Here is a 112,896-nt window from a genome sequence, read left to right on the forward strand (position 1 = left end):
TCGTTTCGCTGGCGGTGAATAAGAATACTTTTGTCCAGGTGTTGAAAACCTATCAGTGGCCGGAAACCATTAAACGTATTAGGTTGCCTTCGTCAGAGAAAGACACACATTCTTTCCAACATTTCAGTACTTCGGGTTTTTTTGTTTTGTTTTTTTTTAATGTTAAATAAAACAAAACGTGTTACCTTCCAAGATCTGAAGAGATTTCTTTCGCTGCTGAAGCGAAAGAAATATGAAAACTGAACAAATTTAAACTCTAACCAAGTTTGAACAAAAATAATACACCTTACGTTGCGGGACCAGCTCAGTCCCTTGGCCACGGGTGGCTATGGGTTGGGCGAATCTTCTTCTTCGTCTTCATCTATATCATCTTAATAATCTTAAACTTCATCTTCATCGAGTATATTGACTAATGGAACCCGTTTCGCAAGGTTGCGCCCGTGTTTTTCCTTGAATCGACAAAGCCCAGAGACGTATACGCCCGGGAGAGTGCCCGATGATCTGTTGACGTGTTATTTTGTTGTTTGTATAAACGGGTCTACCTCATTATGGGCAATACACGTGCTACCCACACGGTTATGTTTTAATTTCCATAGTGCATAGATGCTTTGCATTACATGTTCTTGCACCAGGAGAGAGAGGTGAAGTATCCTCACTTTTGGTGTTGAAAAGAATTCTACGAGGCGGGGCGATACTCAAAATTCTCGCCGCGAATAGGTCGTGTTCAACTAAAAATCTCGGCGAGCATAAATATGTTTTCAGAGTGTCTTTAAAAAATAACCCCTGTAATTTTTTTAATTTTTTTTTTTTTTTTTGCGATTAGCTGCATGGCCGTTGTGCGACGCCAAGTTAGCACCGCGCTACCGCAAAACATACGACTGGTTTAATCACAAGAGCATTTTCGATCAGTCAGGTAAGATGCTACAGCTGTTTTACTTTGCTTGGTCAAACACGGGTAGCAAATACTAGTGCACATTTATAAAGTTGCCGGCCGAAAAGCGAGTTCGCCACGATGAACGCAGGCTCAGCGTAGGTGCAGAACGAGCCCGCACTGATCTTCATAATAGAGCTACAGTCTTGGAGGTGTGTAATGCACGTTGCAAAAGCGTTGTGGAAGCTAATCGTAAGCTCGCGCTGGGCAAGAACAGAGCAAACTTGGCCCGCTAGTGAATTCCACCTTCGGCACCAGGACGCGCTTGAGCAAGCAGGGAGTCAAGAAGCTTCGTGCGCGATCACTGAGTAGCACTTACAAACTACGGCGGCTAAAACATAAAATAACGGGGAGAAGTCGTCCGTTGGACGGCTGAAAACGCGGCGAATTAAGTGGCAGTACGAGCAAGTAACGTCCTTGGGTACAAACATGACACTGGGGAACAAGGCTGCTTTGACGAACAGCCAACCCGCTGAATTCCCGCTGAGAAGCTGGTGTAAGCAGTTTTAATACCGATTTTATTGTGGATCTCGGTTTCCCATTAGTGTATTATCAGTCATTTATTTTGGTTCGACTTTTGACCGGAGTTACCCTTTAAGTAATTTGGCAAATGATCTATCCCTTCTTAACGTGTTCGCGTCAATAAAATATAACTGATCTTTGCACACGATGAGTTATAGCTTGTTCTGAGCGTGCGTTGTTGTGTCGTGAGCAAAGGGCTCAACAAGAAAATGGCCTAGAGTTGAGCCCTTGCTACCCGTCGCATGCTCAGAGCGAACTTGCAGTTAGCGTTGATCAAAAATTAAATTTTTCATGGTTTTAACTGCGTTTTGCAAACAAACGTTTTGAAATCTCGCAGTCTGCACACGCAATAAAACGAATCAACGTAGATATTGTGTGTTGTCTTTTATTGTCTTATATTTTACCTGTTCACAGTTTTTAATTTTTTTTTTCTTACTATTTATGATTGCAGCATCACAAACGCCGGGGTTTCTTTTTTGCTACGTAAAGATACTTAATTTGTTTGAATTGATTAGTAAGTTTTAATTGGTCCAGCTTGTCCAGCCCGCTTTCACTGTTGCATTTAATTGCATTATAATCTTAGCGACTTCGCAGATTATCACTGAATTGTCTTTTTTTCTCTTTCGACATATCAGTTCCATCATAAGAGATTCACCATTTACTTTCCTCCAATATTATAGAAAATAAACGCCTCTAGGGACTTCCAGAGCACCGAAATTGCGCTTCAGCAAATAGCAAATATTGTTATACTTTATGACCACCTGCCGAAGGCGCAAGCGAGCGGCCATGAGAAGTTAAAGTGGCGGTGCAACGATATTCAAATGGCATGTTTTTCACTTTTACGAGCTTATTGGCACTAGTATTACTCAAGGACACTCGTACGCAACGCCACTGGCCAAGAAACTTCTTTGTTGAGGTTTAATTTCAAAGAAAAAAACAACCGTTTTCATTCAATTTCTTCCGGAAATTTGATGACGTAACTGGGGGATCGCAGTATCCTCTAGTGACGATGTTTGAATTCGGCTCGTAGATTAGACCGGAGCATTGCGTGGGCACTCAATTTGAGCTAGGGATCACCAATAGCTCGACAAGCATTCGGGTAGTGGCCTGTGTTCATTCGCTGCAATAACGACAATAGCCGAACCATAACAATGTTTGCAACTCAGCGCGTGTCCTGTGCCGATTTCCAACCCCCCAGCGCGTGGCTATGATCAACATTTGCACCATATAATCGGCTCCAGACCACGTGGCTGCCTGTTCTAGTTGCGAGTTGAGGGGTTGAACGCTGCTCGTATTTGTCCAATTTGTAGTGAAAAACGAATGGGTGTTTCACAGGTTTTTAACGTCAGGGATCCGTTTTAAGCGATATTTGCGCAGGGTACAAAAATCGTTGTATCACCCCTTTAATAGGGACTTTTAGGAAACCGTTACCATGTTCTGCGTTCCGTACTACCAGAGCCTTTGAAGCACGTTCTAAAGCTCGCAATCCCGCAATCATGGTATCACTCGGGCGTGCGCTTAAAAGCATTATTTAAAGGCTCCGGTAGTGTGATACGCGCACCACGATAACGGTTTGCTAAAAGCCCCTAATGCATTTTTGCGGACGTTGACGAATGACTGAACTCTCCCGTAAAGGCTCTCAATATGTATTTTATTTCAATTGAAGGATGAGAGTATGACGTCCCGACTTGCAATACCAAAATGAAGCGAACATGTGGAATACCTACTGAGACTATCGCCTTTGTAGTCTACTTGTATCCCGTCTCACTTGTGCTATAACTTGCATCGAAGCAAAAGGTATAATTCAGTCAGTTTGTTTGGGCAGGTAGCGCAATCCAGTGTGGAACTCTCCCAACCAACTCATGGATGTTTCAAGGTCAATTTAATAGAGCCTGCGACCTTAGCTCAAGCACCCGAGTGATCTGTCGAACCGTAAGGCAGCACTCGCGTCCAATCGTTCGGCGTCATTCACTGCTTAAAGCTGCCCTATTTGACCACCAGCCGCGCTGACCAGCAGCCGACCTTAGTGCCGCCTACTCACTACCTCGGGGCAATAAAATATACAAACCGGCAATAATAAAATAAATTAAATCTATCACTAGCACGTTCCGAAGACTAGAAGGTGAGGATGGCACAGTGCAGACACACAAGGTCGCGGAGAAACACTGACAGTTCTCGTGTGTCCTACACACAACTTGGGTCACCAAATACGCTAAGCGTCAAAGTAACGGCACTTCGGCCTTTTTGAGGTTTAAAATCAGACGACCTGCCAGGTACTCGAAGCTTTATCAGAAATATCGGCACAAAACGGTCCGTGCTCCAAAAATGTTAAAACAGTTCACGACTGAGCAAAACGATATCGTGTGAACTTACTGCCACCGTAACCTGCGCTCAGGAAGTCGCGTCTTCGAATTACCAATCACTTTCACCAATTGTAGCAACAAAATGGCGGCAACCCTGGCAACTAGGCACCAAAGTGGTGGCACCCACAAGACAAGCAATAAATGGAGTGTCGTTACTCTGAACGTAGCGTATGCAGTGGCTCTAGGTACGACTGAGAAGGTTCACGCGGCACGCCCTCTCCACGTCGCCCTTCATGGGAGCCGTCCTGAACACGGCCACGGGGTACTCCCCCTTCCTTCTCGTCCGCAGCCAGGACACGATCAGCAGGCACACGACCCCGCCCAGCGCCAGCGCCAGCAGCACCGTGCACCCGTACATGGCTGTCGAGGAGTTGGAGAACCAGTCCCAGAAGGGCACGTCTTTCTGCATGACCTTTTGGGCGTCCGGGAAGTTTGCCGTCGCCAAGTTGGAGCGGTTCGACCGCAGGCCCTCAGGGTTCCAGGTGAACAGGATGAAGTAGACGTCGTGGGCACTCTCGTTGACCGGAAGCCACGTCGTCGGGAGCAGGAACGTGACGACCTGCCGGGATCCTGGGGAGGTGGGGACCAGGGTTCCTTCGGTCACGTCTGACTCGGAGACATTGTGGACGTTTTGTCCTTGGATGATGAGCAGGGAGCTTGGTGAAGTGCTCGCGTGCACCTGAAGTCGGCTGCCTGCAGCATAAAGTGATTGGCACTGATGCTGGGGACCAGCGCTAAGACTTTTAGGTAAATAATTAGGCTAGAAGACGTTATTTAGAACCAAACAACGATAAACTTTATAGAGTGATAACTAAAAACCTACTTGTGATTCGTGAAGATAACGTAATAAGGCAGGCCAGCTGGTTAAGGTTAAACATTTCTAAAACCTAAGACCGGGGGCTCCAAAAAGGGGACTTTGAGACATCTTGTGTTTGCACCCTTTTTGTAGCCTCAGTCTTGGGTATTAGAAATGTTTGTGGTTCGTTCATAATTTTTCTATTTCTTTAAGCTCCCGTGAAAATAATTATGAACTAAATTTTGGTGTTGAACATTCGTAGTGGGTACACGTCTTTTTTATATTATTTTTCTGAGCTTGACCATAGAGTTCCAGTTCAATTACACAAGAAGGGCTAAAATTGCGTCAATTATAGGCTGACGCTAAATAAAAACTCGCAATGAATTGTTTACCTACTAAAGTCAAAAGAAGTGAAAATGAACACTTTGTCAATGTAAAACACTTATTAGAAAACAAAAATCTAACAAGTGTTCTTTCTATATGCGTGGGTTAATCACGCACACACAGACAAAACCTGTGTCACGGTGGGACAATATTTCACAATCGTTCCACGGAGGTTTAAGTTTCGCGAAATGTTTAAAAGGAAACTGAAGTGGGTCTGTATTTGAGAAAAAAACACTTCAACGGCCTTCATTCGGCCTCTAGGATCACAAATATTGAAATTAGTTTTCAATTTGGTGTACGGAGGCTGCAGAAATTCGTTTTTAAGTACCGCCGAAGCCCCTCCTTCCCGCAGCGTAACGTCACACTAAGAGTTTTCGGAATCTCTGCTCTCAAGCATCTTCAGCGCCTGTCAAACCTATGCACACGCACTCTTGCTAATTTCAAAAAGGTCAGAAAGAGACGTCACGGCTAGTGTCGTGTCAGTGCGGAAAAATATATCTGGCAAGCTTGCAATTGGACGCGCTGCCCACACGAGCGTCATGCACTTGGCAACCCAAAGATCCCAGTATGACGTCACGACTGGTCGGAGGTTTTTCGCGTTTTCCTGCTTTTAGTAACGTCTTCTGGGAAAAGAATCTTGGAAAAACAAACGTAATATTCAGATTCACGGGATAAAAATACGCCAGAATTCACCTCTTAAATCGTTTTTTTTTTTTTCAAGAAGTGTTCAGCTTCCCTTTAAGTGCGACAATGTATAGAATGATGCTGATGAAAATACATGTCAGGATTGAAGAAAAATAAATATCTACGGACAAGACAACATAACCATATATTTTTGGTTGTATTGTCGTTGCCTCACATGTTTATTCTTTCTTCAATCTAGACCCGCACCAATCCGTCCTTCGTTCATCAAGAAAATATATGTGCTTGAAGGAATCTAGACAGTTAATAGATGCCTTGCACCTGACGTCATCCCGTCAGATCTCCCGCAACCAAAAAAGGGGAATAAGGAACCTTCTTCTCACCGGGACTCAATCCTTTATGCATCCCAGACTTGGCCAGAATTCGCTATTCTCCCTCTAGAATATTAACCCGTCACTCAAAATGTGTCAAAAAGCAGCTTTCCCCTCTCTCTCTCTCTTCAATTGTGGTGCGAAATGGACGATATGACGTCAGTGCAAGCCATGTAATAAACATATGCATTTCTATTTAACACGTGAAATGCCCAATAAATGCTACGAACGTATTGCAACATCTGTAATGTAAAAAAACTATTAATGACCCGAGTTTTATGTTTAATATTAATATAAGTTATTTAATTGTTGTGTGTTGTAATTGAGTTCCTTTAAAAGCATCATAACACAGTATTTTCTTAACATTTTATGTACCGCAGAACCGATAGTGTGATACGAGGGCATTTTAGCATAAGGGCAATTACCTAAAGCTTAGTTTTAGTCGATGAATTACAAAAAAATAAAAGCAAACCACAAAGTGCTTCGTAGGATACTGAAAATAACGAAAATAAAACTGCAAGTTTTGGAGAGTTAGTAACGAGTCAGTGATGTCATCACTTACCATAATTTGACTCTCATTCCGCGAAACGTACAAAAGGATGCCGTGTATAAACCATGTGTTGGAACATTAAGATGTAACCCTCAATCCATTTTTGATCACTGTAGATAAAATGTTATGAAACTTCGAACCTCCTATGTTCCGTTTTGCCTTACGATATGCCGCAGCGGACGTGGTTAGAAAACGAAGCCAATCCACAGGTTGTATCATGTCACGTGACCTTCCGGTTGGGCACATATACGCGCAGATCACAAAGTCATATGTCACGCGTTGAACGCTGGATAGGCTAAGATGACTCGTAGCGTCCGTTGCGGTACATCGTACAATAAAACGTAGTAATTTTTTTTTTGCTCACAGTGCCTTCGAGTGTTTCAATGAAGAGAAGGGGCGTCTAAGTGTTATAAAAGCAACCTTGTGCAAAGTTTTTGAATCAAGTGTATTAAATGACAAAAGCAGCTGGCCTTAACAAAACCGATGTTTGTGCCTGTCATTAGTCGTCTTTGTGTTGTTTCTCTTTCAAGGTAAGCGTATACAAAACATGCACCTCAGACTGGATCTGACAGGCGTTTTGGTAACGGAAAATGTGCTCAAGACGCATCTTTGACAGCATCTTTTAAACATCTTGGTCATGGCAATTGTCTAAAAAGGTCAAGATTAAAGAAAGAATGAACATGAAGGACAAAACACAACACGTCCCCTTCTGTGTTCCTGAGACTCGGGTTTTATTACCATGACAACACAAACACATTTTTTAACAAGCAACGGATATATAGGAATTTAAAAAGTGAGCAGCCGATTAAAAGCGGGAAAATCGAGGATAGGGAAAGTAACTAAAAAGAGACGAAGGAGAGGAGAAACAATAAGATGAAATGTAAAGTCAGGAGGACATTGTCATTTCTGATCTGAGAAATTCCACTTTATTCTACGTCAAAAAGAGTGAGGGATTAGGAACATTGTTCTTTGCGCTATCCCCCCCCCCCCCCCCCCCCCCCATGGCGGACAGCTCTATAATTTCCCCTCCATATCTGCTCTCATAGTCTCCACCCCCCCCCCCCCCCGGCCCTTCAGGATTCTTGCCTCTTCAAAGCGGAGTCTGCAGTTTGTGCAGGGAGGGGTGTGCATGACTATGTGATGATAGGAATCAAGTGAGGCCTTGCAAACTTCGGTGTAATGTTCCCGGAGTCGGTCATTTGTCCACCAGCCAGTCTGACCTATGTATCGGCTTCCGCAGCTCAAGAGAATGGAGCACCAACTTCTCTTATCAAGCCATAAACTTATTTTAATTTTTGACTGTGCAGATATGGCCGAGAGATTATAGAGTCATTCGCCATGAACAACGCAAACAATAACGTTTCTAATCCATCACTATTTGTGACGAAGACTGAAGTTGAATTTCTCAAATCAAAGATGACACTGTCGACCCGACTTTGTATTTTATTTCGGCGCCAATTCCCTCGTTTCTTTCTTCTTAGTGACTTTCTTCTTCCTTGATTTTCCCGCCTCTAATCGGTTGCTCTCTTTTCGAGTTCCTATATGTCCGTTGCTAGTTGAAAACTGTGGTTTTGTTCTCTTTGTTCTACATGTTTATTTTTTTATCTTAACCCGCACCAACACGCTCTTTGTCCATCAATGCACAAGGCACGCACCTTAAACTGCATTTTGCCGACGTCTTGGTTAAATGGAGACATGTACAAAACATGCATTTTAGACTTAATCGTACATACATCTTTGTCACGGCCAAAGTGTAGAAGACATGCATCTAAGTTGCATCTTGCAGACGTCTTGATTACGACATACGTGGACAAGACATGCACCTTAGAGTGAATCTTACTGACGTCTTGGTCACGAAAAATATGTAAACAAGGCAGGCATATTAGACTTCATCTTACAGACGGCTTGGTCACAGCAAACGTTTACAACGCTTGCATTTTCGACTACATCCTTCAGATTTCTTGGTAACTGAAAACATGTACAAGACATGCATCTTAAATTGCACCTTACAAACGTCTTGGTAACAGAAAACGTGCAGAAGACATTCATCATAAATCACATCTTGCAGACGTCTTAATTACGGCAAAACATGTAGAAGACTGAATCATAGACTGAATCTTACTGAAGTCTCGGTCACGGTGTATATATATATGTGTGCAAGATATGGGGGGGGGGGGGGGGGGCATTCTAGACTGCATCTTACATGCGTCTTGACCACAGCAATCGTGTGCAGAAGATGCACCTTCGACTGAATCTTATAGGTGCCTTGGTAACGACAGACATCTGCAAGGCTTGCACTTTTTTTTGCATCTTTCAGACGTTTTGGTTACGTAAAACCTGTAAAAGGCATGCATTTTAAACCGAATTTTACAGACTTTATCACTCCAAACGAGTACAAGAAATGTATTTAAATGTGCAAGACGTGTCTCTTAGACTGCAGTTTACAGACGTCTTGGTCACAGAAAGCATGTACAAGACACGCATCCTAGATTCCGTAGTAAAGACGTCTTGGTTATGGTAAACGTGTATAAGACATACAATTTACCTGCATTTAACGGACGTCATGGAAACAACAAACCTGTACAAGACATGCACATTAGACTGCATCTAACAGGCATATTGTTTACAGAAAACGTATACAAGACGTGCCCCTTAGACTACATTTTAAAGGGATGCTGAACCGAACATTTTAGTGTCTCTGATAAGTGGTGCACTATCTTTCCATGAGTAAGCAGCCGCCGGTGTGCGCAAGCACACGCAACGAAATCGACGTCATCATATCCACCATTCACGGTGTGAATTGTTGAATGGTTCAGCATCCCTTTAAGTAGTCTTGTCCACAGCGAACGTGTACAAGACATGCGTCTTAGGCAGTATCTAAGAGGCGTCTTGGTCACGAAAAACGTAAATAAGGCATGCATTTTAAACTGAATCTTACAGAGGTGTTGGTCAAGGTGAGCTCCAGGCGATGTCCACGATATCGTCACAATACGACTTCCGTTTTCTGCCCTGGATGCGCTCTCAACTCGGAGGTCTCTGACCGACGCCGGCGGATAGACGATGGCTCGCTGAAGCTTGTGGACCACGAACGAACCGGCATTCTCGTATCTGGAAAACTCGGTGACGGGGTAATCGCCGATGCCTACGCTTCTCTTCTCTCTGCTCCATCCTGGGAGACAAGGTTGCCGGATTCTGATGCTGGTCATCCATTCAGATACACTGGCACAATCAAAGAAAACTAGGCTGACGCTAATATGAACCGCGGCCTCATTTTACAGACAGCAGTTCGATGAAAGTGCAACTTGAATGGACGAGGAATGTTTACAGCAGCGCCCCACGTCGAAGAAGTCTACTTTTAGTCGGGTACTTCCTGGTCGCTTTTAACTTTCGAATCAGATGACGACAAGCTCTGAAACTTTGGCAACTGGTCTGGACCAGTTGTTTCACAAGGGGGGTGGCGGGGGGGGCGGATTGCCCTGGGTGCAGCGCTCAGGGGGGTGTCGCGGCGGGCCACGAGAGTGGGGGGGGGGGGGGGGGGGGGAAGGGGGGGGGGGGGGGTGTCGTGGCCGGCTACCGCCCCGGGTGCAGCTGACCCTCGTGACGCCACTGGTCTGGACCGTTAAGTTTCGACGGATACTGAACTTTCGGCAACGCATAATTTACTTTTGCAATGATAAAAGCATACCAAATTGTTTACAATTTATCAAAGAATATTTTTAGTGTAATTACTCACAATCGAGTTGCAAGTAATAATAATATTATTATTAATATTATTATTATAATATTATTATATTATTATTAAAATAAATATTATAATAATAATATAATAAAATAATTATAATGATAATAATAAGAACAACTTCACCCCGATCAACTATCATGGTCAGCTGCATGCAAGCGTGCAGGAAATACGCATCACTGAACGTACAAAACAGTTACGGTAATGAACAAGTCAATGTCACTTCTCCAAAAATTAAAGCAAACTGAAAAATGATCGAAATCCCTAAACCAAACCTGTGCAAAAAAAGAAAAAAAGAAACATCAATGCTTAGAAAGGAAAGAAATTTGAACGCCAATCTTAGGTTAGATTCTTAAATTCAATATTATTTGCAAACAGATTTCTTAATATACGTAGAAGGGTAAAATGAAGCATTTGGAGGCCATCATTTGTTCGCTGAGTGACCATCCTCCAATTTTCTGCCTGACACAGTTCATATAAAAATTACAGACCGTTGTCGACGCTCATTGAGGGAGTATCATGCAGTAGTGGTATTTGCACTCAACACACCCGTTTGTGTCAGAACTAGCTAAATTAAAGTAAAACTCGAGATGATTTAGTGCCACAGCAAGCCTTAGTATGTAGCGCGGGCACTCGCTTCAAGTAGTCTATACAACCCAGAGTTTCCTACATAAAATACATAAACTACATACAAACTACCCCCCCCCCCTTGATTTACAATCTTGAATGAACCATTGACGACCGCCATGCCGGCTGACACACTCCGCCATCGAAGCTCCAGGTTCAAAGGAACTTAGAAGATCTGCTTTGGAGGCACTTTCTCCACCTACAGTATTTCCCTATTATAGAAGTATCGTTCTTCCCACCTTGACGACTGGCTGCCGAATTCATTTTTAGAGCTCCGAGTCGTGTTTTGCTGTCCCCTGCGGCTTCGACGTCGACAGAGTACCGACCGGGACGGTTGAAACCCGAGAAAAACGCAGAGTAGATGCCGTCCTCCGCTCTCACGTCGGCGCCTGCAAAAGTTCGAAAGCAAACCGTTATCTGGAAAACAATTCTGAGGCCAAGCCGAAATCAACATTGTCCACGTTTATTTCCCTGGCGCAGCAGATAGACGTCAGAGGTGAAGGAAAGCCACGAACAATAAAAAATCTCGACGTTTTATGAGTTGTGTTTATCTCCCTTTCTCGTCAGGTCGAGTGCCGGGACTCGTTCTCGATCAGGGAAAACACAAGTTATAGCAGAACGCTGGTGCAGCAGACGTGTCCATTCTTTAATGGCCGGTTCAAGGAAACGCCTTTTCCCTTGCGTTCAGCTGCGTTCCGCCATGTTGATGAACAACGTCCAAGGACGTCACTTTCGCAATTTGTTTATACGCATACGCTTGCTTTTGTCGTCTCTGGAGTTGGTAGATCGTTGAAGCACGGCGAGTGTCTCCGTCGACGATAAAACACCAGAAGTACAGTCAGGGACGGATTTGGGTTGCATAAATCTGATATTTTTCAAATTTGTTTTCCTTCATGGTCGCCTAGACGGCATTTATTGGAGTCTTTATGACCGCCACCTGGTCGACTCCTCAATCGCCGGCTCGCCTTAAGCACTAATAACAACCAGCATGTATATAGCTTCGGGTACAGATGATGCTCCTTTGTATTGCGAATTAATCCGGCATGTGTAGTCGGTCATGACAAAAAAAAGAAAAAAAAAAGCTCGGTCCAGCTGGAAAACATCGCCTCCGTGCATAAAAACACATAGTTCGAAAATTCATCAACATGGCGTCCGGGGAGATTCTGAGCCCGAATCACGGGAAGTGATGTCAAAAATGACTATTTAAATAACTAAGCCCCAAAGATTTGTTGTCTGTTGCTGCAAGGCTGTAAGCACTGCAGAAGTAAGGTACCGTTGCCAGCGATGCACGGAAAAGTTGATGGTAAGCGCTAGGGGTAATCAGCTCACCGTCACCCCTGTCCTTGAGCGGGACGTACACCTGGTTCCCGAGAGGAGTGGTGACCGTGGCCAGGACCTTGGCTCCGACCACGGGCACGTTCTCCTTGCGCAGCTCGGCGTAGATCTTGAACAGGGTGGACGAGCCGACGGACTCGAGGCTGCGGCTGCTAAAGAAGGATCGCATGCGCACGGGTTGCACGTCGGGGTCGCGGGCTTCGGAGGTGACCGTCACGGTGACCGTGTCGTCCACCCGGTTGACCGGATGGCTGATGAGCACCACCCGCCACCTGCCTGTCTGGGAGGCCCACGGGAACGCACATTGACACAACAAGGAAAAGGGAAAAAATAAGATGGTCGGCTGTCTATAGCCGGTGACAGGTTAAGAGTAAGGTGGAAGCTACACCCACCTCTTTCCACTTCGGCAGAGCAAACGCTGAAGAGGGAACGCCTCATCTCCAGCGCTTGCTCTGCTGAAGTGGAAAGAGGTGGGAGGGGCTTCCACTTTACTCTTAATCTGTCACCGACTATAGAAGGATAGGTTAGCCGCTAGGCTAGGCTCGGCAATGTTATGTTCGGCTAAAGTTAGGATACTTTATATTTCTACTTAAAAAATACCGCTCCTAACCAGACATGTACACGTTCAAATAGAAGTAATACAAATAGCGTTACACGTTAATAAGTCAAAGGGTCACTGAGTGCGTTACTAGTTGCTGAGAGTCAAAAGAAACTTGCCACTTTAGCTCAAAAGTAACTAGCTACTTCATCATTATTCTGAATTACGTTGCCTTTTTTCTTTGTGTGAAGCCGCAGCCGCCTTTTATTGTTTTGTATCGTTAATAATGCTTCGCTTTTTAACGCATTCAATGACATTTCTTGTATATTCTTGTCGGCACTTTTTTCTTTGCCATGAAGGTCACAGGTGCTAGCAGGAGTGAAAAACAAATACGGTATCTTGTGTCCTGCATGTTCATCTCCAGAACTAACTAAATACCTTTACTCGTTACTCCATCAAAAAGTAACAAAAAATGCATCACTCGTTTCTCCCCTTTATTCCTATAAAATTAATTATAGTGGATGACAGGTTAAGAGTGCAGAACTTGCCCCTCCCGCAAAGCCCTCCACTCTTTACACTTTAGCTGAGCGAACGCTGGAGAGGAGGCAAGAAGGAACTCACATCCTCTCCAGCATTCGCTATGTTAAAGTGGAAAGTAACGCGTGACCTATAGCTCGTTACTTACCAGTCCTAAGCGCATTTTAAGCGCCGTGCCCTGGACATACCTCGTGGTTGGGGACGACGACCTTGTGCCTCTGCAGATCGTAGTCGTACTGCGCGAGGATCTCCCTTCCTGTGGGGCTCACCGCCATCATGGCCGTCGTGTCTTCGGGTGCCCCGGTGGCGATGAACATGGTGTTGAGGCCCAGCTCCTTGTCCACCATCACGTCCATGGAGGTCCTCGCACTGGTCAGGGGCACCGCTCGCTTGAAGACCTGTGCAGAGGCAAGCACGAAGCAAGTGGTGTAGTTGGGCGAGTTAGCGGATGATCAGAATACAGTTAAGCAATTACAGCTTGAGAGATCATGATAGGTGTGTTGGTTTCTCTAGGGCTTTCCACATTGAGTGGACTGTACTCTAATCCTTGAGAGACGAAGATTAGATTAAGGTAATATAATCCCCTGCAGCAGGGCCAGAGTCGCACGCGAACTGCCTCTGTTGTAAGCTTTCCTGCCTTAGTCCGATTCGATTGCACTAGGCCGCCATATTGTAGCCGTATTTCAGCACCGCGGCGCAGTTCCGACACCAAAAGTTCCTGGCTCCTGCCATGTCCTACAAAAGAACTGCGTCGACAGCCGAGGCGCTGCAGACTCTGCTGTTCGCACTTTCGCGCACAGACTGATCCCATTGAACCCTCACCGTGACGTAACGTCACGTCATGGTGCCACGTGATGTAATGGTATCACGTGCCGTGACAACATAATATTACGTCCCCGTGTCAAGTGACACTGTGAAGTCGCAGTGTCAAATTTATCGGAAACTTTCCCGCTAAATTTATCAATGACATTACCCACCAACGACCTACGCGAAACAACCCCCGCGGTCCCTCGAAAAACCACGGAAACGACTCTTGCCGTAAAATCGTAAGCTTCAGTACTCTGACGGCATTCAATTATTCTATTCAGAGATGGCAGTTTTGACATTACTGTAATCAAATTACGGTCATTAAATTACGTCACGTTGTAATGAGAATTACATTTCTGGCCTGGTAACTTAGTACTGTAATGAATTACAGGCAGTAATTTCGAGACTATTACTCGTTACTTTTGAAATTACTTTGCCCCAAATCTCAGCTTTAGGAAAAACGAGCAAAATTATTTTGCATGGTGACATTTTCTGAAAGCGGTATCAGAGTAAATAAAATACGGCCATCTGAATGCAAAGCCTCGTACGAAGAACATGACAGACGCAGAAAGGCTGACTGGAAAGGTGAAGAAGTCGGAGAAAAGCTTCGCTGTAAGGCCACAGCTAACGAACTTCAAGCAAGACAGATCCACAGCGTCACGTCAACACGACGAAACTACGCTTCGTTCGTCACTAAGCTGCAGCGCGAGCTACGAGCTCACCGGAACCAGTCAGCCATCGTCCTTTCATCACCCGACCCATCCCGTCCCCTTCACTGCGCGTGGGTATGAACGAGAGCGTGATTACCTGGCGAAATATAGACGTGTGGCTGTTCCAAGGAGCACGTAGCTTGCACTGTCCGTTTAGGGGTGAACTGCTTATATATTACAATGCGAAGGGCACATCACCAGTAAAGTCAATACAATTTTAAACCTGAGAGGACAGGACGGGCAGATCCCCAGCCTTCTTGCTCTTTCTTCATACAAGCTCAAACCGTGAGCTTCGAATATCGTGAACAACAAACGACCGAAATATATAGTGAATCCCAAATGCCTTGACAAGGCCCCAGAACGTTTCGTGCGTATCCCTGGCCCTTTTATGTAAAGGTGCTTTTTCAAGTCGGAAAATACGAGAATTGAGTAAAGCAGATGCCGCCCGCGGTATGCCCCTATGCCTCTCCCTGAGGAGTTAATTCGGGAATAAGCAATCGAGCAGATATCGCCACCCGTTTTATGGGAAAGTACATATTTTAGGAAGCTCACGCCATCCCTTCCCTCAACTGGCGATGCTCCTGCCTAGTAAACATCAAGCACCCATGTGTGACACCGCGCAATAAATTCGGGTCTTAGTTTTTTTGGGGAAAAATACTTCTCAAGAAAGTGACCGGGAATGCGTCAGCTAGTGATCTTGGGAATAATAAGATTAGATTACGTTCGAGTCTGAAGGAATATGTTCCACGTGCCAAATTCTTGAAAGAACGAGCTGCCATGGCCCGACTTAACTTACTGACACGGACTTCAACTTTTTCATAATCAGGAAGACGGTCCTTTAACTAAGGACCTTCACCATTTAATAACCTATAAAAGCGGTGAGTCGGCTGTCTTTCTGTCAGATCAAGATAAGAAGCTATTCATTCTGTTTAACACCTGAGTCGTGTGCGCCAGCGAAACGATTGTTCAGTATGGTTAACTGTGAGGCGCATAAAGCCGGGGTTCGTATTGCTTATACATCATGCAAAATAAATTCTGCATAGAGACTGGAACACGAGTCGCCACGAGATCCGTGCTTCGAATGCCGCATGGCAATGTATTCAAGGAAAAAACTTGGCACGCAGCATTCGAACCCCCGATATTGCGGTGACTCGTGTTGGCAGACGGTACTTTGTATGGTGAATGAGCAGTGTGACGTTGGATTAAGGCTCTTGCAGTGTAAACACGAATATATATGTTCCGGTACATGCACTCTAAATAAAATGAGGAAGTATTGCTGCCTCAAGGTATTGAAAAGTTAATGTCGAGGTAATTTCGTCACTTTCAGAAAGCAATTGTAATGTAATGGCATTGCTTTTCGCCTGCGGTAATTTGTAATCAAATTAAATTAAATTCTCGTAGTTTTCAAAAAAGTAATTAGTACTCTATTTTAATTAATTTTTTTAAATTTTTAGCCATCTCTGTATTTATATGCCGTAAAATCCCGAGAGTACACCAACTGCCAAAAGATCGCTCACCCCTCATTTTTTTTTCTCTTATCGTTCCACCTATGGGCGGGCTTTTTAATATCGTGTTCATGTTGTGATTATCCCTAAAAAATATGATGATGATGATGCTGTTGTTGATTCGAGATTCTACGGTATCCGCCCGAGTCTGAGCCTCACCGTCTCCCGACGCTCGCTCTTCTCCTGCTGAGTGGTGATGACGGCGGCGAACATCTCGGCCAGCCTGTCGGCCAGCTTGGTGGTGTTGGTGATCGGGTAGACGTTCTCCCCGGTGCGCTCCGAGAGGACCCTGAGCCCGTCGTCGGCCTCCTTACCCACGGGCACGGAGAAGACGCGCACGCGCTTCTGGAGCAGCGTGGGCAGCACGTCGTTGATGTAAGGCGGCTCGTTCTCCTCGCCATCCGTCATGAGCAGCAGGGCCGCATTCTCGGCCGTTTGTCCCTTGCGCTCCAGTTCCTGGGGTCCGTGTTTCTCGTGTGAACAGCGAGGTAAGGAATAGCACGGTTCCGGCTGGGAATCTCCCCGGACGCCATGTTGATGCGCTTTCGCCTTATGCCTTTGTATGCGAGGAGACGGAGTTCTCTAGCTCGCTCGAGTTATATTATGTCGTGATCAACTTAGCCAGCCAAAGTAGCCGGGAACATAAAAGGACAATGGCTGGTCACGATTTTCATTCACACGCTCCAGCCTTAATTCGAACTAAACACGAGGCGGCGATCAAAAAGTAGACCCGTTGGTGGCCATAATGGCCGCAATGAATGCTGCTGGAGCGAATCCGAAAAAAAAGAATAACGGAGTAAGCGTAAGTTTTTGTCACCTTATATAGGGAGTATTCACTGTACGCCATATTTGTGGGTGCTGTTTAGAGCGCATGCTCAGAAGGAGCTCACATCAATAGGCTGCGAAGTCCGGCACTCTCGATGGTGCGGAATGCACGTTGCAAAATAACTGTGGAAGCTCGCCATCAGCACGCGCTCAACATTCGCGCACACAGCTATGGCCGCCAGTGAATACTCCCTATACATCCCCGGTCGTACTTACTATGTTCCAATAAATGTCTGCGTGCAAACTAAGAAGGAAAGTGACAGACGCTGTTCATCAACATGGTGGAACACGGCTTGGCAGAAATGAAACCGCGTTCCTTGATATCTCCTCATAGGGAGTATTCGCTGGAGGCCATAGTTGTGTGGGCGACTGCTGAGGGCGTGCTGACGGCGAACTTCCACAGTTTTTTTCCAACATGCACTCCGCTCCATCAAGATTGCCGGTCTTAGCAGCCTACTTGATGTGAGCTCGTTTTGAGCATGCGGTCTAAACACCGTCCTCAAAAATGGCGTCCATTAAGTATACACTCTATAGGAAGTATTCACTGGCGGCCATATCCGTGTGCGCGACTGCTGAGCGCGTGCTGATGACGAGCTTCCACAGTTCTTTTGTAACGTGCATTTCGCACCCTCAAGATTGCCGACCTTTACAGCCTAGTAATGTGGGCTCGTTCAGAGCATGCGCTCTAGACATTACCCACAAATATGGCGCCCAGTGAATACTCCTTATAGGGAGTATTCACTGGACGCCATATTTGTGGGTGCTGTTTAGAGCGCATGCTTAGAACGAGCTCACATCAATAGGCTGCTAAGACCGGCACTCTTGGTGGTGCGGAATGCACGCTGCAAAAGAACTGTCGAAGCTCGCAGTCAGCACGCGCTCAGCATTCGCGCACACAGCTATGGCCGCCAGTGAATACTCCCTATTGGCGACGTGCGCGATCGAAAGTGTCGCTGTGGTCGGCCTTTCACGATTGGCCGAATGCTGGCTATGACGTCAGAAAAGGATTGCTCATCGACGGAAATAAGAGTAATGAAAGAACTTTAATTTTGGCGGTGTTAGCAGTGTTGGTTTCAGAGTACAATGATTTCAGGCTTCCATCATGTTAATTACAATCACCATCCAACTTGTTGTTCGCAAGATAATGACGTCACAAGAGGGAACTACAGGAGGGCGCCACCAAAATATCTCACCGCTAATAGTCTCACTTAACGGCCGACTGGTTTTTACAATGCCAGGAACATGTCTCCGAAGGGAGTGTTTAGCGCGTGTTTCTACGTAGTCCCTCAATAGACCCTTTTTAAAGCTGCACGCCGTACGCTACCGGCAGTTTGATACTTTAGACCCATGTTCCGGATAAAAAAAACAGCACGCGGGATGGCCAAAAAAACATGCTTTTCGTGAAAGGTTCGTCAAATTATGAGGCGCTGGAGAAATGCAGCCTTCTGCGTTAAGTCCTTATTTCGAACTCTTTTTGTTCGCCTTCCGCCCATTGAAAAGCATGCGGCAAGGGCCTTAGAACGCGCCTGGTATCGCTGCGCCGCAGCGTTCTTCCGCACCAAAAAGTTCGTCTGCTTTCCTCGCCGTCACCATGGCAACGAACGCCGAATGAATAGAAGCACGCACGGTACCGCCGCGTGAAGCCAGCAACAGCTGACGCCATTTTACGAACGCCGTCTACTAGCCAAAGCCGAACGCGGTGTGTCAGATCAACCGCCTCCGCCGGTGCGCCGCTAGCAAAGACGACGAAGCTGAGACACGCCGACGGCGATCGAGCAAGCAACAACACCACGGGACGACTGCAACGGCGGCATTTATTCGGATCAAAGGCCGCCTTCGCCGGTGCGCCGCTAGCAAAGACAACGAAGCTGAGACACGCCGATGGCGAATGGGCGAGCAACAGCACCGCGGGACGACTGCAACGGCGGCATTTATTGGGATCAAAGGCGCGAAATAAGCAAGAACAATTTTTATTTGAATCATAACACCCGATATCCAAGTTGGGGACCACATACCTTTGCTGGGTCTTTACTGTGAACTTTTTACAGAGACACGGGGTGCCGCATTCAAAACACAGCTCCGTTTGCAAAATATGGGGGCCCTGAAAAGGACCGTTGAGACCGCTACCAGAACCTATAACTGACGTAACGAGCACTTGACGAGCGGTTGGCGCATAAGTCGTCTTTATGCACGCAGGCGGGTGACGGGCTCAGCGCAGCGGATCCCTCGAAGTCACCGGGGCCGTCAGAATCCTCGCCCTGTCTGCGTCGGGGCTCTAGATTTTGGCGGCCGCGCCGACGAACGACTGGAATCTATCAGTGTTTCCGCGCGCCTTCTCTCTCCTCCAAAACATGAACTTTGCAAGGTGACCAGTGAGATGGTGGCTCTCGCGCCGTCCAGGTGGAAGAGAGTTTTTGACGTGGGCCCAGGTGCCCCGCACCAGTGTTCGGGTCGACAAAGTGCAGCTTGTGGTTAACGGTGAGGTGCGTGAAGCGAGCGTCATCTGCAAGCTTGCGATAGCCAGCCCAACAATCAGTGATTATTCTTGTTCCAGGGCGGACCCACTTGGCGCTTAGCCCTTGCAGGGTTTTAGCGTCACGGATCTCCACGGGAACAAAAAAGCAGCACCCGCTGCAACGCGCCACACCGCCGAAAACCCACTGGCCAGGCCTTAAATACCCGCGATGGTACTTGTGCCGACCGATCATACTCTCGTCTAGTTCTACAGTCACGCCTTCGCCACCAATCATGTCTGAATGCTTAAAGACGGCATTTACCACAACCTCCCGACAAAGGCTCGCCCAATCAGTTATTGTCTTACTTGCGATATCAGCCTCCCGCTGAATGACGGCGCACGGTAGGTTCGGGCATCCGGAGGATGATTTTCATGAGTTGGACAAGCGTCAGGTGCGTGCGATCCTTCGAAAAAGGAACCGCTCCGTTCCGAGACATCGCCCCGGCACTGAACTTTGACCGGCTTCCTCTTGGGCACCTCACGAGTCATCCACACACCGCACCCCCCCCCCCCCCCCCCCCCCCCCGTGTAGCCATCCGCAGATCTAGCGCGGACTTGCAGCTTGTCATCGCAGCTTCGCACTCTGGACACGCACGAAAACCCAGGAGCCAGGAGCAGGCCAACGCGCTAAAGCAAATTAATTGCTTCAAGAGGGTCTTTCATGGCGCCAAGAAGACGGCACAAGTTGAACGCCATGGCACTGCGATGCTCGCCTCTGCAAGAATAAAGAGCCGAAGGGGAACTGCGCGCTTCTTTGCATTTATTATATTTATTTCATCCGCCATTTTATACCTCGTGACACAATTCTAACAAACTCATTGGTTGACCTGTCGGACCACACCATCGCGTGACAAAAAAAAAAAAAAAAAAACGCCAAACGTTTGTCCACGGACGGCATCGTCACAAAGAAGGGAGCAGTCGAACCCAACAACAAAATGAAGTAACAAAGTGAACAAAAATAAAAATAAAAAAATAAGAAGGGAGCCGTTGGAGTTTCGGACGGCGTCTTCTTTGATGAGAGGAGCTGCTCTGGCCAGAGCGGCAGAGCAGCCGTGCTGCTCTGGCTGCTCGGAATATTCCTTTTTTATTCTTTTTCTTACTCTACTGGGTGCCACGACCCTTATTTGGAGCTGATTTGTTCAAATAATAACAAACAACGCGTTGGAACGGAGGAGGTAGAGAGTCTTGGCGTCAGAATTTGACGTGGTAGAAAAGAAAAGAAAATAACGAATGCACAATACATACCGTATGCCAAGACCGTTATACTCCGCACTTGGCGAGGCCTTATGACGCAGCCGACGACCGTTAGGCTATTTATTTTGTTTCTTTAGATTTTTTATCGTGACGACTACTCTTCTGTGCCTCGGAGTCTCCAGCGGAGATCCGGCAGTTTTTAATTATTATTATTATTGTCGTTTGAAGGGTACTCTTTCTATGCTGCTTCGTTCCTGACGCCATAAAAATAAGGGGCAAGATTACTTTGCACCACGTATAAAAAAAAAATGCATAAAGACGACTTATGCGCCAACCGCTCGTCAAGTGCTCGTTACGTCAGTTATTGAGGAGTTTCAGCGACGGTGTCACCGCCCTGGCGGCCGGTCGCCGAAAGAGAACGAGGGGGATAGGTTCGCTGGGCGGTGGCTTTGTGTATATGCGTTGGCCGCGAACGTAGGCTTATAAACTTCGGCAGCAAGAATATTACGCGGCTCTAGTGTTTCGGTACGAGCAACAGAGGTGACACGATCTGCTACGACCAGCTACGATTACCCGCCGCAGCGATGCAGGCGTCGAAGGAGCGCAACCTGTGTACTACGCAGTCAGCCGCCGTCGCCCGACGCTGATCGTTCGGCATTCAGGGCTTTCCGCCCCGGGTTCTTCGCTTGTACTTGGAACCGAGTATTATTTCCTGTGCTTGTGTATGTGCTCAGTGGCTGGATATGGACCTCATAGAGCAGTTCTTCAGACTCAACAGCGATTCAAAGTTGACGGCGGAAGGGCTTGCGGCAACGCTTTCGGTTGGTGCACGGCTCCGACGACTACACGGATAAATATTAAGATTGGTGCTAGCAAGGTGGGCCATAGTCGCTTTATGTTGACACGATTTTGAGTGTATGTACTCCGTGCAAAGGCGAATCTATCGCGTTTCTAATCCACCTTTGTTTTTGTTGTTTTTAGCACGCACGACCGACTGCTAAGCAAATGCTTCTGTACCGATCACGGAGTGAATGTCTTCGGCCTTACATTGCGGAACGCCCAATAAAAAGTCATATTCGTTCAGCGAGAAAACTTTCCTTTCGAGTGACCTTCTGATTGATAATTTCTCCCGTACTTAAGAGCTTTAATCAACACGATCGATTAAGTTTGCTGCCCTAGTTAGGACATGTTTGTGCTACATGCGGCACTAATGCTTGGCACGATGTTTGCCACTGGTGGTATTGTGAATTGGTTTACTTCCAAAGCTAACTGTGTGACAGGTGGGACCATTCAATTTGCTAAAAATGTGATGATATGGGAATTTCGTTGCATAACTAGCGTTTTACGTTTAAGATTGATAAGAAACATGCTCATGTGATGATGCATGTCTACAGCATAAGCTTTGCAGATCCAGAATAGATGTGCTATAGGCTACAGCCTCAAGGTTTTTAATGGACCAAATTGGTGATTACACGGCAATAAATGTTGTGGTGAAAAACTGCCCATTGACTCGGTGAGTTTTGATCGTGACCATTGGTGTGCTGTTGGCAAATTAGATAATGGCACACCTTTTCCCTGACCATCTGGCTTCAAGGGGCATTGCATCTAGATGTGCTCAAATATCTTTATTTCAAGGTTCAGTGGACCCCTCTGCATCATTACAGGAAGGCAGTCTCAAGCCACAACAAACAGCAGTGAATATACAATGCATAATAACAGGCACCAGTGTCCAGGCGTATAGTCCGCAGTAATAAGTTTGAGCCTAAAAATGTTTCTGTTTTGTTTAGATAGTTTGCATTTGTTGTATAATCCGCAGGGCCCGATTTCCGCGCCCAGTGCATAGTCCGCCAAGCTGGTGCGTTGTGTCTTCGTGCTTTTTTTCCTGGGTGGCATTTTCCTCAGAAGTTCTTTGGTGAACGCTATTGAGCCTGAAGAACTGCTTTTGAGGCCCATATCTAGCCACGGAGCGCACGCAAGCACAGAAAATAACACTCGGTGCCAAGTACAAACGAAGCACCTGGGCGGAAAGCTGTGAATGCCAAACGAGCAGCGTCCAGTGACGGCGACTGACTGCGTTGCGCCCCTTCGACGCCTGCATCGCTGCGGTGGGTGGTCGTAGCTAGTCGTAGCGAGATGATCTTCACTTCAAGCAAGAAATCTTGTTATATCATAGTCAAGATATGTGTGCCAGTGCTCGACGACGTGGGCTCTCTCACGTTGGTGCAGTTGTCATCAAGAAAGGTGCATATCAACAATATTGCGTGTTTGAGGCTGAAACTATGACGCATACTTATCTAAACTTAAATTTATCGGTCTGCGGCTACAAACATTTTCGTTGACGTTGCTTAGATGATGTAACCATTCAGGCCTCGCATTAAATGGTGTTGCGACTCTTCGGTTGTGTATGAAAACCTATTTTTGCCCTACTAAAAGACATTTCCAAAAGGACATGTGTCTTCTGCTGATACATATCTTCCAATTTACAATGCAGAGGCAAACAGAAAATCAACTGCATACATCTACCACTTAGCATAAGCACCTTTGGCATTCATTCTTGAGCACACTCAAATATCAGCTTAGTTTGGTCTTGTTTTAGAAGCTTTGCCCTGTTCTGTAAAGATAAAATAGTTAAAAAAGCTTTACCTTCGTTCTTCTTCTTGGATTTAATACAGACTTGTTTGTCAGCAGATATCACCGTGGCACATACAACTCGAATGACCGATGAGACTATTGCTATTACAATAAAGCTTTTCACAAGAGCCAAAACGAGGCTTGTAGGGGTGCAAAAGCACATAGAAATGAGATTGGCACTTCCGGGGATTGTTTACATTACGCGTAAAAACAGGACGACCGGCGACCAGCTGATCGCAAGATAACACCAAGGATACCGATGTTTCGATACGCAGGATAAAGACCTCAATCGTCCCTTGTATGCTGCAGTTGTCATACTTTCTATCCAACCGCTTTTTTGCTCAATTAACTAGAACAACCGAAGAGTTCGCGACACCTTTTAATGCGAGGCCTGTATGGTTACATCATCTAAGCAACGTCAACGAAAATGTTTGTAGCCGCAGACCGATAAGTTTAGTCTTAGATAAAGTACGCGTCATAGTTTCAACGCGCGAACATTGTTGATATGTACCTTTCTTTGGACCCGCGTACATTCGGTTCAACTTGATGACAGCTGCACCAGAAGTGAGAGCTCACGTCGAACACTTGCACACATATCTTGACTCTGGCAAGATTTCTTGACTTCAACTGGCTTGAAGACTTCATCTGTAGCATCACGGTAGGTCTTGGTTGAAACGATGATCGTCTCGCACACGGCAACAAACAGAGAACTACACGCTTTGTTTTATTTATACGCAACCGGTCTACGGGCGTCGCAAATCTATCCCCCTCTTGTCCGCCATGTTGGATCGATCGGAGCGCCCCCTATATTCGCTGAAACTCCTCAATAGGTTCTGGTAGCGGTCTAAACGGTCCTTTTCAGGGCCCCCATATTTTGTAAACGGAGCTGTGTTTTGAATGCGGCACCCCGTGTCTCTGTAAAAAGTTCACAGGAAAGACCCAGCAAAGGTATGTGGTCCCCAACTTGGATATCTGGTGTTATGATTCAAATAAAAATTGTTCTTGGCTTATTTCGCGCCTTTGATCCCAATAAATGCCGCCGTTGCAGTCGTCCCGCGGTGCTGTTGCTCGCCCATTCGCCGTCGGCGTGCCTCAGCTTCGTTGTCTTTGCTAGCGGCGCACCGGCGAAGGCGGCCTTTGATCCGAATAAATGCCGCCGTTGCAGTCGTCCCGCGGTGTTGTTGCTTGCTCGATCGCCGTCGGCGTGTCTCAGCTTCGTCGTCTTTGCTAGCGGCGCACCGGCGGAGGAGGTTGGTCTGACACACCGCGTTCGGCTTTGGCTAGCAGACGGCGTTCGTAAAATGGCGTCAGCTGTTGCTGGCTTCACGCGGCGGTACCGTGCGTGCTTCTATTCATTCGGCGTTCGTTGCCATGGTGACGGCGAGGAAAGCAGACGAACTTTTTGATGCGGAAGAACGCTGCGGCGCAGCGATACCAGGCGCGTTCTAAGGCCCTTGCCGCATGCTTTTCAATGGGCGGAAGGCGAACAAAAAGAGTTCGAAATAAGGACTTAACGCAGAAGGCTGCATTTCTCCAGCGCCTCATAATTTGACGAGCCTTGCACGAAAAGCATGTTTTTAGACCGGAGTTTGGAGATAGTTTTTTTTACAACAACATGGGTCTAAAGTATCAATGTGCCATTTTTGTTTGGTGATGTTATACAAGTGTCACGCAGTTGCTGGCCGTAGCGGCGGAGGTGAATGCGGCAGTCGCCTGTTATACTGCAGGTCGCTCTACAGCTTGCCAGTCCACGCAATATTCAACAGTCGGGAGTTTAGACTCCTCAAAAGAATTATGAGCCATTCCACACTGTGAAGGTGAATGACCAGCGAAGTTGTTTAGCACACAACACAGACGTGGCACAGAATTTTGAACAAAGGTAAGAACACATTTCATGTTTTGATCCATGACTATCGTGACGAACGCTACGTACGCAGATGTCGTGGACTATCGCCGCCCAGAGGAGCCGGAGGCAACTAGACACGCAGAAGGAAAGTTTCCTTTCCTTCCGCCACCCGGCGGAAAGAAAGGAAGCTAGGCACACGCGCGCTTCCCTCCTTCTCCTCTTTTCCTTCTGCTCTCCTCTTGCCCCTGAATTTGTGCATGGGTGGCGTGACACGAAGTCGTGACGTCATTTTCCCCGCTAAAGTTAGCGGGAAAACTGAATTGGTGCTGAGGCCACATGACGTCAACTTGCCCGCTAATTTTAGCGGAAACATTTCTCCGACAAATTTAGCGAAGCAATTTCCCCCCTAAACTTAGCGGGTAAATTTACGTCACGTGACACGAAGTCGTGACGTCAGTTTTGTTGCCGCACACGAAAAATCCATGGGACCCTAGCCATAAACAGCTTCGTTGTAAAACGGCGACACTTAAGTTTTCTCATACTTTTGGTTCTTTTTCGCTGTCATTTTAACGATCAAACGCCAGGATCGCGACACCCAGCGTAACTCCTGTGAAGTCATTTGTTGCCACTTCGGGACCAGGGTTGATGCGTGGGCGGTACATACAAGACTCAAAACACATCAGTTCGAGACGTGTTCCAGACACCGTAGTCTGGTGTCTATGCTGTGTCCTGGGTGTCCTGCGTAGCATGATCGCTAATTTGGGGGTCTTTAACGTGCGTCAGACAGTGAAAATTTACGCGAACGCGGAATGGCACGATGGTTATTTAAAACAAAACCCGTTGAGGTCAGGATTGAACACAAACACCGCAGTTTCAGCTTCCCCTCCAGGTTGCTCCGTGCCCATCCAAATGACAGTAAGAACAGTGAACGACAAGTTGGCAAATGACGCAACAAATGAAGAGCAAATGGCTGACGGCGTTGCATGTTAGGCTCATGCTTCTTGCTTCAGAGTTTGTCCTCTAGCACCCTTATCGGTTTGTTACGTGACCTCATTGGCAATGAACTGGTAATAAGATGATTCCGACTCGACACCTCCAGCGTTTCTTATCATCATTTGCGAATAACAAGTTTCCCGGTGTTCTGAAAGGGAAGCTAAAGAGGTTCTTAAAAAAAAAAACGAGTTATAGGTGAATTCTAGCGTATTCTTATTCTGTGAATCTGAATATCACGTTCATTTTTCCCGAAGATGTAACTCGATCGACGTAAGAAAACACGAAAATCTTCCTACCAGTCGTTACGTCACACACAGATCTTTGGGCCGCCAAGAGTGCTCGTGTGGACGGCACGTACAATGGCACTGAGACCAGTCGTGACGTATTTTTACGGCCTTTATTGAAAACAGCAAAACTGCGCGCACATAGCTTTGATAGGCGCTGAAGATGCGCGAGAGCGGAGATTCTGGAACCTCTGTTTATGACGTAACGCTCCAGGAAGGAGGGGCTTCAACGGTATACTTTAAACCTTATTTTCTGCAGCCTCCGTGCACCATGTGGTCTGTGTGATCAGCACAGGAGTGGGTACAGATCCCAATTTACAAATGTGATCTGTACCCACTCCTCTGCTGTGATGCTTCGGCGCTGCAAAGTAGAAACAAATAACTAGATCATAAATAAATATAAAAATAATATCAATATTCGTGACTCTATAGGCCTAATGAAGACGATTTAAGTGTGTTTTTCTCTAATACAGAACCGCTTCGGTTTCCCTTTAACAAACACGGTGGAAGTTTGGTGTCATCGCATTTGGTAAAATACACGTCACTACCACGTTATTTTGTTTTTCGTTTCGCCTTTAAGTTGAGGAGGAAAGCTAAGGGGAAGAAGTTGGCAAATACTTCCGTGGCCTCTTTCAGCAGTTAGTGACTGTACGTTACAAGAGACACCACCTCACACACGCACCTGCACGGACGTCATGAGGGCCTTTCCGATGGCGGTGCTTCCCCTCGCTATGCTGGGCACGGCGTTTTTGAGGGCTTGGCGAGTGGCGGCGCTCAGCGTCATCATGTCTGCGACCACGGTGGCGTTGTCGCTGAAGGTAATGATGCCGACGTCGCTGCCGTCGGGCACGTTGTCTTCCAGGGAACGGGAGGCCGCTTGCCTCAGCATGTTGATCTTGTTCTCCAACTGAAACCGATGAACGTTCAAAAGGAAAACTGAACACAAAATTAAGAACACACTTTTAAATGTCTTGGCGAAACACGCATGCCTTGGCCATGCCCCATTGGTCCAAAAATATCTCCCTCGCAAAGTAACAAGCGCGATAGTTAGGTCGCGAGAAACATTTTGAGACGAGAAATTTCGAATCCTATGCTTCTATTTAACTGGTCTTAACTCAAAATAAAATAAAAAATTACATAAAATGTAATAAAAATAAAATGAGTCTCGCAACGTCAATGAGGCACTAACTTTTTCTCTTTCTTTTTGTTTTGGGGGGGGGGGGGGGGGCAGGTGGAGGGGGGTGGAGAGAGAAGTTAATTCTGTGACCATCTTTTAAAATACTGTTTATAAAATGTCGGTGCTCAATGCATTTCATATAGTGCTCGTAAAACATTTGAAACTCCCGAGCACGTGCGGCCCAATTTCTTCGCTTATTCTCGACTTACAGAGTGGTCCCTTTGTTGCATAAAGGAATTTGGAGACGGAGTATAGTTCACAAAACATTTTTTTTAAGGTATACTAATATGCATAAAATATATTTGATCGTCGGCAAGGGATCAAATATATTCTTGGAGGCGATAAGATAAATTTAGTTAGTACTTTCAAAACGCATGCCAAATATATTCTCGGGAAATAACTGCAGCACGGTATTGCCTCATTTTTACGACACAATAATAATACCCACTTCCTGCGTGTTTGTCTCATAATTGAATTACAGTAAAAAAACAAAGCGTGCAGTTTTTCGGGTTTTTTTTTTTTTTATTTAAAGCAAGCTCACGCTACATTGCTTTCCTTTTCCTTTTTTTAAATGGAATATCGTGATCATATGTCACTTCATGTTCTATGTACCAGTTCAGTTTCTCCAAACAGGCAGGTTTGCTCATATCAGCTGTGGACGCTGCGAATCCGCGGAAATCTTTTTTTCGGCGAAAGACGCCTGTTCCGATGCCCTTCTTAGCAATCAGATCCGCCGTCGTGCGTCGAGTCACACAAACCCCGGTAAGCCACGAAAAGTAAAAACAAGAAAACACAATAAAAACAGGAGAAAGGATTAAAAATTATAAATACAAACTCGAGTGTAGCTCGAGACCGCACGCTTCTGTGACTTAATTTCTTTGCTGTTTCCACCACTATGCGTAAATCCTAGGTCAAATTGTGCTACAGCTTTATATACGGTAACAGTCGGTTGCCAACATATGAACAACAAAAGTGGTGCCACCCCAGATTTAAAAAAAAAAATCATGTAAACACGTTAATTAGTGCAAGCGCATTACTTTATGACGTCACGAAAGTGAATGAGCATCCGTCAGCACCAATTCTTTTATGATTGAACCCCAGGATATCAATCGTCAGCCTAGTTCTTCAGCAAGAAGTCAAAGTAGCCCCAGACCCACACCCACGAAGTCAGTTTACTAGAACTGGGGCTCTAAGCTGGACACTCAGCGAGAAAGTCGGCGAGATTTCTGACTGCCGCGATTGGCCAGCGCCGCGCTTGGCCTTCGCCCCGACCAGTCATGGCGGTCAGAAATCTTACCGACTCGCCCGCGCCCAGGAGCTCCATGCTTGCGAGACCAGTGGTCACTTCATCGTCCTTTATGTTATCTTCGACACTAACGTTCAACGCGCTTCAGTCATTGAGCGGGAACGTTGTTTTTTTATGGGCGGCGCCTGTAGAGACCTTATATTCCAACAGCCTGTAATGCAAATATTACAGGCAGTTGGTACAAAAGCATGAAGACATATTGGTCTTGGTAAGGATGCACGCGGAACTCACCCCCATGCTTCCGGACACGTCAAGCACAAAGACGATTCGGATGTGTCCTTGACCCTTCACAATCCGAAACTCCGTCGGCATCCTCGGGACGGGATCCGTGATGCTGGAAATACACACAGTTGTTGTTGCTGTGCTCAAGTTGCTCGCGCCTACTCAAGGAGAAGATTAGACAAGTATCGATGCGTTAGCATTTGTACCTACATGACAGTGAGAAGCTGACGCCGTCTACCTGAGGAAACAATAGTGGAAAGGGAAAAGGCGTCACGTAGACAGGAGGAGAGTAGCGAAAAAAAAAAAAAAGGCGAGAGGGAGGTCACGTCACGGGGCGGAAGCCAATGCGCGAGCGTGAAACCGGTGAACAGCGAAAGCGGCGTCAGGCAGCGGATGCCGCTGCTAAGAGTACAAGGCGGGCGAACGAGACAGAGGAACGGAAGCAGCGCCTAGCTCGGCTGGCCGAAGTGCGGCACAGGAAGCGGCAAGTCGACGCTGGTCTGCGTGTGACAGAGGCTGGGCGAAGCGGGTTCGGCGAGCCCGATTTGCAGGAAACAATTAAGGAAGATCCATTGGTGGATCCTTAGAGAATGCGTTACCATCACTCTTGGGAAACGCCGCACACGTTCACCTTTGGAAAACGCTAACAATGACCCCATAATGAAAGCAAAAAGAGGCAGCAAAAGGTAGAAGGAAAAGAGAAAACCAGAACAGAAAAACGAAAGGGTCAAAGGGGACGTGTGGACGTGTGTGTCGTTTCCCAAAGGGTCTTGCTAACACGCCCCAAGGATCGACCAATCCATCTTCCTTTCATTTTTATATAGAATGAATAATGATAAAGCATAGTAGTCTAAATATAAAGAAGGACATCGTGGTACGACACTCTGTTCCTGCTTCTTCCTTTTGCTGTGCCAGTCTGTGACTTAGTATTGCAAAGGCACTTGCCCTTGTAAGCTTCGGGCTCCACACATTTAAATATTACGCTACTTTATTGAGTGTTACGTTGCTGTGTATTTGCTGTATATAGAATGCTCGCAAGTTTGTGAGATTATATTCGATCGACCTGATGTAAACCTCAAATGGACTAGGGACCTGCAGAAAAATGATGCAGCGCTCCTGTCTAACCGTTTGGCGGTAAGTACTTCAGCCTATCTGCGAAAAATATTGAGAGTGTTTTTTTTTCACAGCAAGAATAAACTACACGTCGCCGAACGCCCTTTCGTGATCCAAAATGTAGCGCTAGCGGTTCGGGTCATGAGACAAAGTTTCAAACTAACCGTTATTTTTTTTCAAAACTTATTGGCAATTTTCGAAAGTTTCAACGAAAAAATGGGATGCGGCCAAGTAGCTGACGCCACTCAACTGGATCTAATCGTGGGCTTGTCGGCCGCCATTGTTCTAACAAAAATTGCCAAAGATCGGTTAAAATTTTTGAATATGATAACTGGAAGCACCAAAACTTTAGCATCTTGCATGGACCGCTAGCTCTACATTTGAGAAAAAACTGAGAATTAGACGATTCGTAGTTTATTTCTGTGGTTAAAAAGCTTTATATTTTTTCCAGAGATACCCTCTACGCCGGTTGTTTTGATATTTTGTTTTGTCCACCATACAGGCTGATTAGTAAGAGCAGCAGACAGGGGACTTTTCTTAACCTCTTTGTGGCTACAAGATCTACTCAATGACCTCTGAGAAAAAACTAATGAGCGATTAATGCTCCTAAGGTCTCACCTTCGAAAATCATCGGTGTTCGAGATGACGTCCCACGTGCTCCTCATGTCACAGAGGACGTTCTGTGGGGTGGGGGCGTCGGCGTTGTGCTTGTGGTCTTCCGTGTCCCCGCAAAACGCGTTTATCTGGAAGAAAGCACAAACGACGCGTACGCACGAAAAAATGAATTGCTTAATTGTAGGGATGCTTAAGTAGCCATTTAGTTCACGCGTATATGTATAGTATGCTAATGAATGAACCATACTTGATCGAAGGAATCAAAGTTTTACGAAACCGCCGAAAGTCAAAAATAAACGTCGGAGACAGGATTCGAACCCTGGGCCTTCCACTGTCCGGCAGGGTGTGCTAACCACTACACCCCTGTGGGTTAGTGGTTAGTGGTGTAGTGGTTAGCATACGCGCCCGGGCAGTGGGAGGTGCAGAAATAAATCAAGGCTCCGCCGTATATTTTGAATTTTGCCGATTTCGTAAAACTTTGATTTATTCGATCATGTACGGTTCATTCAATTGCATATTTTTGATTATTTCCTCTTTAAAAACTATGTACGTTGAAGAAAAGCGCTCGTGATATATTCACACGTGATTCTTGATTCTTGCAAATGATGATTATACCGTGTCTCTAAAACTCATAAACAAAACTAATATATGTACAGGTGACGATCGAGATAAACAGTAAGAGGATATCTGCACCTTCCGCGAGCCAGCAAGTGTCGCACCCCGTTCTACGCGGCAGCTTGTGCTCTCAGAACACCTACATTTTGCTTCTTGTGCATTCATAAAGAGATAGTAAACACCATAAAGTCAAGGTGAAGTGGCGGAGTGGTTAGCACACCCACCCGCGCAGTCTCACCTTCGGCCGGTTTCGTAAAACTTTCATTCATTCGATCAAATAAAGTTCATTCATCTGCATATTTTTCAATTGCATACATACACACACACAAGCGCGCGCGCTCGCACGTACGTGCGTGCGTGCGAGCGTGCGTGCGTGCGTGCGTGCGTTTGCGTGTGCGTGTGTGTGTGTATTCTACAAAACCGTATCTGTGCTATTTAAGTTTTACAAGGTCAGCATCCAAGAATGCAATCCAATCCACGATGAGAAACTGAGGCAAACGAGGAAACGAAAGCTCTCGTGGAAGTCACAGCACTGAGCTCTGATTGGAATTAATAGTGGGTAGAGCAAAGGCTACATGCCTTTCGTCTCCACTCGCTGTTCAAACGCCATCGAATACCGTATAGAGACAAAGGCAGCTATTCTTTTCAGCTCTGAAGATGACACCCGCCAGAAGCTCTTTATTACAACGGTCTAGAAACATTTCAGAGAAGGCTTCGAACCCGCATAAAATTACAGTCGAAACGCGATACATATCAGTCCAGCCATCGCGCTATCCCAACTGCGGCGAACCAAAAAAAAAAAAAAACGCGAATGCAAAGCGCACAAACACCGCAATGAACGGGCCATCAGGCTCTTTTATGGAAATCTGTCACCACCTCTCTGTCGCATGGTATCTGCGGCGGCACCATGCGATCACACGAAATGGAGGCAGACGAGTATTCTCGTTTTCCCCTTGCCACTCAAACTGCCCTGTCACGAGATACCTCCATGCTAATTTATCTCCTTTACTAAATTACATTAACAAAAGAAACTTTATACATGGCTTTGTGAAACGCTTTATTCGCGTGAAATATTTCTTGTGAAACCTTTTAGCTCATTGATGGCTTTGGCAATTGTGGAGCGCGTTATTTTTAATTAATCTCCTATCGTTTACAGTTTTTTCCGTGGTGTATCCAATGTGTGTAAGTACGGTGCATGGAACGCGCCTCCGATTGGAGTGGTTACCCTGACCCAAACAGTGGTTCCTTGCTTTCCTTCTGATGATGTCATAAAATGTCATGCTTTCGCCGGCCGCGATCGGTGCACGTTCTCACAGCAGCAGTGGTGAGTGTGGCAGACGCCTGTATTCCTGCTGTAGGTCGCCCACTAACTTCAGAATCCACGGAAGCTTCAGCATGCCAGGAGTTGGAACTCCGCGACGACAGCGGCACTCGCGTTTGCTGGTAATTTTTGCCGGGTCTTTTAGCACCAACATCCAAGAATCGCAACATCCCACAACATGCCACGCCAGTTTCTGTGACGTCATTTGTTGCCACGTGAGGACCCCTTTTGTAGCACGGTCGAATGGGGCGCTAAGCACACAAGTCGATGACGCCTCAGATGCATCGTAGTGCAGTGCCCGAGTTCCACTAAAGCGACATACAGAAACATCCAACAGCGACAAGCCTCAAACACGTGTAGGTGGCTCTCGAACGTATACTTACCCTTGACAGGCCTGTAGTCTCAGTGCTTGTGAAGTAATTATGAGCGATTAGAACCCTGCTAAATATAGCTTCGCGTGCATGCTGCACGTGCTTGAGGCTTGTTGGCGTCGGCTGTTTCTGCTTGCCGCTTTAGTGGCACTAGGGCATAAGAGATGAGGGACCTTCTGACTTCCTTGACTGCCTTAATGGACTCCTTCCTGTTGTTTTTCAATGCAACAGCATTTTTTAGCACCCCCCTTCCTAATTTCGTGTCCCATTTTGGCCTTCTCCAAATGCGCAGTTTCCCCGATAATCTAACGAAAAAATTGACGTCACATGGCCTCTTCACCAATTCAGTTTTCTGACTAAATTTAACGGAAAATTGGTGTCACGTCACCTGACGTCACGGGACCCACAATCCAATTAATTTTCCCCACTAAATTTAGATGAAAGATTGGCGTCACATGAACTATACACACTAATTCAGTTTCCCCACTAAATTTAGTGGGAAAATTAACGTAACATGACCTGTACATTAATTCAATTTCCCCGCTAAATTTGGCGAAAAATTCGGTACCGTGACCTGACGTCACGGGACCTACAAACCAATTTAGTTTACCGTTAAATTTAGCGGAAAATTTAATGTCACGTGACCTGATGCCACGGGACCTATGCACTAATTCAGTTTGCCCGCTACGTTTAGTGGGAAGTTTGATGTGACGTCACCTGACGTCACGGGACCTACAAACCAATTCAGTTTCCCAGCTACATTCAGCGGCAAAATTGATGTCACGTGATCCCCCATCAACCTCTTGGGCCCTAGGCCCTAGAGGTTGTCTAGAGGTCGTCCTCGAGGTCGTCCTAGACGGCGTTCCCAACATCCTCCTCTGGGACGTCGTCCTAGACGCCGTCCTTGACGTCGTCCATGGCTTCGTAACAAAAGGGGGAAGTAAACATGACGAATGCTATCGCAATTCATAGACAACCAACAGTAGTGGTTTCTGCAGCTAATTTTTTGTCTGGAGCGCGTGCGCCCAATGGGGAGACTCACCGAGGTCAGAGGTGGCATGAACATGAGGGACGACGAGGCTTCGGTGAACTCATCAATGGGCGTGAAGGCCACGCAGTCGGGGGATGCCGCACCCTCCACAAGCGAACACGGGCTGCCGTTCTCGGTCTCCAGCGACGCCCTGATGTCGGCGCTACACGTGGACGTCAGCAACTGCCGGCACGAGCGCAAGGCGAAGACCACGTCACAAAGAGTTCCCGTGCAACGTGTGGTCGTTCTAAAGCCACACTCCCACTGCTCAGACAAAAAAGAGTCCGCAGACACTGTCTGAGGTCTTACTTGTATGACCGTCACATTGGTGATACTGCAAACAGGTTTGAATCATACATACGTATGGAGCACACAAGCCGCGAACATCCTTAAGGCGTGTCCGCAGAGAATTCTGTTATGATCTTTAGCAAACGCCATGACGGCTGCCAAATGATCCATGGTACACTGCTTTCATAATTTTGTTGACAGCTCTTTAACGCCATGAGTTGTTATGACTTGAAAGCCACAAGGTAGGGGTTGCGGAATTGGGTATGGTTGGCGTTTGTGGTAAAAGCGTGCAACAGGATCCTACAAACACCAAAACATCACTCATACAGCGATATCTCGAACTGATGACCGTATTTTTCAAGAAAATGAGGCGCATTTGACGGAAATGTTCACGTCATGTTTCTCCGAGAAGGAGAGGGAACGGCCTCGCGTCTTTTTCCGCCTCGCCGCCTTGAGGGAGCGAAGCGAAGAGAGGAGGAAACTAGGTATCTTTACGGTCACGCGCCTCGTCGGCCTGGTTCAATCTCGACCTCTTTTTCCAAAAATACTGCCGTCCATTTGTACGTCCATTTGTAAAAATGCTGCCGTCCTTACGAGTAGAGTTGTAGGGATTGTAGCGTCCCGCCTACATCTCCTTCATTGTTTTTTTCTGAAATCCAAATTTCGGTTCACCATCCCTTGGTTTCACGTCGGCCCTAGCGCTTTCTCCGGACTGTCGAGTCGTTTCTAAAGCGATAGGTTTATATGAGAACCCTCCAAGTTCCTCGCTTTTTTTTTGTGTTATGATCTCCGCGTTTTGATCTGAATGAAGATCGTACCGGCGCGCAGTCGTCTGCCACTACTGCTTGGCGCACGTTATAAATATCCCAAGCGTGAGGTTGTACTCCGCTGGCTAAATTTTTCATCTAAAGCTGAGACACCCGACGCCCATTAAGGCAGACTAACTTCCCGCTGTATAAACACACCCGCAACGTTATCAGAGAGTTTTATGGAACCGTTTCTGCACATCCGATACGGTACAATGGGCCCTCCGGCACGAAGTGCCCATGTGAGAGTCTTCTGCGGCAGCACATGCGCAGTCCGTACCTGAGGGCCGGCCCATCGTGCCACATCGGATATGTGCAGAAACGGTTTCCTAAAACTCTACATGCATGAAAGTGATTGTCGGCAATAGAGCGAAGCTGTTGTCTTGATGTCAAATCTCTGCCATGAGAAGCGAAAAGTTACGTGACGTCATGGTCTCACGCGAACTAACGGTGTGTCACGTAATGTCAGTGTCACATGACGTGACGTCGCAATTTCTCCGTTCAATTGATGGAATAATACCTCCGCTAAATTACGATGGAAAGTTCTGCGAATTAAAAAATTCCATCAAGCGCTATGGAAACTTTATTCCTTTTTATTTCTCCGACGCTTCGTGTATTGTATGCCTGAAAGCAACGCATTTCCCTTTCAAGAGTGTGTAAAATCAACTAACCCCTGCTGGCGCTTTTTTTTTTTTCTTTGTCAATTTTATACTAAGGCGTCATCCCCTCAGGTGAGCAAAAAGCAAACAATTACTCCAACTACGCCAGCATTTTTTTTACGCTTGACAAACATCGACTAGAAGCACAATTTTCGCAAAAAGGCTGTATTGTGGAGAATCGCACCTGGATCAGGCCAACGCGGCAACTAGCGGTGCTGGATGTGTTTCGATAGAATGGACTATACTTCTAAGAAAACCAAGGTGCAAAAAATAACCTTTCCATTCCTTTGGTAGACGGCAGGGTAGTCGCTGTCCTTCGGAGATCCGTACTCGTCGAAGACGCCGTACCTGAAATGCGCCCACTCGTGCACCATCACGTAATCTGGAATAGAAAGCAGAAACCTCTTGGGCTTCCATTACCCTAAAGACAATTTCAACTGTTTTTTTAATGCGATAGGATTGCTTATGTTCTACTTTGCTGCTTTCTTTTGCTTGTCATCTTTGGTGTATGGTTTTTCCTATTATGTCTAGCCTGTTTTTCCTCTTTTCTAGCTTAATTTAACTGACGTTTAAACAATCTGTTCATATGATATTCATCAAAGCAAGACACATCTGGGTTATATAAAACCAGAGTACCTTAAAGGCTGGCTCACACGGAATCGTTTTCTTACGTTACGTTATGTTACGTTACGTTACGTTACGAAAGCTTTTGTCCTAGTCACCGGGAAATCTGTGCTTCGTATTAAGCGTGACCAATTCAAGGCGATAGCAGGCACAAAACATTCTAAACACGAATGCTTCGGTGACGACGGGCCAGGGCGGTGAGTTACCGTGGCAACCAAGGACACAAGGTTCGTCGTAACGTAACGTAAGGAGTTGAGCTCGGTTAAGCTTTTCACACAGCACCGTTTTCTTACGTTACCTCGAAGTCACCGAAACTTTCGTGTCTCGAATGTCGCGTGCCAGGTACACCTTCTCGAATCGGTAGCCACGCTTGATATGAAGCACAGATATCCCGGCGGCTTGTACGTAAGCTTACGTAATGCAAAGTAAGAAATCGGGGCTGTGCGGACCAGTCTTTAGTGAAAAATCTAGATGTTTCTTGTACGCTTTGTTGAAATCATCCTATATGGAGTATTCACTGGAGCCATAGCTGTTTGCACGACCGCTGAGCGCGGGCTGATAGCGAGCTTCCACAGATCATTGAAAACGTGCATTCACCACCATCAAGATTGCCAGTCTTAGCAGCCTAATATCGTGAACTCGTTCTGAGCATGTGCTTTAAACGGCGCCCTCAAATTTGGCGCCCAGTGAATACCCCCTATAATTAACCAAATATGGCGTTCGAGCGTAAGTTCAACAAAGTACCAATGCGGACCACACTTACGACGTTTTTATTTATGTTCTCGTATACTATGACGAGGACAAGTACACACCGCGACGTGGTGAATTTTATAATCAATATAAACCATGGTCTGCTTGTCTGTGAAGTCTGACTCGTACGTAAGCGATTTACCGAGCGACGAGACGGACGACGGCGACAAGCGACGACAGTCAGCGACGAGCGACGGAGATTTCTCACTGTCGCTGGTCGCGTCGCTCGGTTCTGGATTGCTAGAAAACGCTGCTCATCGTCGGGAAGTGGCTGAAGCGGTTAGCACCATAGCAAGAAACGTTCCGTTTTACGCCATTATACCGGTTTGATCGCGGCTACTTTGCGCGCGCGACTGCGCGGCTGTTCTCGGTCGCGTGTTGTCGAGGAGCTACGTATGGTCACCGGCGGCGATCGGGTAATAACCCCGACGAAAAGAACCGCTTCAGTGAACGCCTTATAGATAAGGTGGAGCGAGAGAGGATCCTTTGGGACATGTCCCACGCCAAGTACAAAGTATATATTTTAAAAGCGATTGCGTGGAGCCGCATCTCACCCGGGCAACACTGAAAAGTGGCCGTTTGCTCCCGTCGCTTTCACGCGGTTTTCTCGTCGCGCGACCGACCGAGCGACAGCAGGTCCTCGTCGATGTCGCTTGTCTCGTCGCTCGCCAAATCGCTTACATGCTGTTTATACTTAACCGCTATTAGCGAGGCGATCAAGCTGTGCCGAGAAAAAAAAACAGAAATGAGAAGATGAAAGCGTGCAGTGGACGTCAGAGTGCCGAGCTTTGATTGAAAGGATTAGAGGGTAGGCACAAAGGCTATCTGTTTTTGTCTCTGCCCACTGTCTCTATCCAATCAGAGCGAGAGAGAGAGTCGTTCACTCTTCGCGCGGAGACTGGTGTTCGAACGTCGGACGCCGGCGTTCGGCGTTTGCGACGGAACATTGCTGCGAAATTATACGAAAGTGTCAAACGTGAATTTAAAAATATTTTTCAGCGCTTTGGCTTGGGTGCTTTGCAGACGTCTAGAGCTAATCTTATGTTTTGTCTTTTAAACTGATTAATATGAATAATTGTGTTGTGGGTCTGTTTAGACGACGGAAAGCTAATCATCCTAGTGGTGCGACTCGTGTTTCGACTAAAGATAAAAAATTTAGCCAGCGCAGTACCAGTAACGTGCGTACAAAACAGCATGCCGGTACGAATCTTATTTATAATCGGAGATAAGCTAACACTCCATTGGAAGCGACCTCCTCTCCATCATTAGTTCTGCTAAAGTGGAAAGGCTGAAAAGTTTCCCCTGGCATTTTAGCCTGCCACCGACTATAGATCGAAACAGGCAGGGGCAGGGATTTAGCACAGGGTTGATGTGTTCCGCTGCGCGAGCTTTCCCTTGACGTGCTTTGAGCCTCGGTGCATTAGCACACTTGACCGCAGGCCCCCATTAATTGGCATAAAAAATCAAAACCCGAACCGAACTTTCTGGCCAACACGTATTACTACATCTGTGTGTGGCGACTCCCCACCAGGAGCGCTTCAATTCTACAAAAACGAAAGTTAAACAAATTGGGATTTTTGCTAGTGTATAATGTTAAGTGAATGTTTATGTATATCAACATTATGTCCTGTTACAAGGCTTACCTTTATTTCTTTTTTTTAATCGCAGATTAAAAAAAATGTTGAAATTTGAAAGGTTTGGCTAGGTGCCGCAAGCCTCCGCCTAATTCAGAGTGTTCAGAGTGGCGATGTGGGCGAGTTTGTTTTAAGCAATATATGAAACAATGCGCAAAACAACAAGGACGGGAGAGAAGTACGCAGAACGAGCGCAGACTGAAAACATTAATTTAAAAAAAAACGAATTAAACAACGCAATTCTCTCTCCCTCTCCCGTCTCTGTCTATCTTCTGTGTGTGTGTGTGCGTGTGCGCGCGTGTGTGTGTGCGTGTGCGTGTGTCTGAATAGAAGCTTGGCTTACGCAGTTGGTTCTTCTCTTGCTTATTTATTTAACATATGTTTAATAATTCCCTAGTCGTCTTCTCTACTATCCCAATGATCATGATGTCAAAAAGAGGATGACATAAAGAAGTGCCGCAATGCAGGAGTAAAAGACTCCTCGCTCTTGATTAAAGCGACCAACCATGCCCCCGTGCTCTGTCGTTAATGCACTGGCCAGTTTGTCTAATCTTGACCTTCCCACAGCTCAGCAAAATCTTGTACACCACAACTAATGCCCAATCCACATACTTTTTTCTGTGTTTTAGAGCACAAATGTTCCTACCTCCCCCTCGCTCCCCCCCCCCCCCCCCCCTCCACCCTTGTATAAGCGATTCTAAGGTAGAGTTGTGCCAATCACCGAGGCGCCGACAATACGACGGGCACCACAAACCGCGCTGGTGCATTTTTGAAGTTGTGGGAAATTCTGTGCTGGTATGAGATCACTTGTGGTCTATAGATTGGTCTCTCCCTCCTTTGATGGGGTCGGTAGATTCACTATATGTGGCTTCCTGTGAACTCTATAGTTGTAGGTCTATATACTGGCGGGCCATCCCTTCCTGGAGCTTTATTGTGCCCGTATGTACGGGGATGATTTTATTCCTCCCACTCCAAGATCATGAAATGGAGCATAGCTTCATTGTGCCTACGGGATGCCCGAGACAAGTCCTGCCACACTTATATAATGTAGAACTTTGGACGGCAGGTGCTTCACCTGCCGTTCAAAGTTCTTGCTTGCAGCGGCGCGGTTTCCTTCGTCAGTTTTGCTGGTGGAGGCGGAAACTTTGCTGAAAAAGATAAGGGGCAGCCCTCGTGAGACGAGACAGAGACCAAGCAAGACATCACGAGTGATCATATACCAGCACAGAATTTTCTAAAACTTGAAAAATGTAGTAGCGCAGTTTGAGTGTCGCCGTGTTTTCTGCTCCTCATAAGTTGACACAACTCTGCCCTAAAATTGCCGATAAAAGAGGAAGGGGGGTTAGGGTTCGCGGCTCTGTAAAACACAAAAACAAGTATGTGGAATGTGCGAAAGGTGTGTTGCATAAAGTTCCCATAGAGCATGACTACTCCCTTCGATCAACAAAGGGGGGGGGGGGGGGGGTCATTTACTACTGCACTGCGGCATTCGTTTGTGTCATCTTCTTTTAGACAACATCACAATCATTAGAATAGGAGTAGATAAGACAGTCAGGGAATTATCAGAAGCGTATGAAGTACTTAAGCAGAGAGAAAAGAACTGCGTAACCCAAACTTCTGTTTACTTGCACAAGAAAGAAATAGTCCACTTGGCTACGTCTTGATTCGATGATTATTTTGTTGTTCACTTTGTTGGGTTTTTTTGCAATAAATGTTTAGTTGTCCGTCAGCGTTTGTTCTGCGCACTTTTCTCGTCCTTGTTGTTTTTACGCGCTATCACATATATTGCTTAAGATCTTCGGCCGTACCCCCCCCCCCCCCCACACACACACACCCATCCGTCCATCCGGGCCTATTCTTAAAAGTGATATACCTGGCCTTTTGTAGTTGTCCTTGGTGGTCCCGTTGAGGTTGAGGACAAAGCTGGCCGGCAGCTCGATGGACAGGCCCGGCTCCCCGCAGCCTCCGGGCTGCACCGTGGACGGCTGATCGTGCTCGCTCTGCACCACGTTGATGTCGGCCTCCAGGGCCCCCGGGACGGTAGGGTACGCGCCCTTCCAGGTGTGTGGGAGCACGATGGTCACCCTCTTCAGGTACACCATCTCCCGCGTGGCCCGGTGCAGAAGGGTCGAGGCATCCAACAGCAGTGCCTGGGGCATTATTTCGCTAGTTTGTGTCTGGCACATATATAGGAAAGAGAGCGACACAGAAGTGACGTCATAAGTTCGACGCCGCAAGCGTCGCGTGATTTGTGTTGTGACGTTACGTGTTCTGTCGAGTGACGCGTCATATGATGTGATGTAGGATGAATCTACAAGTCGCGGCATTCGCGACTTCAACAAAACGGACGGTACCCAGCGGAAAAACACTGAACTGATCCGAAATAAAGTCACTGGATCCTGGGAAAGAGGCGCCATTGCCTTCCCTGCATTCTAGCTGAACACAGAGATACTAATATACAAACGACTAAACATCGCAAGGTGATTGGTTGATCAGTCTTAGTTGCAATGGATAGCGCCATCTAGGACCATTCATATCATCGAAGCTTCGAAAGGGTCGTTCAGAACAAGTCGCACCAAAAACGCTATTGAGCATCATCCTACTGAAAGCGTTCCTTGCCGATTTAAGCGTTTTTGGCACTGTGCATGCAATCAATTTATCAATTAGGCTTATCTCCAGAGGTCTGTTATTATTATATTGTTGTTCTTGCGCATTTACACATGAAAATTATTTTTAACGCCGCCAAGCACCGGCGCCGCATGTGGTGTCGGTGCGAACATTTATATTAGCGCCGAGATATTTCGGTGGCGCCCTCTAATGGTTTCCATCCGTGACGTCACGACTTGGATTTGCCTTGCCGTGACGTCACTAGTTGTTATTCTGGCTACTTACCACCAGGTGCGACAACGAGTTCGATGGTGTGTTTAAAAAGCACAGTGGAAGCTAGGAACCATCGCAACCGGAACTAACACCGTCAAAGTTGACAATCTGACAATGCTCATATGCCCATGGTCTGGCCAGTCGTGGAAAGCTGACCGCAGCGACGCTTTTGGTCGCGCACATCGCTAATACTTGTTTCGCCGGTGTGTGGATGACAAAATCTCAGTATTCTAGAAACGTCTCTATAAAGCTACCGGTCACCCGAGAATATAAATAGGCTCTTTAAGAATGGAGAGGTCAACAAGAAACTGCTTATTCTATGAACCAAAATGGCGAACATACGGGGAACTTGGCGCTTCTTTATTATAATCCAGTGGCACTAGTCGGAACAGGTCGTATGGTGACTTCTGCTCGTCTCTTGTAGGTCACTTGTGTTTGTGAGTATGTTTATACAGTTTGAAGTTAGTCTGCCTCAACTGGCGGCTTGTCTCTCCGCTGTAGACAAGCAATTGAACCAGTGCACTTCAACTGCTAGCCTGGGTTCTTTAACGTGCACAACACAGTAGTGATACACGACCGCACGCGGGTACGGTGCTTTTATTACAATGCTTGTGGCTTCCGTGATTGCATGTTGTCGGAGGTTAGCACGATGACTACCGAAGTAAATCTAATCTCAGAAACAAAGGGTATATTCTGACACCCCTTGTCCCCTATACGACACCCCAAATTTTCAGTTCGACCTACAGCGCACTGACGTCCAACAGACGGCCACAACTTTTACGAGGGGCCTGAGACAGTGATATATACCTCATTAAACAGCTAAAATAGATATCAAAGACTACAAAAAAGAAAACACTGAGGTTTTGCAGTAGGGCCAAGAAAACCCCTATCATTTTTTGTGTAATTAGTAATTAACACGTACATTACCTATTTTAATATGTTGTACCACTCAGCTATCAAGCCGCTCGTGAACGTTGGTACCGTCAGTCCGACCTGAGTCCTCTGTACATCGAACTGAAGTTGTGGGGTGTAAGAATATACCCTCTTTTCTGAGGGTTTCGCGGAAAGTTACGTTGGCTTGTGTGTGCACGGCAACAGCTCAGCAACCTATTTCTAAATTACCTAAGCATCAAGAAGCACGCAGGGAACGCAGTTACACGCGATGCGCTAGCTCGCCTTACCTGTATAGGGGGCATTCACTGGACGCCATATTTGAAGGCGATGTTTAGGGCGCATGCTCAGAAGGAGCTTACATTAATAACCTGCTAAGACCGGCAACCTTGATGGTGTAGAATGCACCTTGCAGAAGGACAGTGGAAGCTCGCCGTCAGCACGCGCTCAGTAACAACGCACACAGGTTTGCAGACGCACATGCAAACTGCCACTTGTTTTACGCACGCGCAGCGCGTGTAACTACGTTTCGTGCATTATTCTTGATGCTTCGGTAATTTAGCAGTAGGTCTATAAAACACGACAGCGTCGCAGGGGAAACAGTTACGCATAATGACCTAATTAGGTGCCCCTTGCATTGCTTCTCATGCTGTGTACGGAAAACAGTTGCCCCGGTGACTGTCGTTAATAGAGAGTTTTATAATAGGGGCCCCCAAAGCTTGGGGGCCCCAAAGAAATAGGGGCTCACCACTGCGCATGCGCAGAACCCATTTGTTTGGGGCTTTGGGTTGGCGCTTGCGTCGGCAAGCATGGCGGCGCCCTTTCCGCTCGCTTTGGAGCAAATTCGTCATGGTCGCTGCAGTATTCGCCCATTTCAATGCCAATGAATAGTGCAACCGGCTTTCGCTTTGCTTTATCTCGCTCAAATCACAAAGAATGAGCGGTGGGCTCGCGCCATTTTAAAGATCGTCCCCAATTCTGGCCGTTTCTAAGCCTAAACATACGCGGTAACCGTTGACATGGCAACGTATTGTACTCCGTAGCTCCGAGTAGATTTCGTTCGTGGCACAATACCTGCATCTTGAAAACAAGTATTTCAAGGCTTCAAAGTCGCTCCAGCTCAGTCTGTCTATGCTGGAAAAAGCGGTGGAGAAACTGCATCGTGACGTCGCCGGTGGGAGGAGCCTAATCTCCATCGCCAACCAACTACATCGGAAGAGAACTGCACCGTGACGTGTCCGGTGACGTCGCCGAACTGTGGCGATTGAGTTGAAACTACATCGTTTCTTTTTTCCCTAGAGGGAATTTCGGAGAATCGCCGAGTGGGCTAGCGCACACCAGCTCGGAGCACGTGGAGCGAAAGCTCGCGCTGCAGAACCCCGGGATCGTGGGTTCAATCCCCGCTCCTGCCCGTTTCGATCTGCTGGATGAGCCGGCGTGCGGTCGTGTACTGCGTGATGCACGTTCAAGACCAGGCTAGCAGTCGTACTGCACTGGCTAAATTGCTTATCTACAGTGGGTAACAATGTCGCCATGTTCAGGCAGACTAACCTCCTGCCGTATAAACAGCTAACGACCAATTTTACTTTTTGACTATGTTTGACTGCGTTAGTGCAACTTCTCTCGTGCTGCACGAGAAAGAAGAAATGTTCCTTCGGGGCTAAATTTGCGGTGAAGTAGGAAGCAAAAAAAGAAAAAAAGAGAATATTTCCCTCAAGTCGGGTTCGTCGTAGAAGAGGGGGAAGAAGAAAATCAGTTGTTAGTCCCACGGTGTGTATGGTCTTTTCTTTATGTGTATATTTATTCTAGTTCTGCTGGCCTGACCTGAAGTAGTTGCTTTAAAATAAATCATATATATATCTCTCTCTACCTGAAGTATGAACGAACTAGCTCAACTTAAGCCTGCTACCGTTGCTTGCTTGGCTTTTCGCTCAGCCAAATCGCTTATATTGAGTGCACTCAAATGAAAACACAATCGTGTTAAATCGTGTAATAGTATTTAGAATATTTATCGATAACGCCGCTGAACTTGCATCGCTCGAAGAACTCCCTTTTTGTGAGCGCCTTCTGTGCTTGAGTTTGTTGGAAACACAGCCACTTCGATCCGAGGCAATCGATGATAGCGTTGGTGACATCACCACGTACGCGACTCACAGAGCACTGGAGAACATCAATGTTTTCGTCGCTCCCGACGGTTCCCTGGAAGCCACCAGCGGCGTAAAAGCATAGAGCTGCGAGGACTTGTTGTTCGACCGTCAGCACACAGGGCCCTTCAAGACAATGCTGGAGCTTTCCGCGAAGCTGTTCACACAGCAAGCGAGTCACCCCTTTGGTCAGCCTGTTATTCGCCCACAAACCTCACATCGCTCGTCTCGAAAGCATCCCGGTGATCTCTAAAAACTCGATCCGCTGGCGAACCCAACAGTTGAGACGCATATGTTAGGGTCGCCATTTTTTACGATGCAGATTGATCTTCGGCTTCGCATCGACCACTCAGTTAACTGCATCGTCAAAGTGCATCGTGACGACATTTTGACGTCACCGCCAACTGCATCATTTTACGAGCATAGCTCGAACTGCATAGGGAAAAACTACATTTCAGCGTCATGTCACGTCACCCGAGAGAAGAGCCAATCAGCGCCCGATGCAGTTATCTACATCATTCAGTTTGCGTTCCAGCATAGATAGACAGATCTAAATAGTGCAGCTGCTCGCAGAGTATGCGCGCTCGCGCTCGTCTCAGTCTCGGCATAGTTGAAAGCCTTAAATCCTCGGCTGCAGGCGGTCAAAACGCACACGAACGCCCAGAAAATTCGAGAACGAGCCATACCTAAAACAGCGCGCAAGCACAAGAGGAAGAAAATAGAACACAGGAAACAGCGCTGACTCCCGACTTATGTATTGTGAAACGCCAAGGAACTAAAACGCCTCGTTGAAAGTTTTGGCATGACAGACACGTGGTCCCTTCTGCATGGCGCGTCCTTTGTGGCTACCTGGGCTCGAGGAAGTTCGCAAACATGACTTGACCGCTGTTACGTGCCACGATCGCTTTAGGATCGGCGGTGCAGATTGCAGAAGTGCTCGACCTGCCAGTGTCTGTCAGTGACCACTTTCCCTTTAGGGTCACTCTTGACTCCCTGGGCAAACTGGTCGAGGAGCATGGCGTTTCGACGCGAGCCTGCTCGCAGAGAAGGAAACTGTGCAGGTGCTTGCAGCACGTATCGCCCAGTCTCTCACGGAGCTCTCGGTGTCACCAAATAGCTGGGGAAACCTGAAGGTGAGGTGGCGTTTTATGTGCATCGCAGCAGACAAAGAGAAACTAAAGCGTCAGGCGCAAGTCCTTGCGGACATCCGTCATCGCATTCGGATGGTCCGGCGTGGCGGCCTGAGCTCCTTTCTTATGTACTACAGGAGCGGCACACTCGGCAATTCCGAGCGATGTCGAAAACAGCAACAGTGGCGAGGAGACAGTCTTTACCGCAAGCAAGCGTGGCTTTATTTAGATTTTTGCACGAGGATCGAGTGATAACAAATCCCAGTAGGCGTGTCGGCGCTGTGCTCTTGCGTGTTGGCAGCATTAGTGAAGACACCCAGGAAATCGAATGGGAATTTGTGGCACACTTCTTAACAGCCTTTAAATAGGATGAGACCGTTGACCCCGCAACTAGACTATCAGAGGACGTCACGTTACTGCAGCAACTGCTGACACTTCCCGCTGTGTCAAGAAACCGATTCGGCGCCCCGTTCACAGCTTGGGGGCTCTACGAGGTCTTGTCTAAGATGAAAGGTGGCGCTGCGCGAGGGAGCGACGGGCTCCTTTCGGAGTTCTATGAAGCTCTTTGGAATGTTCTTGGCGCAGCTGTGATGAGAATTTTAAACTTGATAATGGAAGAAGGACATGTTCCGGATTTTTTTCGTCAGTCATAGTGGCTTTACTGCCGAAAAGTGAATGTGACCTCCGGTCTCCACATTCTTTGCGCCCCATTTCACTTCGTAATGGAGATTACAAGCTATTAACATCGACTCTCGCCAGCAGACTGGGTAACTTCATGGAGCTGTTAGCACATCCAACCCAGACCTGCGCTGTTCCGGGACGCAATATTACTTCATTCTTGCTTTTGACCTGTGATCTACTGTGGCAGCGGCAAAGTCAATAAATGGCTACCTTGTTTCTTTAGATCAAGCAAAAGCTTTCGACCAAGTGAAACATGAGTATCTCTATGCAGTTCTTGAAGCGGTTGGTCTTCCAGACGCCATCACGGCAATGATACGGCGACTGTACACCGGCAACACAGGTACATTGATGATCAACGGTCAGCAAACAAATAACTTCCCTGTCACAAGAAGAGAGCGACAAGGCTGCCCCTTGTCGCCTCTACTATTTGTCTTCTGTATCGGACCCCTCCTGCACCTGCTTCGCTTGTGTCCCCGCATCAAAGGACTGCCTTTTCCTGGCTCGGAACGGGTGAAGGTTTCAGCATATGCCGACGACGTTAGTCTTTACGTCACCGATACTGAGAGTATCACGGCGGCCTTTGACATTTTCGGCAGGTATGCCGCTGCATCCGGTGCACGGTTGAACACTAAAAAGACAAATGTGCTGAACGTGGGCTCTCGGAGGGTACCTCTTCCTGGAAACCCAAGAAAAGAAGCGGAGTTGACACTTCTTGGGGTGTCTTTTACTGGACGTGGTATATCTAGAGAACAGTGGCCCCAACTGCTGCGAGACGTCCAAGAAAAGCTCACCAGAGCGAGTCCTTTTGGTCTCTCCATGCGTGACAAGGTGTACCTGTTAAAATGCATGATTTTAGCACGGGTGTGGTACGTGGCACGCGTTGCTCTCCCGTCACCCTTTCAGACAGCCTGTCTCAATTTCATGATCTTCAATTTTCTGTGAGATGAGAAGAACGAGCTTTTGTGCAGGCAGGTAGTGCGCCTGTCGCGAAATCTGGGCGGTTGGAGTATCCCAGATGTTGTGAAAATAAGTCGTCTCCTTGCACTGCGCACCGTACAGACTGTGTTAGATCATGTAAACTGCCTGGCCTAGGGAGCCTTCATGTGCGCTTTGCTAGGGTGATGCCACCCTTTGTAATACCACTCGCCGACAAACCAGCAGCCATTTTGTTCCTCGGCGATAATCCGTGGGGCTTATAACCCTCCCGGAAGCAAGCACCTTATCTCAGAAGTTCGGAGCAGCGTTGTGGAACCCACGGAGGGAGGATCAGCATTTTCCCCCTCGGATGGGATTACCGATGGACACAAAGGCCACTTTCCGGCGCACGGGGAAACAATGAGAGAAACAAAATGGCGGTGGAAGAGGGTGTGGGAAAGGGAAACAGGCAGTTGGCATCACTCTATGCGAAGCGCACATGAAGGCACTCTAGCCTGGCCCGTCCACTCGTCATGTATTTTTGGGGGCCTTTGAGGAGAGACTTGCTGCCGAGGGGGCATGAAAATGCCGGGCCGACGGCAAAAACGCCAGCACCGTTCTACTAAGCGCTGGTGAGAATCCAGAAAGAAGTAAGCAACGTATCCCCGGATATGGACGTCAGAGAGGAGACTGTGTCTTGGTTGTCTGAGCAATTGGCGGCCCAGACCATACCTCCAAACCGCGCCCAAAAAGTGGTCTCCACACCCTAGGGGCAAATTGTTAATTTACCGCCACCACCAGAAGTAACGACCATGGACCATGTATTCAATGAATGTGTTGTAGCTCGGACGTTCTGGTACTTATCACGAGAGTGTTTTCTCTATCGTATTTTTCGCACCGTCAGCCTAACAGTTATTCGAATCTAGTGTTTGCCATAGCACGCTTCGTCTTATGGAGGTCACGCTGCCGTGCGATACGGCGGGGACGTATGATACGGACGCAATATCCTCTGATTAAAGAGACGTATGTTAGGGTAGTCCAGCATTTAGAAAATGAGCTTCAGGTGCTTGGAGAGGAGGAGTTTCTGCGACGATGGTCGACAATATGTCTTATGAACACGAAGGCCGTGTAAATATGTACTGTAGTATGCTTTGATGTTGTTGCTTCTTACGGCGTTCCAGTGAAATGATCTCAATAAAACTTTTCTAGAACACCGTTCCCGTCCTTTTCAAAAATGGCATATCTAGACTTATATAAAAAAACACATATGGTTATATAAAAAATCGGACATAACTGGCGATATAAAGCGCATCAGTTTATATAAGGCATATCTGGCCAGATATGCCCAATATTTTATATATCCATATCTGGGTCTGCCACATAGGGGTATACCTGCCTCCCATATAAGGCAGATATGTCGTAATCAAATAAAGCAACCTTTATATATACTGTTGTTTTCTAGAAATATATACCAAAAGTGACTTCTCATCTGTATAAGAAAAATACCAATTCGATATTGAACATGTACCAGCTTTTATTAATTTTTACATGAGCTGCGCTTTACGCCACTCCTGATTTCGCTCAACTTGGTTCCCAGGGAAAGAGGATTCTCGACATTCGGGTAACGAATGTCGATGAAACATTAATGTCGACGAAACGTGTGTCCATGAAACGTGTATCCACGAGAAGGCGGCCGTGGAACATGTTATCATGAAACGCAGGGAGAATAAAAAAATCTGTATTCTACCTGCAGTTGTGACATGATTTCAGACGGCCAATGGCAGATGACTGCTGGTAGAATTTCGGGGAAATTATTCTCCCGGCTTCCAGGAGATAGACACGGCCTAATTCTAGAGGTAATCTGGAAGAGTACCTGTAGAAAAGCGATCAATTGTCGCGATATAGGTTGCAGCGCACTTACGTTGACGATACCGGACTTGAAAGGTGTAATCCGAGATATATCTCGACACGGGCATAACAACCACTCAAACACAAAAACAAGAAGGAAGGTGTTCATGAAGATTCAGCACGATGTAGCACAAGTTGTCATTTGTAGAACCGAACACTGAACGCATCACAAAAAATTCTTGGGCTTCTTTGAAGAAATCGTTTGTTGCCGATATACGGGTAGGACTTTCGAACGAGATACTATTTACTACAGTAGCAGAATCCACGGCAGCCACGCAGGGCGCATCATACGCCAAACTAGGTCTAGGTCCGCAACCAGGCATTCCGAGATGGCCAACGTCTAATGCGTCATCCGTCACACCGCACTTCTGCCATTTCCTGCGCACAGAGAGCGGAGTCAAGCGATAAAAAGTCTGTAGCTGATTGGTTCGGCAAGTGCGCACCTTTTGCAACGCTTTCAGTTTAGAGAGTGAGAAAAAAGGAGAGAAGGAACGGCCAAAACGGAAGTCCACACACAACAGGCTTATCTTCTGGGGCGTCCCAACAACGACCACAACGAGAGGATTTGTCACTTGTACCCAAGGTATAGTGCAGTGAATGCTATGTGTGGCCTTGGGCTTCTGGCAGGTACCGTGTTTTGGCTTATCACCAGCTTCTAGACTGCAGTCACGTCACCCTAACCCTAGACAGGATTGGCCTAAAACACGCATAGCGTCTACCCTGCTGTCAATACCGAGTGAACAGGACAGCTCTATGAAGTACAGCTTTTGAACTTCCAAAAAAGCTGTCCAGCCCAAAAGTGACCCGAAACGATGCAAGTTTGAAGATACCGTGTTTTACGCCGTATAAGCCACATTATCATTTTAAATGAAAAACTAAACTCGACTATTTTTTTGCGCACGATGTCCACAGAAAAATATATATATTTACCAATAAATGTGAAATTATGTGTAGATTGTTAGGTTCGCGTTTTTGAACTTCAAACTTCTTTACGAAAGAGTTACACATAAAAGACACTACGGACAGCACATCATCCGACTTTCAACACACGATGAATCGCCGACGCTCGCAAACGGAAGGTTGCGAGGCTGCGTGAACCGTTTCTGAAAGATGCTGCGTAGGGTACTCCGGGCGCAACGGCTTCGCAGCCGTTCGAAGGGAAAATTATTCGCGACGACGAAGTAGCGTCTTGCATCTTCAGTTAGCTAACGGTTCGTGTTTCCCGATAAATCTATCGAGGAAACATTAAAAAAAATTAGTTTTTTTTTATAGATGGATTTAGCGGGAAAATTGACGTCACGTGACATAAGCACCAATTCAATTTCCCGCTAAATTTAGCGGGGCGGTTACACCGATGCCGACGGCGACGCCGGCACCGCTTAACGTGGAAACGGGTGCCTAAGAGCTGCGATCTAAAATCCATTATTTGATTAACTCGCTTTCCGATCTTAGGCACTTCGTAAGATTGTTACACGTGAAACATGCAACCAAATTTCATTTTTCTTTCAATCTTCAAAATGAGCAATTGATTAATTGTCCAAATATCTGGAATTACTTCACTTTAAGGATGTTAACAATAGTTAACCAATTACATGAGACTCATGCAATATAGATAAATCAACTAGTGTCTTCGCAAGCACATATGACCTTTTTCTTGCACGACCGAAATGGGCCCATATATTATTATCAGGGGATATATTTTACCCATATATATCGTGAACGGGCTGTATATGGCAGTATTTGAGCTTTTCTACAGCGATATATGGCGATATATGGCCGTAATTATGCACTTCTATTGCCATATATGGCAGTATTTGCACACTTATATGGCAATATCTGGCCGTATTTTCTCTTATATATGGCGGTAAATGCCATATTTGACTCCTTATATTATCATATATGGCCATACATAAAATATGTCAGGGCCATATCAGACATTTTCGTACGGGGTGATTCCCCGAGTGCGGGCCGGGGCACTTAGGGGATTTAGCAATTGGTCTATTGTGGAGAATAAAAAGATATTAAGTGCTGATTTCAGGCTTGTTGTCTTGTTTTGATATGCCTGGCCAGATCTGGAATTTCCATACTTAGCCAGATCTCGGATTTCCATACCTGACCAGAGATATCGGACTATATCTAGCATTATGAGGCTATATCTAGCAGATATACCATACCAGGTTATATGTGGCCAATCTTTGATATGTGCTCTGCCTGAAATCTTAAGATCTGGCCAGATACATTTTTTTGTAACGGCTACCGCACCGTAGTCAAGACGCGATCGTGCAAGCGCATGGTATAACTGCTGGATACATTTTCTGTCAGACCCCCAGATTTGCGAGATAAATCTTTCAAAAGGTTTGTGGAATGAATGCATGTTTGGTTCAGCATTTTCAGGTGGGAAACAAAATTAAGGTTTCTATCAAATATTACATAAAAGAAATCTGCGCTCTTTGCTAACAGGAATAGGGGTTCCATTTTATTCCAGGGATGGATCCAAGGACAGCCCGCGAAGTAAAGAAGGCACACAGACCGTTTTTAAAGCAAAGAAATTGAACAGATTGTCGTTGGCCCACTTGGGCACCTTGGTTATTGCTAACTGCAACTGGCGCTCACAACTAGAAAGGTTAAAAGAGGATGATGAAATCTTTATATCATCCGCATCAAGAGGATATGAAGTAGAAGGTGGCAGCAGTCGTGCTAGTGAATTCATTGTTATCAAAAACGAGGTCATACTTAAAACATCCCCTTGAGCGACTCCGTTTTCTTGAACAAAGAAATCAGATAGGACTGAGCCAAGACGAACTGAAGAGTCCTGTCTGTCAGATATTACCTTATGCATCGCAGCATACGGTCACAGATGTTGCAAGCATAGACGTTTCGAAGAATCCCATACCTCCATGTTGTGTCATATGTCTTCTCTAAATAAAAAAAAATTAAAAAAACGCAACACAGTGCTGCCTGTTAATAAATGCCTTGCGTATTACAGCTTCCACGCGAACTAAGCGGTCATGGATAGATCGACCTTGGCGGAAGCCACATTCATTGTTACCAAAGACCCCAGGCACGTAGCCGGGGGGGGGGGGGGGGCGCCTTGGGCCCGCCCCCCCCAAATCTTTCATTTTGCTGAGGCCTCCTCTGTCCCCTCCCCCTCATACAGCATTTTGTCATAGGCGCCCCCCCCCCCCCCCCCCCCCGAAACAAAATCCTGGCTACGTGCTTTAATGGCCCTCTGGTTTTCTAGCACATACACTAGTCGCCGCCTGGTTATAAGCCTTTCAAACGTTTTCCCGAGGCAGCTTGTCAGTGTAATTGGGCGCTAGCTTAATGATTGTGAGGGGCCTTTATTAGGCTTTAGAAGGGAGATGATATGTTCAAGTCTCGAAGCCTGAGGGAAACACGCCTTTTCCCACCAAATATTGAAAAACAGGAGATGGTTTTCAAGGAATTGCTGAGAAAGGCTGCAAAGCATTTCATAGCGGGGGAGGGGGAGGGAAGGGGGGGAGGGGGCAAAGCCCGAACATAACCGGCTTGAAGGATTGCAGACGAACTGAGCGAGGGGTCACCCGAGCTCGTATGGTTTACTCCTTTGACAGGAGCTGCATGGGCACCATGCCTTCGGTAGGGGGGCCCTCTTCAACGAGCAAGAGAGAGAAACTCGCTCCAGGGTGCAGGCGCGGCTGCTGCTGGCCTGTCCTTAGATAAAAAAATCAGCACGCGCGCTACCACCAGGGACTGCAGGAAGCTGCTGCTGCCCCTGTAGGAGAGCTGGGGCCCTGAGGTCGGCCGTCAAGATCTCGGGAGAGACTAGGATGGCGCTCGACTCTGGTTTCGCGTACCTGTAAATTGTTCTGTTGCTCTGTGTTCTTGTTTCACTTACCTGTAAATTCCTAATCAGAGTCGGGTCTTCGGGAACCCGGCGATCCACGACCACGACGACGTCAACGTATCCCTGGTCTTCAAGACGTATCTTAGAACCGAGGACGACGCAGCAGTAAATCACGACCAGGAGCTGCCCTAACGCTGTCCTGCGGGACGGCCCCATGTTCCTAGAATTAGAAACGAAACCTGGTCTTAAAGGATTCTGAAAGCGAAATATTCGCACCTTATATTGCGCACGTTCTTACACTCCACATGGTTAAAATCAGCGAGCAACGTGAGGAAACTAGAAAAATACAGGAGACAGGATAGACTCTGATCTCACAACTCAATATTTCATCCAGAAGACAAAAAGAAAGAAGACATGTAACCAACAGGCACGTGCTCATGGCACGATAACTGTAGGGCACTGAGCGGTGGCTTCAGCCTTCCACCGGGGCTTCAGGGCATCGAAGATGCGCTGAAGCCATCGCATTGAGTAACGAGCGGGATTCACCCGCTTGTCACTCAATAGGCAAATTTCGCTACACAAACCTGTTTCAGAAACGCTCGAGAGTATTCATTCGTTTGGAGGTTAATTTTGAAAACATAATGGAGGTTGTATTGAACCATGGTTAAAAGCGCTAAAAAAGACGTACACAAAATAGAAGACAAACACGGGCGCTACTCACAACCGTATTGAGAAAGGAAGATGGAAATGCATATATATATATATATATATATATACATATATAGACAACACGGGCACTTCACGTCATCGTACGTGGTCTCCGAGGAGGATATAAACGAATATGTGCAGATGAATGAACCGTACTTAATCCAATGAATCAAAGAATCCAAGTTTTCAGGAACCCGCCGAAAGTCAAAAAACGGCGGAGCCAGGATTTGAACTCTGGGCCTCCCAATGTCCGGTCGGGTGTGCTAACCTTTTCATTCATTCATTCATTCATTCATTCATCTGCACATATTCGTATATATATATATATATATATACGAATTATATATATATATATATATATACTGTATATATATATATATATATATATATATATATATATATATATACTGTATATATATATATATATATATATACAGGATACACTTATCGTCACCCAGGCTCCTCGTGTGCGAGATACAGGAGCATAAACCCGTTTACATATATTTATCGAAAAAACGAATCTCAGCATTATACAATGCTATTGACGAGTGGCTGACGCACTGGGTCCCCTCTTCTCGATAAAATATGCCTCTTGCAGTTCGCGTGCCCTTTGAATTCTGCTTCTACCGAGAATCTTGAAATCGCCGAAGCGTGGCTCGCATTTGCAGGCCCCACAGTGCGCGGGCAAATGTGCCCCGTCATGTGTCTTTAAATTTTGCGCGTGCTCTCTTAAACGGTCATTCGTGCATCTTCCCGTTTGTCCAACGTAATATTTTCCACATGTTAGGGGAATTTCATGCACGACCCCTGTGACGCATTTGATGTACGGCCTGGCGTGCTTCATGCCATATCCTCGCTCGTTCCTGCTTTCTTTAGTAATTCGAAGGTAAAGTTGGCCGAGTTTCTTTGGCGCTGAAAACACGAGCGGTACTCCGTACCTGTTCCCAACCTTCTTGAGGTTGTGCGCCATTTTGTGTACATATGGTACAACCTCTGGCCTCATATTGCTCAGTGCCGACTGCGTCACTTTCCTGGTTAGTGGCCTTTTACTTTCTGTAGGGTGGCCTCTGCCACACTCATCAAGACCGTTTGAGGGAAGCCCGCTGACAATAGTCTAGTCAATTGGTTGTGGGAGTTGGCCTGCATGCGGTGAGCACACGACTTCTTGATAACGGACTCTAGGCCCAGAGCGTTGCAATTCCTCTCTTTACCACCTTAGATTGCGCAGAGTCATATGGCAAAAGCGCTTTTTTGGAATCGTGGGGTATACATCCAACACACGTGTCGCTCCGGCAACGTAAAGCTCAGGTATAAAAACTGTAGGTGATCCTTGTTAGAAAGTTCATGTGTAAAATGTAGGCCCTTACCATGTCGTCTAAAAGCAACTAAGACTGAGACCACCCCATGTTGGTACACCAAAGATGTTTGTTTTCTGAAAACAATCAAAAAGTCGTCTACGTATCTAAAAACTTTAAAAACAATAATATCATTGAGTACTGGCTCAAGCGTCTGATCAATTGTTGCTAAAATATATTACAAAATACGGGTGCCACACATGATCCGATACAGGTACCCTTTTTCTGCAAACAAAGTTTATCGTTAAAAGCAATAAACGTGCTGTTCAGATACGCTTCAAGCAAGATTAAAAAATTGTCAATCGTCACTCCTGCTGTGTTCTGGAAGGGGATAACACCATTCTTATCGATGCACGCCCTAACTGCCTCGAACAGTTCACGGTGAGGGACTGAATAGAACAAATCTTCACTATCATTAAAACTTGGGTTTGGGCTAGTTGGTCCATTACTGAATAAAAGGTTAAAAAGCGCGAACAAACGAGGACAATAAAGAAACACGGACGACAGGACAGGCGCTTCACTCTCAACTGGTTTTTATTAACACCATTGTCACCTATATATACACATTGCCCAAACCACATCGGATTCAATGGCGACAATCAGAGCGAACCTTCCAGAAACACCATCTCACTCTGGAGCAATCACAAAGACGGAGCGCTGACGCAATTGTTTTCTTTCTTTTTTATGTAGAATGCCTCTATAATCTCTCTTTCCGTTTTTTCCTTTGCCTTCCTTAAAATCTTTGTGCCAGTCAGGTCAGGTTTACATCCACATCGCGCACAATGGTCAGCGAGATGCCCCCCCGCGTTGTTGCGCACACACAAATTATGTTCACGTGCTCTATCATTGAAGCAGCGCCCAGTCTGCCCAATGTAGACTCTGCCACAACTAAACGGAATCTCGTACACCACATTGGTGACGCACGCAGTATATTGCACCGCGTGTTTCTTGGAGCACGGTGCCTTTTTCTGCCTTGTCAACATCGGACATATCCTGGCAAGTTTACACGGTGCAGAAAAAACCACGTTAATGTCGTATCTACCAGCTACCTTTTTTAGATTATGAGATAGGGTATGCATGTACGGAATGACTTGCACTCGTTTCTTTTCTTTACGTGCCTCGCTGCCTTTTTTACTTCTTTTTAGCTTTTGAAGAAGGCTCTCACAACGACTAGAGATTAGATTAGGGGGGTACATCGCGTCTGTTAACCTTTTTGATTGTCGTTCAAAACTGATTTTCATCTGGTGGTTGCAACTTTTTTCCAGAGCCGCACTTAGGCATGTCAAGGCTATACCCCTCTTTACCAGTTTAGAGTGAGCACTTTTAAACAACACCAGGCTTTTCTTTGTGCGCGGACAATACTGCCAACAGACATGTTCTTCAGAAAAAAGGATCAAAATGTCTAAAAACTGAATGCAGTTATTCACAGGCAATTCCCAGGTAAAATTAAGTCCGCCTGATACCTCCCCTGAAAAACATGTCTGTTGGCAGTATTGTCCGCGCACTAAGAAAAGCCTGGTGTTGTTTAAAAGTGCTCACTCTAAACTGGTAAAGAGGGGAATAGCCTTGACATGTCTAAGTGCGGCTCTGGGAAAAAGTTGCAACCACCAGATGAAAATCAGTTTTGAACGACAATCAAAAAGGTTAACAGACGCGGGGTACCCCCCTAATCTAATCTCTAGTCGTTGTGAGAGCCTTCTTCAAAAGCTAAAAGAAGTAAAAAAGGCAGCGAGGCACGTAAAGAAAAGAAACGAGTGCAAGTCATTCCGTACATGCATACCCTATCTCATAATTTAAAAAAGGTAGCTGGTAGATACGACATTAACGTGGTTTTTTCTGCACCGTGTAAACTTGCCAGGATATGTCCGATGTTGACAAGGCAGAAAAAGGCACCGTGCTCCAAGAAACACGCGGTGCAATATACTGCGTGCGTCACCAATGTGGTGTACGAGATTGCGTTTAGTTGTGGCAGAGTCTACATTGGGCAGACTGGGCGCTGCTTCAATGATAGAGCACGTGAACATAATTTGTGAGTGCGCAACAACGCGGGGGGCCATCTCGCTGACCATTGTGGGCGATGTGGATGTAAACCTGACCTGACTGGCACAAAGTGTTTAAGGAAGGCAAAGGAAAAAACGGAAAGAGAGATTATAGAGGCATTCTACATAAAAAAGAAAGAAAACAATTGCGTCAGCGCTCCGTCTTTGTGTTTGCTCCAGAGTGAGATGGTGTTTCTGGAAGGTTGGCTCTGATTGTCGCGATTGAATCCGATGTGGTTTGGGCAATGTGTATATATAGGTGACAATGGTGTTAATAAAAACCAGTTGAGAGTGAAGCGCCTGTCCTGTCGTCCGTGTTTCTTTATTGTCCTCGTTTGTTCGCGCTTTTTAACCTTTTCTTCACTATCAACAGAGAAGGCGTACCCTACGTTCTGGTTGCCCTCAAAGAAGCTAACAAGTTCATCTGATTTCTTTGGTAAGAAAAGGGTCCGTCACCTGAGGGCCGTTAAAAACTTCTAAGAGATAACGACTTCCATGTAGCTGCCACGTGCCTCTTTCACTAACAATGGCTCGGAACGGAATATCCGTTTTATGTGTCTTGGCTGCAAAGAACACGCTTAATGCGTCGCCTTTGCATTTGGAAATATCTTTCGCCAACTTAGCAAGTTCTAAGCTCTCACACAATTAAAAAAAAAACGCTTTTTGCTTTTGACGCTTTCACTTTTGCTGGGGTAAAATTTTTCTGTATTGACTTGGCGGTCTTTTCATTAAAACACCTTTTTGTAAAGCCACAAACCCGCCCTCCTTGTCCGACTGAAGAAGACACAGCTCATTGTCTCTGAAGTAGGTCACTACACCTTGTAAGGCACTGTTTCCGCTTCGTCCAGTGTTTGAGGGACACGACAATAAGCAGTCCACACCTTCGAGCAGGCATCGTTCTCTGTTCTCATTTCCCGCCTTGGTCGCCACCCTCCGGTTTAGAGCCACTAATGCTTGTGCTGGGACCGCAGGCTCAACCCCGTACTTGGGTCCCTCCCCGAGAAGGTTGCTTAGTAGAGGGTGGACTTAAGGTGCTAGGAGAAGTAGACATCCCCGAAGACATAAGAATAAGGAACATTTCCTACCATTCGAGTACATGTGCAATTTCATCACCCCAAACACAACACCAAGGGCACCTCGTTCGCTCTGTGCGTAGTTGCGCTGTTGCGCTCGCTTTGTGAGAGCGGGAGCAGCCATCTCTCACATTACTTGGAGAAGCGTCGCAGGCCAGAGAAAAGCAGCTTGCTTGGGTCTTAATGCGTAAGCCACTAGCTTCGCAGCAAGCTCTCTTCCGCTTTTTGAAGGCGTTTTCGCACTCTGATGTCAACTTCCAGCGGCTGTCTTTCTCTAAAAGCTAGTCTAGTGGCATTAAAGTCATACACTTTTGTTTCCTTTCATTGTACCGATCTTAAATCTAAGGTTAAGAGACAGCTTCTTTCTTACCAGAACAAATCGCATCAAAACGTATTTTATTTTAGAAATGACATTTCATCTCTAGATTGGACGCCGATACTGTCCTAGATGAACATCAAAGATACGTATGGAAACTTTATTGATAAACTAAAAACTATAAAAAATGTTTTTTTATGTAAAGAACAATGACCTCGTCAAAAAAAAATCGTAAGCTTTGGATTGCGCCGGTTCACATTAAAATGATAAGGCACCAAACTTGGATGTACAGATATTATATCACTACGAAAAACCTAAATAAATTAGTTATCTTCAAGAAATATCGCAATACTTTAACAACAGATCTAAGGAGGGAAACGCGGGAATATTATAATAAACTGTTCTGCGAGGCTTCGAGGAAACGTCCAGATATCGTTTGAAAATTAATAAATAAAATCTTATAGCACGGCAGATCGCACAGTTCAATAGGAGAACTTAGCATAGATGGCACATTGGTGTCCGAGGCCGCGCTGAATGAATAATTCAATTCCCATTTCGTATATCTGGCGTCAAGCTCAATCTCAGAGACAGAGGGGGACGGCATTGTACGAAGAATCAATGAATCTATCTTTATTTATCCTACAACAAATAATGATGTTTAAAACATCTATAGATTAAAAAATAGTAAAACATGTGATATTTATGATCTGCAAATTAAACCCAAAAATACATTCTTGACAGTATTGCGCCATATCTTGTGCACATCTTTAATTCGTGCTTGTCATTCGGATATTTCTCTAGGAAAATTAAACGTGCAAAGGTATCAGGGCTGTGGGAGAATGGAGAAAAGAATTATTTGTCTAATTATAGATCTATATCGGTCCTGCATATTTTTTTCCAAAGGGCTCGAAAAGATTATTTTGTGTACTTTAGAGAGTCTTCTTGTCAAACGCTCAGTACTTTCTGAGTCTCAGTTCGGTGTTAGAAAGGGAAAGTCGATGGTGTCTGCATTCCTCTTACGAAAGGAAACTGTTATACATAACATTGAAACAAACGTTTGACATTAGGCATATCTATGAATTTCGGCAAAGCTTTTGATTGGATTAATCACAAAATGCCTGTTGACAAATTATACCCCTACGGCATTTGTGGTTCCTCACTTCCACTTTTGTTTTCACATCTAGAAGATTGTGTGCAATGTATGTGCATTGATGGACGTATCATCTTTTATGCCACTCAGATATGGTATCCCATAAAGTTGTATATCGGGATCCTTACTTTTTAATATTTATAGATATGATATTAACTGGAGAGGACACTCATTTCATATTGTATGCAGACACCAGTCTGTTCCTCTCTGACGCGGACGCGGATAACGTTATAATCAAAGAAAATGCCATTCTTTCCAAATTTGAAATGTCATCAAAATCAAATGGACTTAATGCTAACAAAAAAAACCAAAGCAATATTATTTACATCAATCAATAAACGTGTAGCTTTAAACAAAACTCTCCAGCTCCATTCTAGTCATTTGAACTAGTGAAAAATCGTAAAGCATTCGGTGTTATATTTTCAGAAAGCTTGTCTTGGGATCAACATTTAAATCATATTACCAGTAAATTATGCAAAATCGTCGGTATTCTTGCTCGATGTCGTTTCATTCTCCCCGAAAATATAAACTTACAAATATATCATGCATTATTTAAATCTCAAATAGTGTATTGGAATCTTATTTGGAGTACGATGAAAAAATCAAATCTAAATAAAATACTATTGCTTTAAAAAATACTGCTACGCTTTAATGGAAACGTTCATTATTTATTCAACGCCGATTCACTACTTCAAAAATACAAAATTATCAATAAATATCGATTGCGTGAATACTTCCTGACTAGGTCGTTTTCTTTTTCATCGCCAGACGTAATTGGTTTTTTGAGGCATGCATCAACTTTAACCAGAAATATAGTCCTCCGCACCCACTGCACAGAAAAAATGTAGGCCGGGTGTCCCACTATCCTAAAAATTACGACTTCCAGTCCCTTTTTTATAACATAACCACATTACACAATAAGTATTCAATAAATAATCTTGACATTTATAGCGTAGATCGTAAATCAGTGCACCTTCTTTTTGTATAATATGTATTATATTATGTTAACCTTTTAGCTAACGTATTTTCTGCATATCTCTTGTTCTGACTTTTTTTTCCTGCGTCTCTGTCACAATCTGCCAAGCACTCGGGGTGCGCACCTAGTCAACCCAACTAAGATTTACTTTTTTGTCCGTACTCTGGCATCTGTACTTGCAGATGCAAATAAATGATTTTATTTCATTTTATTTTATTTTATTCTATTTTATTTAATAGAAATACCTGTCAAGAATCGCCCGTGGTAGTTTAGTAGGCCTAAAATGAGCGGAGCTCCATCACGTTGGGAGGTGGTGGTGCGTTCTGGATGGCTTGCACCTTACTTTCGGTCGTGTGGAGTCCCTTGGCGTCTATTCTATAGCCGAGACATTCCACACTACCCTTCAGGAACTCGCATTTTTGAAGGTTGTCCCGAATTCCGTTTACTATCGGTCGAGCAAGAACTTTGTCCAGTAATCGAAGGTGGTCCTTGAAAGTACTTAACGTGATCAAGATGTCTTCTAGATAGCACACGGCGTGCTCAAGTCTGTGCAGGATCTGGTACATGGACCGTTGGAAAATGGACGGCGCCGAGGAGATTCCGAACGGTAGACGATTGTACTGATAAAGACCTGCGTGCGTGGAAATGGTAGTGTACACCTTTGAGTTGTGCTCTAGTACCATCTGTTGGCAGCCCCTGGTCAAGTCTACTTTCCTGAAGTATTTGTCACCAGCAAGAGTCGCGAACAAGTCGTCTGCACTTGGTAGAGGATACGTCTCCGGTTGAAGGCAGCGGTTCATGGGGATTTTGTAATCTACACAAAGTTGTACGGACTTGTCCTTCACAGAAACCATCACGATTGGCGCCGCCCAACCGCTTCTATCCTCCTTGGTGATTGTGCTGCGATTTTCGAGGGCTTCCGACTCTTTCTCCACCGCCTTACGTAAGGCATATGGAAGGGGGCGAGTGTTTAGAAAGATTGGAGCAGATTCGATCTTAGCGTGAAACGCGACTTTGGTTCCTCGCACCGTTCTAAGTTGGCCGCTGAAAAGCATCTTGGGCCTGTCCAGCAGGCTGACTAGTCCGTTTTGAGCAGCAGACTGTCAGTGAGAAGATGTTGGACCGGCTCATAGGGACGGGCTGCAGCCAGTCCTTCTCAGCAAATCTGGTCGGTCTCTTTGGACGACCACCAATGGGAGCGCCATTGCCTGGTCTCCGTACGCTACAGGAACTTATGCCTGTCCAAGGACTGGAATGGCGTCCCCCGTGTACGAGCGGAGGGGAAGACTCGAGGGTTGTAGTTGCAAACCGCGCAACGACTCGTTGTATTTCCTCTCGAAGATGATAGTCAGAGCCGCCCCAGTGTCCAGCAGCTATTTTACAGGGTTTCCTGCAATTTTTAGCCGGACCTCGAGGCCGTCGCCACCTTGCGCCATTAAAAGCCTAAACAACAATTCGATGCCGTCGCCGACACTGTTAGTCGCTCCGTCAACCGGACACAAAGTGACGTAGTCGTCTTGAAAGCTTTCCTCACTTGAGATTTTATGTGTGTGTTGTACACGTGCCATGCTCCTGCAAATTCGAACAATTCCGCAGTTATGACAAACTTTCTTCTTGAACGTGCAGTCCTTATGAAGGTGATGATCTCCACAACGGTAGCAAGTGTTGGATGCAGGGACATTCGCTCAAAGAACAAAAATTGTTGCACCACCCCTTTAACACTCTACAGCCCGTGCTTAGGTTATTCCCATCTAAATTCAGGGTTGTTGTTCGTTTGTTTTCGTTTTTCATGCTGAGAATAACATAAAACTGCACAAAATTTCTATTGGTGCGATGAAGTGAACACAGTCGCCGCTGTAACGCTAAAATCGATGTCGGAAAACATTATATTAACATGTCTTTGAATTGTGTCAGAAATATTTTACCAATATATTAAATTTTAGGGATGCTACTATGAAAAAGAATAATCAAAGCCTGTAGAGTCCCTCAATTCTGAAGAACAAAAACGGTCTCATTGCTTTTCAGTCGGACCTCTCAGTAACGTTGAGTGCCTTCCAAGACAATGCCGGACTCATAAAATTGGCGCAGCAGCGAGTGGACAGCGTGCACTTTTGAAATATAGAAGACGAAAGACGCGCGCGCACTGCCTTCCAAGCGAAGTCAGGTGCCGCGAGATTATCGTCGATGCGGCGCACCTGACAAGTGCGTTGACTGACGGCCTTAGAACGTCGACAACAGACACCTTTGTTCCCCGAAGGCGGCCTTGTGATGAAGTGTGTCTCGGACAAGGGCGCCGGAGAGAAGCGCAAAACACTTTCGCAGCTGCCGTTCCGTTGCGACAGGAATAGCGGCGTCTAGGTCGTCGTCGCGGCGTCTCAGTCACCCGCATCCAGGCCGGAGCTGGCAAGCTTTCGAGTGCGGAGGCTAGCAAGACGACCGGAAGGACAGGGATCAGCGTGGCTCTCCTCCTTCCTCAAAGGCGGGAGTCAAAACACCTCCCTCGTTCCTTCCTACTTTTTGGAAAACGGCGGCGTTATGAGTAGGATTCCGTGTTCTTTTAAGTTTTTTTTTTTTTTTTTTCGGAAAATTCGGAGTTTATCGGAGTTTATTTTTTGTTTGCTCGTTGATTCTCCGAAATTTGGAGCTTAATTTTCCACTGTTTTCATATTAAAAATAAATAAATAATATCCGGGTGTAAAACTGTAAAGGTATGCTAGATAAAAAAAAAAAAAATAAAACACGTGTATCAAGTTATATTTTTTCATCTTGATTTCGCGTTGGTGCTATTCACATTGGCAAAACTAAATTGTGCCACGACAAAAGTTGCACACAAGTGTTGCTTCCATGACCGTCGTTACCTTCAAATCAATTCGCTTCTGGAGGTTGTCGCTGGGAAGTTCGTATTCATCCCATCCTGTTCCCTCCAGCTACCCCCGCGGCCGCGCGAGGTAGAGTGGCAAACGATGTAATAGACGAGTCTCAACTGCCCCTTTTCCCCATTTCATGCAATCTCTATGCTCCAGCTTTCACTGTTACAAAAGAAGAACCTCTCCTTCCCCTAAAGCATAAATAGTATGGCCCAAAGTGGAAGGCAAAACTGTGGCTTCTGTTTTGACTCGAAAGCACAGTGATCTGTTGTTCTGAATAAACCGTGAAGAGATAAGCGGCAAGACCCCCTTTCACAATGGTTCGAGATTGGAAAGATAACTGTGGTGGCACTTTGCTATAGGACCATTGACCCTGTGCGCTGGCCAAACTTAATTTTAAAATACTGCCTTTCTTCTTTGTCTTTTTTTTTTTTTTTTATTTAACCGAAAACACGGAATCCTAGTTTTGAGATATCGTCTACTAATTGGCACTAGGGCTCTGTATGGGCCTGAAGTTCTAAGCCTGGCTTGAGCCCGACAGGATATTTAATTTCTAGGACCGGCCCGACCCGGCCCGGTAGAGACCCGGCCGGGTAGAGCCACTGCCCGGGCCCAGCACGAGCCCGACAGAAGTTTTAGACATAAGCCCAAGCACGGCCCCAATCCGAAAATTTTTTTTTTTTTTTTTTTTAATATGTGTTCGAGTTTTGTTTGAGGCCGACAGATTAGAAACGTAAGCCCGAAAACGTTTGCAGGCTTTAACCTAAAAACTGTCCAGGCATAAAGCGCGCACTCTCCCACTATGCTGGTGGAGCCCATACGTTTTTTTTTTTTTTTTTTTTACCCACTTGAGGGCAATCCAAGTGCAAGACTAGCGTCTTTTTGTCCTTTTTCTTTAACCGCGCCGTAGTTACTTTGCATTTCACTTGTTTGTTTGTACTGAACCTAAAAGATCAATGGGCACACTTTTTGTTATCAACAATTCAGAATTTGCGGCACATGACTGCCCAGACACGGCCCTAAAACTTGTTTGTTCAAGATTGAGCCCAGCCCTGGTTCGAGAAAATACGTGCCTGAACTGCACGGGCTCGGGACTTCGGGCTGGCCAGGGCCCGTGCAATGCTCTACTAGACACTGACAGAGTGAGAACGGTAGGGCGTGTCTGCCGATTGTTCGGACCCCAGTGCGCGCTCCACGCCTCCCGCGGTGCTTTGACTGCGCGGGCGCACTCGAGGTACACGGGACAGCGAAGTGTTGTCGAAGGTGGGAGGCTCGTGCGGGACAACTGAAACTCGTCTCTGTCGTTCTCGTATTGCCAGTGACTGTATGTATTTTATAGTCCCCATCTAATATTCACTCCTGCCAAAACTATGAGTTAAAGTAAAAAGTGGTTGACCTAGATTTAGGCTCACGTACACATCGCGACACTGTTAGCGCGAACACGGCGTTGGCGGATTTTCGCATTTTACTTCTAGATATTATGAGCGAACATGAACTTTTATTGCTTACATTATAGAACTAAATGAGCTCTTTCCGTAGCAATAATAACTTGGATGACATCCCTTGGTTTCAAAGAGAAAAACTGAAAAAACCGGCGATCGCTTGTTCGCGCTAACAGTGTCGCGCTCTGTACCTTTTGTTGTTCCGCACTTCCTTGTCTCTACATGACGGTATATCTCGTTCCCCCGCTATAATCTTTATGTTCGAAGCTGACGTGTATCTACCCCAAAAAGAAAACTTGCTGATTGTGTTTTTTTCGTTCCCATGTTTTTTTTTCTTGCTTCTTTTTTTTTTTTTTTTTTTTTTTTTTTTTTTTTTTTCAAGATACGCCACACTTGACAGGTGATTGGCTGATAATGGCCGTGAGAACCGCGCTGTCCTTCGAATGCGAACCGAAAATAGGAGATATTCGCGGAAGACTACGTTAACTTATCAGGCACTTTTGCTTAGCAAAGATTACTGAGACTGTCTAAAAACAAATACGTGTATATATACGTTCACGACGCAATCAACGATGATGGAAGTGCCCAGTAGCGTTGTCTGGAGACTTCGTTTATCCACGTGTCTTTTAGGTGGATAAAGGCGTCCTGATACATGATTGTAAACAGGTGATGAACATTACCATGAAATCCTACGCACGTGTTGACTAATCAAAAATGGGCCGACTTTCCTCGCAATGTTTTAAGCTTTTTTTTTTTTCCGCTGACAACATTTAAGGTTTTGTGTTTTCGAGATTTTTTTTTTTTTTTTCTAAGGTAAAGAGCGTTTTTTTTTTTGTCTTTTTTTTTGGGGGGGGGGTGGTATTTATTTTTTAGATTTCACGCTCCTTGGTGCCCATTTCCGGGGTCAATGTCAGGCTAGAAATATCCAAATACTAAGGTTAAAAACAAATGTTTGTTCGATTAAAACTTGGATTTGGTAGAATAAAATGGGCCTCTAATTGATCATAGCTTAAACTCGAATGAATCGAGACCAAAATAATTCGCCTTATTCATTCAAAATAATGCCCCCACATATGGTGTATCTCGAAGTTACCGTCCTAAAGTCAAATGTTCACCTACCACGTCATACTGACGTAACACTTTCAGAGGGAAGCCCCGCGGAAAATAGATCCCTTTCAGGCTTCTATTTTCGACTCGTCCGACACTATAGGGCTCCACTCTAACCTGGGAGTAGAATCCGTCTGGCAAAGTGCCGACCAACCCACACCCTGTACTGCACAGGTCGGCAACGAAAAGGACGCGGGACCTCCCGGCAGTCTTTATCAGCAGTACTCGTGGCTCGGTGCATCTCCAACTGGTACGGTTACCTCGTCTCTTTTGTGCTTAAAGCCACGCTCACAATGCTGACACGTCATACAAGAAATAATCTGCAAGGGCTGCCCGAGGCGCGTCTCAATTCCCCGTCGATCCTGTAACATTGGTCATGCAAAAACAGTCTGCTGACGTGTTTGGAGCCTGCATGAGGCAAACATGCCTGGACATTATGGCAAAATTATCCGGGCATAATTTTGCCATCATGTATGCGGCGAACACTTCGCGTTTTGCATGACGAGCAGTGTGAATGCGGCTTTACATTTGACACGTTGCTTGTAGTGCAATGTTTGAAACACTTTTAGACTTCGATGTGATTTCAACTGGGAGCACAAGAGCCGAGAGGAACATTTTCCGCTTATGTTCGCCTCTGTGCGAGCGAAGTCGAAGCTACATGCTCGAGCGTGTTTCCCTGAACATGCCTGAACATGTCTGAAGGATGCTCGCACTGCACGGGTGCCCCTGCTAAGCCATTTTTCGAGCAACCCCAACTAACTTTATTTTCTGAGTTCCCTGCCTTTGGCCTTTCCGGTGTGTTATTTAGTACCGCGAAATTTAGAATAGTTATTGTGAAATTTGAAGATGAAAATAACGCCGAAGCCAACGTTCAAATATAACCGCACTTTTCAGCGCCGTGACATCAGTGCCAGGCACCCCTGCCAGCAAAAAGCAGGCAAAAAAGAAAAAGACTATGTCAAGCATATCTGTTTCGTGCTGGTGCGCTGGTACTGGAGCGAGCTTCTAAAGCATTCATCTTACACCATAAAACTGCTTGGAAGCAGTTGTGAACAAATTCTACAGTCCAAAAAGTAAACCACTGCCTGCCACTGGCGTCACGTTTTCATTGATGCTAGTAGAGCCTTTAAAGGGGTCATGAAACGATATTTGGTTGGGATGTTCATGATTTTGCAGAAACCTACTGGTCCTAGTCTGGCCCAAATATACTCGAACAGACCGCCACTGGTTCAGAAGCTCCTTTATCGCGGTGAAAGTGCGAGGATAAAAGGGGACTATTTCTTTCAGTCTTGCCTTCGCAAAGCTCGATGACATAATTGTGAGATCGAAACCATCCGCCTGACGACAGTCGAGCGCGGCTCATGATGGATTGGACACGAGAACTGCGTGAGCACTCGACTTCAGTTCGTAACAGTCAATGCCTCGGCAGGTAGTCGCTCGTGTCCAACCACTGCGGTGATGAGAATAGCCGAGCTCTGACAATGCTTTGAGCTCAGCAGGCGTTTTTTGCTTTGCCAACCTCAGCGCGTGGCTGTGATTAGAGAGTTTTAGTAGATCGTGTTTTCAGACCACGCTATTTCTTAGCGGGAGCTCACTCTGCCATCACGATATACGTTCATAAGCGCGCGCCCCTAGCGGCAGCGGGCCTTTAAAACCGATCTACTAAAACTCCCATTAACCTGGGCGGCACAGGATAGGCACCAGACCACGTCGCCACTTGTTCTGGTCAAGGCCCCTCTATCCTGGGAAAAGTGGCGCCCTTCATTGTAGTGGAAATGCTCGAGACACGTGCCGTGCGCCACTTCTGGGAAGAACATGCGTCTGAAATTTAACTCAGTGCTGCACCGTGCCGCCATGATCTTCCCAAAGGCTGACCTTCCCAAGGGCCACGATATGAAAATCAGCTCCAGATTACGTGGCCACTTGTTTTGACTGCGAGTTGAAGGACTGAACGCTGCTCGTTTTTCATTATCTTCTGCGATTGCCAGAGCTTAAAAAGAAAAACTAACGCGTATTTCGTTGTTTATGGACGTCAAAGATTAGATCTAAGTGGTATTTTATGAAAGTGGGAAAATCATTGAATCACTCCCTAAAGTGAAACGAAATTCAATTAATAGTGGCCGCCAACCGCGCATAGCTTCAGGGTAGCTAAAAGCGTCCGCATATTTGGAAATCAGTCGGTTGGATTTCAAAAGAGAGAGCATTATTGCTTGTACTCTTTAAGAACATAAATGTTTCGCTCCCTTACGTTTTGTTCTGGCTCCACCGTTGAATCGAAAACCGCCACGGGCGTAATCCCAAGCGATCGTGCACATTGAGCTCCCAAGCATTCGTCTCCGCGGTTGGAACGAGAAACTGGAGTGCCTCCAGATCAGAGCGTTCCACGTGACCATGCCCTTCCGGAAGTTCTCGTCCCAGGGTCCCGCAACCTCCTCGCCCCATCCCGGCTTCCATTCACGGCTCAGAAGTGCGTGTGTGGCACCAAAGAAGCTTGGCAAGGAGAGCAAGGTTTTTGTTGTTTCGGCGGGCATCCTCTCTTTTCTTCATCGCCAAGAACGGTGCCGCCAGCTGTTTGTTCGGGTGAGGATATACAAGCGTGCTTCAGTCATAAAAGATGCTTCTTCAGTAGCCGAGAGCATCGTTTGGCGTTATGCTAGAATACGATACTATCCCTAGCACGTTAGTATATGCAAACGTTTAATTGCTAGTGAAACAAATGCTAAACCACCGCTGTTTTCGGACCCGTTTTTAAGCTCCGTGAGTCGCAAAGCTATTTTTGACCGCTTCAGAAACACAAGAATGCGGTTCAGTGCCTTCGAAATAGGACTATCTAACACACTGAAATTTACGGCTTCAAGAATTCGTTTTACACTGCAGTCCACTTATAAGGATAATGAGAATATCCGAAATTGCAATCGTTATAAGTTATAACCAATTAGCGTTGTATCCGGACTAGAAACTGATCGTTGTAAGCGGTACATCGTTGTATGTGGTATCGTTCAAGTGTAATACAACGACTGCCAACGTTTTTTGTTGTTTGTTTTCTAATGGGCAAACATGCATTTTTTTTTTCTTTTAATCTGGTTTTTCTGATTGAAGCATACTTCTATATCTTCGCACACCACGTATTGTGGCAATGTTCTTGATCCACTGCATGTGGTCGGGCTCAGACTGGTGGCCGAGTGGGCTAGCGCACACTAAAGTCACTGGATTCTGGAAACATAGCGACAAGCTCCCCGTATGGCCGCCATTTCGGTTCATAAAATAAGCAATAGACCTTTTGCGAAATCCCCCGAGCGCCCCGGCCCGCGCGCGAGGAATTGTGGGAGAGACTGTCCCTCGCCTGGCCGCTCTGTCTTGAGATCGAATTGCCTTGTCGCTTGCCTACTCTTAATCCTTTGTTTTTCGATTGCATTACCTATTTTATCTATTACAGTGTATTTTTTTATTGCTTCTAAGTGTTTCTATTCTCTTCGGCGCGCGATATTTCTTGCATATAGTATTTGTGTCTTTATTTCACCTTTTTCATCGGGAGTGCCGACGGACAACACGCCGCTTCGCGCGTCGTTCCCCGGGTGAGTACTATCGTTGCTACCGATTCCTATCGTGCTGTTAGTTGTTCATGTTGGTTCATTGGACCCGCCTCCAGTCGAAAGGAGCCGCTTATGAACACCCGCGAACATGTCATAGGGGAACGCAGAGCTCTCAATCAAGAATCGCGACGCGAGAGCTGAGTGCGCTGTGATTTGGCCGCCCGCGCTCGCTCCGTTGACTCGCACTGTAGCGTGTGCCCTCGAGTGCCGCCTACATGACCAAGATACAGCACGCCGCTTTGTCGCCGCGAACCATTTGTCTGAATGTTTGCGAAGCTGAGGCATATGCAACGCTGCGTCGCCTGACAACTGCGCGCTGCGGCGCGATCCCTTCGCAAACGCCGACGGCTCAATGTCGCGGCTTGAATGCGCCTATGGCATGCCTTCGTAACCTATCTGCTAAGCGGTTGTCAGTTGCCAACGCCCTTTTTCAAGTGCAGAGATGTGTTGTCGCGAATCATCTGTCCGATAGCCTGCGAAGCCGTAACACCGTTCGTCCTATTTAACGCGCGGTGCCTGACAAACTGCGCGCAGCGGCGCGAGCCTTTCGCAAGCGCCGGTGGCCCAACGTCGCGGCTTGTATGCGCTTATGGTACGCCTCGTTAATCTATCTGCTAAGCGCTTGTCAGCTGCAAACACCTTTTTTCAAGTGCAGAGATGTGCTGTCACCCAGGCAGTCATCTTGAAACTCGTAGTTCTTTCGATAATTTTAGTTCTCGAGTCAAGATGTCAGCTGATGCTCGAGTCAAGATGTCAGCTGATGCTCGAGTCAAGATGTCAGCAACTGACAACCGCCAAGGAGACTGATCATGAATGCCTGCCAAACGCGCATACAAGCCGCGACGTTGAACCGCCGGTGCTTGCTAAGGGCTCGCGCCGCTGCGTGCATGCCAGGCGCCGCAGCGTTGGATATGCCGAATAGTGTTACGGTTTCGCAGGCGTTCGGACAAATGATTCGCGACGGCAAAGCGGCGTGCTGTATCTTGGTCAAGTTAAGCGGCATTCGAAGGCATACGCTACAGTGCGAGTCAACGAAGCGAGCGCGGGCGGCCAAATCACAGCGCACTCGGCTCTTGCGTCGCGATTGTTGATTCAGAGCTCTGCCTACCCCTATGACATGTGCGCGGTTGTTCATAAACGGCTGCTCTTGACTGCACGCGGGTCAAATAAACCAAAATGAACAGCTAACAGCGCGATAGGAATCGGTAGCAAAGGTAGTGCTCACCCGGGGAACGACGCGCGAAGCGGCGTGTTGTCCGACGGCACTCTCGTCGAAAAAGGCGGAAAAAGGCACAAATACTATATATATATATATATATATATATATATATATATATTATATATATATATATATATATATATATACAAGATATATCGCGCAGAAAAGAATAGAAACACTTAGAAGCAATAAAAACTACACTGGAATAGATAAAATAGGTAATGGAATCGAAAAACAGAGGATTGACAGGAGGCAAGCGACAAGGCATTGAGATCTCAAGGCAGAGCGGCCAGGTGAAGGACAGTCTCTCTCACAATTCCTCGCGCGCGAGCCGGGGCGCTTGGGAAAATTGCAAATCGTCTATTTGTCCTTGATCTCTTTATTCTTGGTGAGCCAATCTAAATTCGCTGGTGACGGGTAGCCTTATAGAGACGTTTCTTGAATACCGACATTTTGCTATCCATACACCGGCGAGGCATTGACAAAGGATTCTCCTTACAGATACTATCTGCATGATTCATCAACAATGTCTATGTTCCCCCCCCCCCCCCTCCCCTTCACCCCCGTTTCATTTTTCTCTCCTACGCACACCTTTCACACAATCCCACAATCACACACACATACAAGCAGACACAGACTTTGTCTTTCTTGTCTCCTTGACTTTCTAGCTTTCCTTCTCTCTATTCAGTTCGTTTTATATTGTGATTATGTACATACCGCAATCAGGTTTCTTTTTATTTATTTTTTTTAGATTTTGTTATATATATAATGTGGTGCCAACTTAATCGCTGACTAACCCTTTATTACCAAAAGGTTCATTCAACAGTTCGCTTTGAACACTTTGGGACCCCCGTCTGAATAAGTCTAACATCATCTTTAAAAAATAATTCTAACATCTTCTTTACAAATAAAAACACATTTTGATTCGACTTGACTTCTAATGAAATACACCAGAGGAACCATATAATTGTGAGAGGTCCGTGGAGATGGATATTATTGATAAGTTGATTGCTTACACAGTGCCAAAGAAGCTTATGTTGGCGAGGAACGTCTTCGGTACAATGATCCTCCATGGTGATCTTGGTGCGAGTGGCTTAGAATGACCCCCTCGAATCCTCGAAGATTTAAATGGACCAAAATGGTGATCCCCAAAGGAACGGAGCACAATTAGCCAATCGCCTTGGGAGATTCGGGTCGTCTGTATGCCAGCAGTGGCGCTATCTTTCCAAGGATACAGTGACCTTAGTGCACATTACAGTCACTGGCCGGAACAGGTCCTTTGGTGACTTCAGCTCGTGTCTTGTGGTATAGTGCTTGTGGCTTCCGTGACTGCATGTTGCCGGCAGTAGCGCGATGACCACCGAGGTAAATTGAGGGAAACGTTGATTGTGCACACAGCAATAAAAGACGGCAGCGTCGCAGGTGACACAGTTACACATAATGACCTAATGAATTAGGTGCGCCTTGCATTGCTTCTCATGCTGTGTACGAAAGACAGTTGGCCCGGTGACTGGTGTTACTGAAATATCAGCGTGTTTCCTATAGACGCTTTGCAGCAGCTGTGCATGGACGCCGCCATAACTGACCTTCAGTTTTTGTTCCCTCTTATTCCGTTTATTTCACTTCATCATTACCATAGCAGGCCAGGTTATTGCCATATTAGATTCAACTGTGTCCCTTTCTAAAGCTTCGGCCTTTGTAGAGGGTCGTCAACGACCGTTTCAGTTGCTCGGCATCTCGGTAAGACAAGAGAAGGTCAGCCATGGCGGCTGTAATTTGGCGCGTGTGTAAAGCGTCTATACTCCGTTTCATTTTAAGCGCAAGCGAGGCCAAAGCTATAAGCGCGAGAACGTTGCTCCGAACAGCACTTGCACTGCACGAGCGCGCGTGCTTGATTGGGGCAAACCATACACAGGATGGCATCACCCTAAACAGAAGGGCTTTGAGGCACCCTAGTCTCAACATATCCAGGGAGACACCAACTAAAACAGCTTCATGATAGATGCATATACGTTCATATATTTAGCGTTTAACACATTTCGAAAACAATTGCTTGTATAGTGCGGTAGATGAGGACCATGGCATACTTGCCATCAGGAAATGGTCCAGCGAAGTCTAGAGACAACTCAGTCCAAGGACACTCTGGTAGTTTGTGTAGAGTTGCAGTCGCGGTGCATAAGCGGTGTGCTACTACTGCGTGTAGAATGAACGAGGGGCAGCCATTTCCATTCCCTGGATTTATTCTTCCTCTTTCTCCTTTTCCCCGCTGCTATATGTGTTGCACGCGCACACATAAAATCCACATCACTACATCACTTCCCCCCAAGAAGCAGACAAATGACCAGAACGAAAGGCCCATTAAGAGCAGACGTAGTCCTTGAGTCGTGCAGGAGGGCACCTGGTACGGATCGGTCGCGATGTTCCTGGTGGATCAGGGGCAGGGGCTTCAACAGATTGGTCTCTTTCGTCCTCCCCCCCGAACGAGGCATTGCTCGGTTTCTCGATCAGTCGGGTCTGGAAGCGTTCCCCTGCAGCCATCTTGAGAGAGGTGGACATTGAACCACGCGTTGTCCGAGTCACAGTCACCTTCGGATCCTTTGCTCGTGGTGGGGGGCATGGGTTTAAAAAAACTAGCGTTTCTCGTTATTATGCCGTGATCCCGCCGTGCCGTAATTTGCGTCCCCTTGACATCGATGACCTGGTATGGCTTGGGATCATAGGCAGGGGTCAGCTTGTTTCTTTGGTTTTGTTTGGAGAGAACTCGGTCTCCCACAGTGAGGTTGTGAGGCCGGGCGTGCCTACGTTTGTCAGCGTATATCTTGTGTTTTGTGCGATTTTGGAGATCTGTGTCTTGCCACTTCTGAGGTGGGTTGTCATTGGAGCAGCTTGGGAGAAGATATCCCATGGACTTGCCGAAAAGCACATCAAAAGGTGGGGTTCCAGTTGCTGAATGGGGTGTTGCCCTGTAGGCGATCAAGAATTCGCCCAGCTTGGAGGTCCAGCTATTGTTTTCCAGTGTTGTCGCTTGTATGAACCGTTTCAATGTTCGCATGAATCTCTCCACTTCCCCATTCGCTTGCGGCCAGTGCGGTGTAATACGCTGATGGTGGAATTCTAGCGTGTGGACGATTGCTTGAACTCGTGGCTCTGGAATGGGGTCCGTTGTCCGTTTTGATCACCTTTGGAATTCCGAAGATGCTGAAGATCTTGGTGATGCTATTGATGACGGATTGGCTGGTGAGCGATGACAATATCTTTACGACAGGATAGCGGGACGTGTCATCCATAAGGACCATCAGGTATTTGCCGTTTGGAAATGGACCGGCGAAGTCAAGTGAGAGGGCTTCCCAAGGCCGACTGGGCTTTTCTGGAATGGCGATGGGGTCGGCATGTTGGTACTGAATGGTCGCTTGGCACGGCATACAGGTTTTCAGGGCTGTTTGCACTTTAGTATCAAGATGAGGAAACCAGACCTTCTGCTTCATGAGCTTGGTTGTCTTGGTTATCCCTTGGTGCCCCACATGTGCAAGAGATATGGCTCGTTGCTGGAGAGCGGCGGGTAGAACGAGACGGGTACCTTTCAGCAGCAGGCCATTGTCTGCCACAAAGAGCTCGTGTTGTATTGACACAAAGTCCTTGAGAGCTCGGTTGCGCCATCTGGCAGGGCTCTTGAGGGCAGCGATCACTTCCTGTAGATGTTGGTCACTAGCCGTGGCCTCAACTACTTCTGCGCTAGTCATAGCTTTTGGAAGATGGCATTGAGCAATAAGGTTGACATACGCATCAGTGGCATGAGCCAGGTTGGCATCAGCGGGAAGGTTTGGCAAGGGATGGCGAGACAAGTAGTCCGAAGGGTTGCTGCTTCCACGCGTATGTTCCACTCTGAAGTTATATTGCTGAATTCTCAGAGCGAGACGCTCAAGGCGTGCCAAGGGAGAGGCTCTTGGATTGGTAAGGATTGACAAGAGTGGTTTGTGGTCTGTGTGGAGAAGAAATGTGTTGCCATATAGGTACAGGTGAAAATGCTCAACTCCCCATACCACAGCAAGTAGTTCACGTTCAATTTGGGAGTATCGTGATTCCGTGAGGTCAAAGCACGGCTAGCGTACATACGCGACAGTTTCAATGATATTGTCTGTCTTTTGTGCTAATATGGCACCGAGTCCAACAGGGGATGCGTCAACTGTAAGAATGATCTCCTTCGTGCCATCGAAAAACGCGAGATTATGTACTTCAGAGAGTTTTCCCTTCAAGTTGTCCAGGGAAGCCTGCTCTGTTGGTCCCCAGACCCACTTGGCAGTTTTCTTGGTGAGGAGCCGAAAGGGGTGTGTAAGGTCCGCGAGATTAGGAAGGAAGCGTCCGCTGTAGTTTACAGTGCCAAGCAGACTTCGAACCTCATGCGCGTTAGTAGGAGCTTCCATTTCCCTAAGTGCTGCAATCTCTTGGGGATCCGCAGTAATACCAGAAGCGGAGAAGATGTGTCCAAAGAAGCACAGGCTCGTCTGTGCGAAGAGGCATTTCTTTGGGTTAACTGTGAGGCCCCATTCTTTCAACCTTACAAGTGTGGCCTCCACGGGCTGGTCGTGTTCTTGTTTTGTTTTACCAAACACTAGTATGTCGTCACTGATGTTGAGGACGTGAGATATTGCATTAAGGACTTGGCGAATAGTTTCCTGAAAGACTTCGGCGGCCGCGTTAATGCCAAACATTAGGCGCTTGTATCGGTAGAGCTTGGTGTGTGTCGCAAATGTCGTTATTATTCTTGATTCTTCGTCAAGTTCTAGTTGATGATATCCATCCTTTAGGTCAAGTTTTGTAAATAACGTTGACCCATTCAGTGCGATGACCAAGTCCTCGAAGGTAGGGCAGACATGCCTCTCACGAAGGATGGCTCTGCTTGCGCATCTCATGTCGATGCATAATCGAATCTAGTCTGGGTTTTGCGGTTTTGGCACGATTACAACTGGAGAAACCCACGAGGTGGGTCCTGTTGCTTCTTCAATGATGTCCAAGGATAGAAGCTGGCTGATTTTTTCTTCCACTTTGCTTCGCAGCGCAAAAGGTATTCTTCGGTGAGGTTGAGAGACTGGAACGACTCCCCTCTCAACGTGAAGATGTACTTGGATGTTTTTTAGTTTGCCAATACCGGCACATAGCTCAGGAAAGGCCTTGAGTGGTGTCCCAAAGGAGCTCGACGTAGCTTCAGCGCTCGGGCTCAGAGGTGCTGCTTGCTGGGACGAATCCACGGCGTACGTGATTTTGATGAGGCCCAGTCTGTTCGCAGCAGCGAAGCTTAACAATGACCTCATTGAACCCTCCATCACGAAAATGTCTTCTCTTATGCTGCTGTCCTTGTATGTCAGCGTGGCGCTTAGTTTGCCAAGGATGGGTAGAGGCGTGCTTGACCCATATGCGTAAATCCGAACTCCTGCTTGTTGTAGCTCAGCAGGTGTTCTTAGAGTTTCTAAGGTGTGAGTCCCGATGACTGACACTGAAGCACCTGTGTCGATTAGAAAGTGCACGAAAGTGTCGTTGATATCTACACAAGCTTGTGGAAGGCTACGGTTAGATATCTTCGAAACGGTTCCAATGGCGTAGATGTTCTCGTCAGAGTCACGTGACAGATGAAGTATGGGCTTGTGGGCTGACTGACAGACTTTTCTGAAATGGCCTTTGCTGCCACAAGCTCTGCAGGAGGACGACTTGGCAGGACAGTTTGCTTGTCCTCCCTCATGGGGCCAACTGCCACCACAGTGGAAGCACTGAGGAGATGAGTCTTGACAGTGTTGTGCTCGGAATTCTGACTTCCGCCGAGGTGATGAAGTGTTTCTTGGTGTATAGCCTGCACGGTCTTGGCGAGGTTCTTTATCGAGATTGTGGACAGCGGCATCAGTTGATGTCTCCATGGCTGTTGTTGAGCGTTCGACATCTTCGAGGAGCCGAGCTTGTTTCAGAAGCGCTGCAAGGTCGAGGTCCTGTCTCAAAGCTGTCCGTCTCAGACGCGATGATGTTGTCGCAAATATGATTTGATTCTTGATTTCGAGATCGGGGTTAGCAAATCCGCAATTCCGAGCAATAAGCCGAAGTCGGATTGAAAATTGACTCATGGACTCGCCATCGAGTTGCTTCGCCTGCCGAAATTGAAAGATTTCAAATGTACTGTTCATGTGTGGGTTGAAGTAGGCGTCGAGCTTGTCTTTAAGATCCTTATACGTGCTCACGGTTGTAGTGGTGCCTGATGAGGAATCAGCCACGACAGTCGCTGGCGTTTGGCCGGATGTTAAGTTACTCGGCAAGTCAGGGAGAGTCTCGGAGATTTCGTGAATTCGCTCCCCCGCATAGTGAAGTAGAAGGGCGCGTTTGCGTGCCTCATCTTTCACGTCAAAAGCAATGATAAAGTTTTCGAATCTGGTTACCCACCGTCGCCATTCGGAGCCGATGTTAGCGGCGTCGGTGGCGTCCAAGTCGAACATGAGCAGAGGAGCCGGGATCAACGCCATTGTTGGTGAGAACGTAGGCCTAGCTTCGGAGCCGACACAGTTTGGTAGATCACTGGCTGGCTGTGAGTTCGTGCAAGGGAGTTACTTGTCAGAACTGTAGCCGGAGACAGTCTGAAGCATCCTCGTTGCCATTGTAGAGTTGCAGTCGCGGTGCATAAGCGGTGTGCTACTACCGCGTGTAGAATGAACGAGGGGCAGCCATTTCCATTCCCTGGATTTATTCTTCCTCTTTCTCCTTTTCCCCGCTGCTATATGTGTTGCACGCGCACACATAAAATCCACATCACTACAGTTTGGACGCAGGCAGTGGATCGCGGTAAAGCCCCTCGACGTGTTTGCGCTTGTCTTGCAAGTAGCGTCAAATGCGCGAGTGCACGAGGCCCATGTCTCGAGCGGCCCTTGGAAGCAAATGGCGGCGCAGCACTGAAATGAGCGGGCCTTGGAAGCGAATGGCGGCGGAGCACCCGCTCATGGCACGTGTCTCGCGCGCTTCCACAACAATGGTTGGCGGTACTTGTAAAAGCGCTTTTATCAAGGGGCTTTAGATCGCGGTGGTGTTCAGGTGTTGCCGTCTGGCAGGCAAAGCAGCTCTTCACAATACTGTCCACAAGCTTGTCTATCTCAGAGAACCAGACTTTGCTTCGCAGCAGTTGCTTCGTTTCGACGATTCCTTGGTGCCCCTTATGTGCAAGGTGAACTGCCTTGTGCTTTAGGTTGGTAGGTATCACGATCCGCGTCCCTCGCAGGATCAGTCCTTCTCTGAACACGCTGAGTTCACTCATTACTCGGGAGAATGGACTCAGAAGTTCACCCTTCCAGGCATTTTTGTCAAACTGCAGCAGTTGTTCGGCAAGGCAGACCCTCACCTTGGTCAGCTGAGGGTCTGCCTTGGTTTCCTTTAAGACATTTTCCAAGGTCATGGCGCATGGTAAGCTGTGCTGTATCATGCAGGCCACGTAGTCTTCTGACATCTTTACAAAGGTGTGAAGCTTGTCTTTCTTGTCTGGTGGGATCTGTGGTGGATGTCGAGACAAGTAATCGCTGGGATTAGTTGACCCCTTGGTGTGTGCGACGTCGAAGCTGTATGGCTGAAGTCGAAGTGCCAGACGTTCGATCCTCGCTGACGGAGAAGAACGTGGGTTAGACAGGATGTTGACGAGCGGTTTGTGGTCGGTGAGCACTCGAAAGTTGGTGCCGAACAAGTAGATCTGGAAGTGCTCGATACCCCAGACCACAGCCAACATCTCTCGTTCTATCTGAGAGTACCGCGTTTCCACAGCCGTCAAGGCTCGGCTTCCGTAGGCAACTACCCTAGTTCCAGCTGCGGAGGACTGGGCGAGAATTGCAATAAGACCATGTGGTGCCGCATCAACCATGAGATCTGTGCTCTTCACGGGGTCGAAATAGGCTAGAGTAGTAGGGTTCGAGAGCATGCCTTTGAGCTCGTCGAATGCTCTTTGTTCAACGCTGGTCCAAGTCCATGGAGTTCCTTTGATGGTCAGCTGGCGCAACGGTTGAGTCAGGTTTGCGAGGCTGGGTAGGAAACGTCCGCAGTAGTTGAACATTCCTAGGAGACTCCGGACTTCATTGGCACTTGTTGGTGGGGCAGTGTTCTGGAGAGCCGACACCTTCATCGGATCTGGTTGTACTCCAGCACTCGAGAAGACGTGTCCAAAAAAAGTGAGCTGCTCTTGAAAGAAGGTACACTTCTTGGGATTTAGCTTGAGCCCACCGGGAACGCGACAGAACAGCACACGACAAAACAGCACGCGTCAAAACAGCACAGCGTCAAAAGAGCATGGCGACAAAACAGCACGCGTCAAAATAGCACGCGACAAAACAGCACGGCGTCAAAACGGCACAGTGACAGAAGAGCACGTGCCAAAACAGCACGGCGTCAAAACAGCACAGCGACAAAACAGCACGCATGTAAAAAGCCTGTAAAATGTAGCGTTTAATGAAAACAAAACAGAACATAAAGAAAAAGGGGTTGGACATTGCATGGCATTATTTAACAGCTAGGGGAGAACCAATAAAAAAAATGTACGCTGGCGGCGACGGGACCTCACTGAAGCCAGTGTCCCGAGTGCTGCTGCTGTTGTGTGATTGCTAAGAACAAATAAAGTTAGCAGTAGTTACTACTACTTAACTACGCTAATCTCTGAAGTGATTGGGTAGTTAGAGGGTATACCTTCGCGTCGATGTTGGCTGCGTTGTCTGATCTTTCTTGAACTATCAGGGACAGAGGAAAAGTTATTGGGAAAAAAGATATCCAAAGGTTAAAGTTACCTGCCTTGTTAACTGCCTTGTTTGTGGCGGTCCGGTGAGGTTCCGTAGTACTCGCCGTTTCGTAATTACCACCTAAGCGTAGAACGTCCCCCCCCCCCCCCCCCCAAAAAAAAAAAAAGCGGGATATGCGCCGATTACAGATGGATTCATACAACCGGTAAGATAGGATGACTTTAATGTGGAGCGTATTCAAGGTGTACCATGGGCACCGATTCTGAGGGGTTCATTCGCCGTGAATAGAATCTCCTGGAAAAACGCAGCTGGAGCTTGCAGGCGAGAAGCTGTACGTTTTGAGTTAAATTCACATATTATTGCCGACGAAGGCCTGGACCGAGTGGAAACCGGTGAAGCAGTAACATGCCGCAGCCTCAATGCTGTGGCCTTACACTGCAGCATGGGTTGAACGCACCCTTGCCGCACACGTTTTCTTTTTTTTTTCTTTTAACTAACGACAGTACATTGCCGTGCGATTAAATTATTTATTGTCGGCGATATCACCAGCAAACTTGCGCGTCAAAATGAGCAAAACTGTTCGAAAAAATTGCGGTGACTTAGCTCGGCTATGCCAAGATGTGCGCAGCGGGAGCTTTTGCGCACAAAATGAGAGGCACTATCAAGCGGCTCCGGTGCAGCGTCAGACTTGCCTACTGCGCAACGGAGGCGCACAGCTGGGCACGCGGTGACGCTAGTGCGTCTGCCGCGGCTGTGACGTCACTCCTCTGGAATGCACAGACCGGCGAGGCGGGCGCGGTGGCGGCGGAGCGCGCGGCGGCGTCGGCTCCGGCGTGCCAGCTGTGCACCGTGTGACGTCACTGCTCCTCGCGCATGCGCAGCACGGAGCACGGCTCATTAGGCGAGCCACGCGAAACTGCTCAACCTCAGCCAGTATAGCTCATGCACGCTACAAAATAGCCAGAATACGCACCAGCGGGCCCAGGGAACCGTCATGCGCCCATCGAGTATACTCCCCAGTCCGACCTTGCTTCCGAAAGAACAGATTCGAAAAATTGGCCGTCGACGAGTTGGCTTTCGACGAATTGGCCTATAATCTCAGTTCCTTTACAGTGCCTTATTTGAGACGTGCATTTTTTAGCTTCAAATGCTATATTTAGGGTTCAGCGTTTTCGGGTTAGCCCGAATAAAGGTTCAAAGGTTCAAAGGTGTTTATTGGCTAAAACAACCATACGACCAAGAGCCTGAGGCAATCAAAAGGCAGAAGCCCGTGCATACATATGCTGACTTCCTCCTCGGCCATACGTTAACAGATGAAATGGAGATGTTGGAATGTAATTTACAAAAGGGTGGGAATACTTAGTCTAATGAAGAGAGTAGGTGTCATGGTGATTCCGCACCAGATCTTTAAATTCGTCTACGCTTGGGGCCTGGCGAGCAGCATCTGGTAAGTGATTCCACAGGGTAGGCGCTTGGACAAAGAGGGAGGTAGAGGCACTAATGGTGCGGGCAAAGCGCTGTTCAAGTTTTGAGGGGTCTCGCCTAGACCTCCTCAAGTAACCATCGGGGCTGGGACAGACACCATGTAGGTACCTGTAGAGGAGGACCCGTCTGAAGAACAGTCGACGTTTATCAAGTCTGGACCACCGGAGGGATTGCAGCCGCCTTTCATAGGGTAGCTTGCTTGCCCTCTTGTCCTGCAAGTAGAGTGCTGTCTTTGTGGCCTTTCTTTGCGTCGACTCTAGTCTCCTCTGTAGGTCAACCTGGCGGGGGCTCCAGACAGAGGAGCAATACTCCAAAACCGGCAGCACAAGAGCCGTGTACAGTGTACAAAAGGCATGGCTTGGCATCTCTCTTGTTGTCCTGGCTATAAAGCCTCTCAGTTTGCTCGCCCTTTTACAGACGTAGTCAACGTGCCTTCTAAAGGACAGGGTCTTGTCAAACCAAACACCAAGAATCTTAGTGTCTGTGACCTCTTGTATGCGCTTCCTTTGTGCATTGTAGACGACGTCGACGGGTTTCTTTTTTCTTGATATTTTAAGGTACACAGTTTTGTCTGGGTTGAGGAGCAGTCCGTTGACTTCTGACCACCTGCAGATCTTGTGCAGATCGGACTGCAGGATTTGGCGGTCGTGAGAGGAGTGGATTATGCGGTACAGTATGTGATCATCTGCATACCGAAGAATGTTAGATTGTATGTCGACCGCAAGGTCGTTGATGTGGAGGTTGAAGGGAAGTGGCCCTATAACAGAGCCCTGAGGTACACCCACTCTGACATTGTGCCATTGCCTAAAGGCACCGTGGAAGTTAACTCGCTGACGGCGATTACCCAGGAAGTTCGATACCCATTTAAGGGTTGCTCCGGATATCCCAAAGCCTGGGAGCTTGGTAAGGATGTGGTCATGGTTCACACTGTCGAAGGCCTTCGAGAAGTCTATGGACAGAACATCTGCTTCCTTCGAGCTGTCCAGGGCACTGCTCAGGTCGTGGTGCAGGAGAGAGAGCAGAGTTTCGCAACTCCGCCCCTTCCTAAAGCCATGTTGAGAGCTGCATAAAAGGTTGTTGACTTCTAGGTGCGTGGATATTTTACTACAAATTAAGGTTTCAAATATTTTGCAGAGGATGCAGGTGAGGCTTATTGGCCGGTAACTTTCGAGAGAGTTCAGTGGTTTCCCCGTTCCTTTGTGGACAGGGGTCACATGCGCTAGCTTCCAGACATCAGGGATGAGTGCCCTGGAAAAGGAGTAGTTGTACAGGTCTGCCAATGGGGACGAGAATGCCGCAGCGCAGGCCTTCAGCAGGAAGGGGGGAATGCCATCTGGGCCAGGGGAGGCGCCAGGTTTCAGCTGGGAGATGGCAGCCGCAACGTCCTCGGTGGTAACGGGTGAAGGGACGAACACAGGAATTGACTCTGTGCGGTTGTGCTTCTCAGCAGGGGGCTTCCAACTTGGGGAGGAGGGCAGGCGTTGTTAAACGCGGACACCGCATCGCTGAAGTGTTGGCCAAAGGAGTTGGCGATGACCTGAGCATTGTCAGTGCATGTACCTCCTATTTAAAACTGGGTAGCAACACTGTTACGTCGTAATGATCTGTAGAACTGCCAGAAACGTCTGGGGCATGTTCTTGCCTGGCTTGCCATGTCGCAGAGGTAATTCCGATAGGATACTCTTATCTCCCTTTTCAGCTGTCTCAAGAGATCCTTGTATGCCGCCCAATGAGTGGCATCCTGTGTCTTTGAGGCCCTTTTGAAGAAGCGCCTAGTCTTGCTTGATAGCTGCTTGATGAGTCCAGTTATCCATGGTTTGCCTTTCTTGTGTTTGGAAGAGATCATAGTATGCGTAGAGTCTCTGCATGCAGCGCAGAACATATCATAGAATAGGTCCCGTGGGTTGTAGTCTGTCAGAAAGTCCGTGCAGAGAAACCAAGGAGCCAGGGCAACAGAGCGTTCTAGTGAGTCACGTTCGTCCTTGTAAAACAAGATTGCCCGCTTTGAGATCACTCGTTTTCTTGTGCAGCTGAAGTTCCAGGAGGAGGAGATTCCAATGTGGTCAGAGTTAGATAGCGGGGGAGTGTCAGACGCAGATAGTAATTGGGCAGGATTCCGGCAGAGAAATAGGTCTAGGGTGACCCAAAACATTGCCACGGACGTGCGTTGGAAAGCGGACAATCTGTGTGAGGTTCGCATACTGCATCCAGTCCAGGAACTTGGCCTCTGTCTCGTTTGTTGGCATCGGATCAGCAGAATTCCAGTTGATGTGGAGGTTGAAGTCCCCAGTTAACAGAATGTTCATGTGTCCTTCTTTACGGGAGCTGATCCGATCGAAAACTGCGCACAGCTCAGCGAAGACATCATGACCTGTATTGGGGGCCCTGTACAGTGAACGAGAAGCAGTTTTCCGCCTCGGCAGTTAAGTTCGGTCCAAACCAGCTCGGAGTTGGGAGCCTCTAAGTCCGCACGGCGCACAGGGGAGAATTTACGTTTTACGGCGACCAGGAGGCCGCCTCCACGTCCACTTCGGCCTCTTCTGAACACGGCGAACTCGGGGCCAAATATTTCATGGTCCGGAACAGAGTCACTAAGCCACGTTTCGCACACGCACAATGCATCGGGTGAATTACAGGCCAGGTCAGATTTGAGTTCAGGTACCTTGCTCAGGAGACTTCTTGCGTTGTAGCACTGCACGTGGAAGGGCCCAGGGTTGCAGTGGATATCGCCGGAGAGTATCAATAGTCCAAGTAGCATAATTTTCGTGGTACTGACGGAGTGGCTGGTTTTAGGCCTAGTGGGCCGAGGAAGCAGGCGTTTACCGTCCCGGACTGTTGATTCGGGCGAGACCCGCTGTTCCGCAGCAATCACTTCGGAGACATTCATTCTTTGGCTTTGACAGAGAACGACGAAAAAGCACAACATGGTGAAAAGAGCAGGAGTCCAGCTCAGCTGCCCTGATCTGCGACCGGCTGACGCCATGACACTTCTTCTTCGATAAAAGTACGCCGAATTCATTTTTCCAAATTCGGTCTTAACTAAAAAAGTTCAGTATTTTCGAGGGCGTTTGGAGTAATGCGTGCGTGCGTGGGGGGGAGGGGGGGGAGGAGAAGGTGACTCTTACTAGGGTTTCGTGTTTTCGGATTAATTCGAAAAACACCCGCCGGTAAAAGTTTCGTTTATTCGGATTTATCTGATAAACTCTGAATTTCAATGTGCCAATCCCCTTCCCCCACCCACACACACACACACATATATTTTACAATTAATGGTATAATCAACGCGTAGAGTAAATGATCCTGGGAAAATGCCGCCACACATATCTTTCAAATTTCGGCCAGGGCAGCAGGTCATTGTACTATCGGGTCAAGACAAAAGTCTCTGTTCATGTTTCCGGTTTGGGTCATACCATTTGCGCTATTTGTGCCTGAGAGGAAGGAAAGGTTGTGTTTTTGTAACTGTGAATGCTATGGACCATAGAAATTACATAAAGTGGGAAAGAGGACAGTTGAAACTTCTCTATTTCATCCTTTTCCACTCTACCTCTTGCGGCCGCGCGGTAGGTTAATGGAATAGCATGGAATGAATACAGGCTTCCCAGCGACTACCTCCACTAGGTTATTGATTTTAAGGGTATCGACATTTATCGAAATAACACTTGTGTGCCACGCTTGTTCTTGGACAAATTAGTATTGCCAGTAGTAATGGCACCAACGCGAAATCCAACCGAAGAAAACATTAATTGTTACAATCACGTTTTTTTTTTCTTTTTTGTTCAGCAGACGTTTACATTTGGATATTATTTGTTTATTTTTAATAAGAAACATTACGAAATTGAGCTCCGAATTTCAAAGAATTCTGAATAAAAAAATAAACTCCGATGAACTCCGAATTTTCGGCAAAAACTAAACTCAGAAAAACACCCTCTGAACTTGACGAAAACAAAACTCCGAAAACACGGAACCCTACTCATTACTGACCATATCACCACTTCCTCTCGCAGTTTTCAGCTTTTCTGCGAGTTCGGTTCAACTTTCAACAAGAGCTCCGGAGGCGCAGGGGTCTTCAGGACGAAATCTGGGTTTTTCACCTGATAAGGATTTGTGCCGAATTCTTTGTTAAAAGAAGGGAGTTTAATCGTGAAATCAAACAACGGAAATCAAGAGCGTCCGTCAATGCCGTGCATTATTTAACACCCCTAGCTTCCGTCTACTAGAGGAGGGCATAAATACGAGTGTTTTATTGTCATTTCTGCCGTCGGCGCGAATATATCACCGTTCGCAATCGCGAAAAAGGGGGAAAACGCACCGAGTACATTGCTTGCTAATTTCTTCATTTTGATATTTGCCTCTCCGACCGAAGTGGTACTGAAGCTCATGCGCGTCCTGTGTACAAATACGAGCACACGACGATAATGTCAGATCACGATAAGGCCCCAGTGCAGAACTGGTCGTGTCGGCTGCCAAAAATGGCAACAAATAAGAAGACTAGTACCTGGTACTCAATAGACAATTTACACAAATGCTTTTAATTATTGCATTTTCGTTAGTATACTCGTTTTCGTCAAGAAACCTAATATAACTGAGAAGTTTATGAGTCTATAAATATTCACCACAATAAACCGAAAACTTTTGTTTGGAATAAAAACCAAAAAAAGTGCGCGGAATTTTAAATAATACAAACCGAAAACGCCGAACCCTATAGCTATATTTTCAATGTCATGTTTTGATGCTGCGCTGTTTTGTTGCTGTGCTGTTTTTACGCTGTGCTGTTTTGTCGCGTGCTATTTTGACGCGTGCTGTTTTGACGCCGCGCTGTTTTGGCACGTGCTCTTGTGTCGCTGTGCCGTTTTGACGCTGTGCTGTTTTGTCGCGTGCTATTTTGACGCGTGCTGTTTTGTCGCTGTGCTGTTTTGACGCTGTGCTGCTGCTGAGTTGATACCAAAGTTCAGACGTTTGTACCTGAAGAGTCCGGCGTGTGTCGAGAAAGTTGTGATTGGCCGGGAGTCTTCGTGCAACTCTAGCTGGTGGTACCCTTCCTTGAGGTCGAGTTTGGAGAACACCGTTGCTCCGTTGAGTGCTGTGAGGATGTCGTCAACTGTTGGCGTGACGTGCCGCTCGCGGCAGATCGCCTTGTTGGCGCATCGCATGTCTACGCACATCCGCAAAGCTTCCTGGTCGTGTGGCTCGGGCACTAGAACAACCGGAGACACCCACGGTGTTGGCCCTTCTGTCTTCTCAATGATGTCGAGTGCTAGCAGTCTACTCAGCTCTGCCTCTAGTGGTTTCCTCATGGCAAAAGGGATTCGACGGTGTGGTTGTGCGACTGGTGGCACACTGTCATCCACATGCAGGCGTACGTGTTGGTCCCGAAGGCATCCGACTCCCGTGAAAGGCTGGGGGTACTGTTGCTGAATATTGTTGTAGGTGATGTGGACTAAACCCAGACGTAAGGCTGCAGAAAAACTCAGAAGGGCTGGATGGTCACCGTTGATAACGAAGATTTCATCTGTGCCTTCCTGAGCTTTGTATTTCATGGTCACGGACAGTTTGCCAAGCACTGGCAGTGGGGATGTTGCACCGTATGCGAAACGTTTTACACCTGTATGCTCCAAGCTGTGGCGGAGCCCGAGTTTTGTCAGGTCACTTGATCCCATCGTTGACACAGTAGCTCTTGTATCGAGGGTGAATTCACTTCCACAATCACACGCGGTGACCTCGAGATGTCGCGTGAAGTGTCAGTTGCGAAAGTGTACTCGTCGCTGTCCGAGCCAGCGTTCTTGCGTATAGCACGGGCGGTGACTGGAGCCGACCGATATACTTTGGAGAAGTGGCCAACCTTCTGGCATGAGCGGCAGGACTGGCCTCTGGCTGGGCAGCTGGATCTACCACCGTCGTGCGGCCACGATCCTCCACAGTTGTAGCGTGATGCGTCCGGGTGTTGATGACGTGAATTCTCACGAGGCTGTGATGAGGTTTTCTGGTGGCGCTTGGACGGGTGGTGGTGCGAAGACAGCTTGGCGTTCGCTGCTATCGCTGCCACTGTGTTCTCGCTGGGCTGCTGCTGGCTTCCTTGTTCCATCAAGGTGACGTTGTGCTCCACTTCCTCAAATAGCCTGCCCTGTTTCAGGATTCCCTCCAAATCGAGGTCATGCTGCATGACATAGTGGCTAAGGCGTGACGATGTTGTAGACAGCAGGATCTGAGTTTTGATTTCCGTGTCTGGATCGGCGAAGGCGCAGTGTCGCGCTAGCTGTCGTAGTTTGGCGTAAAATGAGTCAAGGGACTCTCCTTCTACTTGCTTGGCTTGCCGGAAACGGTAGACCTCGAAGGCTGTGTTGACCCTTGGAGCGAAGTAGGTGGCCAGCTTCTTTCGTGCTGCGGTGTAGAGCGGGCTTTCGCCAGCGGTGCTTGAGACAGCTGACGCTGTTGCCGCCGGTGCGGTCGCAGGAGGTTCGAAAAGCGCGCAGTAGATGTCATGGACTTCCTCCCCGATGTAGTGTAGCAGCAAAGCGGTCTTATGGGCGTCGCTTGTGATTCCGCAGGCCACCACGAAGTTCTCGATGCGTCTCACCCACTTCAACCACTCGGTGCCGACGTGATTGGCGTAAAAGGCACGCGCGTTGAAGAAGGAAAACGTGGGGAGAATGCTGTGCTCCATCCCGTCAAACAAGACGTCCGTTGTTAGGTGTGAAGGGATCCGTGCGGTTCAAAATCGCTGCTGGACGGTTCTTGCGTTGTTCTAACGCATCCTTGTCGCCATTGTAATGCTGGAGGGGTAGAAGGGAAGGATTCCCCTGGGATTGGAACAATGACGTACTGGTGTTTATTCGTTAGTTGGTAGCCATCTTGGAGAGTTACAGTAGCCAGACCAAGCCAGATTTATGGCTTGATTTCACTACAGTAGACACTAAAAAGAGCTCGTCAAGCCGTTTCGTGTGGCTTTTTTTCTCCGCCTCCACCATTGTAAATGGAAAATAAATATATTATTATTATTATTATTATTATTATTATTATTATTATTATTATTATGTAATGTAGATTATAAGATATTAGCAAAACTACTCAATGGAAGGCTACAGCACGTAATTTGCCAATTTGTGGGTGACCATCAAACGTGTGGTATAAAGGGCAGGACGATCCAAACAAACGTTCACGTAGCCAGAAGCATTTAAAATGTTGTAGAGAAGAAGATCAAATTGGCCATGCTTCAGATTGATTTAGAAAAAGCATTTGATCGCGTACGTCATAAATTTCTTTGGGCCATTCTGCGGCTCATCAACATTGCAGATGTTATTTATGAAGGCATACGAATGGCATAGAGTGACTGTTCTAAGCGACTAATTGTAAATCGTAACGTAACTTGCAGCATTCCTGTACTGTACTCAGTACGTCAGGGTTGCCCGCTCTCGCCGTTATTATTCGCGCTTTATCTGCAGCCTTTATGCTTGAGCGTTGCTAACAACAAAAACGTTCATGGGTTTTTGCTGAACTGCATAGAAGTGAAGATATTGGCGTATGCTGATAATGTAGCATTTTTTTTTTGTACAGACAAAAAAGTGTAAGCAACGTTATTGAATTAGGTAAACACTTTTGCGACGTTACCGGTGCGGCTGTAAATTTAGAAAAATGTTCAGGTTCTTAATAGGCGCGGTACGTGGGCCACAAAGAGCTCAAAGTTTGAAGGGATCAAATGGTGTTCAACACCTACGGAATACCTTGGCGTACCACTTCAGCACATGCGTAATCCAACTGTTTACTGGTCCGAAGCCCCAGCTGAATTGAAAAAGCGGGTATCACGGTGGCCAAACCGCGACTTCTCAATTTTCGCTAGAGCAACGGCTTGTAACATATTTCTTGTTGCTAGGCTCATGTATGTGCTTCAAGTATTACATTGCGCTCAAAGTGTTATGAGGAAAGTTCATAAGATATGTGCTACATTCATCTGGAAATCAAACGAGCCAATGAGAAGAAATAACCTCTTCCGCCGTATTCCTTTGGGGGGATTAGGTTTATCGCATTTGTTTGTCCGACAGCTCACTTCGCGATTCATTTTTCTACGGGATACTGAACAGCCTTTCATGCGCGTGGTATTTCAAACAAAACTGGCCGGGCACTTGCCTTCGTTTTTGGTCTCGAATCATGGCGAGCAGCAAACAACAATTGTTGGATTCCTAAAGGAGGTCGTTGAAGCATACCATTTTCTGGCGGTGCGCTAATCCAGAGAATATTTGTCTTGCATAGCTAGAAAATCTTTATCCAACGCCCTGTATGACATTTTTTTCCCGGAGCCTTCGTATCGTGCATTTTACAACCAGGAAACCGGTCAGGATGTTCTTTGCCGCGTCAAGAGAATAGCAAACCAGCCACGTGCAAAGAGCCTTTTGGTTTTCAAACTTCATGCCTCGACGCCCCCGTGAAAGTGTGACTTCACGAGAAAGGTATTTTTGTTCCTTGGACCACCAATTGCTTGCTGTGTAAAGCCCCCAATACTATAGAGCACGTGCTTATTTTCTGTTGGGATGCCCTGTTGTTTTGGAATGTGTTGGAACCTTATAATGTTAATTGGCCTATACAGCATCCGGTGTTCACGGATGGCGGTGAGGTATGCGGACCTTAACCCGCGACCGGTTGAGGCATACTCTATAGGATTTGTGACTCAAATACGTAGTACATATGCACATCAGGACATTGTTCTTCAGTGGGTTGGGGAGTGTGAGAAACTCCTAAAGAGCCCCCGATATGCTTATTGAGATGTGCTTATCAAAAGACTGTACGCTTAGCCTGAACCTGTCTCTGTTGTGTATGTTGTAATAAAGGTTTAAAAAAAAAAAGTGATTGGTGGCCGAGTGGGTTAGTGCACACCAGCTCGGAGCAAGTGGAGCGAAAGCTCGCGCTGCAGAACCCAGAATCCTGGGTTCAATCCCCACCCCTGCCCGTTTCGATCTGGATGAGCATCGTACTGGCGTGCGGTCGTCTATCACTACTGCGTTATGCGCGTTAAAGACCCCGGGCTAGCGCCCTGGCTAAATTACTCATCTACAGCTGGGAGACTCGTCGCCCTTTGAGGCAGATCAAGTTCTAGGCTGTATAAACATACACACAACCCAATTTGTTTACTGTCGATTACACGTTATTCCAAAATAACACATTTTGCCATTGTCTTTTTTGTTTTTAATATTTTTATTCTTATCATTTTAAACACTTACACAAACCAACGCTATTGCTTTGCCAAAAGTGGCGCTATTCATCGTCGGCATTACCCGACTATGTTTCCGAACGTGCTACTTTATTTCAGCTTAAGTCCAGACGCAACCGACGCTACGAGCTGATGGGACCAATCGCACGACGCCAAAAAGGCACCATCACGGTCTTTGTGACGTTTCTGTACATGTCCTATCATCGCTGAATCAATCATAACAAAAAATCGTTCAGCCTTTCCACTCTATTGAAGAAGGAAGACCAGCGGAGCTGTACTCGATACCCTGTGTGCTTCTTTTTCGTCGTCGTCTGTTTTTCGCTGTTTCCTACGATGAATTCCCACCAACGCGCCCAACTATCCGTTCTTCTAGATGGCGGCAACCATGGAAAGGTTGCCGCCATCTACGAGCGACGGCGGAAACCATACTGGTTGTGTGCTTGCCGCCGTCGCTTGTAGATGGCGGTAGCTGCCCAGGTAGGTTTGTGTCGACGTACACGGACACGATCCTGGGGAACCTAGCCCTTAACAGCTCCGCTGCAAAATGCCCAGTGACCTGCGCTTCTGACGCTGCTTGATCGATCCCGTTAGTTGGTAGCATCGACTGCGTCTGTATTTAAGCCGAAACGAAATCTAGATGGCGCTGAAAAACTGCACACACCCTTGCGCGTCTCTTGCCGGCTATAACCAATTACGCACAGCGAATGCACCATGATCATGTGCTTTATTTTTTGTGCGTGATTTGTTTAACTGGTTATTAGTTATTTATTGATTTCTTTCGAAGGTGCTGCCGGACAACTTTTGAGGCCAAGGCATGGTGTAGGCAAAACAATAAAAAAGCCGGCAAAGCAAATAAATTCACATAAACAATCAGTAAAACAATTGCTCTAGAAGATGTTGCAAAAGAGACAGGATCCGTCACGCTGCGGGGCAACACGTAACCACCCGCACACGGTAGGCTAAAAACAAATATTTTCTTTTATAATGTTTTTTTTTTTTTTTTTGGGGGGGGGGGGGGGAGCGTGTATGTTTATACAGCCTAGAACTTAGTTTGCTTCAACAGGCCACTTGTCTCCCAGCTGTAGATGAGGAATTTAGCCAGTGCAGTACAACCGCTAGCCTGGGGTCTTTAACGCGTGCACCACGCAGTAGTGATACACGACCGCACGCCGTTACGGTGGTTTATTTAGATCGAAACGGGCAGGGGTGAAAATTTAACCCTGGATCGCTGGGTTCTGTAGCACGAATTATAACGTCTTTGCTGCAACGAAACTCGCGAATCAGTTTCTCGTGCGTCTGTCTTGTGTCACGGCTCACACTAAACTGAATGTAGACATTTCGTTATGTATTATTCTATGTAAATCTTTTAAGCGCTTTACTTTCCTTCGACATGATAACTCAGGCAGTCCAAGCTGCAACGGAAAAACATGCGATTATTTGCCAAATGAATTTTAAATGAACCTTACAGATCTTTTTTTAACCCCCTCAGCTGTTCTATATACGATTCCCAAAGAGCGGCCCATAACATGGCAGCATATAATCTAGTAAATGGACGGATTAAATGTTAACACGCCGTTAGGTTCATTTCAGAAGTGCAGAGTATCACACAGGCTTTCGCAGCGAGCACAGCTTTTTAGGCGCTTTAGCAATGGCCTGCCCAATCTGAAATGTCCTGCTTAAGTTAGTGGTAATCGTAACACCTAGATACTTGTATTCACTGACTGCTGCTAAAGCATTGTAGTTGATAGAGTAGAAGAAAAAAGCGGTACCTTCTTCAGCGTTATTGTCATTTGCAGGCATTTCTTAAAGTTCAACTTTATTTGCCCCCTTTCTAACCACAAAAAGAACAAACAAACTTAAAAGCTATTATCTAGACATTTGTGATCAGAAACGCAAGCTATTTTATAAAACAGTATACAGTCATTTGCGAAAAATCTACATTGTATCGATGGTTTATCTACCATCAGATCATTGACAAAACTTTTAAAAAAGCAATGGTCCAAGTACCGACCCTTGGGGTTCTCCAGATAGAATGGGTATTTTGATAGATTCTGAATTTCCCACAGACATGAACTGTTAACGGTTGATATTGTAAAAGTGTAACCCTTTCGGGGGCAATCATTATCTTGTACCCGCTTCAGCTCAGGCGATAACTTGCGATAGAAAACCCTGTCGATCGCCTTTGTGAAATCTAAGAAAACAGCATCACCTTGACCATCGTTATTAATTACTGTAGAAAAATTTATGAACCGTGTGGACAACTTGTGCCAGTGTCGAGTACGCTCTACGAAACCCGCATTGTTCACCTAATTAAACGCTGTAGATTCTAGAAACGTTATGACGTGTTTGAAAATGAAACGTTCAAGAACTTTACTCTATCTACTCAACAACGACACTCGTCTATGATTACAAGCACTCTTTTTCTCTTTCCTTCTCATATATAGGCACTTGTTTGGCTGCTTTCCAATTTTGTGAACCTTACCCGTTCTTTGAACTAGAAGAGTGAACCACGTAAAGCAACTTGAAATACCATCCGGCACACCTTTTTTAGGAGAGCGTTAGGAATTCCATCCTGGCCACACGACTTCCTAATGCCTAGCCATAGAAGGCTGTCGAGGATCCATTTTGTAGAGGCTACCAAGTCACTGATCCTGGATTATCATAGGTGAATGATCGCAAGACAGAGTTATCTACAGTACACATGGATGAAAATAAAAATATTAAACTCTTAGCAATCCACTGTTCATCGACAAGCGTCCGCCCCGTTATGACTAAGCTCCTTAATTCTTACCCTTTTTTTTTGTGAACCCACGAGGACAACGAGCGCCGTTACGAACTTTGGTGCTGCTTGATTGGTTCTCTATGCGGAGCGCAATTGAGTTCATCTGCTTCTTTCGCAGGGGCTGACGTCAGAAAAACGCCGGGCTCTGATTGGCTCTAATTGACGGGTAGTGGGTAGACCTCAAAGCAAGCTGCCTTGTAGGTTTACCCACTATCCGTCCATCAGAGCCAATCAGAGCTCAGTGTTTTTTTTTTATGTCACTGCAACCAAAAAGAAGCAGACGAACTTAAGCTCCGCACTGGATCGTTGGGTGGGCTGCAGTCGGGATAGAAGTGAAATGGAGTATGGCCGTCCTACTCGTAACTCCTAACGACGCATTAACTTAACATAGACAGCTGGTATAGACGTCGAATAGAAACCTTCCATGATAACAAAAAAAAATGGACTGCAGCTCTGGTGGGCGGGTGCTCTAAATAAATGCGGGAAAAGCGAATAAAACATACCGTAACCTATTTTCGAACTTAGCGAAGGCTTCCTTCCATTGGACCCCAGATCACCGCTAGAAAACCTCTAGATAAATTAAATGCTTAATTTAATTGGGCGTTCCTCTCGGCTTTTTGCGAACGTTTTATGAAGCCCGCGACTGGTCGTTTCGGTGGAAACTAAACGCCTAGCTTAGAACGAAGTGTGCGCCAGGCTGTAGCAATGTCGAGTGCATGACATCACTGACTGATAAGAGTGTCCCGCAACCGACCAAAACGACCACTCGAGACCGCCGGAAGGGTAATATAGATGATAAGATCGGGACTGCGTCCTTGAACTGGGTTACACGAAAAGGAAAAGTGGCGTTTTATTATTGTCGAAAGGCTAAGCGAATTATACTTCGGTTTGATAACGCAACTCTTGCAGCGCCACCGATGAAACGAGCAGAGGAGGCCAATCAAGAAGACGCCTAAAGTGCAGTGTCAAGGCGTGCGCCATCTGCGCGTCCGTGTACGCTCGGCTAAACCAATTCAGTAGGGATGAACCGAAGCATCGTGCTATATTGCAGCATCGACAGCTTTAAACATCAGGGAGGGGAAAGTTCTGAATAGCCAATTATCGCTTCGCAGGCAGTGAGCCAGTAGCGTTCGCCAATCAAAAGGAAAAAAAAAAAAAAAAGATCGTAAAGAAGGACACGTCAAACTGCGTATGCAGCTTCTTTTACTTGATCACTACCATCAATTGTGATGAAAGTTTATTATTTTTTTTAATATTAGTTTTATTACTATTATAATTATTAAATAGTAATAATAATAATAATAATAATATTAATAATAATAATAATAATAATGATAATTGTTGATAACAAAAAGTGTGCTCATTGATCTTTTAGGTTCAATGAAAAAAACAAGTGAAGTACAAAGTCCCTACGGCGCGTTAAAAAAAGGACAAAATGAGGTCTTGCAGTTGGAAAGCCTTCAAGTAGATAAAAGAAAACGTGTGGGCTCCACCAGCATGGTGGGAGAGTGCGCGCTTTACGCCTGGATAATTTTTAGCTTAAAGCCTGCAGACGTTTTCGTGCTCATGTTTATAATCTGTCGGGCTCGGGCAAAACTCAGGCTCATACTGAAAAAAAATGTAAATGTCTGTAAAAAATGTAAAAAATGTAAAAGTGTCTGTTTTTTCTGTTACTTCTGCTCTTCTAAAAAAAACCCAGTCTCAGGGTAATCGACGAAATGGTAAAAATAATCTTTCAAAATTTTCAAAATTATGTTGGGGTCGGGCCGGGCTTCGAAATTCGTGCCCTCGCAGTGCTCTTAGTATGTATTAGTATAATCAGGGGTGGCCAAGCTGCGGCTCGCGAGCCGCGTGCGGCTCTTCGCGTGTTCAAATGCGGCTCGCGGCTCCCTCCCCAACCCCCCCCCCCCTCAAAAAAAACAACAAAAAGACTCCCCTACCTCCCTCTTGGTCACACGAGCACTTCCCAAAAAGAGAAATGGAACGCACTTTCAATCAAAAGACAGGTTGCGGCTTAGTAGTCTTGTGTTACTGCTACCTTACATATAGTTAAACTGTTTTTGACTCGGATAGATTGAAAGTAGTGCCAGTTTCGTTCATTGCTCTGTACAAAAGCCTGCCCCCCCCCCCCCCCCCCCCCCCCTTGCGGCTCTGGCAAGTTTTGTGGTTTTGTTTGCGGCTCTTAGTCCGGGTCAGCCTGGCCACCCCTGAGACATATAATAACTAGGGTTCCGTGTTTTTGGTTAAAACCAAAAAAAAAAAAAAAAAGAAACTTCGTAAAACATTTGTTTGTAAAATTTTGCCCAATTCGGATTTATCTTCTGTACCAAGATTTTGCTATCCACACACCGGCGAAACAAGCGTATATCTTCGTACCACCACCACACGCTGTGTCAGTGCTTGGAGGCATAGAAGAAGAATTTTCCTTTTTTTGAAATGCGCACGACGAACAATATAATTGTAAGAGATCCGTGGAAATGTGCATGATTGATAAGTTGATTCCATACACAGTGCCAAAGACGCTTATATTGGCGAAGAACGCTTCCAGTACGATGGTGCTCCATGGTGATCATGGCGTGACTGGTTTAGAACGACCCTCTGAAAGCTTCGAACATTTGAATGAACCGAAATGGCGATTTCCATGGCAATGCAGACAGATTAGCCAATCGCTTTGCGAGGTTTTGGTCGTCTGTATGTTTGTCTCTCTTTGTGTATGGCTAGCAGGTAGGGAAGCCAATGGCACTATTTCCCCAGGACGCAGTGTCTTTCGGTGCTTGGGTAATTGAGAAAAATGTCTATTCGCTTTTGAGTTGAGGATTAAAGCTGAGGAATAATTTAAACAATTATTTCGTAGTCCCTTTAAAAGTAAAGTAAGCCAGATGTCGGGGGCACGCAAACTGTTTCAACGCATCGGCATGCGTTGTTTCTTTTTGGCGGATAAGATTGCGACACCACAGTAACGGAAGCACTGGATATCGCAACAAGGATCACATGCTGGGAACTAAAACTATACCGTTCTTTTCGCGCACTATATTTACCGAGGTAGTAGAGAGTGGTCTCTTAACTAATGCCCTATTTTCACAGTCCTCAAAATCATGAGCTGTCTGCAATACGCTGACAATTTGAACTCTGCGACTGACCAACATCGCCAGCGCCCACCAACACTACTCGACTAAATAACTCCGTTTCACAGTATACGACGTCAGGGCGCAGCCGACGATACCACTCTAAAAAAAAGTCCGTGCGTCTACTTTCCCGCACAACACTTAGAGAGCCAATCACCGAACCTTAAGGAGGCAGCACAGCGAATGACGATGCCCAAAGTAGTCGCAAGAGCTTTTTTTAGAGTGATATACGACGGAGCCACGCAAGTAGCGCCAAAAGTGGATTGTCACGAGGCTCCTTGTTCCAAATTTCGAATCACCGGCAAAAACAAGTTATGTACAGTGAATACGCCGTGATTCTGCACTTCAGCCTCTATAATAAAGCATTTGAACTTGGAATATTCGAGAAAATATAGGTGAGGCAAAGCAAGAATGTTCGACCATCGCGGATTTTTTCGTAAACAGCTTCGAGCGGCGTGAAGAGATCAAAATGATGTTTTACCGCATTCCAGAAGTGACGACATTCAAGGTGGCTGCGCCCTTGCGGAAAAGGTGTATAGTAGCATCGGCTGCGCTCGTCCCAAATCGCAAGAAGAGCCAGCATTTTTTTCTTCTTTAGTCGCCCATAAAGAGCGTTTGCGAAGGTTTCATATTTCCGAGCGGACGCGCATTCTGACACCTCACGCCATAAAAGCGAGGAGAGATATTTCCCCGTCGCTTGGGTGAGGATAAACGTGGGCGTCGTAACCGCGACGAACGCGAAGGTACGACGCTGGCGACTCCTCGCTCAGCGGATATCCCAGGAAACGACCTCCGGATGAGTCGTGCCCATTTACGCGGACGATTTCTTTTTTATTTTTGACCGCGGTCCGAGGATTTAGACGAGAGTTCTGAAGATCCCGAAGCCTGCGAGGGCCGATTCACACATTAGCGTACGAGTGCTCTCGACTGCGACAGTGGGCGCTTACGAGAGAACACTATAGAGAGGCTGTATTACAGAGATCGTCCAACTGCTCAATCGTGGTCACGTGATTTATGGGCCGCGTTTGCAATACCAGCTGCGAGGAGGTGCCAAAAGCGATGGTCGTCTGCGAACGTTTCCGCCTTTCCACCTGCTTTCCTCCTTGCCGCGTGATAACGCAGCGCACTTTCGATCTGCGCGTATAAGGCAACTCGCTTAGCTAATCCGCCTTAGCATAAAATTCAGAAAATGAGGCATTGGAAAGTGAGACAACCACGCTGGATCTGTACTAATACCTCGAAATTCTAACACTGTACATGGATACCCAGCAGACATACAGGGTCTGCATGCACTGCTATTGAGGAACAAGGAAGCTCTCTTGAGATAAAAAGAAAAAAAAATCCAGCGCCTTGGACACTGTTCGGACTAACGCTCGAAAGAGTTTGGAAGTCTGTTAAACGCACACCTCCCGATCAAGCCGATTTTACTTCCGGTGGCTTCATACCTGTTTGCTGAATACATCATCCAGCCGTTTAGAGGAGATCAGTGGTATAATTCCTCTGCATCTATCCGCCAAAACTGCGCAGACTGCGACCACCAATCAGGCTGCGGTTGGTAATAATATTATTTTCGGAATAGTCTTTCCTCTCGCATAAACATTTATTTACTCGGGACATAAGCAAGGCTTGCGTGCTCGCCAACTCCAAATATTGGAGCCTTTACTAAGCGCCCTGAATTTATCCAAATGCTCCCTAATAGGCGCGCCGTTTCTTGAACCTTATCTGACTATACGCAAAGCGAGAAAAATAATTGTTTAGGGCAGGTAGTGTTGCTTAAGTAAGTATTGGTAGAACATTTAGAAGTGCCTCAGCTCATAATGCCGTAAGAGTTTTTTTTTTTTTTTTTTTTTTTTGCGTAGTGTCATAAACAACACTGTTAAGATTTTGTCAGGATACATGTTATAATAGTGGAATGAAGCAAAAAACAAATGGTGAGTAGTGTTACGCCGTTGAAACTGCGTGCTCACAGCAGGTTGTGACTCGAATGATGGATTAGTTTGGTGTCACTTGTCTAGAAACCTCGCGGGAAACAAGGATGAACGCAGTTCTGCGTTTTTCAAAGACTGCACGCTTCAACGCGCCTTTTGATGTATCGACATCTTGATTTTGTTCATACCAAACTGTATGAACTGAACAAAGTAACTGCTATACTACTTTTACATTTGTATCATAGGGAAGATTATTCTGAAACCTGCCTGTCTACTCGTAAAACATGAGTGATCATACTTGGAGGAGAAGAAACACTGGTTTGAAGGACATGCGTTCAGTGTTTTTATGCATTATCAAAGCCCCACATAGACTAAAGATTGACGGGGCTTTAAAAACATTTACAAAAGCGATATCAGAATCGCGTCTTTAAAATCAAAAGAATCCCTCATCTAGTGTATTCTAAATATGCCAGTGGAATATTTCAAGACGCCCCCTAGTTACTGGTATCTGCAGGTAGTAAAAATGTTTAATAAAGGTCTCTCTTTTTTTGCGTTTTACGTAGCTTATGGTATAATAAATTAATAGTGTCACTTTGGTCGACTGTCCAAAAAGAAACTCGGATTGTCACTTAAATCCATGCGTTTTATTTTTAACTGTGTATTAGGACCTCAATTGTTTGTAATCAAGGAACTTATTTCGGTGTAAGTGATAGCTTTCAGATCGCATGGCAGCTGTTAAGTTTACTGTACCCGGTTTATTCTCTACTGCCAGAAGTTTGTTCTGCGGAAAACAATTATACGTTGATTGCGCGTGACAAGAACAACCCAGAATGGACAGAGAACAAAAAGATGAGACGCCTTCCAGAGTTTGTTGTCATCGCTTTTCGTGGTGTCTTAGTTTAATTTATGCATAGTTATGCAACTGATTTCATTGAAAATGATTCACAGAGTATTTATCTATAATAATGAAATAAACTAGCATATATTTTATCGTGAATGTTTCAAAGGCACATAAAAGTTTAAAAAAAACTGTGAAACCCTATTACAAGATCGAAGTGCTACGGCGTAGACACTTTAAGTACATGGGTAACAAAAATGATCTTATTGATATACATTTTAATATTAATGTGTATTTGAAGCGGAAATACTAACTAAGAACAAATACCACATCACTTCATCAAATACAACAATTTAGAACGTTGTCGTTAATTCATGACATCTCTTTAATGTTGGCAATGCGCCTCGGTTTACAATTTTTAACACTACAGAAATATGTATGTCCCATATATTCTCCTTAATGATTTTTTTTTCTTTGAGAGCTAAGTCAGTGTAAACAGGCATGAAACCACAAGCTTATCTTCCCTGTGAAAATTTAATTAGTTTCTCTAGAATGTTAATACCTAACGTCACTAAAATCAATTTTGAGAATGCTAAAATAAAACGATGTGCAATGTACCTTACGCGTGCTTTGGACCATCTACATATGGGGAGTCTCTATATACATTCCGCATACTAATGGACGTATGTGTATTCAGACATTTTTCGAAACCTTAGACGTATACTACAAGGAAATATTGATTTGGCAAGTTCTGTTAAGTGCTGTTAAATAAAAATTAAAAACACTCGGCACTTTCTTGCCGTATTCCAACAACAGCACGTGCCTTCATTGCAATGTTCCCTTTAGAATAATGGGTAAATATGACGTTGCCTTCAGCATGTGTCGTTCTATTCATTATGTAACCCAAGAAAGACTCAAAAGGCATGGCACTTGCTCACGTATCGATGCTTCCGGGTGCATTCATATTAACTTGATCTTGGAATTCGGTCATCTCCACCTCCAACCAAAAACTATACGAAACAGGCCTCTTTCTCCCCCTCACCTTTCTTTTGCACCTGCATCGAGATCGGCAGATAGCCCGCCTCTCAGGAACACCGCAGGGTAGATGGATCCTGGAGCAGGCAGGACTTTCCCCCATAGACCTTCCCTTACATATACCTACCCCAGCCCTACCGTTAAATCTGCGCTTCGCCCCTGTGCCTCGCCGCATGTCCCCGGGCCTCAACGACGGTCGCAGGAGGGCGCAAGCTATCCATCACAATCCCCCCTTTCAGACACACACCATAGCATATTCTGATGCATCTATCTCCAACACAGGAGATACGGGAGCTGGGGCATATGCAATCTATACACCACAATCCCCAACCGCCACAGTTCACACCTGCGGTTCATATAGCAACCCTCCAAATATCATCACACTAGAAATAGTTCCCATTATACATGCTATCCAAACCTTCTCCAAACTACCTCTTACACCAGCTTGTACAATCTATACGGACTCCCAGGCAGCCACACGCGCTCTGCAGCAACGCAAAATCGCGCCAGATCTAAGATCGGTCCTCGATGAAGCTCTACGTGCACTAAACCCATCCTCTGTCACCGTTCGGTGGGTCCCTGGTCACAGCGGAATCACAGGTAATGAGTTGGTTCATCAACTCGCTCGCGAAATGCAAAACCGAGCGCCTGTGATCGCGTGGCCTAGCCCCCCGACCAGTGACGATGCCTTAATCTACAAACGCTCAATCAATTTCTATTACAAGCAGCTCCGTAACTCTCAACAGCGACTACCTCGACCCCACCCCAACCTCAATGTGGCACAAAGTCACGTCCTCCGAAAAATCCAAACGAACACCGTTCTTACTCCCGCTAGGCTTTTTCTTCTTCGACGTCGTTCTGATCCTTCATGCCCTAACTGCCCCTCCCCATACGCCAACCTGGAACATTGTCTCCTACAGTGCCCTAATGCACTATCCACACCGTTCCTCCCTAACCCCCCTCCTCTTTCCTGGAGTGCTTGGCTGGCGTCAGACGAACCGGATGACCAAATGGCCTTGGTGTTACAAGCCATGGATGTTTTGAACACTTAATTTGTGCTCAATATTAAAGTGCATTCTCTCTGGAATTCGGTCACTCTTGCGGAGGTTGGATAGGATATGAGTGGCCTTTGGTGATAGTACCTGTATTTGGCAAACTTCGTAATTAAAAGACTATATTTCTAGTAATCTACTTATGTGCCGACTCATTTTGGTTTGAACGTATTTAAGATACCCAGGAACCAGTAGAGCTTTTTCGTTCGGTAGCCAAAACTAACACAGTGTCAGCTTTAGAGATTTATCTAATGTAAAAGGAAAAAGAAAAAAAAGAAACCACACATTACCTCCGCTGAGTTACGAAGGGGCAATCGTCAGGCTGTTTGAAGACCAAACCAGTTCGCATTTCCGTACTACGTACTTAGGTTACTTTTAACTTATTCAGCTCTGTTTGTTTTATATATCCTGGCTTTTTAGAATAAGACTTGTTTTGGGGACGAAAGGCCTTAAGGCCCGTTCACACTCTTGCGACCGAGTAAGACCGAAAGAGACCAGACTGGTTTCTAAGCCTCTTACGACGTCTTAGGACCAGCTCCGCTGCAGCGCATCCGGTCCTAAGACGTCGCAAGAGGCTTAAAAACCAGTCTGGTCTCTCTCGGTCGTACTCGGTCACATATATGTGAACGGCGCTTTATCCTTGTAATAAGACTTGTTTGGCCCGAAATGCCTCAACCGAACTGAGAAAAACTAATCTGACAAAAAACAAATGCGCTGCTTTTGAACAATTTAAGCTGATCTGTTAACAAACAGGTGATGAACTTACCTGTAACGTCAGACACCGAAGAAGGTAGTCGGAACCTTGCAGGTAAGCCCCCCGTCGAGCGTATCCGGCAGTCAGCTGAACCAACTGACCGACTCTCTTTTTGTAGGACGCTTATCGCAAAAAGGCGCGCAGAAACTCGCGTCCGTGCTGCTATCAGCACGCGAGAAAGACTGAAGCAGCAGCAACCCACGCATATGTGCCGCACGTACGGAGAGGTAGGTCTTTGTGACGTCACCACTGTCGACTCACGGCGAAAGGGCGAGGGCCGCGGCTGCCCGGCCTCCTGTTCTTTGTTTTCCTTTCTCATCTCCGAGCACCCTAGTGACGGCTCGACGCTGGAGCACGCAGCGCTCTAGCGTCGAGCCGTGGAGTAAGGGGCCTGTGCTTGTTCCACTAGCCTGGATAGACCAAAAGAAAGGAAATATTTTTTGACGCTTGGGTTTCGACATTGTAAGGTTGGTCTGTTTTTGAGGTACGGCGACATGGGTTTACGCTTTAGATGAGAAATTTAGCCAGTGCAGCACGACTGTTAGGCAAACGCAACGAGGCGAGGCTCCAGTCTTTGACGTCCCAGAGAATTTTCGGTTCATACTAAATTTTTATTTAAACATGTACAGGCTGTATAAGTTGTACGCCGGCGTAACCCTATTGAACACCAGTTCAAACTGGTACCAGTTTCAAACTTGGTTATTGCTCCAGTTTGACCAGTTTCATAATGGTTGAACTGGTCAAGGTGGTTTGAACTGATCACACTCGTTGACTGGTCATGGTGGTTCAACTGGTCATACTGGTTGACTGGTCATGATGGTTGAATTAGTCGTGGTGGTTGAACTGGTCAGGGTAGTTGAAGTGGTCACACTGGTTGACTTGTCACGCTAGTTCGACAAAAAATATTTTCATTTGTTCACGCCACCACTGCGCTTCGGAAATCTTTATTATACACAAATGTAGACACAATACGCCTACTACAAGCATCAGCTGAAGAAACATTGAGCGTATACACATACACGGCACATATAAACATCAGTACAACAGCACACTTACCCAATCACTACTTCCGAGCTTTCCGTTTCCGTCTTTTTTACTGGTTGTTTTGAACGTACGGAATTTCTCGGTGACCGCCTAAGATATAAAAAATATTCCCAGCAAGTTGATTTTTTTCCAGCAATGTCATACCTCTGAGAGTATTTTGAACGGCTCAGGAGATGAATCTCTTAGTAAAAAATAAACGCTCGATCATGCCGTAAATATTTGAAAGCCCGTCAGTATGAACCAACTAACCCACATCGCCACCCTTAATAAATAAAAAAAGCCAATTCGCACACTTCTACAAATAAAGTGAGAAAGAGGGTTCAATCTGGTAACCAGTTGGACCCAGTAGGCTAATCTGGTGACCAGTTTGGTCAAGCTGGTTACCAGTTGGACCAGTGCGGTCAGTCTACTGACCAGTCTGGCGTGTGGTGACCAGTTCGGCCAATCTGGTGACCAGTTCAGCCAATCTGGTGACCAGTTATACCAATGTGGTTACCAGTTAGGCCAGTCTGGCTACCAGTTGCATCAGTCTAATTTCCTGTTAGACCAGTGTGACAAGTCCAAATACCAGTTTGACCAGCCCGAATACCAGTATGACCACTTAGATTTTCAAACCGGTCTTTCCAGTAGGGAAATGCTGTAATACAATAAAAATATAATCCCACAAAAATATTTAAACTTGAAAAAATGCACGTAGCACGCAGGCCACACAGCCTTTCATTTAAGATGGATCACTTGACAGCAGTGGAGTTTAGACTCCTAATCAGGGGAATCGAGTGGTGAGGGATAGTACAACCCAAATTCCGCTTACCACAAAGAAACGTGAGTGTCATCGCCTCAGGAAGTCCTGCTCCACGAGCTCCAACAGCTCGTTCTCTAGGTGGTCGGTCAACCGTTCCCGCAGCGTTCTGAGCTATGGAACAGGAGCCTAAACCGCCGGTGCTGAACCATAGCTCAATTCGTGTGTTTCCAGATAACTTGTCGCGTTAGGGCCAGCAGGAGTCTGGTGAAGCGATGGCGCTCACTTCCTCGTGTGCGAAAACGCACGCTGAAAGCGTGTGCCTGTGTGCTCCGCGCCAAGTATTGGGGTGACATCTCAGCGACACAAAGCGCTTTACAGACCCTCTGTACGGGCGACTCAAAGACACTGACGTCGGGTAACTCTTGAGTTACCCGGCGTTGCATCGCGACTGTCAGCGTTGGCCGGGTGCTGACGATTCGTTAGTAATTGGAAATGCGACGTTGGTTTGTGGAGGAATAAAATAATGTTTATTATACTGGATTAACTTTGATTGCATGTAGAGGTCTCTTTTGCGTGCCTTACGTGGCATGCATCAGGTCGTTCTTGTCCAGAGCGGTTTTTTCTCAGGCAGGCGAGAGCAGTTTCTTGTTTCCAGGCAGGTGCTTTGGGCAAGGTTCAGTTCTCGCGCTCGCGAAGCGACACGTCTTCGAAGATATACTACACCTCCTCCCCAGGCCAGACAAACAAGCAGACAAACACTCTGGATCTAGCTAGCACGATAATCGAGGCGTGATGCGGCATGGGGCTCTCGGCTGCAGGACACAGATTTCTGAGCCCCCGGGGTACGAGGGTACGGCGCAGGTGCCCCACCAAATATAAAACAAGACTGCACCCTACATAGTTAGTATCCTTCAAAAGGTTTAAAATACACCTTAGGGCCAGGAACTGTGAGAAAGTGGCCAAACACGGCATACTTCAGCCGCCGTCAGAACGCTGCAGGCGAAGCTCCGGTCTGGCTATGAGTTCTGTCTTTCGGTCAAAAAAAAAAAGATAAAAACAAGGGACGTCAACCAACGCACCACAGCTGGGGGCGGGAGAGCCATCCTAACCGCGCACCACAACTTAAAGCATATAACCAACTTGATCAGAAATGACTTCTCACTGAACGAAAGCTCAAAACCAAAAGCGACTTGTACGCAGCTCCTGGCGTGGCTGAATATCTCTTCCCCAGCAAGGGCCGCAACCCCGCCTTGATCAAGAGGCACCGCCACCACCCGTACAGTTGAAACAAAGGGAATAACATTTAAAAAGGCAAATGGAAAAGAACCAAAGCGCGGTGCCTTACTCTTGGCATAGTGAAGTTGAGCCCCAGATAGTGCGAAATAGCTTGAGAAAATTTTCTAAACCGCCAAAAAAACTATCAGGATCACGTAAAAACAGACACATCATTGGCGTAGGCGAAAACAAATACTGCACCAAGCCCTGGAAGCGGAAATTCCCTAACTCTCTCACTGTCGTAAATTATTCGCAACAATGGATCCAGACTTATGACAAAAAGGAGCGGCGACAAGGGGCAACCTTGTCGCACGCCCAGCGTAGCAGAAAAAGCATCAGTCAGACGACCCTTAACAATAAGCTCGCAAGACATGTCGTGATACAAACTTTCAAGTGAGCCTATGAAATTATCAGAGAAACCAAAGGCAGTTAAAACTTAATGGAGATAAGGATGCTCAATCCGATCAGAAGCTTTTGATTGATCGAAAAATATAAAGGCTCCGTTTATTTGTCGCAGCAAAGAATACGCGAACAAGTCTCGCGTCAACGACAGAAAAGAAAAAATGATTACTGGCAGAATATTGCGAAGCCTTTTACCTAAAATGTCGAGAGGATTTTATAATCTGCATTTAGTAAAGTGATGGGACACCAAGTCCGAGGATCAGACCGCCGGCCGGAATCCTGATTAATGACTCTGCCCTTCTTGAAAGACGCGGGCACAAAACCAGTACTCAAAAAAGTGTTAAAAAAGCCATGAAACGATTTTCCTACTCTCACTAAATATTATACTTCGAATCACTCCCTAACGTTAAATACTGAATAAACTTGCCTTAGTTTTTCTTTCGAGGCAATGGCAGTCGCCAAGAAAATTCAAGAAATATGAGCATCGTTCATCCCCTCAACTCGGAGCCAGAACAAGCGGCCACGTGGCCTGTTGCCTATCCTATGCCGCCAACGTTAATCATAGCCTCGAGCTGAAGCTGGAAAAGTAGAAAACGCGTGCCGAGCTCCAGGCATCGTTACAGTTCGACCATAATTATCACCGCAGTGGTCGGACACGATTCACCACCTGAGTGTCCGCCGAGGCATTGATTGTTACGAGCCGAAGTCAAGTGCTCACGGAGTTCTCATGTCCAATCCATGAGCCGTCCTCGACTGTGGTAAGGCGGGTTTCGATCCCACAATTACGTTCAATTCCCACCCCTGCCCGTTTCGATCTGGATGAGCATTACCGGCGTGCAGTCGTGTATCACTACTGCATGGTGCACGTTACAGACCTCAGGCTAGCAGTTGTACGGCATTGACTAAATTGCACATCTACATCTGAAAGACAAGTCGCTTGTTGAAGGCAGACTAAATTCAAGGCTGTATAACCATGCCCACAACCAATTTTGTTTCCAACATTACGTAATGAAGGTTTGCGAATGCAATACTAAAAGAAATAGTCCCCTTTTATCCTTGCAATTTTACTACGAAAAAAGTGGAAGCCGTTTACAACTCCCTGTAACACCGAATTAGAGCGCAGCTCTTGAGGAGGAGGAGGAGGGAAGGGTACTGAGGGTCACGTGTTCTCGGGGGGTCACGTGACCTTGGGAATCACGTGACCCTCCCCCCGAGGTCACGTCACCTTGGTGGGGTCACGTGACCTCGGGGAAGGAGGTCCACGTGGGAGGTGACGTGACCCCCCCCCCCCGAGGTCACGTGACCTCGGGGAGGTGGGTCACGTGACCTGGGGGTGTCAGGTGACCCTGGGAGGAAGGGAGGTCGCGTGACCTGGGGGGGTCACGTGACCCCCCAGAGAAATTTTTTGCGCTAGATTCAGCGGGGAAATTTTTCCGCTAGATTTAGCGGGGAAATTTTTCCGCTAAATCTAGCGGGGAAATTTTTCCGCTAGATATCGCGGGGAAACTTTTGCGCTAGATTTAGCGGGGAAATTTTTTCGCTAGATTTAGCGGGGAACTTTTTCCGCTAGATTTAGCGGGGATATTTTTCTGCTAAATTTAGCGGGGAAATTTTTCCGCTATATTTAGCGGGGAAATTTTCCCGCTAGATTTAGCGGGGAAATTGTTCCGCTAGATTTAGCGAGAAAATTTTTCCGCTATATTTAGCGGGGAAATTTACCCATAATGCACCGCGCGGTTAAGCCGACGCCGTCGCCGACGGCGACGCCGCTCAAGCCGGAAATAGGCGTCTAAGAGCTGCGCTGTAACCCTTTGATGCCCAGCGTTGCTCAGGAGCAACAACTCAAACACGATTTTTTTTTCTCCCCCGAAACGCGCAAATCTATGCAATTATCGCCATCTGCCGCAAGGCTGAGGCGACCCGAGTCTCTAGATATAAAATCAGAGGGCGGCACTTGTCCCCTTTCACTTGTCTGCTACACGTGTGTGGACCGGCGAGCGACCTCGTCCCGCCACTGTACCAGGTGAGTGAACTTCGATGAAAACAACTGCAGGATGTGATAATGCAACAAATCCTTGATTGAAGTCTCGTACTGAATGACTAAAAAAGACGTATGTGCAGTGAAAATGAACTTACATTTTGTGAGAACTCAGTATTAGCCTGACAACCGTGATGTTGCCCAGGAGCAACATCGGGCATATGTGGGTAGCATTGGCATTGGAAACGAAAAATCGCTGGCGTATCTGTTAGAGGTTACCCGCGGCTAAAATCTTTAAATATGAATGTCATTTATGGTAATTGATTTTTGCACAAAGAATTAAAAATATATATAAATGGTTGTCTCTAGATGGAAAGATCCAGACCACGTAGACAACTGACGGATGATGAGATCCAAGAAATAATTTTCCTTCCGGATGGAGATATATCGGATATCGATTTCGACAGCGACCCTGACGACCTTGAGTATGATCCAAGGCAAGATCGCAGGTTTCTTGAAACCTGCCCCCTTGAAATTGCGACCAACCTTCGCGACCTCGAGGAGCCACAAGTTCAGAGCAACGACGTGCCGAGCGGATGTTCTGAAATGTCGGCGCATACTTCTGCTACTTCTGGACAGAAGAATACAACGAGGGAAGCCAGTCTTGGCGACCACAAGGCACCACATGTCAAAAGCAACTATACATCAAGCGGTCTGTCAGGAGAGCTACCGCACAAACCTTCCGCTAATTCAAGTAACGGGAAGAAAACGAAACAAAAAAAGTTTTCAAGGATTTGGAAAAAGAAGGACTTGGCTATTGAGGATTGCAGCTGGAAAGTCAAACTGTCAGAAACGCCCGAAGATGTGCTCAGTCCATTTGAGTACTTTTCTTCGTTTTTTGACAATGAAATGATAGACGCGCTTCGCTATCAAGCAAATCTGTATTCGACACAAAGAAATGGCAACTGCATCAGTGTGACTCATGAAGAGATGCGAAAGTATCTGTCAATCTTGGTCATCTCGGGAATAGTCCGCATGCCACATTTCCGGATGTTCTGGCAGTCTGGAACGCGTTTTGCGCCGGTAGCGGATTTGATGTCGAGGAACCGATTCGAGGCAATTCATCAGTGCCTGCACATGAATGACAACCTCCAGGCGCTGCCACAAGGCACAGACAGTTACGACTGCCTTTTCAAAGTGCGCCCGCTACTCGATGAGCTGAGAAAAAACATGAGCAAGGTGGCCCCAGATGAACGACAAAATATTGATGAGCAGATCATCCCCTTCAAGGGGAGATCGCACCTCAAGCAATATCTCAAGTCAAAACCCCACAAGTGGGGATACAAAGTATTCACGAGAGCGAGTTCTTCTGGAATCATGCACGACTTAATAATCTACGAAGGAAAAGGAACAGCTTCGGATAATGGGTTCGGCATCTCGGGGGATATCGTCATCGATCTGGCGAAAACTTTGCCACAACACGTAAACCACAAGTTGTTCTTTGACAACTGGTTTACCAGTCTTCGCCTCGTCGATGAACTGAAGACTAAAGGGTTCCATTGCATAGGGACCGTGAGAGCAGACCGAACAGAAAAATGTCCTCTTTCTTCTGACGCCGCCCTGAAAGCGCAGGGAAGAGGCTCTGTGGACTTCCGAATGGATGAAAAAACGGAGAACGAAGTGATAAAGTGGTTTGACAACAATTGCGTGACACTAGTGTCCAGTTATGCTGGAGTCCACCCAACCGACACGTGCAAGCGGTGGAACAGCAAAGACAAATGCATGGTTGACGTCTTACGCCCTCTTGCTGTCAAGGAGTATAACACTTTTATGGGCGGCGTCGACTTGGCAGACATGCTCATTGAGCTGTACCGCACAGATCACAAATTAAAAAAGTGGTACATACGCATATTCTATTGGATCATTGACGTGTCTATTGTAAATGGTTGATTACTGTACAAGCGACGCTGCACGCAACTCTGGATAAAAAGAAGGCTCTCTCTGCTCGCTTTCCGTGCTCAAATCGCACAAGCCCTGGCACACGTGAAGGCCAAGCCTTTGAAGAGAAGGTCAGACACAGTGGAAAATGAAAACGCACCTCCAAGCAAGATCGCTCGGCCACTAAAGCCAAGACCGTCAGATGATGTGAGGTATAATGGAACGCACCACTGGCCTCAGTACACTGAAAAGAATAGCAGGTGCAAATACTGCAAAACTGGTTACACGTTCCTGTACTGTGCAAAATGCGAGATGCACCTGTGCCTTCTCCCAAGTCGCAACTGTTTTCACTCATTTCACGTGAAGTAGTGCCGCAGATGCCCAACGTTGCTCAGGAGCAACATCTCATTATGTGTTCACAAATAAAGGTAATTTTTTTCTGAGACCAGGTTTTTGTTTTTTTGTCTGTTCTAAATCTGTACCAAAGTTTGTAGGTGTGCAGGACTTAAAGTAAAGTTTTGGGCATCAAAGGGTCTAAAAGGAGCTTCTGAATTAGTGGCGGTCTGTGCGAGTATACCTGGGCCAGACTAGGACCAGTACGCTTCTGAAATGTCATGAACATTCCAACCCGACATCGTTTCATGACCCGTTTTAATAACATTAATTGAATTTGAATTGGTTTTATTTAGACGCTAGGTCTAGGGTTATGGGGGCAAAAGTCAGATTATCTGTGCCTGACGTGGCCCTATCACCCGTCTACAATGCTCAGCAGGCAAAAACAAAAACAGGAAACATTAAAGTACAAGATACAATAGCACATCAACAACAATCAACGCAGCATATTTTGTACAGAGCTTATACAATTGTTAGTGCACTTTTAACACTTTGTAAATAAATGAACCAGATAATACATCTCATACGCAATGAAAGTACAATCTAAAAGTATGTACTCAATGTGACATGACAGAAGGTACCGCTTTATACTAATTTTAAAGCTGCGTTTTGATGCACAATCTGAGATTATTTGCCTAACGGTTGGATGTTTATTTAAAAAAATCAGGTATCAAGTATGCTAATTGGGGATGTCAATAAGTCGTCCTAGACCAAGGTACTCTATAGGAGCCGTGTCGAAGATTGTATCGTGTATTACTAGGAAGAAGTACGCCGAAAAAACGGGCGGGAACACTCATTATTTCGTTTTAGATATGCATTGAAAGTTTAAGAAGGAATAGCTGATTAATGGAAGTAAACAGTGTTTAAAAAAGAACTGTGCTGTGTGCTCAGTAAGCTGAAGGTTTCCTATACAACGTATTGCTTTTTCTTTTTTTGCAAAAGGAGAAGCTTATTAATATTTATTTTAGTTGTTGAACTCCAAACTAATAAACAGTAATGGAGATGAGAGTACGCCAAAGTATAGTACAACTGACGTTTTAACCAGCATGAAAAAAGCAATCTAATTTTTTTATAAAATACCAATATATATCGAGATGCTTGCATGCATTTTATTTATATGAGGTGTTCAGCTGCTTACATTTTCTTCAAAAAGAACTCCGAAAACTTTATAAACGTTGACATGCTCGATCACAGAGTCTTGGAATTTTAAAAGAATTTCACAATCGTCAAGTGTGCTTCGTGGCTTAAAAACTATATGTTTCGTTTTCGTAACATTTAACTGAAGTTGATTAAAGACAAGCCAGTCCGATAACTCGTTGAGCCACGTGTTAGCAGTAATTTCTAGATCACGTAAAAATGGACCAGAAAAAAAATAAGCTTGTATCATCGGCATACAAAACTATTTCAGGAGTGTTTGGTATATGTACAATATCATTAATATAAATAAAAAAATAAAAAACATAAATGAAAGTCGTTCACAACTTTCTGTAAAGCCGAATTAGAGCGTAGCACTTGAGGAGGAGGGGAGGGTACTGAGGGTAATATACACCCCTCCTCCTTATCCGTACCCTCTCCTTTTCCCTTCTCATCTCCTCCACCTCCCTCCTCCACCTCCCTCCTCCTCCTCCCCTCCCCCTCGTCCTTCTCCTTTCTCCTCCTTCCCCTCCCCTCCCCCTCGTACTCCTCCCCATACTCCTCCCCTCCCCCTCCTATCCGACCCCTGTGCAACCCCATGCGAAATTAGTTCTGGCTTGGACCGGTATCCATTAAAACACGTATATTGTGACCGACAAGATAAGTAACTACGTACCAAATCTAAAGCAACACCTCGAATTCCATAAAACGGTAGTTTATAAAACAATATATCATGCCTACAGGAATCAAACACTTTTCTAAAGCCTAGAAATATTCCAGGGGTAAACAGTTTATTTTCAAAATTATTGATTAATTTTTCCATGATACTAAGTAGCGCCATTTCTGTTGACTTTTTTTTCTTGAAAACCGTATTGGCAAGCGCGTTCTCCAGAACGCCCAAGAGGCTGTAATAAAATTCCGTGGGCAAGCCGTTAGGGCCCGGGGCGGAGCCGGTCTTCATTGAACGCAGTGTCCGAGACCTCAAGTCGGGTCGTGGGATGCAAAAGTTCCTCGTTCATTTCAGAACGGGACGCCTGGGAGGTTCCCACAAAATTGCCGCACGGCAGAAGCCAGAGAGAACTGATCACCGTTTTGCTCGGAGCAGGACAAACAAAAAGTTAGCTCCTAAAGACATCCTCGAGGTCCCCCTGCCTAGAGGAGGAGGAGGAGGAAAAACTTTGTTTGTCTTAGGGTGATTGTTGAGCAGGCAGGATAGGGAGCTTATCCCCACCTTGTGGCTAGGAGTCCGTGGACCCCAGCGACCCACTCAGCCCGTTGTGTAACCCTGTCCTGAAGGACCGGGTCCTAGCTGAGCAGGGTGGCCTCCCATTGCCCAGGGTAGCAATGCCAGGCCCATCGGACCAAGGGTCATTCGGGCAGTTCCAAATGATATGGGTTAGGTCTGCCCTCCCATGGCATAGCGCACAAGAGGGGGTGAAGAGGCCTGGTTGTATATGGGAGTAAAGGACTGGATTGGGGTATGAGTTGGTTTGGAGCTGTTGCCACGTAGTGGCTTGAGCTCGAGGTAAGGAAGAGTGTGGGAGAGGGTAGATGCGCCGCCTTAGTCGATAATGGTAAGTGATCTCGTGAAAAGTGACGAATCGGTCCCGGGCCGTGCGAAACTCCATCCCAGGAGGTGCGGGGTCCCCAGCCCG

General features: G+C 46.5%; 4 protein-coding genes across 4 annotated transcripts; 1 reads left to right on the forward strand and 3 right to left on the reverse strand.

Moving 5' to 3' along the window:
- Positions 1 to 3,083: 3,083 nt before the first annotated feature.
- Positions 3,084 to 9,110, reverse strand: LOC121833155. The gene is made up of 3 exons (XM_042286263.1): positions 9,105 to 9,110; positions 9,005 to 9,044; positions 3,084 to 4,509 (listed from the first exon to the last, which is right to left on the reverse strand). Exons 1-3 carry the CDS (start codon positions 9,108 to 9,110, stop codon positions 3,998 to 4,000), a joined length of 558 nt encoding a protein of 185 aa, XP_042142197.1. The 3' UTR covers positions 3,084 to 3,997.
- Positions 9,111 to 11,081: 1,971 nt separating this feature from the next.
- Positions 11,082 to 68,857, reverse strand: LOC120841635 (calcium-activated chloride channel regulator 1). The gene is made up of 12 exons (XM_042286264.1): positions 68,833 to 68,857; positions 53,603 to 53,771; positions 41,050 to 41,326; positions 36,444 to 36,550; positions 34,428 to 34,598; positions 31,082 to 31,206; positions 29,360 to 29,462; positions 27,328 to 27,552; positions 16,517 to 16,813; positions 13,524 to 13,733; positions 12,255 to 12,540; positions 11,082 to 11,314 (listed from the first exon to the last, which is right to left on the reverse strand). The coding sequence occupies exons 2-12, from the start codon at positions 53,765 to 53,767 to the stop codon at positions 11,082 to 11,084; spliced, it is 2,199 nt and encodes a 732-aa protein (XP_042142198.1). The 5' UTR covers positions 53,768 to 53,771; positions 68,833 to 68,857.
- Positions 68,858 to 87,260: 18,403 nt separating this feature from the next.
- On the reverse strand, positions 87,261 to 88,283 carry LOC121833156. Its single transcript, XM_042286265.1, has one exon. The coding sequence runs from the start codon at positions 88,281 to 88,283 to the stop codon at positions 87,261 to 87,263; it is 1,023 nt and encodes a 340-aa protein (XP_042142199.1).
- A 20,402-nt stretch (positions 88,284 to 108,685) lies between these two features.
- Positions 108,686 to 109,726, forward strand: LOC121833157 (piggyBac transposable element-derived protein 3-like). Its single transcript, XM_042286266.1, has one exon. The coding sequence runs from the start codon at positions 108,686 to 108,688 to the stop codon at positions 109,724 to 109,726; it is 1,041 nt and encodes a 346-aa protein (XP_042142200.1).
- Positions 109,727 to 112,896: the final 3,170 nt, after the last annotated feature.

Source organism: Ixodes scapularis, unplaced genomic scaffold, assembly GCF_016920785.2.
Source record: "Ixodes scapularis isolate PalLabHiFi unplaced genomic scaffold, ASM1692078v2 PGA_scaffold7__128_contigs__length_106722199, whole genome shotgun sequence".
In the NCBI taxonomy this organism is placed as follows: Eukaryota; Metazoa; Arthropoda; class Arachnida; order Ixodida; family Ixodidae; genus Ixodes; species Ixodes scapularis.

Bases quoted from the DNA above. Each gene is read 5' to 3' on its own strand.
- LOC121833155 (XM_042286263.1), bottom strand. The intron at 4,510-9,004 runs GTAAACTGCAGT...TTTATGCTGCAG, and splicing joins TTTCTGTGACCAAGACGTCT to GCAGCCGACTTCAGGTGCAC.
- LOC121833156 (XM_042286265.1), bottom strand. From the start codon at position 88,283: ATGGAGCACAGCATTCTCCCCACGTTTTCCTTCTTCAACGCGCGTGCC.
- LOC120841635 (XM_042286264.1), bottom strand. From the start codon at position 53,767: ATGGGGCCGTCCCGCAGGACAGCGTTAGGGCAGCTCCTGGTCGTGATT. The intron at 41,327-53,602 runs GTAAGTGAAACA...ATAATGCCCCAG, and splicing joins CTCTGATTAGGAATTTACAG to GCACTGCTGTTGGATGCCTC. The intron at 31,207-34,427 runs GTGAGTCTCCCC...GCTTTCTTCCAG, and splicing joins TCATGCCACCTCTGACCTCG to ATAAACGCGTTTTGCGGGGA.
- LOC121833157 (XM_042286266.1), top strand. From the start codon at position 108,686: ATGATAGACGCGCTTCGCTATCAAGCAAATCTGTATTCGACACAAAGA.